This window comes from Erithacus rubecula, assembly GCF_903797595.1.
Source record: "Erithacus rubecula genome assembly, chromosome: 6".
In the NCBI taxonomy this organism is placed as follows: domain Eukaryota; kingdom Metazoa; phylum Chordata; class Aves; order Passeriformes; family Muscicapidae; genus Erithacus; species Erithacus rubecula.
This window is the reverse complement of record NC_136688.1, coordinates 32,508,108-32,652,286: the sequence shown is the minus strand read 5'-3', so window position 1 is coordinate 32,652,286 and position 144,179 is coordinate 32,508,108. Positions and strand designations below refer to the sequence as shown.

General features: G+C 36.9%; 1 protein-coding gene across 5 annotated transcripts; it reads left to right on the top strand.

The window, feature by feature from the left end:
* The first annotated feature begins 22,719 nt into the window (after window positions 1–22,719).
* On the top strand, window positions 22,720–110,950 carry STXBP6 (syntaxin binding protein 6). 5 transcript variants are annotated; one of them, XM_079308115.1, is made up of 8 exons: window positions 22,733–22,844; window positions 29,037–29,116; window positions 29,274–29,402; window positions 58,092–58,277; window positions 90,258–90,388; window positions 91,732–91,897; window positions 107,635–107,792; window positions 108,966–110,950. In XM_079308115.1, the coding sequence occupies exons 4-8, from the start codon at window positions 58,124–58,126 to the stop codon at window positions 108,987–108,989; spliced, it is 633 nt and encodes a 210-aa protein (XP_079164241.1). In that variant the 5' UTR covers window positions 22,733–22,844; window positions 29,037–29,116; window positions 29,274–29,402; window positions 58,092–58,123; the 3' UTR covers window positions 108,990–110,950. The 5 variants fall into 5 exon arrangements, with proteins under 5 accessions (XP_079164239.1, XP_079164241.1, XP_079164240.1 ...); XM_079308114.1 differs by lacking the exon at window positions 29,274–29,402; XM_079308113.1 differs by lacking the exons at window positions 29,037–29,116; window positions 29,274–29,402 and having other exon boundaries at window positions 22,720–22,844.
* The last annotated feature ends 33,229 nt before the right edge of the window (window positions 110,951–144,179 follow it).

Sequence of the window (144,179 nt, the reverse complement as noted above, 5' to 3'; positions counted from 1 at the left end):
TTTTTTATCAAATATTTCTGTATATGTATATAAGAATAGAGCCAGAGCACTAGCTAAATTTTAGATCAAATTTACTGAAGATTTGGCTAGATTGTTCATAAGCACTTTCAGCAAATATAAGCTGGCACAGATACTGGAAAAAGCATTCTTTACCACCACTAAAAACATGCTCCTATTCTCATTCCTCCCATCCTTATACCAGCAAAAATGACTGGGTTTGCTTATACAGTGTACAGCAAGAGAGCTGCACTGATAAAAATAGAAAGAAGGAGAAGAGGCAAATGAATAATTTTCTGTCACATCTGATCCTTCATCCAATTCACAGCTTTGACACATGAAAAAATTTTGGACACATCTGAGCCTTGAGAGCAGGGAACATTCAGGTAAGGAGTGAGAAGACCTTGTCTGGTGGAAGTGGTGACCTGTAATTGCTGAAATGGCTGCTGAGAAGTGACAGAGTCAGATTGTGGTATTAGCTTACTGCACTAGTTCAAATATTTTCTAAAATGGCAGGTTGAGGCTTTATTAGCAATATTTATTTGTTGCAGGATTATATTGGCAAGTAAATCAGACAAATATGCAGTAAAGATCAGAACAAATAACCCGTAATAATCTTACTTTTGTCTTACAGTTATATTTCTTTTCTGCCACGTTGCAGGTTTCCTTCTTGTACTTGAGCCTGGATTCCATGATTTTCATATATTCAAAGATATTCCCATTTTAGGAGTCTACACCTGGTCATACAGAGAAAGGAGCTAGTGAGGTGTTGTCTTAGGCCATTTACATCAAAATGTGGGTTAGTCTAAATTCATTGTAGCTCATCCTGCTGCATGAGGAATGCTCTTTAATATAGGATTTCCTGGAGCTGAAGTACTCCTTTTAGTCTGTGTTTTACTGCTGGTAGAATGGCTGTGATTTTTAAGAATTTAAAAGAGGATTTCAAATAAAACTTTAGTTTCAGTTTCCTATTCTTAAGAAGTCACAGAGGACATACTATTCCTCTTTTTATGGAGATTGTGTTTTAAGAGACACAAAATACTTGAAAATATAAAATGCTTCTATACTGTTGGAGCCTCCTTTCAATGTATTTCACGCTTAGCCTAAAAATAGAACAACCTTCTGAAGCACAAGGCCTCCTCATATTAAATGATGTCCATGCATATATTTAGAGGTAAAGATGCATTGTAGCCCTTAAAGAAGAGTGGTGAACTTCTCCCTGTACAGCTTGTTCTCTGATAATATATGAAGCTGGGAGAGACAATTGTATCTGCTCCTTTTGGCAGTAAAGCACCATATTTTAATACTGTCACATTTCAAGTCTCTCATGCCTACAGCTGAGTATGCATAGTGTGTAAGTCTGCAAGTGAGTAGGTGAGGAGTGGTTTGTGTCCTTTGCAGTGACATCAACACAAGGACAGCTGCAGCCTGGCTCCCAGGAGTTCTGGAGATTAACTATCCCCTGGTCTTGGAGACAGCTATATCAGCTGCAATATAAATTTTACTGGTTTGAAGCTTAAATATATAGAGAATAAAAGTGCTGGGGCATAGATGTGCTAAAGCAGAGCAGGAGTAGTTTTCAAGGTACTAAACAGAAAATTTGAAGCTTGCAATTAAAAAAAAAAAAAAGCAAGCAATGGAAAGAGTATCTAGGGTTTGTGAACTAAATTTCCAATCTACCACAGGAATTTAATTTCATATTTTGGAAAATTGAAGCCCTAATAATTTTTCATTAATCCCATTTTAATAGAAAGAAATAATGATAGATTAATGAACCAATGTGTGGTTCATGTATATTTTAATTCTTCCAGGGTTGACAAAATTGGATGTATGGCCCTTTGCTAGATCAGCCTTCTCTCACAAAAAAAAAACCTGATGGCCTTGAAATTTTATATCAAGGCTTGCATTTATTTTTCAGTGAGAGTAATGAAAACTTGTTCCCCTGGCAGTTACAAAACAGTAAGTGAAATTACAGTGTTCCTTGAACTGACTAAACTTTTTGTTTTTATAAAAAAAAAAAGGTGGGGGCGGAGGAGGTCAGAATGGAAGAATTGTGCATATTTTCTAAACACAGGTAACTTTGGGCTGATGTTGCAGTGACAGTTAACTTGAGAAACTACGGCTTGACTTCTTTAATTAGTAAAAATATGAGTTATAAGAAAAATATTTCAAAATAAAGATTTTTGTATGAGCTTTATATTACACTGTACAAAGGGCATTTTGTGTATATGAAGAAGGCAGATTAGTCATAAAACTATTTTTAAAATTGTGCTGACTACATTTAAATTTATAATGTCTCTTGGAATTAAAGTATAAATATTTAAGAATTATGTTATTAATTTCTGTAACAAGTCAGATTTTATTTGAATATTTCTGAAATAAAACTATTTCCTTGGATAATGGAATCCAAATGATTAAATAGAAATGATCCTTTATAATAAATAACATGAGAGTTTGCAAATAGTTGTTTCCTTTGGTTTTTATCCTCTCTTAATACCTACCATAATAAGCTGTGAGCTGAAAAAGGTCATTTGCAGTATGACAAAGCTGTTCAAGTGGTGAATTAAGCCCTTAAATGATATGGAATATTAGAATAATTTTTTATCTGAACATATCAAGTTTAATACCCCCAAGAGGGCTGACTTTCTAGACATTAAATAAAACCATAGGATATATCTTTAGAACTTAAATGTCTTTTAATCTATTGTAGTGAAACTAATGGCAAATAATTTCTTAAAATGTCCTTTTTATGAACTATTTTTGTCTGCATAATAGGCTAAATGCTATGGAAGAAATCTGCAGAGAACTATTACCAAGCACCAGAAATTTACAGTTGATTCATGACTAAATTACAACTTAATGGCTATTAGAAGTTAGGTAATACTACATTAATCCTTGTTCATAGAAGATATTGAATTACTTATAACTGAAAGCTGTTTATATCCACTAATACAGGGAGTTAAGAGGAAAAAATGCAAATGGTTTCAGAGTCTTTCTAGTGCACATACCTGTGATTGATACTTTTATATTATTGACAAATTTAAAAATCCAAAGCAGCAGTTTTAGACAGTAGCCAAATTTTCCAAAATTTCTGTTTGGGGCCTCCTCTCTTCTGTATACAAAGTAGACCAAGAAAACAGGCTTAAAAATTAAAATCTACAGACAACATTTTGAGGGCATGGGAATGTTAAAAGAAAATAAATAGCTAAATACATAAATGTACATTTTGCTCAGAAAATAAAAAAAGAGAAAAATAAACAAAAATGCATAATGAAAAAATTTTCTAGTGCTGGAAAAACAGGACATGTTGGGATTTTTTTCTGTTCTATCTGGAGGTTTTTTGGTTTGTTTTTTTTTCTTTAATGTATCCATTTTCCAATTTTCCTACCAAAGGAAAGCAAAAAAGCCTTTTCCCCTATATTAAGTTATTTTAATAGGAATATTTCTCAACTTGAAATGGCAAAAGCTTCCATTTTATAGACAAATATTGGTAAATCATTAAAAATATTACTTTTTTTTTTTTTTTTCAGAACCACCCAATATGTGTGGTTCACCTCCTGGTGGTTCAGAAGGTGGCACTGTTCTCCCTGTTGAGTTCAAATGCTTGTGTGGCATATTGGAACAGGGAACAGCTGTCATTTAATGAAGTTATATGAATTCCTTCCCCATCCATTAGCACATATGTCAAGCAAATGGAAAAATAAAATGCATGCTAACATTTTTTTTATTACTCACTGATATGAGCCAAGTAATATCCTGTTACACTTCCTGTTATGTCTTTTACCTGCCTCTCTGTGCTTACAGTATGTTAATAATTCCTGTTCACACAATGGAATTACAGGCTACAGAACTTCATTATGAATATCTTTTCTTAATTGTTTTTCTCATTGTCAGATATTTGTATGTATTTGTTATGATCTTTTATGTTCATTCTACCCACAAGTATATGCCAAACACAGTAAAGACCCCTGAGTAGGACCATAAGTAGACCCTGAGTACCTCTTACTCATTTAAATTATTTTGTTTTCTCTAATAAAGGAAAGAATATTTACAGTTTTCAGAAAGGAAAAAAAAAATCCACTTTCTAGCTATAATGCATTTCTGAAAAACTGCAAAATAACAGATGTCAGTGCAGATTGGATTTATTTTTCCAATATGCTTTCAAATGAACGAATGTGAAACTGTTTAATACTTGTTGTATCTCAGAAAGTTGGTCATATTTACATGATTTTGATGTCTGTTTTTTTAATGTTAGTACTGCAGTCACGAATGTGGGAGGTAACTGGCACTTTCCCAAAAAAGGCTAGCTGTATGAGCTTGTCATTTAGGATGACAGAAGTCTTTTCTTTCCTATTTATTTTGCAATTTCATCAATCAGATCTTTTTGGGGGATTTTTGTTTGTTTGTTTTTGTGGGTTTTTTTGTTTGGCTTTTTTTGGTTTTTTCCCCCACAGTTGGATACTGAATGTGTATTTCTACTCACAGTAGAAATAATCTCAATAATCTCAATAATCAAGATTGAGTCTAACAATGCTTTGTGGGCAATCAGGTCTAACAATGTTCTGTGGGAAATGAGAAAGAGTATCCTTTTCCAGGAAGAAAGACATTCTAGTCTCCTACAGTGGTGTTTCTTATATTGTTCTTGAAGCTCTACAGGGACATGTTCTTCTTGGTGCATATAAAGAAATACATTAATTCACGGTTCATTACATGTCAGCTTCTTGAGAATGTGATAAAATGGGATAAAATAATAAGCCAATCTGCAGAGTTCATGGTCAGGAAAACCAAAATTGTAATATTATTGTTCTATTGCTCTGCATCTGGGATGCACACCTGGATGTTGTGGAGTCACATGTACTTCCATTAATGACAAAGACTTTGGTTTGTTTTTTTTTCAGTTTTATGTTATAGTATCAATATAGTTATGGAAGAATGAGCTGAGCTGTCTACAGCTTTCCTTCTACATCATCCACACTGTCAGCTTAGCTCTGTCTGCAGAGTCCTCATTAGAAAGGGGAGTGGAAGGAATGAACAGATTGCTTTTTTTCAGATTCCAGATGGAGTTTGTAAATCTGACAGGTGAAAAAGAGAAATGAGTTGGAAAGAAAAATTTTCATACTTGTGAAATTAAAAAAAATCTGTCTAGAAATTCTTGAGAAAGTGAATATTGAACAAAATGGGGTTGTAATTTACACCCTTCCTGAGTAAAACAGCATCTGAGGGGTTAATAAGTCAAAAATCCTTGACACTGTCACCCAGATAATCTGAAATTGGAAATATTGATGATGATGAATACCAGCTGATCCTTATCCATGAACAGATTAATTTGCATAAGGACTTGTTATACCAGGTGTTTCTTAAAATTTTACTCAATTTAATATGCTGGGCTCCTTTGTGACCTTGTAAGCATGAGGCTGTAATTTTAATATGTGTATTAAAGTACACTGCACAGGTGTCTAACCAGGCAGTTCTCTAGCTTCAGGTCACCACATGCTTGCTTGCTTGCTTCATATCTGACTGTGCTGCTTATTTGAAATAAATAAATACAGCAGTTACTTTATATGGAATCATACTTGCCATTTTGCACATTCCCAGATATTGCAAACAATGGAATAGAAGTCAGTTTGAAAGCTCAAAAGCTAAAGTTTATATGACAAGCCACTAAATTTCTGTACTTCCCCAATATATTTGAAAAGTAAAAGGTAGGGAAAGAGCATGGGGAAAACCAATTAACATGTGAAAATGAAATATATAAGACTGAAATACAAATTTTCTTAAACAGTGTGAATAAGTATGTGGATATATCTGATTGGTCTCTGCAAATCCAAGCTTAGCAGCTATGCAAAACTACTGGCAGCAGCAGGTCAAATGAGACATAAACTATTAAATTGAATATATTATACACACAAATATGTACACTTCCAGATTACAGTGTGTCATGACAGAGCCTTTAGCTGGCTTGTAAGCCCCTCCAGAGCACAGGAAGCCCCTCCAGTGCACAGGGAGGTAAAATAATGCTAGCTAAAAGAAATAGATAAAACACTCCAGTGCTTTAGAGAATTTAAAGACTAACACTACAAGTAACTCACAGAAAGTCTTTTATATCAATTATGATCCAGACAAAGATGATAATTTCATAGAAAGAAAATCAAATATGCTCAGAATATGATGATAAGAATTAAGCAACTTAGTTCTGCATAACAATATATGCATTTATAGAATTACTTCAAGATATTAAGAAAGAAAACTTACTTTCTGTTAGCATCTCATTTTTGTATTACATCATAAATATTAAATTTAAAAAATTAATCTAATTTTTTTTCATAATTTTCCAGGTTTTGTATACCATTATGTATTAGTTTTGCATTTCCTTATTGTGAGTATTCTTATTTTATGCTTTACTTGATTTTTCATGCAAGAGCTGAAAATTGAAATAAAAGTAATAATCCATAGGGTCAGTGCAAGTGTTTATGGAATCCTTGCAGTGGCTGAGAGTGCATGCAGAAGAGTACAATAACCAGGGTATTTATATGATCCTTCCTCTTTTTGATTCTGGATTTTGAAAGATCAGTAAAACTGGAGGTTTAAAAGAGAAATTTTATGTTTAACAGTGAAACATTTTATGAGTGGAACCACCTTCCAAAAGTTATCTTCCCTATTGGAAAAAATTGTGTTTATTTTTCACTTACAGTGCTTTGCCCTCCAGCCTTTACAGTAGAGACTGAATCAAGATGACTGTACTTTCCCCTAAAAGAACAGCCCCAGAAGCCATGAATCCATCAAACAATGTCAAAGCACCTAGAAAAAAATGGCAAGTAAAAAGCTATTTCTATAGTCTGAAATGGGGTATTGTCAGGGCTTCAGAGTCTGGATACAAATTTCTTCTGACCACAGAAGGCCTGCATCTGGGTCAGAGCAGAGCAAGTGCTCTCAAGGAATATGAGATTCATGATTTTGCTCTCAGTGGAGTGTAAACTGCCAAAGGCTGCATGCCTGCAGCCTGCATTCAGAAAGAACTCTGACTCCTTTGTATTCCCTGAGGGACATCAGACTCCTAGATATCCTCTGGGGAAAATATATTTATATATGCTGGGAAAATAAAGGTGTTGTCTCTGCTGCAGAAAAGTGTTACACTGATGCTTTTATAAACTGTGGAAAGGTATTTGTGGCCTGCTATGCTGTCTTGTACACCATAAATTCTTCAGCTTTTTGTTACAAGATGTTATTTTTGCTTTAGTTGGATTTAGAAAGAAAAACTACCTTTTAGGCTAGCATATCACACCCCTACTGCAAAGTATGAAGAAAAAAAGGACTATTTACTCATTGAGCAAGGAATTCTAATTTGTCTTCCCATTTTTTATCTTCATGCCTTAATCTAAGCTCTTTAGGAAAAAGCCATATTATCTATTCTCACAAAGGCTCTAGGCAGAGACTTATTAGCAACATACTTTTAAATTCTTCAGATTAATATATGACTGAAATGCAAAGTGCCCTTACTGATTATAGAAAATGCAGCTTATATTGTCATAATGCAGCTTTTTTCATGAACTTAAGGTCGAATTAAAATTTGTATCCAGAGTGTGCATTTGAGCTAGGTAGTAAGAACTACCAGAATTTCATTAATTTTGTTTCCGATCAAAAAAAATGCATTCTAAAAATATACTTAAAATATTACTTGGGCAGCCTCTAACAGTGCTTGGCTTTGAATTAGTCACCAAGTATTGAGAGATAATTATAGCACTTAGAGTGAGTGTGAGGAATTGTGGTTCTTGTTGCTGAAGCAGAGATAATTGCTGTGAGCAGACTCTCTACCCGTGCCATTCTCTAAACACTCAGTTTGGGAGACTCGTGAAGAGATTGCTTAGATTATTTCTGCAAAAGCATGTCCACAAGTTCACAGCCTGGAGCTTTAAGAGAAAATTTGTTTCAGTGAAATCAATGGTTATTTTTTTCTTCCATAGCTTAGCATAGTCTTTTTCTACTAAACTACCAGAGGCGCAAATGAAATTATCGGTCCCTCTCCCCAGTGCCAGTACCATGCATCTGACAATACCTGCTTTCTGCAGCAGTATCCCCAAAATCTCATGACTTCCTCATGGCCCTCCTCTCTCTTTCCAGTTCAGTCCCTGATGTTCTTACAAGCACCAAAAAGCCACATGGGAGCAATATGGAAAACAGTCCTTGCCTTTCTGAAGCAAACCCCGTGTTTCTGGTACCTTGAAACTGACTGGCATGCCCAGACCTTCTTTTCCTCAGGATATGAATGCTTCCATCATATACCTACATGGGAATATTTGGTATATAATAAGGTTTTAGGTGGTCCCCACAGATGCCTTGATCACCACCATACTTTTTCTCCAACTTTCATCAAAACTGGAACTGTACACAATAACAATCTCCTCTATGCAGACTGCAGATAAAAAGGCATCCAAGGACTCCAATGTTTGATGAAAATGTTGCCCAGGCTAGAGCCAGAACCTGTTTTAGGGAACTTGCTGTTGTTTCTCTGTCCCCTTGTCAATCCCACAAGCTTTTTCATGTTTTTCTCAAGATCACTCTTCTCTATTTCCCACTTTCAGACTGGCCAAAACACAACTCTGAATTTGGCAGCAATTCCCTAAGGAAAGGATTCATCCATATTTTTCTCCAAATGCAGCACAGTGTGTGGAGATATTCTGAAATATTGTGAAGACAGATTTCACATGGAAGGAAGTATGAAAAAATGCATAACAGCTGAAAAATTCCCAAGTAGTAAGTCATACATGTGATGACTGAGCTGGCCTAAGGAACTGAAGCACTCACAGCACCTCTTTGTCAGGTACAGACATTGGACACTGATGTCAGATGTCCATCCCAGTTTCCACAATGGCAAGAGCAAGGAGCTTGTGAAGAGCTCACCACTCATCATCAAAGGATAAACACAATAAATTAGCAGATTTTTTTTAGACCAAGAATAAAATATTGAAGTCCTTCCTTTCCTCTTTCCCTATACTTACATTTCTCAGCCTTTGCTATCTACCTAATGGAATATCTAGCATAACCATGCTCCCTCCTTCAGAAACCTAAATCCTCAGTGTGAAGTTCAGCTACCCGAAAGATCAGCATCTAAACTTCCTTCTGGAAATAAAAATAAACCCCCAGAGTCCCCTACCATCACCTAAGAAACAGTATGACCACATACTGAAATTACTTATTTTTCAAACACAATAGCCTATGAAGATGTTTTAAAAACACGCTTCTGATTCAAAGGGCTCCTCATTACCTGCGTATGGAATTTTAACTTTTTGTTTTGTGATTTTAGTATCATGTAAAACATTCTATTGTTAGACTTGTTTCACACTGAAAACTGAGTCTGAATTCGTGTCCCATCCTCCATTTGTTCAGGAGAATGTACATTCTTTATTATAGACACAGTTTTTAAGGCAATTGCTTCTTATTTTTAGATTTCTACATTTCTGAAAAAAAAAAAAAAAAAAAGCAAAACAAAGGTCTAGTAGTCTTGTATGTACATTAAACACACCATATTTTAAATATCTGAGAAAGAGTTTTCATATATGATATGGTGTCAAGAAGTGGTTGTTTCAGCCCTGTCAGCAAAATTAAGTTTTAATGGAATTAATTAACTCTGATGTGAGAAGCAAGTGCTGGCAATCCAGCGTGTTAAGAAGCAGAAGCATAACTGTAAACATTATTTTGATATGTTTTTTAAATTAAAATCACATTACATAATAAATATTTATTATCTATGCACAATTTTTAATCCTAGACAAGTTGTTTAAACAAAAAATGGAAATTCCCAAATGTTAGAAACATGAATTCTTTTTTGTATTTTAATTTGTTTCCTCTTGAAATGACATTGCTAAAATATATGTTTTTGGCACTCGTTTTCAATGTTTTTCAATATTACGTGTTTCTTCTGCAGAGTTTTCACCTAAAAATAACTACCTATCTTGATATCTTCACACTCTTCAGCCTGTCTATTTTAAATATTTTGTGCACACTACAAAGTGACAGTATATTTTTAAGGAGATACACCTATGGTCCTTTGTTGCTATATCCTGAAGATCTGTAAATAAAAATTACATAAAAGTCAATAAGGTGGTCTGGGGATTTTTCTTATTTCTCTTAGTGGTTATCCAAAAGCACTGACAGGAGTATCTGTACCATTTATGCAAAGTACTTCAGTACTTTTAACTTAAGGGAATAAGCTCATTCTAATATTTAATAGCTAAAAGGTCAATTCAAAACAGACTCTTTGTTCAGCTTGCTTTGAATTTTCAACAATTATGTGATCAGTTGCAGTCTTTGGAAAATCTAATTACAGTCTCAGAACTGCAGGATAACTTGGATTTTCTAACCAATCCTTATGTATTGAAAATCTCTTCACTCATCATGAAATCTGAATAAATATTAAATAAAACCTTTTATTTTATTATAGAATCATAGAAAAATTTACTGAATCACCTTGATGAAAGGTGATTCTATCTTGAAAATAGAAAGTGCAATAAATATTGACAGATTTTAATGTTGCTTTGCTTTGGACTGCCAGGATGACTAGCTCTTTAAAAGAATTCCTTCATGAGAGTTTGGGAGAGATATAAAAACCACCAGAACATCTGGGTTAGACCAGTTGTAGTCTGAGTAAATTGCTAGGTGTTGAGTAAGTGATTTCTCTTCTTTTGGGTGCTGATTGGTGAATTGAGAATTAAAAAGAAAAGACATGACAGGCAGCATCATGTACATAACCCAGCTACTACTGGGGTTAGAAAGCACAAAGATGATCCCTTCCATATCTTGCCAAGATGATGCACAAGAGCTTTTGGGCTGGTGAGTGCCACCTCCTGAATTCTTTGTCAGATAATAGCTAGCAGTAGGCTTTCTGACTGCCAGAAATGTCAGCTGCCTACCTCATCAGCTAAAGAGGGAGCTCAGCACACATTTATGTGTGTGGGCATGGACTCTCTCATCTGGAAGCTGCCCCTTCTGATGGCCACTCTGCAGTGCTAGTCTGTCCCCAGGCTCCAGACACTGCTCGGTGTTGGTGCCTGGATGTTTATGAGAGAGACATCTGGCAGTCAGATGCATCAGCTGCACTGCCAGCTCTGTTCCCTCCCTACCACTCTGCAGTTTTTGGAGAGCTGGAAGCTGTTCCATGGCTGCACAGCTCCATTCCCAAAGCCCAGCTGCTCTCAGGTTGCAGACCAGAAAGGCTTCTAAAGAGTGCACTGAAAATTACTGGGCTGCAAGGTAATGGTGTCCTGATAGTGTTGTGTTTCTTTATCAGGGGCTATTTTTGCTGGGCTGAGCTAAGAAACAAGAGATCCTAGGAACCAGCTGCTAAAAGCCTCCTCAGTGTGCCATGCAGATAAGAGGAAAAACACCAGGCAATCTGGAATGGCTCCCACATGCCCACAGAGCACGCAGATGTAAATGCCTTAGTATGAGCTTTTCTGTGCTCATACCTACTCCTACTCAAACCTGCACTGCTTTGTGATCTGAGGGCATAGGGATCCCTTCTAAATGAACATAAATGTATGGACATAGGTACTAACAGAATCCTTTCTCTCCTAAAAGTTTTTCCCTAATATAATTTAGATTTTTTTGTTGTTGTTGTTGTTGTTGTTATGTTAAAAAGTCCTAGCTAAAGTTCCCTGACTCAGAGTTCTCAGCATTAACACCTGAGAACAAAATCACAGATCAGTACTTTGAAACCAAATGTGTTCTGAAAACTGTCAAGTGATCCATGATGTTTTCAACTTATTTGGTTTAAACTGTGCTAACTTTTTAAAGGATAAAGTGTAGTTATCTGTATGCTGCATAGCATTTTATGTATTCCTGCAGTGTACTCTGTTATCTTGGGGAGAAGGCCTTACCATTTTAAGTATTTGTGTTTGCACTGTTGCACAGAAGAATATTAAATACATGTGAATAAAAGATTGCAGCTGGAAAGAAAAAAATGCCTTTTTGGCATTTGGTTTACTGACTGCAAGCAGTAGAAGAGTATTTGGGGTTTTCAAATCCTTTATATATATATATATATATATATATATATATATATATATATATATATATATATACATGAAAAACAGTAGAAAAAATTGTTTTTCCAGTTACAGAAAGATGTTTTACTGGTATATAAGCAAAGTATTTGCTTTCATGAAAGGAAAATTGATAAAAATAGTTTGAGAAGATTCCATGATGGAACAAGAAGTAACTCCATTGAAATTAAGCAGCTACAAGAACAGAGCAAAGTCAAAGTGCACATTTCAGAGTAGGGCCAACACATGCTGATTATCAACATTGTTATGCAATGAAAAAACATAATTTAGCTGCAGTAACATTCTCATTCACAGAACACTAAAAAACAGTGTTTGGATGTTCACAAAAATGTATCATTTCATGGTTTTCTCTTCCTCAACTGACTTTTATTTTAGGAATTTTTGACCTGACTACTTTCTTCACATCCCTTTAAAAGGAATCAAGCCTCAGGAGGCAGAAGTTGCACAACATGGATATTTCATTTCTTTTTCTTTCACCTTAAAAAAAACAAAAGTTTACCTTTAAATACAAAAGCAAAAACTACAATAAATATCCAACAGTTTTTTCACTTTTTTTCACTTAGATAAGATGGTGGCAATGAAACCTTATTTTACAGCTGCTTATTTAGACACTAAAGTGCCCATAAAAGAGAGAATTTATCCTAACTGTTAATCAGAGATATGCAGGTTAAAAATAGCATGGTAGTGAAGCAAAACACATGATGACACTGTGCCAGATGACAATGAAATGGCCTAGCAATACAAAATAAATTAATTCTATATGCAGTAAGTTTTTCTCAACTGCTTTCATTTTCTACACAGATTTTCTTTTCTCAGTTTTCCTGTACTATAGTATGACTAAAAAGCAGAAGAGGTAACAAAATGAAGCGTTAATTACAAGTTAGAGATATGCTACTACATCTTGGTGTTTGGGGAAGTGGAAAGGATTGTTTTGTAGGAAATAAATTCTAGATTTTATCCATTAACAGTCTTAATCATTATTCCTGTAAAGTAACAACTGATTTGTTAACAAATTATCAAACAAAAGGCAATTCTAATATTTTGTATATCAATAGTTTAAATACCTTACAGGAAATATTTCTGATAACAGTACTCAATGTGCTTTGAGAACTGAATTTACTCAAGAGTTTGTTTGTATCTCTTTCTTTTATGGACAGAGAATGCTTTATTATTTTTTTCCTCTCTTAATTTGCAGAAAGCAAAAGTTAGGGAAGAGATACAATTTAGAATCCATTTTTTAAAAAATTAGGTCATTATTAGAAATGTTAAACCTAAAGCCTAATCCAGACAAAGTTTAAAGTGCAAAGTTCTTCCTAACTTTTTCTGAGAAATGTTTACCATGAATATCAATAATTAAATGAAAGGAAATTAGTCTGACTATTGTTACTATTATACAGAGAATGAAAGCTTTTCAGAATAAACCACACTTTAAAATTATCTGAATATCTAGAAGAGCAAATTTCAAGTACTTGGAGAGCTTATGGTCCTTCTTGGGAAGTTAACATTACTGGCCATATATAGGTGTGCAATTAAACTAATTTTCTAATACTAAGGAAAAGTATTCTTTTTTTAAATCCCCAAAATTATAAATTTTTAAATACCTATCCATTACATGTGGTGAAATCCCTCAGATGCAGTATTGTCAATACAGTAACTTCTACCTCCCCAAATTGATTATGTCTCTGTATATTGAATATCTGTATATACAGATATTGAATCAGCATCTTTAGTGTTTAAAGAAACTTGATAGTGGTATCAATTATATTATTTGGTAGAGTGATTCAGGGTCAAAACCACAGTATTGATCAGACTCCATCTTTGAAAGAAATAAACAAAACAAACATCTATTGCTTTACCTTTCTGTGTACACATATGTGTGTGTCTGCACACATGCATAGCTGTTTATTTTGACAAACATTTGTCTCCAGAGGAAATGGTGCCATTAATCAGCTAATTATGAGTGCAAAACTATTAACTGTGCATTTAATTAGTTGTCAGAATACACAAAGCCATTTCACCTAACTGATTTTTTTAATGGTTAAAGAGGCTGAGTACTATGCTACATGTGGGCTGAAAATTAATTATCATAAATACAACATAAAACACAAAGAGTATTAAGTATGGATGCTTGCTGCTTTCATTTTTTTCTATGCAGTGAAACATTTTTAAAGTTGGAGATGGAGCTGATTGTGATCCCTATTACTCCTCCCAGGAGGGAGGGACACTGCACTGCTCAGGCCTCACTGCAAATGGTTTTTTTTCACTTCTGCTGCAGAGCCTCAGGGCACTTGTACACAATCTTTGAGAACTGTAATTATTTCAGAAAGGTGACAATCTTAAACAGTATCCCTACAGGAACATATGCATATGTAGAATATAGATATATATCTAAACATTTAAAAACAGTTATTAAATAACTTATTAATTTCTTTCTTAAGACCTCTGATTTGACTCCTTCTGACTCTGAAGACAGGATTTAATTTACTGCCACTATTTGGGCAATGTATCTTGCAGCTTTCAGATTGTAAATAGGTTTCTATATAATGATTCTTACTGTTCTAAAAAATGTTCTTCAACATTCTCCCACTTTCAAAAATCCCAATCCAAATAACCTGTCCACACAAATTATGTCTAATGTAATTTCAGTATAATCTCTGTGATTGCTAAACAGTTAATGTCTTCTAGTGTTAAATAGATTAATAGAGCCTGTGGCTGATTTAACCACAAGCAGGCTCAAATCTAGCCCTGAATTTAACATTGAGTCTATGACAACTTTGAAAGTACTCTCAATTTGATAAGTCCTCACAAAAGACAGACAGAATATCAGCTGTAGAAAAACAAAGAGAAAACCCCACAGGAATTGGGTTTCAATGTTATAAATCTGTATCAGAAAAAAATTGTCAACACATTTCAAGGAGCAATGATGCACAGTTATTTATGGAACAAGTTTTTATATCTGCCTTCTTGCATCTTATTCAGACTGGTCACAGTAAACAAACTCATTAGACAGCAAATGTGAGTTCCAGAGAACAAAGCCTAGCAAGATCTAGAAGATTTATGTTCTTCCACTTTTTGAGCGATGCTGAATCAATTGCTCTGAGGATATGGATTTTCATATTTTTTATGGTTTAATTCGATGATTCTTAAAATAAATAAAATATAAGGAGCAATATTGGTGAGTGAAAGCTTTTATAGTTCAGTGTGTAATTCAAAAGCATGCCTTATCATTGTGTTCTGTTTACAATGATATTTATAAGCAGAGGTTTTACTGTTTTTTTACAATTAAGTGAGTCCTTGCAATTTTTCCTATGCCTTACTCCCACTTTGAAGATTCAGAAAATTCAGAAAAACGTTTGGAAAGGTCCTTGAAGGATTTTATGTGGTATGTTATAAGAAATATAAGAAATCTTCTCTGTCTCACCAGACATCTGGTAACCACCATGATAACAGAGCACAGCTTTGGAGAATTTACCACAGTCCAGGTTCATCTCCTCATGTACCTACCTCCCAGTGCTGTGTCAAGAAAAAACCTTCTCAGGCAGGTCTTGCATGTCCATGCTGGCCTCAGACAGATCCTACTCCCAGTTCTTCAGGTGGACACTTGAATCTAATTCAGTCATAGAATGACGGGAAAATATTATTGTTGCTTCAGAGGTAAATTTGCCCAAATTCAAAGCAGGGCTCACTTGAAAGACAGATTTGCCCATTCTAGTGATGGCTATTCTACTGCTCCCCGAGCAACCTCTCCCTTGGTTATGGAGTGTATCATCACTCTCATGCCCAAGAATTTACTTACAGGTGTGTGTCTATGTACAATACTGCAGTTGAGGCAAAATTATTATAGCTACACCAGTAAATCTTATTAAGAAAACAAGCCCCTCTTAACCCCAATGTTGCTGAACAGAATTTAGTTTCAGACCTACCACTGCCTTTAAATCATGGTCACACTTTAAAAATATACTTCTAACTTTACATTTCTCATTCTTGTATATTATTTTCTACATTTGAAATGGCTCTTCAAGTCTAAGATGCAGGTTTTTTGCATATCTGGCCTTTACTTCTTTACTTGAAATGGTAAAGTATACTTTATAGACTATTATGCATGACATTTGTCAAAAATTGGAGTAACTCTGTTTATTGGTTTAGAATGGTGAATTTAACCTGTCATTACCCGTGGATTTTCACTAAAAACACTCTTTTTACCTTCAAAATATCTACAGCTACTCTGAAGCATGTGCTATCCACAGCTCTCATCCACTTACATCAGAAAGTCTGTTAATCTCACAAGGACATACAAGACACTCTTCTAATTCTGAGTTGTAATCAGACATGATATAAGAGATGCTTGGTTTTTAGCAAGGTTTTTAGTAATGCATTATTAAATATGGAACCCTTTGTATTCCAATTTTGTGTAAATATTTGTGTTTATAGCTTCAACTGTCTCATAGAATTACACTTTAAATGGAATGTAAGACTCTGCCTAACATTTTTCTTTTAATTGGCATTCAGAGTGTTTGTATATATATGCATGTGTTAGCTATGAATCCAGACAGTTGCACACACAAGCAAAAGCATTCAGACAGCTTTCAGAGCCAACTGAAAGGCAAGGTAGACTGAGGAAGTTTTGAAAACTTTGCATCTTCATAAACAAAGGGAATCCAATAATATGATATTGATAAAAAGACTACAGTTTCCTGAAATCTATTTTCAATGTCTTCTCTAGCACATAGTAGCACATATCTTCAATTATCTACATATACAGTCTTTAAAACTATCTGTAATTATCATCAAGCTATTTCAAATATAGTATTTCAAAAATAATACCTATGTGAGGAAAATATATTTCATGTCCATTTTAAATTTCAAATATAAAGCCATGTAATGGTTTACATATTAAACAAAATTAGGATTCATAATCACTGAAATAACAAAAAATAATGGTTTTCTGGAAGAACAAAACTTACTCAAAACATTCAGATTTTTCTCCTTTTTTTTTATTCACAGCTGCAAGTTGAATAGAAAAATAAACTTGTTTCTTTCATTTGTATTATCTAGTCTGGGACATAATTTAGGAAAGAATACTATGGATCTGATAAAACATTACACAAGTGCTTAGTACAGGCATCACAGTAAATTATGCAGTGCTGTTTGCTTTTTCTCCCCTTTACCATGAAGGACATTTTTTTCAAATAATTGCTGTAAATTCTCTAAGAACTCAAAACACATAGTAAAATGTAAAAATTTTTAAATTAACTGTCATGAAATCATATTTCCAACCTCTTTGAAGTCCTTGGATGTCATACTCAGACCCATGATATTCAACACCCCTGTTCACATGGCTATGATACCAACCATTAAGTGATGATAAACAGTAAGGCATGCTGTGCAAATGATATATAATTTTATGTTGCATTCCCCATACCCTATTACAAATCACACTAGAATTTCTGTGGTCAGGTCATATACTGTGCTAGGCCAGGCAGCATGTGATGTCACTCCCCTGATAATCATAAACATTATGCACAGATTTCATCTACTGGTCAAAAGAAACCTGTAATTAGTGACTAAGCCAACCAGATCTAATAAAATGACAGGGTCTTTCCAGTCCTATAAGCATGGACTAATCAAACCCCTTAAAAGCTCCCACTGCTACCTAACACACTGTATGCCTTTTCTGAAAAGTGCATGTTCTAAAAACATTTTAGGAAAATATCACAAACATTTCCAAGATGTCTGCAGCTCAATTGTTCCCCATCTCCCTCCTCTGCCTTGCTGTGCCTGAAAGTTTTCTGAGATTTCACTGGTCAATTAAAGCAATTACTCATTTTCACATAGTTATTTTTAAACTGGTCCATGGATGTTGATCAGCAAGATCCACTACCTTCAGTGCAGGAACTAGGACAATTTTAATGTATCCCAGTAATTAGGGATTTGGATTTTCCACATATAGATACACAATGTCTCTGCACATCTCGATGTTATCTTAATTAGATTTGAATTAAGGACTATTTATTTTGGACAGTGCTCATACTTAATTAAATGTTTTAATTTTCAATTGGCAGGCTCAGAAGAGATCTGAAATTGCAGTTAGAGATACTGCTTTTCATGTAAACAGGAAATGAATAAACATCAGAAGATATCATTGAATAAAAAGTAAACAGAAAAATGCTGATTTTTTTTTTTTGCCTCATTTTATCTGTCTTAAATAAAGATTAAAAAAATCTTTTGAATGTAGAACAGCATTTTCCACATACTGTTCTTTTATTGACACATTGGAGCAGTGAATCCTCCTGCTCTTGTTTTATGGTGCCATCAGGTGAGAGGCCCACAATGAACCTCCTTTGCTTTACATGTCCCATAGATCCTGCTGTGGAATATTCCATATCCTGAAATGGTTTACTGCTCAGCCTGCCTTGCTTCCTATGCTCAATCCTTGTGGGTTTTCTTTCAGCTGCATAGAAGGAATACTTTCAGGGAGGTATTTGAGGGGAGATATGTTTTTATTATATGGGAAAGGAGCAGTCTTGAAGATAAGAGAGAAGGAATGCCTCTTTTGCTACCTGCCAATGCATTCTGCTGCCGAAAGAAGTGCAGAACTCCTGAATGCTCCCTCCATGGGTAAGAAAGGACTAGAAGCAATTTGTCAAATGACCTTACTATCACCAAAAATCTGTGTCTTTTAATGCAGACATCAATTTTGCAGTGCATGTATATGCACTGGTTTTTTTGCAAGCAGTAGTAAATCATAATAATTCTATGGATTGGGATGTACTAAATTTCTTTTTGTGAAGCAATACTTGCTTATATTGAGAACATCTACAAGAAAATATGACTCAGCAAGGATCATGGGAGGTATTCTTTTATGTTTAAATTTTATTTGTACTTTTTACAAAAATAGAGAAGTAAATCTTTCCACTTGCTTTTGTACATATGGATGCATTGTTTCATCATTTGAAGAAACAATACAACTTATTGCATTCTGAAGCAAAAAGGACACTGGTGGTCCTTCAGATGACACTGGGGATGTGCTGTAGCTCTGCAGTATGTATGCATTTGTCACAGATGAGTAGTCTCTACTTTTATCTGCGCTGCACAAGGTTTTCCCCCTCCTGCCATCAGTTCTTCAAAGAGCTCAGCTCTTGACTCTTCACGACTGGCTGCTTTCTCACTAGGCAACAACAACACTGGCTGCTCTAGAGACTGCCCCTGCCACCACACAGTTCTGCCACTCTTTACTTTTAGCCACAGACTTGGTGGATTTGCCATGAGGGATTGTATGATCTGAGGGGGCAGGGTGTGCAGTGACTCAGAATCCAGTGCAGGCTCCTACAGCACTGGAGCCTGAGAAATCCAAAAGTCCATGACACAGCTCCCCTCTCCATATAGTTCATCAATAAATTGAATCACATACTCTTTTATGATTCATTTTCTCTGTCTTGCAACTGTAAAGCACTTGAATTGCTTAATGACTTTAGCTATGCACTAAGCATGAGATCCAGCACTTGTCACTAGCAGCCTTGCACATTCCATTTATGCTACAGATCTTTAAACAATATATTTAAAAATTATTTCCTAGATAAGACTTCAGGTGTCCTGCACTGTTAGTGCTGTGAGGAATTGTAGATATCCTGCTTGCTAGTCCTTTATCAAGTTGGTTATCAGTGGCATTCTTGTGGTTCCACTGCCTAACTATAAAAGTCAGACTTCTCCTCTCCAGGCCAGCAAAACATTTCTTAAGTTTTAAATTCGAGGTCATGTTTCTCAGAAACAGTGTATTATCTAAATGTAATTTTAAGTATCTTGCACACAAACCATTTCAAGAGCCTTATGTGTTCCTGAAGCAAAGGCTAATGTTTGCTTTTGAATACTCAGATGAGTCTTACAGCCAGGTAGACAGCAATATCTCTATTTCATCTCTGCTCCGGTGGAACTGATGAAAAATGAACCCAACTGAATATGGACCTCTCTCCTGATCCCACAGGATTATAGGACATACAGGCAAGCTACGAGTTTATTTCTCAGATCTCACTCCTGCAAACTCTATGATCCTGAGATGTGCTTTGGTACAATCATTAAAAATTATTTAAACATGATTGCTTCCTTGGCTTAAGCTCTGCCTCCTGGCCAGAGACTGCAGCAAGGAGTGTTTAATTTAGAGGTGAGGTTTGTTTGTATTGAGATAATAGACTATGAATTGGGGTAGGAGAGACACAGACATGTCCTGTTCTACTGTGAAGACAGTAAGCTCTGTGAAGAAGTATGGCATACTGCAGTGGGCTATAATAACTTCTCAAATGTATTCACCTAATTGGACCCCTAAGGCACTCAAATAATTTTACAGGGCTGACTGACACATTTTTTTTGTGTTATTTATGGCTACTTCCATGTGTAAACCTACTTGCTCTCCTAGACCTGTTAGGCATGAAGGCTGAAATCTGCTGCATAGTTTTTGTATGCTAAATCTGTCTAACTAATAAATTTACTCAGCTGTAGGAGGAGAACAATGGCTGAGCCCAAGCATGCCACTCAGACTGACAAGCCCAAGGCCACTGAAGATGTTTTACAAGAACAGTATATGTCACAGGAGATGACAGCCTATATGCTTAAATATAAACTCAAGACCATCAATACAATTTTGAATTTCTAGCAGCACGAATCCACTAACCCAAATTAAACACTATCAGTTCAAATGACCATGGAAGCAAAAATGAGAAAATTTTGAAAAGTCTGAGTAGCTGCAAAAATAAAAACTGGACTTCAATTTCTACTCTTACCTGAAACAAATTTCCTGCAAGAACCTACAAGAGGAAAAAAGCAAAAAAACCAGAAAACAAAAGAAGGGGAAAAAACCAAACAAAAAACACCAACTAAACAAAAAAAAAAAAAAAAAAAAATCCCAAACCCAAAGCTGGCCAAAATACACTAAAAAGAGAAGGAAAAAGGGGTGAAAGGTTGAAGGGCTGGAAAGTGCCATTATTAGTGTTTGTGAACACATATTCAGCTTTTCTTTTCTTGGTTTATGTATCAGGCAATTAAATAACCATTGGAACTTCAGCGTTACTAGTCTGTGTGGCTGCAGAAAAATTAGAAAATAACATTTTTTAATAACTTGGTATTTAGATAACAGAAAAAAATGAATCACTTATCTGGATGTTCTCAAGTTTATCTTTCTGAAAAAAAGGTCATGATGAATTCTTTGAAGGTCTCAGTGCTCAGATTCTTCAGAAAAAGAAAAAAAAACCAAACAAACCTCTTGTTTTCAACCTTGCCTTTCCTAACTGTAGCCTGTTCTCCCTGTTTTCTGTTCATGGCTGTGCATCTGGCCTGAAGTCCACAGGTGCTGAAGACACTGAACTCTGCTGGCAATCATAACCACAGAAAAAAAGGGAACTATCTTTTGAAAAATTGTTGTTAATATAGATGGACAGCTGAAGGCCACTGGGAGGTTGAACTTTTTATATATAAGATGGGAAGGCATTTGTAGGAGGCTGTTGCCTACAACAAAAGTAGATTGGCCTATTTCCATTACATCCTTGCAAAATTTATTGGAATTAATATGAGTCACTGAATGGACTTCACAGCATTTCCAAGAGAGATCTAAAGGAACAGCAATACAAATGAGTGTAATGGTCTGAAAAACAGGCTGTAGCAATCTGCCACTATGTAACATCAACAACCATTAGATTAAATGACAGGATCAAAATACACACCCCCTGAGCAAACAGTCAGCTTACATTTCTATTAACGGAAGTTGCACCAACTACAATTCACGTCGACAATCATACAAAAACTCAGCGTTTTAAATTAAACATTGCAAAATAAAGTACAAAAATATTTTGCTATGTTGTGCATGTTTATTTTCTAATTAACCAGCTTATTATTTCAAAGCATTACATTCCCAGCATTGCCACAGCGGACACACAGGATCTGGACACGTCACTGACACCCAATGTAGAAAATACAAGAACAGAATTTGTTTCCAGTTCTATCCTGTGAGAGTGGAGTAGCAGCCCTCTGTTATTCGTGTGAGGCTTTAGGAGGAAACAATGTTTTCCAGGAGCGGCGCCGGGGCCCGAGCAGCGATGGCACACCTGAGCGATCCCGGCTCCCGGTGCTTTGGCTCGGCGCTCCCGAGCGGCCGCCAGGAGCCAAGCCCGCCTCCCGCCCGCGGGCTCTCCGCGACAAGGTGAGGACGTGCTTCTGTTCCCAGCGCCTTCAGCGCCGCGGAACCCGTCCGAGAGCTACAAGGGCGCTTCACACGTTAATTTTGGAGCTTTGCCCGTCTAAACTCTCAATCCCGGCGCCGGGCGCCTCCGCCCGCCCCAGCGGCTCCGGCGGGACTCCGGCCGCGGCGGAACCGGGCCCGCGGGAGGCTCCGGGCAGGGCGGGCGGGCGCTTCTCCCGCGGAGCGCTCTCGCTGCTGCCGGCGCGGCTCCGCGGCGGCCCCGCGCAGCCCCCGGGCAGCAGCGTTTGGGGCTCCCTCCCTTCGGCGATCCCAAACTCGGTTCCAACGCGCTAGTTTCCTCCTGCCTCCCGAGCCGGCTTCCTGCCCGCGCTGCCACCGCTCCTCCGCGTCCCTCCGCGCTCGCGGGCGGCGCGGGACGGGGGCGGGGGGCGGCCCGCGGGCGGCCCCGATTGGCGCAGCCGGCGCACGTGGGGCCGCCCCTCGCCTCGGCGCTGGCAGCGCGGCCGCCGCCGCGGGGCACGGCCGGCTGGGCGGGGAGCACCGCGCTCCGCTCCGCTGCGGCCAGCGGGGACACGGCGGAGTGGAGCCGAGCCTGCGGAAAGGTGGGAACGGGGCGGCAGCCGCCGCGCCGCGGGTGGCGGTGGCCGTGGGGCGGGCAGGGGCTCGGTGCCCATCGGCTCCTCGGTGGCGCGGCGCGCCCGCCCCGTTGGGGCTGCCGGCCGCGGGCGGAGCTCTCGGAGGGAGCGGGGCAGCGAGTTCGCGATCAACTCCGCGGTGGCGGGCTCCGGCACGGCGCCGGGAGTTGCCGGGCGCCCCGGGGGTGCCGGGCCGAGCGCCGGGTCCGCAGCGGGCTGTGCCGTGCGCGGCGGGGCGCGGCCGGGGCGCGGCGGGCGGTGCTCCCGGCAGCGCAGCCCGCGGAGGCTGCGGAGCGGGCGGACCCGGCCCTGCGGCCACCCCGGCACGGGAGCCTTGGCTCTGACACCGGCCCCGAAGTCTGGCTGCCGGCAGCCGCCGGTGCAGCCCCGCGCTGCTCGGTGCCTGTCCACCATCCTCGGCAGGGTGTGCGGGTGGCGAGGAGCTCACAGAGCCGGCCAGTTAGCCTTAGGCAGATGTACTGGTCCCCTTCCAACGCGGTGTTTCGGGAGTATCCTTGACAGCCCAGAGACCACCGCCACCTTCCCCGCTTTCTGCCTGAGCCAGCTTTGCTAATGGGAAAGTGAAATCTACAGTAGCTGTCGACGTTATCCACTTGTCTTGTGCTGGTGCTGATGAAATCTGAAGTTCAAGGAAATATTTACCATTATTTAGAGAAACGCGCTATTCTTTCTTCATCGTATTTTGCCCTTGTCAAATTGAGGAGCTTATGTTTTAGGAATTACATCACTTTGCAAGTCCCTCTATCTTTCTCTAAATATAAACTGCCTTTTAGGATGCCTTCAACTTGGCTGTTTTCCTTTTGTGAGTCAGAGCCAGTGTTACTGCTTTTCATTGCTGAACAGGCTCCACAGACCCATGACACTTAAAGAGTTTTAAGAGTTGTTGCTCATGTGATGGGGATCATCTGGCAACTCTGCTTAGCGTTACTGAGGCAGACAGGACCTTTTCCAGCCTGAAATACTGGAAGATGACAATAAGGTATCTTGCTTCTCTTTTGATTATGACATCTAATCAATGCTGCAGTGACTAACTGTAGGGGAGGTCTGTGACCTGCTGCCTTTTGTAAGGGAGGAGTAAGCAGAGGGTAGGGGAGTTGTATCTTGCTGGTGATGCATTGAGTTAGCAGCTCAGGGGTTTATTTTTCACATCTGTAGTTTCCAAGCACACTTTACCCCTGATTTTTCCTGTAATTCTGGTAAGTGATTTTAATGAGGCTCTAAGAACTTAAAAGGTAATGATCACAGAAGGATCCTTGTGGTAGTTTGAGTGCAAGTAATCATAATGGGGAGTTGGGCACTGTTTTTCCCTCCATGCTCTGTGAATAGGAGCTTACAACTTCTTGTCCCTAGGAAGAATGTTCCCTGTGGGGCTGATGCTGGTCTGCTTGGTAAATACCTGAAAAAGGCACTTTGAGTGAAATGTTTAAGGTCTTTCTGCTTAAGAGAATGCAGTTGTAGTCATTTCACCATAATTTCCCTTCTATTACTCTTGATTTTCTTCAGGACTATGCCATAAAAGTTTTATGGCACCTTTGACAATGATAATAAAAGGTATTGTAACATTTTGAGTGTAGAGTGAAAGCACCATTTTGCAAGTTAGCCCAATCACCATTTTGTGATAACTTGCTCAGATGAAGGAATTTCCACGTCGTAAAGAAAAGGCTGTGAGGAATTGTGCAGTGGAAAGTAAGGGGTATCGTACCCTTGGTAAGAGTGTTTGCTGTGGTGACTGAGAATTCTGTTATCTTGCACATGTTGATTTCTCATGTCTATTACGTTTATCTTCAAGTTTCTGAGTGTCTCCTAGACATTGTCTGTATGGGAACATGTAAAGTCAGGGAAGTGTGATGATAACGTGGTGTTGTGAGCTATAGAAGGGTCAAAGAGAAGTACATTACGTTTTTTTTTCTTCTTCCAGGTTTATGTTCAGATCACTCAGTCCTGTGTGCATGTGGGATGTTTAGACAGTGAAGATAACATAAGCCATGTACAAAGTCCTCAGTATAAAGGCTTCTTTTCCTCCCAGTTGAATATTTTTTTTCTTTGTACTACTTAAGCCTGGGAGCTCCTTATACTAAGAGTTCACTACTTAAGTAAGATGAATTCATCAATAGGTACTTCTTGTGTTTGTAGTGCTGTTATTAGATTAAAGCATACATTTTAGAAAGGTTAAATATACCTTTAAAAAATGAAGCTTATAGGACTATATGGGATAAGATGTCTTCTGTTTTATTATGAGTACAATTCTGTGAAACGCCAGCTCTGTAAAATAGTAGCTGTTAGTCTCCTTTGGGGGGAGACTAAATAATACTGCAATTGTTCTTTCTTTCTTCTTTCCTTGTAACTTAATGTCCATTTCCAGTGTCCTGTTAGCTGGTAAGCTAACATTGCCAAGGTTTTACAAAAGTGTTTCAATCACAGTTATTTATGATGGTAAGGCAAACTTGTCTTCTTTTTTTAATCAAGCAGGAATGTTATAGCTAATGTGTGGAGAGAAAAATAAAATCCTTCAAGGGAACACTTAATTTGCCTTGCCCTGAATTGGTGGTCTCTAGTGATGTTGGGGATTTGAAAAATGGATTAACTAAAAAGCCTTGACATTAATTTATATTGTATCCAGACATGCCAGTGAATTCATTAATACACTTTTGCATATTACTGCAGCAGTTTGTGCTGATTTAACTGTTTAGAAGCATGTTTAAATTTAGGCTTTTAGTTTGCCTGTTTCTTGTTCTGAGTCAGGACATGCAACTAGGATGTATCTAGTATTTTATCAGGGCCAATAAGCATTGCCTGATTGTTTACAGTTTCTTGTTGTGTAGCATTCCTTGGTTATACAGATCTTTAATTTTATCCCCAACAAATTTCTCAAGCTTGGAGAAAAGGAGAGGAAAATAGTAACAATAATTCAAAACAATAACTATGTTAATAAGAGATGGGACTATTGGTTTTCCTGCATAAATGATGTCATAGAACATTTAGGCTGTGGTGTGCAGGGAGGAACCCTGGTGTTAGGGGAGTGGGAGGAAGGACATTGCATTTTTTTTTTTTTTTTTTCTCTTCTGGGTAATCTGCTATCACAGAAATGAATGATGATTTCTCAAAAGCAAATGCATTTCTGAAGCTATATATAGCTGAAATAAACTCACAAAATTCATTCATTGGGTAACTGAGGGCCAAAAAACACGATCAGACCATTTAACAAAATCATTGTATTCAAACTTTTTCAAAACTGCCAGTATCCTCTTCCATCCTGAGAAACCTTTTCCCAGTAGTGTGTTTTCTTTTTCCAGTATATGTTTTTTGGAGGCCCAGTTGACTTTTGGCATGTGTTGTTCATTGTGATGCTCTGAGCTCATGGTTGAACATTAAACTGCCTTTTTTCCATCTTGAGCTTAGGCAGAGTCCTCTTCACCTGAGGTTTTTGACACAGACAGTTCTGTGGGGCTTCTTTGTCATAAGTATACAAGATTCCTTTGTAAATGGGATTGCATGACTGTGAGTTAGCTTGATATATTACATATTCCTACTTTCATAATTTTTCTTTGCAGATAGTTTTGGGAAAGGATTCCTTCTGTGCTGAAGGGCTGCAGGTCTGGGAGCAGTTTGGACTGTAATGTTCCTGGAAGGATGAGCTGTGTTATTTACAAGAAAGCACTTGTTTTGGATTTCTGATGCTCAGAAGACCCAGGTTTCTATATCTGTGTGTTTTCAGTTTCAGACTTTTACATGTAGATAACAGTGGTAATCTACTGCCAGCAGCCCCAAGGGAAAAAAATCCAGACATTTCTGTTCTGTAACATTTTAATTTCCTTAATAAAACAGGAGCATTGCAGGAGTTCAAGGTTGCTCAGTGGTGCAGAATTCTTACCAGTGGCTACAAATGAGAATGGTGCCAGCTCGAGGAATTTTTTATTTTGTTTTTTCTTCTGCTTTTACCATCTTGTGTGGTTTTAAACTTCAGACACTTTAACTTCATTATCTCTTCCTAGAGACTGCACGTTTTTTATATATGTGAAGCTTCTAAGTAGTGTAAAACAGGTTGTGTAATTACAGACAGATCTGATAATAATAGGGGGAATCCCAAGATTACGTGTACCTGTAAGAAACACTTAGGATGGAGAGACTGGAAAACAGATTTCTGGGTAGGTTGAGCTTGTCTATGCGTAAAACAGTACAGTTAAATGTGTAACAGTAATAAATAATAAACTTGTTTTGGATTAGATTTCAATATAAGAAATTAACATACTCCTACTTGAGTTAAACTGAGCCATGGGTAAATTATTAAGATTCTGCTGCTGTGGAAACAATTCCTTTTTCTTGATGCATCACCCTAAGATAAAACTGGAAATGTAACTTCTGTAAAATTTGGTGCTTGCCTGCAGTTCCTCTGCAAAAAATCAATGCTTATAATTTCTTCTTGCTAACTGTGCTGGTCAACAAGTTTGTTATTTATACATTTTGGTTTTGGGTCTCCTTTTCACAAGCCATTCTGTGCTATGCTTGCAGGCTGTTTTAGAAAACACTCTTCTGTGTCTTGCAAATACTTGCTTGGAGAACCAAAATAGAAATTCCTTAACTTTACTTAGAGGTTTTTCAGGATTGTTGAGGTGCAAAATTGAAATGTAATCTAATTTTGTTTTTACCTTTCCATTTGTTAGTGTATTTAGGAGGAGGGGAAGAACAAACAACTGGCCATATGCAGTATACACTTTGAAAACTCCCTCTTGGTAATTAATAGAAATTCTAGGATGTTCATGAGCTTCCTCTTGAATTGTTTGCTTTTAATGGGCCATTATCTGAGCCTACCAACTTTCTGTATTCATTTAAAGGAACACAATGCTCAGATCAACATTGTTAATCATATATGGAAAGAAAGAAGGAAAGAATATGATCAGTTATTGACAGATTGGAATTACACAGTTAGAGTAAGTTCCTGTTGATTAATTTATTTCCTTGAGCTGGCATGGCAGGTTCCTGACAGTACAATAAAGTGTCCAAGTGCTCTGACATGCCCAGAGGTTAGTAGCTGGCCTTTTAGCACCTCTGTGACATTAATATAAACATGGCAAATAGTTTTTTGGAGTGGCAATTTGTTCAGTGTAGGTTAACAATCGAGTCTCCCCCCTAACAGCACTGTTAGTCTGTGGGACTCTGCTGGGACCTTTGGCTTTCAAGGCAGCATGGAGAAAGGGTGGATGCTCAGAGATGTGCTCTGTGCTCAGTGCAGAGGGATTTCCTTCTGCCTTCCTGGTTGGCATCCACTGCAGGTGGGCTCTGCACCTGGGCCTTTGCCATGCTTTTCATTGAATGAAAGCTACAGGATTCAGAGAGACACAAAAAGGTGTCTGGTGTCAGGAAAAGACTAACAAAAAACTAGTATTCAGGTGCCCTTAGTGTCTTAAGGACAGATTAGTTTTGTCATATTAAAATCTAGTTCTGTGCTGAAGGGATTGCCTGAAGGAAGCAGTCTGCCTTTAAAATACAAAAACCCTCAGAAGATCACAGAACTGTAGAAGAGCTGAGCTTGGATGGGACCTCTGGTAGTTCCTTTTTATAGTTTTATTATGCCATTCTCTTTAGGGGAAGGGCTGTGTTAAGCTTAGCTTTTTTTGGGCTGTTCTCTCAGGCCCATGGTGTGATTCTTGGGGCTGTCTGTGCAGGGCCAGGAGTTTCACTTCATGATCTTTGTGGGTCCATTCCAACTGAGATGTTCAGTGATTTGTTTTGGGAGATGTAGAAAGGAAGTTGCAGCTTATAAATATAGAGGTTCACTATATGAGGGGATACCAAACAAAGAAGACTTTGTTTCATAAGCAGACAGCTGAGTGAAGTCAGAAGCACATTCACAGATGGAATGGAGTTCTTGGTTACTGGAACTGAAATTTTCCTAACTTATATTTTTTTTTTGAGCCTTAAATGGCGACTTTTTCAGAATCATCTTATATTGTGCCCAAGCTATTAATTTTTGTCTCAATCAGTACTGAATTTCAATTTTGGTATAAACACAGTTTCAATGTGTTCTTTGAAGAAGCATTATTTTTGACTGATTGTAGTTAAACTCAGAACTTAAGAAAATTAATGTGTCAATTGTTTATTTAAAACATCAGTTTTACTGTAGCCTGTGTGCATTTGCAGCTGTTCAGAAGTGACTGTCAGAGGAGCAAAGAATGATTCAACAGTATATGAAGTGCTGGATGCTTCTTCCCACATTGTTGGTAATGTATGATCTGTATTTGAAAAATGTAACCAAGACTGAATATTTATATGGGGTTTTTTTTGTTTGTTTTTGTTTTTTTTTCTGGGTAATTGACTAGTTTGACTATAGCATCAAATTGAGTTTGCTCTAATTTAAGGTATTTGGATCACTTTCAGTTTACCAGGGCCTGAAACATACGTACAGAAATTCATGATGGAAGTGTTTGTTTTGAAGATTCGGATTTACTTTAACTCCTGTGGGAACTAAAGGCTGTAGCTGACTTCACTAGGACTTGAACAGAGCAGGTAGGCAAGGTTTTGTCCCATGGAGTTGCTTTAATATTTATCTCCTATGTATTTAGTAAGCCTTCAGGTATTCCTTTAGTATGTAACTATAGGATTAGGTAATGTGTTTCTTAGATGCTGAGATATAGTTACAGTATATAATCTGTTGTTTAAATATCCAAATACAAGATTAAGGATTTGCCATAGGTGATCAGTTGTACCTTGCAGAGTTGTTAATTAACCTCCACTTAGACACAGATTGTTTTTGTGATTCAGTCTGGGTTTAAAACTTTTATGTCAGTTCTGCATTGACTCTTGAGTTAACGCTGCCTTCTTAGGCACCTGATTATCTTGTGACCTGAGGTGTCCACCTTTCCTGTCTAGTCGGTGGAAGGAGTTGAAAGCCTTGGGGGCATGAATCACAGCACTGTAGTGTTTCACTAAATAGTAATGACATTACTTCAGTAAGCAATATTAAAAAGCATGAACAGAAATATCTTTTATGTGAGTTGGGAGTAAGGCAGTACAATTTTGTGACTGTGTTAGCTGAAGGTGGTTGTGTCAGATGTGTTACACCTCATTTGCACATCTTGACACACCACTGTCCCTGCCTGCCCCAGTTTGGGAAGGTCTTACTGAACTGTGGATGGTTCTTGTCCCCAGCCCAGGAAATCAGTTGCATGGGGGTATCTCTTGAGAAAGCTTTGGGAAGGTAAGCTAATTGTTATCTGTGACATTTTTCAGGAGGAAGCAAGGACCTAGGACCTCTAACTTACTCTAGTGATTTGATGGAATCTGAAATATGACATTTAGTGTCTTAAAAGGAAATTCTTTGTGTCTAATCTGCTATTTTAACTCAGAGGCCTTATCTGGCCAAAGGCTAACGTGACAGCTTTCAAAGGATTAAGAAACCAGTGTGCCTATACCTCGATTAAGGAATTTAATAGATAGGAGCCACGTATAGGGCACCTTCAGATCCTCAGAAGAATTACATAAAAGATTAGTTTCAGGTTCTATTTGGTTACTAGACGATGTTTCATTTTAGGGGACAAGAAGTATGCAATTAAAAAATATTAGATTTCAGTAATTTTTAATTTTATGGTTTTTTCTGTAAACATTATGCATTTTAACCTCCTAAGAAGAAATCTTCAAATATATTCTCTATCAGCCGAGACAGATTTAGTCATATCATGTGAAACAACACTGCATTAAACTGCCCTTCTTTATCTTTTGGTAAAGATTGTATTGTGAAAGATACAGCAGTGTTTTGGAGTGGGAGTATAAGGGCTTATGATGGCTCCAGATGCCTTGTGGGTCCAATTCTATTCCTAGTTACTTCTGTGTAAACCTCTCATTTATTCTTATAGAAATGACTGCTTATTTGTGAAAGTGGGCAGGTCTGGGCTGAGACAAGGCTTGATCCTCTTGTCCTTGGAGTACAATGACAGTGCCTCTGCATTCCAGTTAAGGGGGTGATAAGACCTTGTTCGCAACTCTGCTTTCTGTTCTCTCCACTAGTTTGTTAGGGAGCTGCTTTGGTTTTCTGGATGTTTGGGTAAAGAAAACTGGGAATTCTCCAGTAGTATCAGACTCTTGCTTATTTCATGTTTGTCCTCTATGGAAACTTGTGAAGCAGAATACAGTCAAGAAGCTGACATAGCTCGTGATTAGTCGTGTGTTTCTAACAATAATAGCTGATGTCTTCAAATCTTAACTTCAGAATACTGACTGGTTTTGTGCGTGAAAGTAGGCTTGTTATTCATTCAAAAGCAGTTTGGTTTTTGTTTTTTGTATTCCATTTGGTTACAGTGGAAAGTGTAGGAATGGATTGTCTTTGTCAGTAGCCCGGCTGCCACTCTGGTTGCTCCTTACAGCTCTCTCTGAGCAGTGATCAAGCTGAAGAATGCATTTGTGCAGCCCTGTATCTTTATTTTTATCTTTTAAGCAATTCAATAAGAAACTTGTAATCAACTCAGTGTGCATTTCAAGTCCTCTTGGTATTAAAATTTGTGAATTTATCCCGTGGAGAATCTTGCCCAGTGTATACAGCAAACATCTTTCCAGTTTACAACAAACCTGTTACTTAGGTTTCTGGAGTAAAACAGTCAGTGATGTATATGGACTGTTTTTCTGTCTCTTGCATTGTGCATCTGTTGTGTCTTCCCCTGTCTGACATAGTTTGTGCATTTACCCTGCACATAGTCTGTGCCTGTCTCTGCACAGAAGGAAATGAATTTTCACAGGTGGAGCAATAAAAGGAACCCTTGTGAAGGTGCAGTGTCTGGGTGTTTCGTAGGGAGCTGGTTTGGTGACCATGAGCATTTTCTCACTTCCTGCTGGTGACAAAGCAGTAAATCCCAGGTTATTTTTCTCTATGTTCCCCCCACTGTGTGGATTTATTTCATGTTCTTACAGCACAAGCTTATCTGAACTTCAGGATGTTCCCAGCTTTGACATTAATGCTCATACTTATTTTTGCCTTTTCATTTAAACATTTCTCCTTCTTCCCTTTTCAGAAGGGTGGTATGAGGTGGGGTTGACTATTGATGTCTGTTATGACTAAAGGGAACCTTGCTTTTCTGATAAAGGGGTAAGTACATAATTTAGCTTGCAGTAAGAGGAAAATTCTTTTCATTTCACTTAGTGAGATGTGCTGAGGAGGCCATAGAAAGGATCAGAGAAGTGGAATCTAAACTGTGATATAATGTATTGTAGTATGTTATGCTGAATAAAATTTTCTGAAAATAGAAAAGAGATATTATAGGACTCCCAGGAAGTGCATCAGTCCCCCTGGAAACGTGTCTGGGACTGGAGGAAATTAGAGTTCAGTACCACTGAAACCCAGAGAGGTGCAATGAGCTGTCTTCTGAGGTGTGGGAGCTATGGGAGGTATTTATCTGATTAATGAACCAGTAGCACTGGTTCAGCTCTGTTCCTTGAACCAGGATTATTCCAGTAACATGGTCTCAGCTCTGTCTAATCTCACTTTGTTTTCTGCCTTCATAATTTTGTGTTTCTTCCTCATTTTTCGCTATTTCTTATCTTAGCAATCCTTGTATGTGATTTTTAATCATGAGGCTGTTCTCTTTGAAATCTCCTTTAGCAGTCCCCAGGGACTTCCAAAGGGACTTAATAATTGTGCACTTCCCTGTCATGCATCAGTTTAAACATTAACTGTGGAATCTTTGGTCAAAAAATGTTGACTAGAGATTGATTTCCTCTATTGACAGGTGAGTTCTCATCTTTCTTTGTGTTCTTATTTCCTCATTTAAATAATTATACTTTTCTTGCTTATCTTAGAAACAAGGTAACTTTTGGGAAGAGTAAGATGTGACCCAGATGATTGGAAAAGGGGAAGCATTGTGCCCATCTTGAAAAAGGATAGAAAGGAGGATCCTGGAAGCTACCAACTTGTCAGCCTCACCTCTGTGCCTGGGAAGGTCATGGAACAGATCCTCATAGATGCCATGCTAGGGCACATGGAGGACAGGAAGGTGATTTGAGACAGCCAGCACAACTTCACCCAGGGCAGGTCCTGCCTGATCAAGTTGCCTTCTATGTTGGAGTGACTGCATCAGTGGACAAGGGAAGCTGCAGATGTCATTTATCTGGACCTTTGACATGGTCGTCCCCAACATCCTTCTCTTTAAATTGTAGAGAGAAGTATTTGCTGGGTGGACTTTTAGATGGGTTAGAAATTGGTTGGATGGAGACATCCAGAGGGTAGGTCAGTAGCTGAGGGACATCAGTGACAAGTGGTGTCCCTTAGGGATCTGTAAACTGTGTTATTTATTATCTTCATTATTGACATAGAGGGATTGAGTGTACCCTCAGCAAGTTTGCAGGTAACACCAAGCTGAGTGGTGAGGTTGAGACACTTGAAAGATGGGATGCCATCCAGAGGGACCTGGACAAGCTCAAGAATTGTGCCTGTGGGAATCTCATGAGTTTTAACAAGACTGAGTGCTGGTGCTGTACCTGGCTGGGACAACCCCTGGTGTCAGCCCAGGCTGGGGATGGACAGATCAGAGCAGCCCTGCCCAGAAGGACTTGGGGGTGCTGCTGGAGGAGAGGCTGGACATGACCCAGCCCACACACATTGAATAAATAATAGCTGTTATGAATAAAAGCTTTTAAATTAGCAGAGCTGGATAACTTTTTTCTGAACATCTTAAAATGAAAATCTGGAAGAAATGTCGATAAAATAAGGAAGGACCTGGAATTATTTTAGATCTCTAATTAAATGGTTGCTTCTTATTCTGTAGTTGAACAAAAGAAGCCAATGCTTTGCCAGTGCTAAAGGGTCACTGAAAAGAAAAAGACAAATTTGAAGTGGTGGGTGGCCATTTGCCTCAGTATGGTGCTGACAAGTCTAATATACTTTATTTTATGTAGAGTATTCTGTATTTAATTAAGCTTAAAATTTGAGTAATGTACATTCAAAGGCTAGAGCAATGCATCTGTTATCTTTTAATCTTTCATTGAATGGAGCAATGGATTTCAGTGTAGGATTATCTGTATTGTAAGGTGCAGGACACTGAAGGGCTGCTTCCACTTCTGGTTGGCATTTTTCATTGTTCTAAAATGTCTGAGCACCTTAAGTACAGGTCATATCTCTATTGTACTTAGAATTTTCTATTGTATTTCTTTAAAATTATTGGCTAAAAGTTATCTTTAGTATATGTAATTTGTAAGTTAGTTACATATTTATGTATACCTGAGATCTTTGCTTTTTAAAAGGTAAATTTGCATTTCTTCATAACCACAGTGTTTTGGGGTTTTTTGGTTTTTATTTTTTGCTTTGTTTTGTTTTTTTGTTTTGGTCTTTGGCCTGAATGGACATCTGAGGCAGAAAGATTTTTGGAGGGTTTATTAGCAGTAGATCCTTACTTTATTCCAGATGGAATCTTTAAGTTCTCTTGGGGTGGGGTCCTATGAAATAGTTATTTCCTGCAGTAATAAAATAGTCTCTCAAGTATAAATGATGCTAGAACTGCCAAGCTGAGCGAGCAGCTAAAACTAATGAGTTGCAAAGAATTCCAAGTCTGCATCTGGCTATTAGGGCTATACCACAGTTTTGTGATATCTTTATTTGGGAAAACATCTCTTGCTTTCTTTACTTGATGTGCAGATGGCCATACAAAAGATTGCTCCTTGAAGAAAGAAACATCAGAAGGCATAGTTGCTAAAAGCACAGAATGCACTTAACTCTCTCTTTCTTAATTTCAGAATCTTTCTCTCTCATGAGGATTTAGAAGCTCTTTTAATGATGTAGCTTTTGAGAAATTAGTATCCTTGTAAAAGCTAGATGAAAGCCTTCTAAGAAGTTGTAAGAACAGTATTTGAATATTTGTACCATGTGCTGTATGCCTGCACTCCTGGCTCTATTATAGATGCTGATTTTTATAGAGTTGCCTGTCCTTGCAAACCTCTCTGTGTGAAATTTTCTTGGAGAGACAGAAGGTTCTCAAATACTAATAGATCTTGTAGTCCATAACACGTGTCCTTTGCAAATGAAATGCTTCTTTCTTTTTTTCAGCAAATGAAGTAATGCAAATCCTTTTTTGAAGAAAAAACCAAAACTCTAAGCTTCCCCTTCCCTCCTTTTCCCCCTGCCCTAAATATTTTGGGATATTAACTTTAAAAATGTAGTTTACTCCTCTTTTCATCTTTGAAAACATTCTAACATCTAGACAGGAATAGTAAAAATTTTTGATTGCTGCAATCCTGATAATATCCCTCTTTTTAAAAGGTGATTAGTTCTATTGAACCCTCGAAAGCATATGAGTTTGTGGAAGACTAAATTCAGCCATGAATGAGCAGGAGAAAGCACATGTAGATTCCATTAAGGGTGCACTAAGACCCTACTAAGGATATTGTATCTTTTTTTTGAAACTTGCCTGCCTGTCTGTATGCACTGTGTTTCATGGGTGGCCTTGCTGTACTTGGCAGGCCCAATAAAGGCTGTTAGTTTATATTCTAATTCAACATCTCCCCTGAAATGCATACTCTACATCTGCATTGTATTTAAACTCATTACTAAAAAACCCCAAACAACTTTTTAGTATTTCTTATATCTACCAAGGCTGGGATTCAGAACTTTGAGTTTGTGGGTGGGCTATTTTGTTTTGTTTAAAGACTGAAACTTACCGTATTCAACCCTGAGAAACTGTTGTGATGGTAATGTGATTGCTGATACTCACTGGCTGAGGATGAAAATGTTATTTGCAAAATGAATGTGTGCAAAATCAAATGGGTCTGCCTTATCTCTGTGGGGTATGGGAAATTTTTTGTTTGGATTTTTTTTTTACTTTTGTCTTTTGTTTATACTCTGTTTAAGGTATTTTATTAGTGATAACACCTGTGATAAAATGCATGGCTGAATCCTTGCATAATGGGAGAGTTGCTGAAAGAGTTGTTAAATATAAGTCATTACCTGTGGGGCTTTAACTACCTGTCCTGAAGATGTCTCTCAGGGATTTCTCCAGTTGTTGAACATAATGAGCACAGACCATCATTAACTTTGAAGATACTTGTGTACCTCATAGGATTCTGGGTCTCTGTTGAATGTGTGACACTGATTTTCTTCTTCTTGGAGGAAGACATTTCTTCTTTCTTTTAAATCTGTCCTGTCACTGTTGCACATTTGTTTTCATACAAAAATAATAAGTATTCCCTTCCTTTTCTCATTTTCTTCTTTCTTATGTTTTTCTTATTGTTCTGGTGTTGTATACTTGGATTGCCTTTCTTTTTTCTTCTGTTCCACCCCTTCATCAAATTTCACACAGGTATGAGTAGTTAAAAAGTCTGTGCTTGCAGCAGGTTGCCCACTGAGGCTACATAATGACTAGTGTGAAAGCTTAATATTGAAAGGAGAAGATTTCAAAGAAAAGTGCTAAGCTATCAGCAAAAATGTACAAAACCTTTATATTTAACAAGATGTAGAATGCCATGCACATTGCAGCAAAGAGTACAGATCACAAAAGTGTATTAATAACAATAATCTGGATAAGATTCTAACAGTTCTAGAACAAAATTCTAGCTGATGCAAAATTGCTTTAAATTTTTGCTTTCTTTAGCCTTTCCACTTATTGTAACAGGGCTTATACCCCCTGAGTAAAGCCACTTTTTGACTCCTTTCAGGAATGAATAGAGGAGGAGATTGTGTTTCTGCTGAAGACAACTGTGTACAAGGAAATACTAGATCTGAATTGTTCTTATTGTTGCTGTGGAAAGGAATCAGAGCAGTAAATAGTCTGTTGTATAGCAGAAAAGACAAATAAAGGACAGTAAACATTTGTATTTGATCTTGAATCTAATTTGCATAGTTTATTTAACAAGGCTATCTGCTTTGATTGTAGAAGAGCAGGAACTTTTGGTGATAAGGTGAGTAGCAATTTGAGTTTCCATTTTAGCCTTCCCCAGATGGTTGCACCTTGGGCTTACTGGGTGTTAGATTCCTTGAAGCAGTTAACATATCTGCAAAAGCTAGAAGGAATACTGTGCACATCTGAATGCTCAGCAAACATTTGTACATTATTTTAGGAAACCTGACAGGTCTTAAAGTAAACTTAAAAGTCACCAAATGTACTGGTACATTGAAAACACATCTCCTCAGTGTGAATACAGCTGTACTAGCCTGACTGCTGGGAGATAGGATCCTGGGAAGGGAGAGTTCTCCTAACAGAAGGCAGAGAAAACCTGGTGATGTTTGAAGGACCTAGTTCTTTCAGTGTGTGAACCCTAGTCAGCATCATCTTTGCAGCACAAGTGGAGAGAGAATGAGGTAACCTTCTTGGGAGAGCTCCAGAGAGCATTGTATGAAAAAGTCCTGTAGTTTTCTGTCCCACCAATAGTACAGCCTGGGAATAGGGCTGAAGACTACCCTTATATCTTTGGGGTGTTGACAAATTGTAAATCAAAAAAAGATTACCTGGGCTTGAAGGGAAGATGAAATTCATCTTCTTTCATTGTCAGTTACAGCAGAAATAGTCAGAATGTTACTTTCAAGTAAACTGTTCAGAGTGGATTTAAAAGCTCTGAAATACATAGAGCCACATTTGATCATGAAACTTGGGTTACTTGAAACAAGTTGTGCATGTTGTTCTCCCTTTCACCTACATCCTTCTATTCACCTTTTGAAATTCTATTGTGATTGTACCACCAATTTCAATCACTATGTGATTGCAGTGTTGTAAGTTTCTGCCTCTCCTTAAATAAAGGTAAGAAAAATGAGATCATTGTGATCAGTGTTGTTGAGTAATAATGAGGGCATTTTATTAAAGCTGTAAAACTGTTACAGATCTCTCTTTCATCAAAACATTGTTCTTCAAACAAAACTGAAATACTCCAAAATGTAATCTGCCAGTATGTATGAACTAGAGGACACAGGCTCAACAATCAGGCACAAAGTAGTTAAGCACGTACTGAAACAAAGTTTATGTAAAAAGTGGTAGTATATAATTTTACATCTTCCTTGGTAACAGGAAAACACCCACAAAGCCAATCAAAGCAGACCTCTGTGGATTGGAGCTGGTGATATTCCACAGTTATGGCATTCAGATCCAACACTTTGCCCCCAATTCCTTTTCTTCTCTATCACCTGCATAGAACTGTTCACTCCTCTCCCCCCAAAAAGATACATTCTGGAGATCCATAAATTGGGAAATTATTTCATCTCCTGTAACCAGCTAAGTTCATTATTGCTTCTGTGTATTCATGTTGTGGTATGAAGGTTGCAGATTTGAATTGCTCAAGACGTTCCTCAAAAGTGTATCAAAACAGTAAGCACAGGACAGGAGTTACAGCCTGATGGAGTTGAAAGAGAGGTGTTGAAGAGAATGTAGTACTGTAGTGAAAAAATAATTTTGTGCCTGCATTGTCATAATGGTTTTAAAGGATATTTGGGCTGATTTAGCTTAGAGATGAACCTTTTTTTCTTAAACTGTATAATGAGAGGAAGCATTGCAGTAAGAGACAGACAGTTACTGCCAGACACTAGAATTATGACTATATTGATAAAGTTAATTGGGATGATTTTGTTGGTTTTTTTTTTTTTTTGCTTTTTAAGGTGGAGGTGGCAGTTCCTCTTTTAGAATATGATTTCTGAGATCTTGTGTTAATGTGTGCAATTGTGAGACTGCCAGAAAATGGCTCTCTCAAAATGCCATCTCTTAAGTCAACCAAATGCTTCATTGCAAGCAGTTTCTTTTAGTCCACACGTCAATTGGCATCAATCCTGTTTAGTGGTTTGGCCTTTAAATGAAGAACATTAAGGTCACACTGAAACTTGTCTAATGCCAGTGGTGGCTGCCTAATACATATTATTTCTATGAGCTGTTCTAAATTCTAGACTTCTCTGGTAGTGCAGATACTGTACATAATTTTCCAGAAGCAGAAATGGATGCTCTTCTGGATACTCTTTTCTGCATTATTTTCCATTTTCAAGATTCAGAGTGACTGAAGAAGGTTCTTTTGCCTACCATTTTCCACCTGTAGGCACAGCAATGTTGGTAGATATTTCTAATTTAGCAAAGCAAGTTTATGAAGGTAATCAAAGAAGGGTAATTTTGAAGTGGAGCAGGAAGAGAAAGGGAATCTTCCCCTATAAAGTCCCTGTACTCAGGTGAGAATGATTTGGAAATCTAACCTTTGCATATGGCTTTGCTTCTTTCTTTTTTCCTTTTTTTTTTTTCTCGTTGGTACAGTTGAGTGGGTGTACTGGAGATAAACCCATGTTAAACCCTCTATTACAGTATAACAGAAATAAAATGGAAAGAGGGAACCTTATATGGGACAGCAGGATACAATTTATGAATTTATAAATGTGAGTGTTTTATTTCAGTATGCTTTCAGTTTGCATCTGTTTATGTACTTGGCACATTACCATTCATTACTTTAGGATTGCCATTCAATTGTGGTGGTTTTTGTTTCTTTTTTTTTTTTTTTTAATTTTGTATTTTGGAGCATTTTGTATTTTTAGACCACCTAAAATCTAACTGTTCATCAGTGAGGTTGATAATATCTTTTTCTGCTTCAGCTTGAAGGAAGAGCTGTGCTCTCTGCTCATGATAGCCTCTGTTTTGTATGATTGTGCTAGAAGGTGGCAATTGGCACCTTGCTTTTTTGTACTGTTTAAGGATGCCTTGTAATTAATGTAATTTGCTGTTCTTCAAGGTAACTAATTCACACATGCAGTAATTCAAAGGAAACAGAAAGGAAGTTGCATGGAATTTTTCTTTTGGCAGTGCTTAGTAAGAATGTTTCATCATCCCAGAAATTCTGTTCAGTCAAAGCCTAGTTTTGGAAAAGAAAGAAAACTGTCTGTTTCTGTCTGGAACTTGCATTATACAAAGCAAGCAATTAAACTTTCTGTCTAAAGAATTGTAATTTGTGTTTGAAAAAATTAATAACTGTAAGGGAAAATTCAATAGGAGTTGGAATCTTAGGTTTTTCATTTGATTTCAGCTGTCACTGGATGCTTGACTGGTTTCATTTATAGCTTCCCCTTACTCTTTTTATGAATATGCTCTGTTTCTGGTTTCCTTCTCCTTTGGGAATGCTTGATGGCTGTCATTGGCTTTTTAATTGAGTGAGAATGACTTGAGTATAAGTGAGTTTTCAAATCCACTTTTAAATAGATATGAATTTTTCGGATTCATTGTAGATTATATCAATCCCCTTGCAGTGCTTTTAACAGGTCTGTGGGATCTCTTCAGCAGCTGGCAAGGAGTCCATCTTAAAAAATTTGTCAGGATCACTATTTATCCTTTTCCTATTGTACTATCTGTGGTTTGCTGGAAAAGTGCTGAGCTATCCCAGCATGGATGTGTGTGTGACTCATGAGTCTGTTGCATACCTGCATCCTGTGCATAAGCCCTGCAGTTGCCTCATGCTCATGTGTCACCAGCACAGGCATGAACCTGGTGTGTAGGAAGGAATGCTCAAGTGGCAGAGGAATGCTTGGTGGAGCCATGTAATTAAGCGTGGCCCAAACAGGACGTGTCCCTCTGTCACACATGAGCTGCATATTCTGCAACCAAAATGTGCAACTAAGTGCTCATCCTTTGCATGGACAGATATTTGATCTGTCAGATGCTAAATGACAGGATTATCATGTGCTAAATAGAAAGCTCTTTTTTCAGTTTTAAGTTTGATTTTTTAAAGATTTAATCTGAATTTTTAAGATTTAATTTCTTCTAATGCTGTTCAAACTAATTTTATACATCAAGACAGGGACAATGGTTTCTGATTTTGAAATGTCAGATTATTAGTTTCATTACTACTTTTTAAAGCATTTATGCACTTTGGCAGTGTTTCTGAGTTTGGAGTATTATGCAGAGGTAGCTGAGGTATAAATTGCATAAATTACATTAGTAGTAAGTTACACTAAATGATATTAAAACAAGCCAAGCAATTGCTTATTCACTTTATTTGTTTATTTATTTAATTAAATATTTATTTATAGCTTGTATGCTTAAAATGGGTTTCCTTTGGTTTAGACAGATGTAGCAATGACATTTCCTGATTTCATGTCCTGAGGCGAAAAAATGCCTTTAGAAGGAGGTTACCTTGAGTTGGTGTTACCTGCTTAGAGAAATATCAGCAGTAAATAGTGTGTGTTTGAGCTACCCCCAGTAGGGACTGGATCTTTCGAAATGCTTTCAAAATCTATTTTTGGAGTTTCAGTAGAGTCAAACTTCTTTCTGAACAAAAACTTCCTCATTCTCCTGTCACCAGAAATAAGTTGATCCATTGTTTTTGGTGTTCTGCTCTGAGTTAGTCTTAACTGAAATTTTGCCTGTCCTTGGTACCAGTTTATTTAGGGTTTATTGATATTTTCTGCTTTGAATTTCAAAATGTTGCCTCCTTATGCAACAGAGAAAACTGAAAAGAATCTGTTTTATCTAAAAGTTGGTGTAAGAGTGGTTGCTTATAATGGGCAGTTGTGCTTATAATTTTATATATTCACTGACCAAATGGGGAGAAAACCTGTGGAAAATAATGGAGCCTTTCAAATTCAGCAAAGTTTATTTTGAAATACTACCTCAAAATTTTTAATAACTCTTTGGGGAAAAGTTGCAATCTTATTTTTTATATACCCAGCATTTTGAAAGGTAGAATCAAAGTATTGAAGCTTGTAGCCTAATGTCTGGTTAGTTATATGTTCTAGTATCTGTGAAACTCTTTAACTTTTTCTGAAGCACTGCACAAATTGCTCAAAAATCTGTTTTTCAGTTTTAATTCTATTGTTAGGTGTACTCAATAGCAATGTTAACTATTTGAACTTCTTTTCTTTCGGTTTAAACATGCTTAGAGGTTCAAGGATTAATTTTTTGTTTTAATTTCAAGTTTACAGACTAGAGTCTCCCTGAAATTCAGATGACTGCTTACTGGTGTCCCATATGGAACAGGAACCATTCTTAACTGTGAGCAAGACCATTTTGTGCATAATTCTCCTTTTTGGCCTGCTCTATTTATTATCTTACCAGAATGGGGTTATGCTCCCAGGATGTTGATAAATGTTGATGAGTTATAGTCTGACAATTTATTTCTATTATTCATAAACTGTTGTATTTGAACAACCGGGAATTTTTATTGACACATATATGATGTGTTTGGCTCTCTACTTAGACTGTTGTAGAAGTGGTTGTCTTGTTATCTTGACTTAGAGTGGAAGAACTGGCAAGGCTTGGCAGCTCCTTTGCCTCCTATCAAATTTGGCTTTCTTGCCAGTGTCACTGAAGCAATTTTTAATGTGCTCTTATTAGACTAGAATTGCTTGTCTCATTTTTGTGTTCTACTAAGTCTCAGCTCAGAATTTGTCAGCAGGGCTAGGTATGTTCTTGTGGTGCTGGTGTTTCCAAAATGCCATTAGTCACTTTGACTCTGTGCTTGCCTCCAGGAGGGGTGCAGACTCAGGGAGATGCTACAGCCTTTCTAGGTCATTGTCAAATCAGGCTGCTGCTGTCACTCTGCAGAAGTTTTGTAGCCCTCCCTCTGAAGATCTCCACCTGCAGTTTTGAAGTCCTTGCTGCCCTTGCTAGCCACATATAAGCAGAAAGTTTTAGATTCAGTGGTATAGCTTTTCAGATGCATGCTGTCTCCTTTCCCACTGCTGAGCTGGGCAGTCTCTTGCATAATTACCTTTTATTTGAAGAAGAAATGGCTCCAGCTGGCTACTGCTGCTGAATTACTCTGTGCAAGCAATGATTAGGTGTTCTGACTTTCCTTCCTTGTGCTTCTCTACTCTCACCCCTTTGCCTGTCCTTTGCTGGTACCCTCTGCAGTAGTTTCTTTCAAGATCTGCCATCCATTACTTAAAACCTTCTAAAAGCAAGTAAAAATCAGTTTTGCTTGCTTGATTCCTTTGTTTTGCCTTTCCCTGTCCTTATGAAGCTTGGGATAAGTGCAGAAGGCAGTTGAGTAAGCAGAGCCTTTGGATCCTGTTTGCTGCCTGGTGCATTTGCTCAGGCTGTTGCTGGTGTTCCTTGTGCAAACAGCTGCTGCTGGCTTTCTGTTGATCCTTTGTTTCTCACGTCGTTTAACCTGCCCAGGTGCCCTGTGAGCTGGAATCTCCCTGTGGCTGTGGCTCCAGGAGGGTGAGGGCTCAGCCTGGGGCATGGGGCTGCTCCCTGGGGATGAGGTGAAGCCAGGCTGGGGTATCAGCCTGCTGAGCTGAACAGTGCTCACACAGGGCTTAGGGATGGCACCTGGGACTGGCTTGGTGGGACCTGTGGCCATCTGGAGATGGCCCTTTAGAGAAGAGGAATGCAGGAATATGACTGCCATGCTTTGTCTTCTGCATACAAAGTAAAGCCTGATCATTTTTTATTATGAGCAGGACGTAGTGAAAGAATTAATTCATAAACAAAACATCTGTCTCTCCAGAAGTTTTTTTGCTGGGTCGCAATGAGTCATGGGTTTGGGAATTGTGCAGGTCCCAGTACAGTGAGATCACCAGAAGACTTAGGGGTTTTCACTCTGCTTTCCAGAAAAAGAAATAAAAATATTGTGAAGTTAGGAAAATTTACCCTCCTTTTAAACTTGCATATGGCCACCCACTTTTATGCCTTTATGATACTGGGAACTGTCTTCCAGGAGAGCAGTTTCCTTTTATTCTCCAATAAAAGCATTGAAAGGACTTGGACAAAACTTTCTATCCTAGTAAAAGTTAACAATCTTAATGTAATGAAAGAGAATTAAGAATGTCAGGAGTGGTGAGGAGCAGTATGTTCTTGCCAATTCAGTTTTGGCCTAAATTTACATATGGGTAAATAACATCGTTGAGGGAAAAACAGTGAGTTGACTGACTAAAAATGGTCCAGAAATGTTTCAAAGAAAATCAGATTTTAAATTGTAGATTACTTGAAAAGCAGTATCATGGAACTAGGAGATGAGAAATAGTCATTGAAAATGAAGCTGTGTTCTTCTGTGTTTGCCTTTTCCCAGGTTTTATTTATGAAATGTTAGTTTATTTATCTAGCTGACTTATGATTTATTTACAAGAAGAAATTGAAGTGTCTCGGTGCTTTGACTGCTGCTCAGTCAAATTGAATTGACTCAATTAATTCCTTCTGACTTTTGTAGGAGTTGTAGCACATTTTTTAATATTGTCTAGCAAGGCTATTTTATCTGTATTCTCTAGATTTGGTGTTGTAGTTCTTAAGGTGAGAACAGTCAGTAATTTTGTTGGCAGAAATACATGCAGTCATGTTAGCACAGTCACTTTGCACTTGAGCTTTCCTTCCTGGCACTTCATAAAATTCTCTAAATTTGATTTGTGTGGGAACAGGTCCAGTCTCAGTCCCCTAAAACAATCTAATTTGTATCTTAGCTGTTATATCCCATGTTTCTGAAATATTTTGTTACCATGGTGGTCAGTGGTGCTGTCTCTGTGTCTCTTGCATATATTTTCACTCTGAGATTCTCTATCTGGCAATCTCATTAAGGAGTGGGCTCCCGTGTTCCATTTATTAGTAATAGGCCCTTGCATAGTTTATTTCCTCTTTAGGGTGTGATTTTCTATGGGAGTTTTAATTTTCAAAGTTACTTTTTTATACAATAATATATCTTAGATGCATAGAAATTAAGGCAGAAGACTTTTGGAGCATGAACAATTACTTTTGTCCTTAGCAAGGCTATTTAGGGCACAAGAGTGAACTGCTTCCCATGCCTTTCTGTCATTCTCTTATTTAGCTAGCCTGAGGTATAGCTGTAGTCCAGAATGGTAAAGCCCAGTCCTGGATTTCATCACTCACACTCACTCTCCATAGTATAGCCTGTGAGTTGAGAGGCTTGTCTTTCACTATACACAAGTTTCTGCAGTAAAAGAAACAAGCAATTCAGGTTCTGAAGCATCAGCATTATTTTGTTAGATGCTGCATGCGTAAAAAAAAACTTAGTAAAAAAATCTTAGGTGCTGAAAGTCAAGGTTTGGCATTCTGTAAGCTGAGTTCAGTGTTGGAGAGGGAACAGCATTTCTGCAGGTATCCTCTTCAATCTCTGAAACCTAGTCAGGGATTGTGCTGCCTTCTTCCACTACTTGGTTCCATATCCATTGCTAGAGAAGAATTAAGTGTCTCTTTCCTGGGTGGGTTTGGATCTTTTGTGGCTGGTGTGTTTTGCTTACATCCTTAGGAGAAACCTTATTTTCCTGGCTACGAGCATCTGTGGTTGCACTCAGATGGGAGAATTGTACCTCTTCACAGTCTCAGCCTAGAGGTCAGTTTGAAGGAGAACTAAAAGTTACTTTCATATTCTTGTACCTGAATGAAAAGTGTGGAAGTGGGAATATGTATCCTTTTTACCTGCCCAAAAGAGACATTTTGGAGTAGAATCCATTTTAAATCAATAGCCTTGAACAATGGGGCTTTGTCCCTCCCCCTTTTATCATATCTTATACTCAGTTTGTTTCTTCTGGTAGAGTTTGGGTTCTTTCTGCTCTCTGCTAGGAGGTGGTTATGTTATATGGGTTAAAGGAGTTTTATACTTTTGTCTGGAATGCGGAGACATCTTTGTTAATCTCTTGTGGTAAAATAGTTCATTACTGTGTCATTTGCCAAATGCTTCTCAATCAAGGGCCTCTTGTGCTTGGAGTTATACTTGATTTTTACTGTTACTTCAGCAGATCTTCTCTGTGTATCCTATCCCTTCTTCAGTGGAAACTGGGATTGCTTTCAAATTTATTGACTGTGCCCATACTGTTTTGACAAACATATATTTGTTTTACCTACATCTTGCCTTCCTTGTACCTATTCTCAGGTTGCCTATCTGGATATCTAGTCCTTAAAGGCAGATGTAGTGAGCTTTTTGTTTATTATGCACTTAATTTTGGCAAAGTGCTGTTTTCAATGTGGATCAACAAGACACAGAAATAAGCCTTAATGTCAGTTTCTCAAAGTACGTTGTTTGTCCTAATAAGTTCTTGTATACCTTAAACAGGCAAGCGTATTTTAGATATTGGAAGTTGTGTGTATTGTGAATTTAAAGCCACCTGTCTAAGTTCTTAAGCCTTTTTGCCTGTCCTGTTAGCCATTATGAAATCAATACATTTGAAGTAAATTGTTCGAGTGATTAAGTCTAATGAATGGCCAAGTATCAGGTTATAAAGTCATGTTTATTTACCTAATAGCAGTGTGGAGTTAAAAGCAAAGGATTAAGTGAAGTTTGATTGAATCATTCATGTGAACCGTTCTCTTTTAAAGTAGCTGATTTCCATTTGGGTGATTTTGAGGAGTTACAAGTCTGGAGATAATGCTACTGTTATATTTTATGAATTTTGTTCTTTTTGTTGTTACTGTATCTGCAGAATATATGAAAGGAAAAACCTATAGCAAAAAGACCACTTGATTTAACATGAGATGTACTTCTAACATTTTCTGGGTGCTGTATGAAGCAGTTAATTACTGAAATATAAAATTGCTTTCAACTGCTTATGTTGATTTTTGTATTACAAAGGCAAAGTAGTTTAATAGTTTTTAACAAAGGATGGTGTTAGGATTGGTACAGGTTATGTGTCCTGTTGAGTAAAGAAAGAAAAAGATAACTGCAGAGGAGTTCATTGTAATAGGACATATCATTATCTTTGAGATGAGTTTAGGATTCAGAAATAATAAAGTTTAAGAATGCATGTTCTTTTAGAACCAAGCCCTAAAATGACAGAGATGAGGGTAAGGTTTGAAGAATGAATTAGCCTAGTGAATTGTAGATTATTGCCAAGAGTAGTGAATATTCCTCCCTAAGTCTCGCTGTGTTGATTTTAATATGAAGCTGCAAATTTTAGTATAGGTTGAGTGTTTAACGAATCAGGAAAATACTGGGAGAGGAAGGATGTTGACCCCTTCATTTGGTAACATCCCACAGTTTATCTGGCATAAGCTGCTACTGAAAAGCTTATTTTGGTTGAGGACAGGACTAGATTTATTTCTGTGAAGCAAAATTCCTGTCTGTAACTGGAAGTTACTGTCCTTGAGCAATTGTACGAGTTGCTACTGTTGTGTAGTGTCAAGTTTTGCACAGGTGGACTTTCATAAGGCTGTGTATGCTAGAAGAAGAATGATACATTTGAGATAAACACATCTGTATCTATATGAATTTGTTTTCTAGATTGCACACCACAGCCAGGGCTATGTGGCTGTCAGTTGTTTCCCTTACCTTGTATTCAGATGTCTTAGTTAAAGATGAAATATATTTCTTCCTGTTGTTGATGCAGAATGTATTTGTGGAATAAAAATCATAATTCTTTATAGAATATGTGCTTGTTCTTTTGGTTGGATGCCATTTTATCTAGGGGTGTGGCCATGTAAAATATGATGTGGGTTATATGAAGCTGATTTTGGCACAGAATTGTTGCAGAGGATTTGTTGCTGTGGATGTTGTCAGTTACTATATGTACAAATCTGATAGGGGAAAATTGAAAATGCCACTCAATTTTAAAATGTATATTTATCAATCAAGTGTGCATTTGGTGCTAAAATTACCTTTTCATAAGCCTGTGAAGATGTATTGAGAGATGTTATTTCAGGGTCCATAGTTGTGCCTGCTCCTTAGAGACAGTGTAAATTATTCATGTAAAGTTGTGGTTGACATTAAAGTTGGAAGGTTGTCTGATACATTGATTGAGCTGGTGTCTTCTGGGATTTGTCTAAAGACATACATTGTGTATTTTGTCATGTTTTTTGTTTGGTTGGTTTGCTTTTTTTAAACAGCCCTCCTATTTTGACATGTGAAATGGGTAGATGCCTAGTGGTTGTAAATCTAAGTTCTCTCTGCAGTAAGCATGGAATCACACCTGAATATATGAAGTGAATGATACAGGGAGTTTGTGTTGTATACTCTTGCTTTGTCCCTGCTCCCTGGACAGGGTGATCTTACACAAATATAGGTGTTACTCTTTGGTCCACCTTCTCATGCCCTCATGTTATATTGTCTTAGTTTCAGGCATGCAAAACATGATTCTCCTAATGTTTTCCCTTCAAATAAAGGCATTCCAGTGTCTCTCATGGTAAAATGTAAAAACACAAAATAGAAATAGAGAGGGATGTTTTTGTTTGTTTGGACTGTCTAGGTTACCATAATTCTTTCATCCTTCACTGTGCTGTTATACTGTTGTTCTCAGAATTTAATGTAGAACTGCAAATGTCACTGTGTGTTTTACAGTCATCCCATACATATATTGATTAATACTACACTGATCTGTAAGAGGTACTAATCTGAAAATTAATGGTTTTTCTGGAACCATAAGCCTGATGATATTTTACCCATCCTCAAGAAGTCACTACTTGTTCCCTGCAAGGAGTGCTGAGGGAAAAGAGGTATTTTATTTATTCTTTTATTTTTATTTTGAAAGAAGACTGTCACTTAAAAAAATTTCTCCATTACCATCTTCAAGTTCAATGGAAACTTTCTAGCTATTAAAATAGAATAATTCTGCTACTGATCACTGTTTGCAAATTACTATGAAAATAAATGAGGAGGACTTATTTGAGAGAAGAAAAGCCAATAGTTTCCTTTCTAGGTTTTTTCTCTGAGACTCAACAGGTCAGTCATTAAAAGAACCAAATCAATCAGCCAAAAACTCCCCAGAAAACCAAAACACACCCAAAAAACCCCTGCAAAACCCCATAAATGTCAAACATCCAAGGTCTGTTTGCAACTGCAGTTTTCTTAACTGGATTCTGTCAGGAGAGCAGAGTTAAGCTATCATAGTGGGGGCTAGAAGCCATGGATGACATTTTTAATAATTTCTGAGATGATAACATCCCTTGAACAAAACACTGGACCAGACCCTTCTATTTTTGTTTTTAATTTCTTAGGTTTTCAGAACACTGCAATTTTACAAGCTTTGTTGAACTCACCCATTTTGAAGTGACTGAGGCTTGTAACTGCTGGAAGATTCTTGGAAAGAAGAATGCAACATGTCAGAAATGTGTTCAAGTTGTATTTACCAAAGAGAAAACTGTATTTATTTAACTGCTGCAAAGTGTCAGGACCCTGCCAACAGATGGTTTACTACTTCTACATAGTACTTGTTTTCCCTCAAGAAAAACATTCATATAGTATTTCATAGAGGTGTGTCTGCTCTTACAGAGATTTTAATATCACCAGAACTGCATACATTTCATTCTTAAAAGCATTTGCATTTTGCTCATAACTTATTCTTCTTAAGCATTTGGAGGAATTGAAAAAATATGCTATTTATACTTACAGGGGAATGTTGATTCACCTTGGATGAAATTAAATGCTTTAATACCTTGATGTTATGCTTTATTGTCTTCTCCCAATGTATTACTATGCTTTTCTGCTTTTCCCCAGCATTAGAGCAATATAAAGGAACTTTTTTTTTTCTGATGTGGGTGTTGCAGGTTGCAGTTTAGAAAACTGAAAATATTTATCCTGAGAGACCTGACTTTTTTCCCTCCTTCTCTTTAGTGATATTTAATTAAATGGATGACTGTAAGGTGCAGAAATTTGCAACTTTTATCAATATCAGTTATGTGGGAGGACTTGTAGAACCTGATTTCAGAGCATACTGAGTTATGCTAGTTAGAGAAGGCAAGTGGCAAGAGTACTACGTGCCACCTGTTAGCTCAAACAGTTTTGTGGGTTTTTCTTTTTTTAAAACACCTTCAGCTACTAGTGTAGGAATAACTTCTTTCTGGCAACCTGTACACTAAATTATGAATCCATTTAATGTGTTTTTTCAATTATCAATGCTTGATAAGTCAGAATCTGGTTCATGCAAGATGTCTGGACAGAGTAGGAGATGTGAGTTGGTGTGTTGGAGTTATTGGTGCTATACTGCAGCAATATCACTGCATCCTATGTTTCGTATATTCCTGTAGGCAACAGTTCTCACAGCAATGTAACAGAGCCAGGCTTTTAACCTGACTTTTTGCTACATCTATGTTTAACCCAACCAATAATGGAGTCAGTATTCCAAGAAATTTTATGCTATATTGAGCCCCATTAGTTCTTATCAAGAAGCCCCATATGAACTCCTGTTTTAGCAATTTTTTTAGTAGGTTTGGTTCTTTGTAGCAAGTTTTGATTTTGAAAAAAATTCTTCTAGGTAGAGGCTCCATGCTTTCAGTCAGTGATTTCAGCATTTCATGAAAGTACATGACATTCTGATCTCTCTCTTTAAAGAAAGCACAATTTAATGATCCTTGTAAACTAACTCTGCTGTGAAGAGCACTATATCAGGGAGCTTTATCTGAGTAAAACCAAAACAAATCACTATTTTTAAAAGTTAGCTTACAACTGGATTAATTCTCATATAGTTCACTGCACTACCACAGAAGCATTTATGCTGTCATAAAGAAGAGAAGCACAAACAAAATCAGTAGTTTCTGCCAGTGCAACTGCTTGAGATGGTCATAAGTCAAATGAGAAACAGCAGAAACTACTCAAAGAAACTGAACATGTTCTAAACTACTGTCCTTTCAACTAGTTCCTCTTTTCTTGAGGAACATGGCTGGTCCTTCTCACCAGTATACTTGGTGATTTTTCTTTGCCAAAATATGGGCAAACAATTGAACAAGCAACAGTAGCTCAAATGCAGCTTTAAAACCAGTTGATTTCAGTTTGTGATAAAGTGTTAGGCCATGTGAATAAGTTGGAACTACTTTAATGGTGCCTCTGATGCTTTCTCATGTGATATTAGTCACATTGGGTTAAGTAAGGAAATCAGGTTCACATGAAAGTATCATAAAATGTATAAACACAGAAATGATTTAGAAGTGTTTCTAGTATCTTTCTAGTTCTTACTGGAGAAGTGAAAGGTAGCTGTATTAGGTCTCAATTTTAACTGTCAAAATGATGGCACACAGAATGTGCCTCCTGATTTTTGGTGGGTGTCAATCTAGAGAACTGCAAGTGTTAAAAGGGAGAATTGGACTGTAAAACTATTGTACAGTAGGAGAAATAGCCTTAAAGCAGTAAGTGCAAAAATCCCCTGTAAAGTTGGAATAATTAGTTATTCAGATGTTAGATGTCAAAACTGTTGTGTTTTGCTGGCTATGTATGGCAGTAACTGTATAAGGAGTGTTCATTCCTTAAAGGAGTCTACACCTTGACTTGGTAGGGGCCCATAAAGGTCACTAAGTTCAACTCCTTGCTCTTCATAGGACTACCTAAAACCAAACCATATGATCAGAGCATTGTCCAGATGCTGCTTGAACTGTGACAGGCTTGGTGAAGTGACCACTTGTGCAGCCTGTTCCAAAGAACCAGACAAATAGTTGACTCTGGTGCCATCAATGAAGCTGAGTCCAGACTTGAGGATTGCATTTCAGAAAAGATGTAGGCTAGTGGGAAAAAGTCTAGAGAGGTGAGGTATTTGGAGGAAGAAATATGTGAGGAATGGCAGAAGAAACTGTGACAGTCCCTCCTGCAAATGCAAGTCTAAGGTTGGGTGTAATAATTGGTCTTAAGATCTAAACACTTCTGAAAGGTCAGTAAGAATTAAGCTAACCTCTTAAGACTATTATTTGCAATGCTGTTATGCAAAAGTAGTAATTCTTACTGCTGTGAATGTCCCAGTGTCCTGAGGGCAAATTTCTACAAATGCTAATCTGGTGTCTCTGTGGCTTTGTTATGACATCTGGCAGTTCCTTAATTCCTTGGTGAATCTGTGTGGTTCAAATGTTCCTGTTTCAAAACGATAATTCCAGCACCATCTTCCCTAGTTCTTGACTGACTTTGTAGACAGTTTTCTGGATTGGGTAGTGCTGTTTAATGTGGTGTTGTCCATCTTCATTTTCAAATTCTTACATTCTCAAAATAATAAATCACTTTCACATTGTGGGATTCTTACAGGCAGAACCTGAGTGAGTCTCCAACTGTTGCTCTTCACTCAGAAAGATCTGGAGAGGGCTGTACCACCTTGGCAGAGATGCTTTTGCCTCTCTGGGTTAACTCCTAGAAACAAGTCCAGCTTTTTGTACCAGTTCCAGGAGAGGGCACATTTAGGGAAAACTGCTGCTTTTGGTAGTCAAGAAAATGCTGAAATAATCAGTGTTCACTGATTCTTCCATTGCTATTTTGTTAATTTCTTATTAATATAGTCTTGATCCAGAATGCTACAAAAATATAAGCAGAAATTAATTTTAATTTGCTGCAGTTCTTGAATGTATATTTGTTTTCTTGCATACCTGTTTAAAATAATCTACTGATAGTCTGCAGCCATGCACACACAGAATCACAGTACAGAAATGTTGTGTATTATACTTGAGTTGGATTTTCCCAGGTTCCAGTGTTCTACCTTCCCTTCAGTTTTACATCTTTTTTGTGTGCTAGGACATCAGCTTTTTCCATCTGGAATTGCTTTTTTCTTTTCAGAACAAGAAAAAGCTTTATGACTTGGAATACACAGTAACCCATCCCTCAGTGTCTCTGGTGCCCTCTTATGCCACCTCCTACTTAATTTTCTGTACTGTTTGGAGACAGTTTAGGGGCACAGTCTCAAAAGAACCAAGTGACACTGCATCTTCTGCTTTTGCTACATCTGCCTTGGGGAAGTGCAGATATTACTTACCATGGTGCTCTGAGTTTATATTTCACTCAGCAGAGCAGAGTGCAGAAATGAAAGCAGCTGCTCTGTCTTTCTCATGAAAGTGGGACTGGTCCTCATTTTCCCATTTTTGGGATTTCTGTGATGTCCCTGATAATCTGTCTTTGTAAGGAGATGTTCAGGTTTTTTGTGGGGTGATGGAAGGAGGTGTACAAAACTTCTATGTATTTTTTTGTTTTTAAAGGATTGTGTTACAGGTGAAATGAACTCAAAGGTACCTTCCTTTTTTTCACTGCCTCTTTATAAATACATTTTCCATTCAGGGCTCCTTATATCTTTAAATCTATAGGTCCATATAACATGGACAGAATTAAAATCACCTTCCCTTGTGATGAAAGGTTATAGGAATTGCTCAGGGCCTCAGGCTGCCTGCCTCAGGTGAAGAAATATCTTAAGCCATGAGATGTTTACTGCTTTTGTCTGACTGTAAGATCCTATTACTGTGCACTTCTTCTCTCATATTTTCTTTTCCTTGCCCCAAAATATCACATGTTCTCAGGCCACACTGTCTGGTAGCCAGTATAGTCTTTCCTGTTTCTTTTGGTTATTCTAGGATCTTTTGAGAGATTCAGTGATTCAAACAAGGCTTCTTCAAGGTTGCAGTAAACAATGCTGCTAAATTCCCATCATCAAAATACTTACGGCTTGTATTTCAAATTTAAGTAAATTTGCTACGTGTTGGTCTTGGATTAGGCAGGCTACAATATAAAGCTTCACTTAAAAGACAAAAACCATGTAAGACTCAAACTTGGCATTTAGGAGCTGTTGCTCTCTGAAGTCTGCTTGTGTCCTGTTCAGCTTGATTGTGTAGTTTATTTTGTAATTACATGTGTAAGTGAAAACACATTTCTTGTTTCCAGTTTGAACTGCTACAAATACAGTTCTGATATAGTAATTTTCATATTTTGGAAGTAATACTTTATTCAAATGAACTAGTCTTAGCTGAGAGATTATTTGGAAAAATAAATTGGAAATGTGACAGCCTACAAATAACTCTGCAGAATGATTGAGTTGTTTTCCAGCAAATACTTTTAAAAGTCATAAACCCATGTAAGTAGAAAGTAATAGAATTTTTCTGGCTGCTGCAGTGGCTGCTGCTATTGTCCTAATTTAAATAAATATCTTTCAAGCAAAGTTAAATTTGAAAATGAAGATGATCTGATTCATTTTTATGTTCAAGCATTTTAAAGATTTGACCTCGACTGTTTCAGAATAAGGTTGATCAACTGATTTGATCCTTGTTTGCAGAGCTTATTAAACTTGGTGTTATTCCTCTAGGAAAAAGTTATGCTTAAAAAATGTATTGCAAACCAACTTTTAGAACTTGTATGTTCTAATATTTATTTTATAAAGACTTATAAATTAGTTGCCTTGGATTTTAAATGGTTTTTTGCTTTTTCCAGACTTGTACTAGCTATTTGTTTGAGATGATAGTAAATACACGATTTTGATGACCTGTAATATTCAAAGTAGTTTAAATACTTCCAGCAAGTAAATACCAGGCAACTATCACAATAGCAAAAGCTGTTCTTTTGACAACAGTGTCTTGCAATGATTTCCTAAAGTAGACATCATCTTTGAGAATAGTGGCTTTATTAAAAGCAGATTTGAGTGCTTGCTAGAGTTACTATTCCAAGAATATTTGGTTGCTCAGATGATTTCACACTGCAGGCAGCATTTTAGTGGTTAGCCTGTCCTGGGAGCCCATCCCTGTTCGTGATTAAACTAAAGATCCTTGAAAACAGCAAGGTTTAGCATACTGAACATTTTTTCCTTTTTTTGGAAACCATTACATCCTTTTCCATCTCTTGCTATGGATTGTGATTTACTCCTATTTGAGTTCTGCATGCTGAGGGTTAGTTTTCCCAGTTCTTTCTGCATACCTATACCCTCAACAAAGGTACTGTAAATCTCCTTTTTCTACTTATTTGCATAGAGTCTTGTGGAGCATGTGGGTGTCAAGATAAATTAGCCATTTGCTGGCTGTGTGCCTGAAAACATTCTGAGATTCTGGCTGACCAGAACACTGTCCAGTTTGTTTTTTTTTTTTATTGAACATGTGGGATCCATTAAGGATTCAGCTTAATTATCTTGATTTTATTTAATCTTCTTTTTAAGAGATTGCCTTTAATTGCTGTCCCTTCATATACTTCTAGAGGAATAGTCAGCTGTTCAGAGAGGGAGTTTTTAGTGATAGAAATATAATGGAGAAGAACTGTAGTAGAGAAAGATGTGAGAAGATGCAAATGAGCAGCGCATTGCAGGCACTTTTTCAAATCCACACAGGAATCTTCCCTCTCTGTTTTCCTTTTGTGTGCTGGGGGCACAGTGTAAATGCTGACATCCTGTTCCATAGTGCTATAATAGATGAAGTGAAAAATTGCGGAAGAAAAATGGGGTCTTTGTTTAGCCAAAAGCATCATTATAATATTTTGAGTGGAAGTAAACATGTGGATCAAAGCATGTGAGGTGGGAAATGTGGTCTCTCATTCTGAGCTCTTATGTTTACTGAAACCTTTAAATCCTGCTTACCTCAGAGAGGAGTGCTGCACTACCTCAGAGTGCTCAGAAATCCTCCAATAAAGTTTCTTTTAAGACATTTTACTTTGCATTTGAGTACAAATGGGAGGAAAAAGTTTGTGTTCCAGTGCATGAGTTCATATGGGCCTTGAGTGGAAACTGCTGATGGTTTGAAATTGTCCTGAAATGTGCACCAAGAGAAAACATTATTGTGCAAAGAAATATACAACATGGAGTTGTGCACCTATGGGCAGTGGTTTGGACTGTTTTTTTAATGAAAAGAGATTTTATTGGAGCGTGGGAAAAAGTGAGAGTTATTTATGTTCCTTTTCCTTTTTCTTTTTTAGTAAAACTGCCAGGGATTATATTATCACCACTTGTGAAAACAAGGAGCATTGGAAGGGTTTACTTATTTAAACAAAGGTCTTTTGCATACAACTACTAGTACATAGGGAGAAGGTTGCTCATTTGAATTCATCTGATTTTTTGACCTATGAAAAACAACTTCATCTAAACTATATTGACATCCCAGTCTCAGAAGTCTGTTTGTACACAGGCACAGTTAGTTTTTTTTTTTTCTCCTTTAAATAAATAGGCTGCTGTGGTTTGTGTTAGTGTCAGTTTTCACATCAGATTTGGCAGTTGTGTCGAGTACACACTGTTTTAGATTAATTGTTTGGATATGACTTCTGAAGCTGTTGTCAGCCCAAGTTTTGGGAAGAGAAGGATCACAATCCCTGAAGCCAGGAGTCTACACTTTAGTTGGAGGTTCCACTCACAGTGCAGGTATGTGCTGTGTCTGTGTGCAGCTTCTGGCAGATGTGTGCAGAACCAGCTTAATGTCAGAGCCAATAGCAGCATGCAGCAATAAGCCACTAACATTTTATGATACTGTATGTAAGAAAAACTTGCATCCTCTCTTCATCCAAGTAGCCTTTACATACCTGAAATCATACTTTGTTTTGCAATCTGTGACCATTAAGAAAATGTCTGAAAACATCTATCTAACAACTCAGTTGCAGAATTAACAGTATCAGGTCGTTGCAATCTGGAAAGCACTTTTTCAGTTTAATGTCACTTCAGTGTATTTCTGTCACCTGACAGCATTTCTGTGTGTTTTCCCAAAAAGCTCTTAATTGAAAATTCTTTAGGCACATGAAGGTCTGGGTTTTGCAAAGATTATCAGTCTCTATCTCAGTCAGGAAGAGGTCTGTGTGTTTAAATCCATTGTCACTAACAGTGGCTTGAATTTGAAAAAAAAAAAAAAAAAAAAAAATTAACCCAAAATCTAGTTGTGATATTTCAACAGTCTAAATGCTGGAATGATGTACTCTTGCAAATATTTCTGTAAAACAGAAGAATAGAGACGTATGTGATGAATGTGAAAGCAACACATTTTCTTTCACAACTTTTTTTAAAGTAACTATCATGTAAGTTTATTCTTTTGATTCTGTATTCAAGTTGATGTATTCATTGTTAAAGGATAGGTAACTAAGATGTTGGGAGTTATGAGATCACACCTTGTCAGGAGCTATACATTCTTTGTTCCTTTGAAATTGGTCTGGATTTTTCTTTTGATGAGACAATTTTTAAATGCAATTCACTTTTACAAAAGTTCATGTAAAATTACCTGATGCCAAAACATATCAGAATTCAAATACCTTTGCGTTGGTTAGCTGAGGTATACTGTTACAGATTATTTTGGTACAGGATTCTTTTTGCATCCCAAAATTAGCAGGTGGTGAATTTAGTTTCTGCTTAGTTATACTGTCTCACATGCACTTTTTAATAAAATTCCCATTTTTTAAATATAAGGGAATATCATAAATAGTGACAACAAAACATTGAGACTGAAAATGTTTAGATAATTACTTTGCTAGAAATATGCACACAAAAAATAATGGATGCATGACTCTCTTGATTTCATAATCTAATTTGTCTGTAGTTTGTTTACATTTATTTTAAATTATATATGAAATATCAAATGATCAGGTAGTTCAGGCCTGAGTATAACCATCCTCATACTAAGAAAGCTAAGGATGTCAAAAAGTATCTGTCAGCTTGAAAGTCTTAGTAACACAGAAATGTGTAAATTGTGTATGTGCATTGGAGTGTCATTATATTGAAACAATTAAAAGTTTCATTCAGCAGTTTCCATGAATGGGGTCTTGTATGTATTATAAGATGTCAGTGCAGAATTAATTGGAGTTACAGCTTACACAAAGAACCTATTAATGCCTCTAGTTAAGGAGGCTCTTCCGTAAGCTGCAGAGAGGTTTGTTTTTTGGGTGAGGTTTGTTTTTTGGGATGTGCATGACTAAACAGCTTCTCTCCTCCCTCCCTGTTCCCTACAATATTTTTTTCTCTGTGAATGTGTATGTCTCTCCTGAGACAAATCCCTCCTGAGCCAACTGTGCTGCTTCGTTATGAAACATGTCAAGGAACTGACCTGGGTCAAAATTGCACAGCACAAAAGTAGAGATGTGGTTTTGTCTGTGTTGACCCTGATGGTGTCTCTGATCCTGTTTCCTTGCAGCTGCCCAGTCAGTAATTCCATAGTTGAGGGCATGAGGTGCTAAAGCTGTGAGAGGTGCAGGAGCTGTGCAGCTGAGCGCTGCCACCATGGCACTGCTCCTGAAGGAACAGTCTCACCGAGCCTGAAGCTTTCTGTCTTCTGTGAATGTGGCTTCTTGTGTTCCAGCACAGCCACAGTGATCCTTCCCTGTGCCCTTGCACTGCTTTCCCTGGAAATGTGGGACACAGATCTGAGTTTCCCTCAGTTATTGGGGGAATTAATGAAGCTTTTATCCTGCATGAAGTTAAACAGGGTGTTTCTCTGAGAAGATTTTACAACACACTGAGGTGCCAGCGCTTCTGCCCAAAATGAGCTAAGCTAGTATAAGCATAAATAAGAAATGTGGAGGACAACTTCAGTGAAAAAATTTAAATACTTTGAAAATACTACCTTTAAGGATATGAAATTATCTTCTAAACTCTTTGAGGCATTAAAAACTTTCTTTGAAGGTCAGAGTTTTTAATGCCCATGTAAGTTAAGTGGACTTTGATATAACTTTAGAGTTTCTAATATTGTTTTATATTTATGATTTTATTTTTAGAGAGTGGCTATCTGCTATACCTGTGATCTACAATGAATGCCAAATCTGCAATCAGCAAAGAGATTTTTGCCCCACATGATGAAAGGATGCTGGGAGCTGTGCAAGTGAAAAGAAGAACAAAAAAAAAGATTCCTTTTCTAGCTACTGGGGGTCAGGGTGAATATTTAACATACATCTGTCTGTCAGGTAAGTTTAATGACTTTTGACATCCAGTTATTTGTCTAGGTTTATCTTTGATTAACTGACTAGCTACATAAGGAGCTGGGTGATTCCAATCTTGATAATGTAATGAGAGAATTATAGCACTTATACCTTTTGTCTTGAGGAACTATGTGCTGTAGGTTATTTATATACTATAATAAATTGAACAAGAGGCTTCATTGTTGAAAAACCCCTAAGTGTTCTTTCACAGCACAGCTGCTGAGTGTGAACAAATAGAATAGTTGGCCACAGTCTTTCCTTGGCCAGATTAAGATATTTCTCAGAAAGTTTAACTTTTCAGATGTTATATACAATGTAATTTTTTATGCCGTGTTTCAATGCATGCCAACATGAGTGTATGAGAATACCTTTGGTATTTTAGTGTGATTTAGTCACTTATGTTTTAGGAGTATCAGTTGCTTGCTGAGTGTGTGCATCTTGCTGGAAGCACAACCAGTGGCCATAAGAAATATTCTATGACTCTCACAAAAGTACAGGTATTTTTAGACAGAATGAAAGAGTTTCACAGACTCTTTCAAATTGTGGTGGTTTTTTTTTTAAATAATGTTAAAACTTTCAAAACATAGAAGGTAAAACTCAGTGACTCTACTACTGTTCTAGCGAATCACACATCTGCCCAAAACATGTACACTTACTGGATGTTATTGGATGGGATGTTTAGATACATATGTACAAATATTTATGTTAAAATACAAGCTGCAGAGGAAATGCACATGCATACTGAGGTCAGTGAGGCAAAACAGAAGACCTTTCATTTACAGCTGAGTATTTTGCTTGTCATTATAGGATCATAAAATATCCCGAGTTGGAAGTGACCCACAAGGATCATCGAGGCCAGCTCCTGGCCCTGCATTTTGGTAAAGCCAAAAATGACACCATGTGCCTGAAAGCATTCCCAAATGCTTTGTGAACTCTGCCAGGCTTGGTGCTGTGACAAGTTCCCTGGGGAGCCTGTGAAGGGTTTCAACACCCTCTGAATAAAGAAACTTTTTCTGATACCCAGCCTAAGCCTTCCCTTACAGAGTTTCATGGTGTTTCCTCAGTTCCTGTCAGTGGTCATGAGGGTGAAGAGATCACTGTGTGACCCTCTCTTCCTCTCCTGAGGAAGCTGTAGACCACAATGAGGTCTTCCCACAATCTTCTATTTTCTAAGCTGGACAAGCCAAATGACCTCAGACATTCTCCCCAGATACAGAACTTCAAGGGAGGATTTAAAAATTGTTTCCCCCAGGCTGTTCCAAAGACTTGTGGTAGGGGTACTCTGTTTGGATATAAGAATTGCATGCTTCAGTCTTCTCAAGGTGTAGATGAAAATAATCTAGGCCACTCAACTCTGAAAGAAATGTTCAAATCACTAATGTTTTTAAGCAAAACTGAACTCTTCTTTTTTTGGCAGTCATGTTTTTCAAATGTCAGTCCAATTTTTTTCTAAGTCTTCTTGTACGGAGCAATCATATTGTAGGTCCATGCAGTACATTTTGGGATCCATGGATCCACAGGTGTTGGATACTCATGTTCATGATTAAAGGTTAGAGATATGCTCTGTGCTTACAATTGTCTGTAGACTAACTCTTCAATGGATGGATTTTATTTTTTTTTCCAAGTTACTATTCTGTAAAACTTAGGCCTCTTTTAGATTCTTCCCCCCCCCCCCCCCCCCCTTATTCATGTGTATCAGTCAACATGGATTTTAAGACAAGGAATGGTCTTGAATGCATTTACTGTTTTACTGCCATAGCATATTATGAGTAAAGAAGAAATAGTGGTTGTCCTGACTTAAGCAAAGTTTGTCACTTATGATAAGAAGAAGCATTCAGGATCTAAATAAAATTACTTTGTGGCAGACACTGAAAAACTCCATATTTGTATTGCAAGAACCCTCACATGTGGCTCATTATTAATGCAGTTTTGCACAGATCTGGGACCAAGTTTTCTCATATGCATTTATAGTTTTTATTATGAGAGTACAGTATGATTGGTAATATCAGTAAGCAACAAAGTGTCTGGGGAGAGGACTGCCTGGCTGTGTTTGATGTCACATTGCAAACAGTCTGATCAGAAAGATTATGTAACTCTGTAGGGTCAGGTGCAATTAGTCATTTAGTCAGGAATCATCAAAGGCACAAAACCAAGCATTGGGGAGCGAGTGTTTCTGCCACTGTGTTTAAAAGAAATTGTGATGAGGATAAACTGTAATTTTGGCCTATACCTGATGGCTGTGAAACAGTAATGGTTGAGTTGGAGAAAGAAGTTGTTACAGGAAGAGTTTGTTTAGTAAGGCTAAGTTAATGTGGGCATGGCAATTTAGCTGTGCCTCAAACTGTCCAAGATGGATTGTACCTTGGAACAACAGAATATTACCTTTATTTTTTAATGTGATGTGTACAGTGAAGCAGTCACAATGGTGGCTAACTCTGGATCTGTATTTGCTTTTCAAGCAACAGGTGCTTTAGTACTGTATTGCAACCTCTTCCCTGGAAATGCCTTTATCAGCTTTTGACTCTTGTTCCATTTTTGCCAGGTTTGCTTTATATTAGGTAAACAAAGTGACTGGAATATCCCTGTGTTCATAGTTTTCTTGGACTAGTTCAGTTTGGCCTTTGCTGAAAGGGATTTGATAATTTACTCTTTAGAACAGAGTTTGTCAGTTGAAAAAATAGAAACTGACTCCTTATATTCTTAAGAGGCAGAAATATTTCGGAATATAAAACATCTTTGTAGTTTCATCCAAAATATGGTATAGAAAATGAAATATCAGTCACTGACTTCTATTTACTGCTCACTTTGTAACTGAGAAATTACACAAATTGTTGTAACCAGAGTTAAATATGTTCCTTTCAGTGTTGAACTGAAGTTTGGTGTTGAAAATGCATTCTGTCATAGTTGTTTATTTGAATTTCTGAAAGCATGGCTAGAGATACTGAGCAGGAAGAATGCCCTTGAGCCTCAGAGGTGGGACAGTGGACCATTAGAAGAATCAAATATTGAACAGAGCGAGATGGGAAAGTAAGAGATTGTTCCTTGATATTGGTATTTGAAGTACGTACTTTTTTTAAATTTTATTTTAAGATACTGAATACTGAGTGAGTTAGAAAAGAAACCTTAATGCTTGAAAGAGGTATACCTAAAACCTGTAATCTGGAGACAGATTTAGTTAAGAAAGCTGTAGCAATACTCTTGACAGCCAGGTGGAAACCAAGCAGCTGGGTTACCTGCAGCTTTCCAGCCTAGTGCTGGAGCTAGCCAAGTTAAACTGGCAAACAGAGCCAAGACAGATCTTTAAGGGTTTACTTAGTTGAACAACAAGAAAGGAGTAGACAGATGGGAAACACAGAGGTGGGGTAGCTGTAGGCAGAACAGAGAAAATGAACACTGGGATTTTTTGTGATGTGTAAGAGGATTTATCACAGAGAAAGGACAAGAAATTCAAAGCTGAAAGTGGGTATTTATCACCTCCTCCACACTAGCAGATCTAGTGAGAGTTATTGGATCAAGTCTAAGTTTTAATTTTGTTACCATTGTCTTATGTAATTGAAACATGATTTTTTAAAATAGCTCTTAGCCTTATTTAGAATTCTGAATTAAGTAAAAAATACTTAAACAGTCACTTCAGAAATATAGGTCATTGGCCTACTTGCTTGTGCAGAGTTCTGTGTATGTTATTCCTTTGACACTATCATTACCTTTTTTAAATAACTTCTGTTATTTAAAAATATTTTTAATGTCATAATGAATCGAAAATGTTCTAGTTTGTATGGATGGATGTTGTGTTGACCTCTCAGGATTAAATATCTGTTGTAGTTGTGGTGAACTGAATGAAACAGGTGGTTCCTTTCTAGTCTGAATTCTTGTGTGTCATAACACTCAGTTTAGTTGCACCAATGTTTCTAGTCCTTCTGCTGAAAACCTTGGGATTAGTGTAAAGTTAAAGTTCTTTAAAGCCAAGAGTGATGCATTTCCCGCCATGATTGTGGCTTTTTATAGTGTTCTTTCTTTGCCATCTACAAATTTATTTAACGCTGTCAGTTCAGGACTCTTTTTGAATGGCTTTGATGCAGAAGTACAATATCTCAAGAATGGTGCTAGAAAGGCCAAAAGGAAATGTAAAGAAATCATAAGAAATAATGCACAAAAGTAAGGTGCACATGCTGAGGGAGAGCATGTTGAGCTTTCCCCCTTCTTTAAAAGTTAACTTTGTTGACCATAACACAGACTTGTTCAAAAATAGGGAGTCAATTACATAGAAAGCTTCTTGCATTTACCATAATAAGGTCTTGGCTTCTGGGTTTTGTTTTTTTTGTTTTGTTTTGTTTTTTTTTTTACTTCTGTTTCTATGTATACAGAGAGACAGAGACTTGGTTTATGAGATTAAGTAGTTCTGTGGATATCCTCATTTGTACACTTACAGCTGATATCTAACCACATCACTCAGTTACCCTTGGAACAAGCTTTTGTGCTTTGGGGTCTTGGCTGTAAGGCCATGGTGTCATGAAATTGTATTTCCAATTACAAATTTGTTGTTCCTTCCATAGTGGCTGTTCATGGAATAGAATGTTACGCAGGAATGACCTCTATATCTCTTGCTGCTTTTAAGGTCAATTGATGTGGCTGCCAGAAATTGGCTATAATTTTACAGGGAGTTCAAGGACAAATTAAGTGCAATTAAGTTTTCAGCATTGTGGCTGAACTGAAATTGGGAAGTAGTGAAAACGAACTTGTTATCAAAATAATTCCGTTTTCTCCTAATGTGTTCTGATTTTCCATTTAAGTTTTACTGAAGTGACAATCTCAGTTTTCGGGGGTTTTTTTTAGAATTTTCTTATTGAAGTAAACATCCCATTTTCAGGAGCTTATAGTGCAGAGGATTCTTATGTTTCCTTTTCAGGATGTGAGAAACCAAGTAAATGTCATTTTCCAGTGACTTTCCAGGAGAATGCTGGAAATAAAAAATAAGGTTTCCTGATTTGATTTATTAGTGAGTATTTTGTGGGGTGGGGGTAGAAGGTGGTGATGGCATTTTCCCTTCTATTTAAATGTTGTGAGAACGTTACCTCAGTGTTCATCATGATCACTTTCAATCCAATCCACTTAGATGTCAGACTCGATTGAATATTTGATTGTTTATACAAAAAAGGTCATGACTGACATAAGAGATTTGGTCAGCCCAGAGGAGCATACCAGCCAAATGTTGGTTGAGTGCTGAGTCTTCTGCAAGCTCTGGCCCAGACAGCTGTTTGCAGACAGCTGCAGGCCACTTGTGGTGCTTTGCCCAGCCCCATGCACCAAGGCTGGACCCAGCCCCAGCTGAACCTCTGGGCACAGGCTGGGTTGTTCAGCAAGGGCTGAACAAAGTCTAGTACAAGTTTTGTATTGTGTTTGGTTGTAAAAATTCAAATTCCTTTTCTCAGAACAGAGAAAAAAAAACAATCAAGCCACTTTCTGCATTCTCTTACCTTGGTAATGGCTTTTTTAAGGTGGATGTTTAATCATTCAGGTATCTGTAGGGCAAATAATGTCTAGCTGCTCTTGCTGTGTGCTCAATGACCTGCTTTAAACTGGCCATGAGTTGGATAATGGAAAGCACTGATGTTTTTCAAATTGTCACATAGCATGGTTAAATTCCTGTGCTGTTTTATGTGTGCCTAAATAAATATGTATTAAATGTTCACATACAGCATATAGCTTCTAGTGCTAATATTAAGCTGTCAAAACATAATTGCCTTCATCTACTTATAATAAATTGTGATACTGAATGTAGTCCTTAACCAAGACTCTTTACCTTCCTTTGTCAGAAGACACTTTGTTCTTTGTACTTCTGGTATTTTAACTCCAGCATTCCCTTAAGGAGTTTTACAAGGTCAAATATCGGTTACTCATAATGATATTAAATTTCAAATTCCATTTTATAAAAAAAAATTAAGAATCTTGTGTTAAAGGTCTTTGAAAAACAAAACTGGTGCATTTTGAATGGAAGCCAGAATAACCTTTTCTTCTTCATTATTGATCTTTCTGTATTTATTGGAATAGAAGAGGGAAAATGATGAACTGCTTTCGAGGGTAGGATGCATTTATTGATTGTATCTTTAATATGTCTTGTTGCTCTGATCCCTCCTGATTCTGAGTTGTCCAATGTAATGTAAACAGTCCTTTCCCACAAGAATTTTGTGTAGGAGGGCATCTTGTTACAGCAAAGCTACAGAATTATGTATTCCAAGGCATTTAGGCTTAAAATTGATGTGTTTTGGTTTACTTTTTTTTTCCCTCTTCTTAAGGTGGAGGAGGAATGTATGTGGGATCCTGTGCATCTTCCCAATACCCTGCTTGATCTTATTCACATGCAGGAAATATTTTCTAAATTGCAAGCTGAAGGTTTTCAGTTATGTGTCTGCTGTTTAGTGCCTTTCTTTTTTCCCAATTGTATCAGAATGATAAATCTTGACAGTTTACTGTGTATCAGTGGTGTTTCCCAGAGCTCAGTATTGCACCCAGTCCTGATTAATATCTTTATTTATCATGAGAAGCAGCTGATGGAATTGGGGTTGTGTAACCTGGAGAAAAGGATGCTCAGGGAAGATGTTACTGCTCTCTACAACTGCCTGAAAGGCTATAACAAGGTGGGGGTCAGCCTTTTCTCCAGGCAACCAGTAATAAGGCAACAAACTGGCCTCAAGCTATGCCAGGGAGGCTCAGACTGGACATCAAGAGGAACTTATTCACAGAGGGGGTACTTAAACACTGGAATGGACTGCTCAGGGTAGTGGTGGAGTTACTATCCCTGGAGGTGCTCAAGAGAAATGACCAGATGTGTCACTTAGTGCCAGGGCATAGCTGACACAGTGATGTTCAGTCAGAGTTGGTCTTAATGATCTGAGGTGTTCTCCAATCTAAATCATTTTCTGACTCTATGGGCACTTTCAGTTTTTTAAAACAATGTGTCAATACACAGAATTTCTGTTACTAATGTTGCTTTCAATTCTATTCACGTTTGATCTCTTTAAATTGCACTTCCTTCTGCCTCAACCAGACATAAACTCCTTGGAAAGATTTCCAAAATCTCAAATGAGATATCTTGGAAAAATAAGAAAGGAAAAAATGTGAGCAAAATAAAGATGTTGAAAACTTGATGGGAAATGTGAGGCATTAGGGCAGTTTAGTCTGTCATATGTAAATTTGCAGTAATTAAAAGGAGTAACTTCAATATTCATAAATACAAAGGCAGTTTTGATGCAGCACGTTTTTATGCATAAAACAAATTGGTTTTAAAATTATAGACTAGAAGTAGTACACTGGGAGCTGCTTGTTGCTCCATTCATCATAGAGGAAGTTTGATGAGATTAGTAGCTGGACTTTGTGGTCTTTTTCATGGAGGAAAATTATGTGAAAATTGGGAAAATTACTATACAAAGAAGTTATTTTGCAGACCCCCTCACTCCCCTCCATGTTCAGAAGAGAATGTGGGCTCTGTAGAGCTTTTTCTATTTATTGTAATTACTTGTGCTGGGTAGGTTTGCATTCCTCAAGATCTGGCAGCACCTTACATCAGTGGCAATGATGTGTTTCAGTGCCATGTTTTGCCCAGAGCGTGGCAGATGCTTGCATCAAGTTTAATGCCAGGTTAAAATGTTTGAATGTCGTGTTGTCTTTGGAAACTATTTGTTCATTCTTTGTCCAAGTGAGGCTTTTGGCAAGGTTTGTTGCTATCTTGTATATGATAAAAATGCAGAGCTGTAAAGTAAAGCTCTACTTAACAAATTTCCATGGTAGCTCTCCCTTCAAGTACAGCAACCAAATGCATAAGACCTGTGTGAGTATCCCCTAATTGCTACCCTTGGCAGAAGATATTCCTGTGGTACCATAACAGCTAAAGATGCTGTGTTTTGCTTTGCACTAGGATTCATTCTGAACAGTTTTCTTAGTTGTTGTAGGGATGGAGTGTAGTATGTATAATACCCTGACTCACTGCATTATGGATTGCTGAACATGAATCATACTGGGCAGAAAACATCTGGAATGTTCCCCTGACATTGCATGTGAGAGCATTCCTGTTGATTGCTGTATAGTTCTGCTCTTAGAAGTAATATCACCTTGTGAACAAAACCAAAAGTTCTTTCTCTCTGACCAGTGCATACTATATTACAGACTCTTTTAGCATATAAACAGACTCTTTTAGCATATAAACATCATATTAAAATCTTACCCTTTTATAATACTCTAAGCTGCATGAGTCAAATCCTGTAAGCTGTCACTGTACATCTGGCCTTTACATACTGTACTTTTGAATAATTTTCAGTGCAGAGCAGCATGTAAGAAGTACTTAACAAAGGAACTGCTAGGCTGATTAGAATACTACATCAAGCTTTTCTATCATTAGGTAGATTTTATTGTTGCCTTGACAAAGAAAAAGATGAATAATGCAGTTCTGATGTCTAAATATTTTCAGTTTGGGACTTTTATTCTGTAAATAATAATTTTAAAGCTAGTTAAATTGAAAAAGAACAGATCAGAAATTATGCTTGATTTTCTGGTGTGTTTTGCCTTTATCCCTCAGTTTATGTGAACTGCTGCCATGGGAGCTCATATACTAATCAAATAGCAAATATATACCAATTTCCAAAATACCAATCAAATAGCAAAACACACTTGAAAAGCACAATATGGAGGGAATTACTCAATGAACTAAGTCTGTCAGATCTTTCCTCACTGTTGATATCTGAAAGTTTCAGACTGTTACAATAAAAACAAACTTATATTCTCATGTATGCATGTATGTCTGCTACTGTGAACAAGTACTCTGCATTTACAGCAGGCATTGTTTTTCCTCCAGTATACTTATATTTAGATTTTTAGTAACTTGTTTTTGTACTCTGATTATGCATATCCTAACAAGAAGGAAAAAACAACATATGAAGGGTGGGGAGGCTGAGAGAATATAAACTATGCAAAGTTTTGTTGGCCTTGTATCAGGGAGGAGCCTACCCATTAGTCCAAGTTAAAACAATCTCTAGTAACTGTTTAGCTGGAACAACTTCATAGAGAAAGTCTGGCACACCCAGTCAGCTGAATTTCTGATCATTAGAGCTCAGCAGCATACAGTAACTCTCAGTAGCCTCAGGGAATGACAAGTTAAAACCCTACAAACTCTTTAACGTTGCTATTTTAAAGAAAACTTCATTTGGGTGAAATTTTTAGGGGCTGAGTCTGAAAAAACTTTTTAACATTGTGGAACCTGCTTGTCAGACAGTGAAATTCCTTAGGCATTTTTAGTCCCTAATTCTAAACAGTTACTGGAAAATTACTTTAAGCTTTTCATTCTCCTTTCATATTGTCTGCTTAGACCCATCTTCAGAGGACAGGCTCAGCTGGAAGGGAAGCTGCAATGTAAACATCTTGCTGGATGAAATAACTAGTAAATGCTTTTTGTGGATAATATGATATCAGTGCCTGCTGGGATAGTTTTCTTAAATCTGTGCTTCATGTCACTCTGTGGAACACGGTAGTAATGGTAAGAGTAGTTTTCTGTGCCTGAATCAATGACTTGGAAGGAAACAGAACTATTAAAAGAACATTCTCTTACTTCTAGCAAGAGAAGTGTTTGCAACATATATTTAAAGCATTTACACAAAGTATGCTTTTGCTGATGAGGCAAAAAAAACTGGAAGCTGAAATAAACAAGAGCTTTCAATCTCCAGACAGTATATTTATTCACTTGCATTAATGACAGATTGCTAAAGAAAACTTGGCTGCTCAAGTGCCTGGGAATATCTAAAGTTGTGTCTAAAATAACATCTAAAATACTATCTTAGAAGATTGTAAGCGGCTGAAATTTGTTGAATTTGCTTCAAAAGAAAACAACTTCTAGTAGAAAATTCTTAAAAGTTCTGGAATAATTTCTGTTTTGCTTTTTTTTTTGTACTCACATATCATGATTTATTTTAATAGTTTTCTTAGATATAGCACACATAAGTTTTCCATACAAAGACTCAAAGAATCCTTCAGCTGTACCATTTGAGGGAATGTCTTTTTGTACCCAGTGTTCAATCTATAATGAAAGGTAGCTGGGAAGCAAAAATTGTCTTTAACTATGGGGAGAACATAGAATAGATTGAGGAGATGCTTTGAAATTTGTTAGGAACTGGGAAAAGAGAGGGTTTTTACAGTGACATTAGGAGGAGTCTAAACTGATAAACCACTGTATATATTGACTGGTAAAGCTATTAATGTTTTGTTAATTTGCACTCCTAAATATTATTATTTTTTTAATTTAAATTTAAAAATATGTTTTGCTGTCGTCTCCTATTTTCCCCTGACCTCCTAGAGATTAAAAAAAAAAAAATAAGCAAGTTTGCCTTTGGATTTTGTGTTGTACTTTGGAAGTGTTGAATTACATTATCATTTAGGTTGGGAAAGATCTCTAAGATCATTGAGTCCAACCTTGACCAGTCATCACCTTGTCAGCTAATTGTAGCACTAAGTACCATGTCCAGTCATTTTTTCACACCTCCAGGCATGTGTTCTGTGATCTGTGTTCATGTCATTTTTAACCAAAAGTGAGGTTGGTTTGTGTTCTAGCTAGAACCTGATGTAACCTAATAAAATATTTTTGTGCTTAGGTCAAATAGCTTTTTTCTGGCCAGGGAGAAGGGTCAGGAGGGGAACAGCAGAACAGAAAGAATCAACAAGTGCAACTACACAAGCTGGTTGAACCACATACTTCTCTGCCTCTGATGATGTGTTGGGACATGATATTGCCATTTTGCAAGTTAGGGCTTTCAGTCTGTTCTGAGATACTGTAATGGTTGTGAGTGTGATCCATGTCATGAGAAACAACTTCTCATTAATGGCTCTAATTGCCTTTTAAATATGATAAAAATGTTTCCTTGTTTAATCGTTTTTCAGGCCTGATGTTGCACTAATCAAGAGAATGGCAGAACAGCCCAGGATGGAAGGGTCTTAAAATAATCATTTGGTCCAGCCTTTATTTGTTAAATAATACACTAAAAGAAATAGTGTGTAGTGAGGCACTGGTGTTGTTCAGACAGTCTGCTGGAATTATCCAGAGCAGCAGCCTAAACAAGAACTTGTATCAAGAATAGTTTTAACTATTCATTGAGGTAGGCTGCACAGTCTCAAAGACTTAAATGACCAGAGGTGTACTACTGTTTTGGACTCAAAATTTAATGATGTGTAGAAAATCTTGTAAAAATTTACATGTATTACATGTAGCAGTGACTATCCACTGCTCTGCTTTTTCTATTTTGTTTATCCATAACCCATGGTTTCTCCCTGTTTCAGCTCAGTCACTTTAAAGGACTTCATATGGTTCTCATGTATGCTGAATGTGGACCTGTTAAAACAGTATTTCTTTTTTTCCATTTGCTTTTTTCTCTCTTTAAAAAACATCTGCAAAATTTAGAACAATCAACTTGGTTTCATAATGTCTTTCCCCTTTTTGCATATCTGTAATGCCTTTAGAAGATGGGGAAAAATGTTTGAAATTCCCTCTTTCTGTGAGTAGCTCCTATTTTAAAACAAACCAGTTGTGGAAATTTTTTTTTTAATCATCCAATTTGTGGAAGTTTTACTTTGGCAAGTTTTCTGTTTGTTACTTCAAAAATATTCCTTTTCTTTATGATAAATTAATTCTATTATTTAGCCATGGCTGTTGCCTCTTGGAGAAGTCTGTCACTAAACATAGTTGCTTCACTTCAAGTTAATTCTTGTTTTAATTTTGCGCACTTCCTTCCTGAATGTGAATATTCACTGGTGACAAGCCATTGTCCACTTGTCGCTATTTCTGCTTAACTCGATCTCCAGCTGTCCAGCTCTGTGCAAGAATCTATCCTCTTTGAAACAAAACATAACACCAATCCTCCTCTGCTTATGCCAACTTCTGTTCCTAACACATACTAGTGATGTTGCTGATTGTTAACCACATGTGATTATTCCATGCCCTTTTATCTTCCTGCTCTTTTTAAATAATCCACCTTCTGGCTTCACCATCTTGCAGTCAAGCTCTTAATTTTCAAAACCTCGTCTGCTCTTTTGGACCATATTTTTGTTTTTCTTTGTTTTTCCTTTTGTTTCTAGAATCCAGCTGCAGCTGTAAACCCAGGCTTCCTCTATGCCATGTCTGTGAAAATTTGATGTGCTATCACTTGGCTTCATGCCATCACTTGGAGTGCATAATTCCGATTTCTTATTTTCCCTGAATACTTTGTCTGGCCTTCATTTGGATGTTTGCTGTTTGTGGAGGTTTTTGTTTTGTGAATTCTATGTTTTATTAGTGATTGTCTAATAGGAAATCACAAAGTATTAAGTTGATTTGTGTAGTATTTGATTAAAGCAATCCTATCAGTTGCTTGTCAGCTCTGTGGAGGAAGTTTCTGCACATAACTGAAGGGCAGAGAAACTGTTCCTAAAAAATGTTTGGATTGTTTTTGGCCACAGTGGTTTTAAAACTATTTGAAAAAAGTAAGAAGCTCACAGAATAGTGAAGAAATAATGATTACTAGAGCAGCCTTGTGTTGCTGTGTTTTTGTCTGTTAATGAGTGTTCATTAGAGCACATTTATAGGGATGGAGTGCTGGAAACAATTGTGTTGCATTCTTTTAAATGTTTGACATTCAGCTGTAAACTCCTGTGACAGCTAGTTGTGCTCTGGCTTCCTTTCCACCTGTTCAAGGGCATTACTCCCCTCTAGGAAAGCTTTTTGGCTTTACTGTTCATGCTTCATTCTCTTTTGCCTATTAATCTCAATGAAAAGAGAATTTATGGCCTCGTCAGCTTTTTTTGTCCTCCACAAATACTGTCACAGATAACAAATAGTCTATTATATTGTCCATGTGTTGAGGCTTAACTAAACATGGGAGAGGGGAATACAAATTGATTTCAACATATACACTTTCATATGTTTTAAAATTAGCTTTGGACCTAGTTCCTCTGTTTGTTAATGCAAATTTCTCACAGCATTTTTTGCAAAAGAATGCAGATAAAAATTCAGTAATATGGTGACTTTATTTTTTTCTCATAAAATACTTTATCTCCCAGAGTGGAACATGTTAATAACACAGTTTGTCAAACATCTGCATGTATATAGAAAATATAATGGAAGAAATAAAAATTATTGGAGCTTTAAAGTGCTGCCTAAGCAGACAATTTAATTTAAATCATAACAGGAATGCATCAATTTAAGACCTGATATTAAAATTGTTTTCCTAACTATAGAAATGTTTTTTAAAGCATGGGGTTTGGTTTTTTTTGAGGATATTACAAGCATCTCAAGAACTGGATGGAGTAGATATTCAGAAAATTCTGAAAATTTTATATAGGCACATGCAACTTTGTCAATCTATTTCATGACTATGTGCTTTATCTGTCAAAGCAATATGACTCAGAGTACACTTAGAATTTCCTAGAATAGGAGTAACTTGACTGACATGTCTTTTATTTTGAGATGTTATTTTTACTGAATCAGTAGTTTCATAATCTAGTTATCAATATTCCTGAAACAAAGGCAGCTACCACCAAGTTGCTAAGTGACTATAAGCTTGCATAAGGGGTAATTAGTACTGTGAAGAAAAGGAGTAGACTGCCCACTTCTGATGTTTCCAGTATAAATCTAATTCTTGTCTAGCTTTTCAGGTTCATCCTTTGACACTGATGTGGCTGCTATTTGTATAGAATTTAGTTTTATCTGACTGGATAGTGAATACCAAAAGCTACATGTTGCAAGAGCCCTCAAATCATAGTGTAGTTGATTGCCTTTCCACAAGGTGTAGCACTTCCTTATTACCCTAAGTGTTGGCTAGTGCATAGTTTCATTTTTTAAAGCAAGTGGAAGCAGAATCTTTGAGGTGCAGATGCCTGGAAGTGTCAGGGACTACTGATGCCATGTGAGCAAGGTGTGCTCAGTGCAATGTGCAGCCTGCATCATAAGGGTGCAGCTTGTGACTCCTCAGCTCACACCTGCTCTCTGGCCACATCTTTTTAAGCATTGAATCATCAGCCACAGGTGAGTGAGGCTCAGAACTCTGGGGCACGTGTTCATAGATTTGGTATTTTAGCTTTTTCTGGTCATTGTATTGAAATGGAATCTGGATTAAGGGACTAACCAGCGTAAATTAATATGTGCCACAAAGAAAATCATTCACTGGAAGTGATGATGGCTGCAGAACATCCAAAATGTGGTTAAGCAAGGTGTCAAGGTGCCAATTCTGGGCATTTCAAACGTCATGAGAATCTGCAGGAGTTTCTTCACCAGTATAATACAGTGTAAAAAGAATGATCAGTAGAAGTAGTAGCAGTAATAAATGAGCTTGCATTCTTTTCTGTGTTGACAGTGATGGATTGAAGAAGCAAACTGAGGCATGTAAAAGATGGTTGATGTAAAAAACTGATGTTTATCAAAAAATGCAAACCATGTGTTGGTAAGGCTTAGGATCTGGAAGGGGTCATAATATTTGAGTGGGAAAATGTGTTTCTTATGGACATCTGTAAAGGATTGGGTGTACTTTGAAAGGAAATGCACAGTGATGTCATGTGCTAGTCCTTTTCATATGTGCACCTTTGGGATTGTTTTGTTTCTCTGAAGCACAGAGGATGTTCCAAACTGATTTTGTCTTCCCCCTCTTTTGGGTTGTACCAGTAAATGCTTGATGTACAATTGATTACAACAAGAGTGTAATCTGTAAAACCTCAGTCTGTGTTAGCACTTTCATAATGTAGTAATAAAATGTAATGGTTTTCAGCTTATGCATTTCTGGGGTTTTTTTTAACTCTGCAGGGTCATTCATATGATAATCAGTTTTGTTTGTATTACATATTCTGTAGGATCTCTGTGGGTAGCATTGTGTAACCTTTCAAAATGCAGCTGCTGCTATGTTATTGAATCCTTTTCATTATGTATTCATTACAGAAGGATAAATAAAAATAGATTTAATAACAATGGCAAGAGAAATCTATTGCAGTCTGGGATATACATATGCAATTTGTATAGTCTTGTGCTTCTTCATTTTGTGTTCAGTTATAAAAGTTCATAGTCATTAGTATACCAAGAATCTGATGTATAGTTTCTTAAATTAAATCTCAGGCTGGCTTTCAAGGGATGAAAGGATGAGTTGGTAGAGTGTGAGATTCCTATTAAAACTAACTGATTAGTATACTATATTGGCAAAGGAAAGCCCTGAAAGAGATATAAATCTGAGAGGGATTGTAGTACATACAGGATAAGATTCTGATTTGAAAGTAATATGTAAAAAATATTTGCTACTTAGGGTATAAGGATTTTTTGCTTGTTCATGGAAAATCTTAAAAGTGCAAGAGCTACCCCTCATGCAAAACACTGCCCATAGTACATTTTATAATTTCTCAGGATACAACCCCTTCTGAGACTTGTTTGACATAGGAGTTGGTCTGAACTGTGTGTATGGAAGGGTAAGGAATTCCAGGAACTTGAAGTAGATGTTGAGATGGCTGATTTTTCTGAAACAGCTGCAAGCAGGAGTGGAGAATAACTTAGCCTAATATCAGTATATTTCTACTCCAGGTACTTGTACTAGCTAATGTTATTCCAGGCCTTGGGCTTTTGAGTCCATGTTTACTTGCTTTATTGAGGGAAGTACATGCAACTCTGAAAGCTCTTTATCTTTCTCAGTGAAGTAGTACATGAGTGAGATTTTTGTCATTTTGAGGACTGCAGACATTCTTAAGCAGAATTCGTGTGCTTATGCATGGAATTTTTAGACAAATAGGTATGAAAGAGCACACATTGGTGTTTCTCAGGATCCTGTTATGTAGCTCAAGCTCCTAGTCTCACCAGTGCAACTAATTGTGTAGGGAAACTTGTAAATGTTAAAAGTCTTGATCTTGTGTGTAGGAAAGTCATTGAGGTAGAAAAAGGGAAGGATGGATCTGAGGAAACCTGAACACTGGGCAGGTCTGTTGCTAAGATTTATTTTCAGCTTTCTGGCATTTGACTTGGTTTATTAAGAAAATCCTGAAATAAAAGCTTTGTTTGATAATGTTAAAATAATTGATCTGCAATAGATCACAGATATGTAAGTAGAATTGTGTGTTAGGATTTGGGTATCCCGAGGAGTTGTGGATGCCCCATCCCTGAAAGTGCTCAAGACCAGGTTGGATGGGACTTGGGGCAACGTGATCTAGCCTGTCCATAGCAGAGGGAAATGGAACTAGATGATCTTTATGGTCTCTTACAATCTAAACCATTCTAAAATTCTGTTAACTAAATGTGAATGTATTTGTGTTTTAATTTGATTTTCCAGAGTAGGTGCTTTATCTGCTTCCTCTGATTTGTAATTAAATATATCTGGTGGATCCCTTTCAGGCATATGTGAAATACAGAATCTTAAGCAACTTCATAAAGCCATGTGTTGCATTCCTATCTGAAAGCAGTATCTCTAGCAATAATCCTCAGTATTGCTTCAATATTACTATGGGTAAATTGGGTGAATTTAGTAATATCTCCAGTGGTATTGTACTGGTAGTGGTAAGGGTTTCGTTATCTGTTTCACGCTGTCTTTTTTTTGTAACTGTTACAACCAAGTTGTAATTGGCAGTTCTGCCATGGGAAAGTGCACTTAGTGCTCTATTGTCAGTGGTTTTGTTAAGGAGAGAAGTGTCTGGCTAATCTTAGCAGTAAAAGATAAGATAGTTGTAAAACATGAACAAAATTCACATGCTGGTTATTTTAATGGCATCACATTGGGCTACATTGTTTGATGAATTGGAAAGTGGATGGGTACTAAGGCAAGAAGAGTTATTCTGTAGTTGCATTTATAAAAATGAAGGAATTGAGTTGCTCAGTAATAACTTCATATTTGACTGTTTGCTGAAAGATATAGACCCCTTTTTTAAATCTTGTATATTAAACTGTCATAATTTCAGATAGTCATTTGGTAAAATAATTAAATGTCAGAGTACAGAGTTCAAGTTATACATAGCATCTTGCAAAGTATTATAGGAACAGGTCAAGAAACTATTTTAAACTAGTATGGTCTGTTTTCTGTATGAAAGTTACTTACTGTGGTATAACTTCTGACATCTTCATAGCTTCTTGCTCAAGCTGCTAAGTATTGTGGGGTTTTTGCTTTTTTTCCTCTTGAAATAGTTTTAGGCAAGTGTTAAATCAACAGGTAGAACAGTTTGAACCAGAACTTACAAAACATTAGATTAGAAGAAAGTCTGTTCTCCAAATTGATGTTTGTCTAATATTTAGTCAGCTCTTATCTAGCCTAGTGGGGACTAACATAATCCAAGTCATGAAAGACAAGGAATTAGCTCAATAATGTACTGGGGGATGTGTCAGAATGAAAAAAATACACAGAACAAAACAGAAACAAAAACCACACAAAGTGAAAACAAGAAATACAGGTCTGAAAGGAATCTGCAAACAAGTCCTTCAGCATAAGTCATTACTTTTATTTTTTTTACCATTCTGTCCCTCTCCAATGGCACTTCAGTTTGTGCAGTCATATTGCTGAACCAGGTCAGGAACTGATTCAACTGAAAAATATTTTTCTTTTCCTGTGTTCTTTTCCATCCTGCTCACTCTGCAGTCTGGTTCCACCTGTGACTGAAAGCCATGGCATGGGACAGAGTGAAAGCCAAGGCAATGGGAGGAGGCACCTGACAGCAGTACCTGATTTATGCCATAGAGGTACCAAACTTCTGACCATGACCTCTGCTGCCTCTGCTCTGTCACTCTTGTTTGGTGCTGGAACACATCCTGAATAAATTGATTCCATGCATTTCTCCAAAGCTGTATTTGAATTTATTGAGACCAAATGGTGTCTTCATAAACAAGCTATGCATTTATTAAAAGTAAATAAAAATATTGTGTTAATAGTCAAAACAGGAACAAAGTGAAATTCACAAGGCTGGTGTACTATGCAAGGGTTTTCCTGAGCAGCAGCTAGTGGTGTTACCTTACTGCTTGCTTCAAATGTGCTTCCCCACTTATACTAAAACAGTAATTTTCATAGGCTCCTCTTGATGAATCAGTTATATATACTAGGATATACTCTCAGAGGAAGCTGAGTGACATGACAGCCCATTACATGAAGGATATGTTCACAAGCAGCCCAGTGTTCTCAGCAACAGAATTAACAACTGACAACCCAAATAAGGATTCTGGTTCAGTCACCAAAGCCTCAGAGATGGCTAGCCCATTGTAAAGAGGATATCTGACTTAAGGCATTTATTTATACCAGATTTATGTGAAATATGTGATTTATTTCCTCAAATTATGGTACTTTATTTGCCAATGATCAGAGATTTACTAAGTATCAACATTGTTGATAGTCTGAAATCTTCATTTTTATATGCCTTGCAATTAAATAACATAATGTCATGTATTGGAAAAATAGATGTATAAGATATCCTTATCCTTATCTTTCTAAGGGGAAATGTTGATTCTGATTGACAGCATCAGGTGAGTTGGAGAGAACATATGGAATTATTTTTCCTGTCACATTCTAATCCTTGTGAGTATTTTATGGTGGGATATCCAAAGGACTGCTTCTTTCTACAGCAGAAGTATTGCATCAGATAACACCCTTTTTCATGGAAGTACAGTACTCGTGGGTGTGTTCCCATGGCTGGGAAGATGTATGGTGACCTTTCTACAAGGTCTTTTTAAAATAAAATTAATAACTCTTATGTCTGGATAATTTGACCAACACAAAAGTATGAAATGTTTCTTCCCCTTTTTTAACTCCCTTTTTAAATGCCTGGTATGTAAAGGTGTTGTTGCTGTAAAACATCACTTGGCTGATGATGCATTCCAGCTCTCCTTAAGATAAATTGATGTGGTTTAATTATTTGCTTTAAAGTTATCTGATCCTGATTGTATTATTTTACCTTTTGTAGTCATATTCAATAGCTGTTAATCAGGGAATGTTCCAGCCTAATTTGGCACATAAAATACAACTGAAGCAGACATCCCTTTAAAATCCCTTAGATAATTTACTATTCCCATGGTATTGTCCAGTGATCTATGAGCTTTTGTACACTATTGAGATCCTTCTTTTAAAAGTCTGTTCATCATTACTTCTGCATCATGCTGCTGACTTTGACTAGGGAAAGCAAGGCATTAAGATGAAGACCTTCAAATGGGATAAGGCTGCTCTGCTCCCTTTCCCTGTAATTTTAGTCCTTGTATCCTTTTAGTCCAATTGCCTTTGCTTTCTTTCCATGATGTAGTTTCTATAGCTATATTCTGGATCACATTCAACTTCTTGTGTTGGCAGTCTTTGCAATTATACCACATTCAGTAAATCTCTGAAAAGGCTAAATTGACTTCTAAAGAGCCTTTTGAAGGCCTCATTACCATCATTTTTTGTCCTGACATGCTAATAGGGACACACCCCTGCACTTCTAGCAGTGCCAAATTATTAAGTACTTGAATACCTGTCCCTATAGCATCTAAATTTTCTAGGATAGTGCTCATTTCTTTTAGTATCAAATAGCATATTCTGTGTAGCTGTGATAGTCTGTAGCAACCAAGAGCTGGGATGCAGGTGTGTTTGCTTAAGAACTGTTAAACCAGCTGATGCTGCAGTGTACTGCTTGTACATAGCTGTCTCTAGCAGACAAAACCTCTTTGAGACTCATAGGTAATCTTGTGGGTTTTAAGATTTTAGTTCATGTAAGAGAAAATAATTTCAGTTTTCTCAAGCTTGGGAGGACAGAAAGGTTCAGTGAGCATCTCTTGCTGATGCCATGGGAGATTTTGCAAGCAAATATTATGAACAGCTCTTGCAGTAGTTAGGCAAACCAAATGATAGGTACTAATTACTGTGTCCCAGGGGTTCTCAGGTGAGGATTATGAGAATTCATGTCTCATTTACTGTTTCATGAACAGAGACAAGTTTTGAAAGACAAGTTGTTGCTTCTTGAAAAGCCAGTGACAGAAAAAGTGCCGAGTAAGGAAGAACTCAAATAGGAATAGTGTAATGATTTCAATATGTAATTTTAATTAAATTTTTTGAGTTGCCAAAAGATCATGTGAAAAGATGAAATGGGGAATTAAACCCCTAAAGTGAGGGGTCTGATTCTTGTTCTTTTATTTATGTATTTTGGGGTGAAGCACAACTTTGGCTTTAGTAGACAACATCTTACCTAGCAGCAGAATGCTGTTCTGAGTGAGTGTAAGCTGAAATGGCTGTATTTGCAATGAGTCACTAACTGGGAATAACTACCAGATGAAGAAGGTAGTGGAAATTAGTATTTGTGAAAAAATGCAAAGTTTCTCATTAAGGGAATTAGCCTGTAGGGTGGGCTGAAGGGTTTTTTCTCCCTTCCCCTACCCCCATTTTTGAGGTGTTATGTCTAACTGCTACAATTAATGTGTACGTAGGTAAAAAAGTTGTTTAATACTGATAATTGTTTAAAACTTGTGGTTTTAGGAAATTTCTCTTTAATTTCACTCTAGAACAACTTATATGATGTGATAGCTTTATTGCTACAGTCTTGAGATTTGGAAATATCCAACTGATTTTCCAACCTTCACTGGGAGACAGGGTCAGACCTGCACAAATTATAGCTGTTGACAATATGCTTGTATTGTAAATTCTTCAAAGCTGTGAAAGCATGTCTTTAGAGTGTGAAGCAAACCTTGTGTGTTTAACTACACAGATTTTTGCATTTTTGTTTCAATCATTTTTTAAATTTTTATTGTGTCTCCAACTTATAACTAATCTGAAATTTATTTATTCAGTAAGGTTCTAGTATGCAAAAGAAAGCAAAATAAAAGGTTGAATAAGTTTGTCTTTGCAGAGACAAATTTATGATTGTTATTGCTCCTATGGAAAAATAGTAAATGTATGTTTGCCTCTAACAGAAATTCTTCAGCAACCATTCTGTTTAATTTTTTTATTTTCTAAGGAATTCAGTAAATACTATGAGTTTTCTAGAAGGAAAAGGTCTGGAAGTGTACTATATTTTCTTGGTGGGTAGAGGACAGAGAAACCAGGTATAAAGACACTACATTTGAATTACCTCTGTCTCCTTAAGATGTGCTTATCTGAAAGAAACAAAACATGTAATTAATTCATTGTTTAGAGGTTATTTGTATAAAAAAAAAAGATTCCTTGAATTGAGAGACCCAACCACAAAATATAAATCTCAATAATAAAGTAGGTCTTGATGCAATGTCATGAGTTCTTCCAGGCTGAACAAATCAAAGCAGTTATTTATTACTGAGGCAGGACACAGTTTGTCACTGCATGGATGAAATTGTACTCAATTTATACAAACAAAAATACTAGCCTTAGGCCATGTGTATAGGACAGTGGCCTGGGGCTGTTTTCTCCTGAAACATTGGGCAGAGACATGAAGCTCTGATGCAGTTCTCTCTTGATATCTGAGCCTGGCTGGCTGGGAAATGGTATGGAAGAGAACCATTAGGAGAAAATAGATTGTGACAAAGCTCCTTGTCTGTTCTCTTTTTATCTTGACTTCAGAAGATTGTCATACCGTTGTTGCAGTGCTCTGATAGGAAAGGGAGGTGTTACAAGTCTGAGCTGTGCAGACAGCAGTGGTGTGTAATACAAATGTGCAGCTCTAGGCATTGAGGAACAGTGATAGATGGGCTGCACTCCTGCATCTCCCAGTCCCACTCCCTGAAACTGTGTGGAGCTGAGCCCAGTAAATAACCTCTGATATGAAATGAGGCTTTTACTGGCTCATACCAGCATGCTTTAGACCTCTACAGTGTTTTTTTTCACTGCTCAGCATTTTCCTTTAGCCACATTGAGTGCATCTTTGTCAGATAGCCATTATTTAATCTTTTCTTCATTTTATATTTCTTTCCTTTTTAGTATTGGATAATAGATTCTGTTGAAATGGTCAGTGATTCCTTTTGAAATCGATGATAGCACAGTCTTTACAAACATTTTTATTCATTTATTTGGTTTAGTGTTTCTTTTTTTGCTTCTAAGCTTGAACTTTTTAAGTGGAGTTATATGGATTTGTTGCTGTGGTACCAATAATGCCTTGTTCATAAAAGATTCAGCAGTATAGGCTGAGCTTCCAGGCTAGAGTAGTCACTCTTGAGTTTGTAAAATTGTGTCTGCATGAGAAAACGTTATTGTATAAGAATATTAATTAAAGGGTTGTGTTTTTTTTTTTCTTAACTAGGTGGGAGTAGTCTTTAATAGAGTTGCACTGAGAAAAGAAGCCTCTGATTGTGACTGTGCAGTCCTAGTAAGTTCTTTAACCATGGCAAGGGGAGGAGAGGAGCAGGGGGCAAAGGAAGCACAGATAATTCAGTATTAAATTCACTATATTTAGAAAGAACATACAATGGTGTTAGAATATAGAAGATTATATGTTTCAAGATAAGATATGCATTTTTCATAATTTTTGGCATAACTTCAAAAATATGTATCCTCGATAAAAATGCAAAAAAAAAATCAAACACCTCTAAATTGAGATGACTGGGACAAGGTGCAGATGAGAACAGTCTAAAACCTCTTTACTAGAAATAGCCATTCTTTGGCTTTTATGTGAGTCACTATTCTCTAAAGTAAGTCCTGTTTCAACATTTCAAGTGGCATTTAGGCATTAAAAACTAGAAATAGATTGCTTGTAATACTTACATTTATTTACTAAATATCCTGTTACACTGTTCCTCAGGACTTTTTTTTTATAAATTTGAGGATTCTTGACAAATCTTAAACAGCATTCACTGGAACTGCTAATGACACTGAATTTACTTTTTGCTTTGGCTGAATTTTGTTTTTCTTTTGCTTCTTTAGCTATAAAACATCCAATCTTAAGTCCTCAGTGTAGACAGTCATAAAGGATTGGTATTGATTGAATCAGTTGATGAGAGGGTATAAAGGCCATGTGTGTAAATTAGGATTGGACTGGGACTTGTACTTCTTGACAACTTGTTGACCAGCTGGACAGGTCACATAATATATCATAATCTGTGAAGAGGGACTTCATGTCTTCTGTCTTCAGTAAATGGTAAAATTCTCAGTAAAATGGGGTATCTTTAGTTAAGTCAGTTTTGCTTTTAATATATTGATAGATACACCAGCCATCCACGGCATGACTGGAAGCTAAGGGGGCATCTCTGGTGTCTCAAGTTCTGACTGCTCAGTGTCCTAGATAGTGAAACTGCTTTAAATATTTGAGATTATGGATCTTTCTGGTCCAGATTTTCTGTATGTTTCCTGCCTGTTCTTTGGACATTTTTTCCTCCTTTCATAGTCTTTCAAACCATTACATTTTTCTGCTTCAAAATATAGTCGTAACCTTTTAAATGTAGGACAAATCCGGATCTGAGGAACACCTCTTCCTTTTTCTTTCCACCTGCTTTTAATTTGGCTGTAAAAATAAAAGTATTACTAATACACAAATTCTGCAAAAGAAAATAATTGTTTTTTTCCCTCTCAAGGGCTTTTATTGGTGTATTGTATCTAGGAACACTATGGTTATTTCTTTAAAATAAGAATTCTTCCCTCAATGTAAGTTTCCTTTACCTTATCCTTTGTGTACTGTTGACTCATTTATACTTTCACTGGCTTTTTTCTGGAAGGAAATTGTTCCAATATAGTCAGGCAAAACACACACTTTCAAATAATTCATATACTTACCTACTTGGGCAGATAAAATCCTATTGTTCAGGCTCTTCAAAACAAAAAAAAACAAGCACTAGTGCTTTTAACAGACGTGGGTTTATGGGTTCATGGCAGTTTTTTGATTTGGATTGGATTTTTTTTGGTAATTGGCACTTGGTAGAATGAAATTGGAACATCCACCTGTAGCAGTAGCTTCGACTGTTGACATTTACAGATTACAGACAAAATTAATTCAGTCTACACAGACTTGTTAAGTAATGCTTCAATATTGACCTGGAAGTCAAAACAAAACTTTTAAGTGTTTCCAAATTGAAATATATTTTCTCTTTTGGCTTCATATCACATTTCAGCTGTACCTTTAGGTACCTCCCAGCTGATATATTTCTGGTGGTTTTATTGATTTGGGGATATGTGTACGTGTGTGTTTCAGTTTCTTCATAACCTTCAGTGGTCGAAGTCTGGCAGACTTTTTTAGTTGCTTGTAATGAGATTTCGATGTTTTCATACCATTTGAGTATGTGAAGGGCTCTCTAGAATTTTCTCCTACAGTCTGTTACAAGTGTATACACTGCCATTCTGACTCAGGCCATTGTATATCAAAAGCTGGGAATTTTTTCTTGAATGGCTATAATAGTCCCTTCTTGCATCTGCTCATGGAAAATATTTTTTTAGTAGCAGTCTCATCTGCTGTATTTTAGGTCATTGATTCATTGCAAAATCAAGAAAACCACAATTTTTTTAACTTTAAAAGCTCCAGTAAACCCTCTACCCTATTACAACAGGATTCTCTTAGAATGTAGGGTTTTAAAAGTCATTGACCAGTTTGTTTAAGAGCCTGAAGCCTCTCAAGTTGTCTAAGCAAGCTTAGAAATGGAGCACTAGTTGTTAAATACCAGGCTCTTTTTATGAGTTACTGAGTAACAAATTCAGGTTTTAATTTTCCAGAGCCTCTTCCTGCCTCTCAGGACACTTGCTGTGAAGTTCAAACATTGTTTTCAGGCTGCTGAGGTAATTCCTAGCGTACTCTCTCCTGCGGATGCACATCTGTTAACTTGTATGGAATTATGCCAAATCCTCTCAAGCTCACAAGTACTTTTGTGGTACTGATTTTAATTGGTTCCTCACAGTTTCAGGTGCTGAAGTGACCAGAATGTGGTAAAAGGACAAGCCACACATGTATTCATTATGGTCTGTACCTTGAGCCTTGATTTCTGAGCTGAATTGAAGTGAGATTTTTCTGCAGTGTGCATAAATGCTTACAAGGTGGTTTTGAAATATCCTGTTCAACAAAGTCTGTAGGATTCTGCCTTCCTTTTAAGGAAAAGAGTGCAAAGAAATTGAAGGTATAAATGATCCAGACAAATAGAGTGAAGTGAGATTCTCAATCACCAAATACTCTCTGATTAAGAGACAAGGTTCTATCATACTAATAGAGAATGCTCTAGATCAGGATCAGCTGAGAGGTCCCTGATGAAGATTTTGGTCTATGAGTTGTGGGCAATTTGTCATTCTTCCCTGGGACCTGGCTGGAATATCTATTATCTTTGCCTACAGTAACCCTGTTTTGATAGATCTGAGAACCATGCTGTCCTCTCATCTAGGTTTTAACTAAAAACATACACACGATAAATCTGCTGGTTTTGACTAGAAATATCATTTTGAGTCCTCAAATGCAGCTGACTGTCTGCAGGAAAAAGGAGGTGGGAAAAGTTTGAAAGTTGGCTGCTTTGCAATATAAAGTAGTAAAAGGCAATTCAAACAAAACCTGGAAGTTCAGTCATCATTCTGGAAGTGAAAATGTGTTTAATAAGATTCCTTTCCAGATATTTACAGTTAAGCAGTAGCTTTCTCTCTGGTGACAAAATGAAGTCTGCCATTCTTGCCACTATTACCTACATTTGTCTATATAACTGCCACTATGAAAAGCAGTTGCTTTGATATCAGTAATTTAAACTATATTGCTATAGTATTTGAAGAATAATTTAAGCAATTTATTAATTTAAACCTGAAAAGTTTATATACTTGTAGCTTTAAAATTTTGATAGAAAAGAAAGATGAGTTTTCTGTAATGGATATGCATGATGGGGACTTCAGGTGTTTGAATAGTCATAAAATCTGTTTTAAGGACAAGTATTTACGTGGATCTGTGAAAAATAAATAGGGGAAAAACCAACAGGCAAGGCACTCTGCCTCTAAGCAGCAGTTTTTATTAATACAGTCATGTTGGAAAGCATACAGGCTCTCACTTCAGGCTTATAACACTTCCTGGTGTCATTGGCATGAACAAAAAAAATAAGTATTTTTTTCATTGCAGCTCAAAGCAGCAGTTTTGTTTTGGTTTTGTTTTTTTTTTTTTAATTTAAAGTCACCAGAACATTCTTTTGTCTAGTTCTTTATCTTGGGAAGATATAGCACAGATCTTAACCTGAGTTTCCAGGTTGACTGATTTTGCAATACTTGATTTTTATTTTTTTTTTCTTTTACTATTCAACAGATAAACATGACTCGCATGTAGAAAGAAAATTATTTCTTATATAAAACTACATTTTGAACAATATATGAATATATGTCAATTAACAGAGAGGATTTTCATACATTTTTATCCTGAAGCATGATGCTGGCAAGTTGTTACAGGCAGTAGAGCTGATTTAAGCAGACAGATGATGCATATTGTTATCTGAACTATTGGGAAGGGCTGTGGGAAAACTGGTTGGCATGTGTTTAGACTTTAGAGGAGTAGGTTGCCTCTTTTGTATCTGAAAGCTTCTCTTTTTTCCAGTTTGATGTCAAAACATTGTGCTGTGCCCAAAGAAGCAGAAGGAATCAATGTTTGGTTACACTGCTATGTATTTAGGGCCACTTACATCCTTGTGTCCTATTTGGCAAGTGGAGAAGGTGGGACTGTGCTGTTTGTCCCTGCTTTCAGCTCCTTAGATCCCAGATGGTGAGAAAGCAGCACTGTCAAATCAAGGAAAAAGGAAATATGGGCCAAAGTAGGAGATGCCATTCTGAGAAGTCAAGCCTCAACTTATGAACATTTTGACACCTGGCAAGACATGACCAGCAAGCGGGAATTCAAACCTGCCCCAGTTTTAGCTGGTTTTGTTTATTTTCAGTGAGGCTAGCTGTCTTTTGCTGCAAACTCATCCTTTCTTTTCTCTGTACTTAAAAAAACAAAAGAAGAATATTCCTGGTTGTGGCAACATAAATCTGAGATCTTTTTACCGCAGTCTTAGAGCATCCCTTTAGGATCTTAATTGAGGTCTAAGAAGTGTGGCAGGGGGTAATAGTTGGACAACAGCAGTGGGAAGGCTCAAAGTTATAGAATTAATTCAGACTGCAAATTAGATCAGTATTACTTGAAACTATTCTGATAAAACATGGAAAACTACAGATTTTGGTGCTCAAACTCAAAGCTGGAATTGATAGGTGGCAAAGCTCACAACTAAAGCAGACTGGAAATAGTTTTCCTAAAATTCACATGGTATTCTAAGCCACTTTCATGTATCTGGATCTTATTCCTCACTACCTAAATGAGTGAGAATACACTTGTTTGTTCCATCTTAATTCTCAGCTTATTTTTTCTGATTGTTAGAAAATTACTGTAGGAAAATTTGGAAGTTACTTGCCAGGACCATACTTTGGGAACTATGTGACCTGAACTGTAGTAGCTTGAACTACCTTATAGCCTTGCAGAACAGAATAATACAAACTTCTACTATCATAAGGGTTAAGGAGGTGTGTTGTTTTGTGTCCTTTTCCCTGCTTTTTCCTTTCCTTGCTTTGGGAAGAAAACAGGGAGAATAAGATTTTGAAATGGGGGGAAACAATTGTAAGGTTGTCTTAGTGACAGAAGGAAGAACTTCTTGTGTTAGAGGAATTGACCTAGATATCTTTTCTTGCCTTTTGCTTTGGAATTACCTAGGTGAGAATAGCAAATGGGGCTAGTCCTCATGGATACCTGAATGTCTTTTCTTTGAGCCTTTGTACTTCAACATTTGAAAGAAAACTCAAGAAATATTTTTTTCTCAAACTTTTGGGACATTTCTACAAGGTACTTGTGCTTTGTCCTCTGAATTAAAAAGCAGCTGGACAAAGACACAAAAAAGTTACCAAACCTCACAGTGTCTTCCATCATAAATTGCTGTAGCTGATTTCTCACACATTTTCTTACTTCACCAATAACTGTACATTGCTTAAAAATGAAATCTTATTTCCATCTATGACACACAGAAATGCAGTATGAACCTACCATTTATTGATAGGTTTCAAATAAACTTATTTTGTCCACACTGTTACAGCTTCTTATTTTGAAGGCAGTTTTAAAATATGGCAAAACAAACAAAAAACCCACTTAAAATTGAAGCATAGCTTAAAATTTGTCTTTTATTAAGATACATAATGATTATGTAAGATATTAGCAAAAATACTTAAATGATTTGTCAGAGAGAGGGAATGTGTCTAGGTGTATGTAATTGCTTCCACATTTCTTCGTTTTTTTAGAAAATACTTTTTACATGTTTGCAAGATAACTCCCACTCATTGGCTGGTGAAGTGCTTTAGCTTTTTAAGCAGCTAGTGAGAATGGTTTTCCCAGCTGCCAAAGGGTTTCTCAGAGTTACAGTGACTGCCATATTACTGTCAAGCTGTCATGGACTAAGTGATGGCTTTAAAGCGTGTTTGGTGGGTTCATGAATAGCTGGTTTTTTTGAATGCTAAAGAAATGCTAGCTGTTTCCTAAAATACTAAGACACAAAAGGTGAAATGCAGCTCGATCTGTTTGGCTGTGCACAGTAATCATGTGTGGGAGATGTAAAAGCAGAACTGCTGTTTTCCCAACAGGATTGCATCATTTAGCTTAAGACTGAATTTCTGCCTGAGGCGATGACATACCCAAGATCCTTGTAGGTTCCTCCATAGAAGAGTAGCCCTCTTGGCCTCTCCTAGAGTTATGTGGTGTATGATACAGAAACAATCATCTAATCAAGATGCTTTTATAGTCATCTAATAGACATTTTTGGGAGGTGATGAAGTTTGGAAATATAATGTGAATCTTGCACTGCAGTATAGAGCATTAATGGCTCCAAATGAAGACAAAGCTGCTGTACATTGATTATTAAAAGTGCTCCATAGAGAAGTCTGGAGAAGTAGATTTTGGATATGTCAAATCAACCAGTTTCTGGAGATGCTGAGATGCTTAGTGTTTAAATATCATCTGTAAAATTTGATATTCTTACCTTGGAAGATGTAATACCCCCTGTTTTCAAGAGCGCTTGAACGTATGTCATGTAGAGGCCTTCAGAACAATAAGAAGTTTGCTGTATTAAAGTTTAATTTATACATGTCATGATTGGTTATCCATGGGACACTGATGGGGAAAAACAAATGTTTGATCACACAATCTGCCAAATGCTTCCTAGTTCCAAACACTTTGTTTTGCAGAGCTGCTAGCATTGATTATATGTGTGACTTACCTATAGTATGCATGATTTTTGCTTTTTAATATATAGATCATTTAGCAGTAAGTAGATCATTGCCCATTTTGCATGGAAAGAGAATAATCCACAGGCCATAAAAGTTGAACCACTGTTAAATAGCCTTCAATTAGTATACTGCTTTGTAGAAGATAAGTGAAACTTGGTCTAGTATGATGCTGTAAAGTGTTTCGAACTGGTCACTGGAGTGAAAAAACACATGAATACCTACAAAGAATAAATTTAGACAAGACAGGCTCATAAACTTTACAGCTTTTGGGGTTGTTTCCCACTCAGTACTGTGCATATTTGAAGTAGAAACAGAACCTGTGTATACCCTGTGTGTGTAGGTAGGTTTCCTGACACCTCTGCTTTATCGGGACTGTTAACATTTGGATGCATGAGCCATGGAGCAAGCAATGAATCTTTAATACTAATCTCACTTCTTAGTAACAGCAGTCTTTGCATTTCTGCAGTTGTTCTGGTCTCATTTTGTTGCTGCCTTTCTATACTACATTGATCTTCTGTGTTGTTACTATTGGATGTGATTCTCAGTCATGTACTTCACTGTGCACCGGTTTGGCTCTCAGTGCTTCCACTGACAATGAGATTTCTGGCAATTTGTTTACTACATTCTTGTCAATAGGCTGATCAGTATACAGAGTCCAGCTGTGCTTTCTATTCCAAGGTAGGTTCTTAAAAACTAATATCTGCCTTGTGGAATTCTAGTATCCCTTCTTTCTTTTTTTTTTCTTTTTTTTTTTTTTTTTTTTTTTTTTATTGCCCTTACTGAAATTTCCTTGAAATGATTTTCTGTTTATCCAGTTCAGTTCTCATAAGGGTGTCTGAATTTTCACAGACACACACAGAAGTGAAAACATCTAAATCTGAGATACTGAGAAGAGCTTTTCATATTAATCTGTTTTTTGCTAATCTATTCCAAAGTGCATTTAACGTCAAGACACTGGTTTGGGTGTTTTAAAATTTTCATCTTATGGACCAATATTAACTTTTTAGCTTCATGGAATGATAAAATATCACAGTATTTACTTGCTGTTTAACTGTGTCCCTGGGTGCAGAGGTGCATGCGTCATGCATTTTCAGAGTGGGAAGTCTCTTACTTTTCCTGGTTATTTGGGCAAATGGGGTGCACAAAAATAAGCAATCTTGCTGTTTAAGTCTTGATTATTTTAGAAGCTTTCTTTAACTGCCAGTATCTAAAAGCAGAGAAAAGCAACTTTTCCAATAATACTCTTATTTGGCAGACCATATGGGTAAAATTATTTTTGGAAAGAGTTTAAGTAGAAAAAAAAATAGATGACACACCAGCTTTAGTAGATTATGCTATACAATGATTATACAAATTATTTCTTCACAGAAAGTGGAAGTGTGTTTGGGAATGACTTAACATGCAGCAACAGATAAGTAGCATGTAAATTTGACTACAGAAAGTGTCTAAAGCTGCTTATAGAACTCCATGGAGTTATACTAATTAGGAGAATATTTGTTTAGAGAAAACATCTAATTCAGGAAGTCAATTTTCCTGCTGTTGAGAAGTTAGCCTTATTAAGTACTCTTTGAAAACCCAATTCTGACTTAATGATTCACTAATTGGAGCATTATATTTCCTTTTTTGTTCTTTCACAAAATCAGAGCAGTCATCTTTGTGGTTGTTAACACACATTTGGTTTATAATAAGTAATATTTTTATTCATGGTTGGTATTTGTGGGGAGGTATCAAGCAAACTTTAGTTCCTTAATTCTTATACCTGTGTTTTTCACAGGCTGTTGTCTGACTTGATGGATTTACAGTGTAGTAAGTGTGTGTACCTGTGTCTCCTGACTGCCAGTCAAATGTCACAAATGGTGGTGGTGTTATACAAGCATGACCTACATGTGCCATGCTGGGAAAAGGCTGGAAAAATTGTTCTGTTGGTTTGTTGTTTTTTTTTTTTCAATCAGCAATATGAAATTCAGTCTAAAGTAACAGGTTTCTTTAATAAGGTGCGTGTACTTACATGGTCATATGGTTGGGTTTTTTTCTCCTTCTCTGTTTTCTAAATTGAGAAGATGACAAAGAGATTATTAATGCTCAGTGCTGAATTTGAGAAACTTAAGCAAATTAGCATGGGAAAAATAGAACTGTAAGGTAATTGATGGTAATTCTCCTGTTTGAAAAATCTGAAAGAATTGGGTTTGTTCAGCTGAAGAAGAGAATGCTTTGGAATGGCCTAATTGCAGCTTTCCAGCACCTGAGAACCTATAAGAAATCTGGAGAGTGACTTTTTACAAGAGCATGTAGGACAAAGGGAAATGGCTTCACACTGAAAGAGAGTAGATTTAAGTTACATTAGGAAAAACAAGTCTTTTCTGGGAGGGTGTTGAGGCACTGGAACAGGTTTCCCAGATGGGTGTTCAATGCCCTCTCACTGGGGGTTTTAGGACAGACTGGATGGAGCCCTGAGCAGCCTGGTCTAGTGACAGGTGTCCCTGACCATGGCAGGGAGATACAAACTGGATGATCTTCAGGGTGCCTGTAAGAATGAAATGGAAAGACCTTTGTTGTAGTTCCATAGTTTTTTTATAGAATGTTGGTAGCTTAAGTTGATAATGACTAAAATATATCCAATTTTGAGTAGCAGACAGCTTGTTTGGCATCATACCACTGACAATAAGAAATATGATTTCAGTATGTTATCCTGGAACGAGAATGCATTCTACTGTCAGAATCAGTGAGGAGTATTTGCTTCGTGGGACACTGTAGAAAATGCACCAGCAAAACAGCTACTGATGAGCAAAATAAAGAGCATGTTCCTGAATCACCAAGCCCATTTCAGTTCTGTGTTTTTCTCTGTGTTCAGTGACAAACAAGAAGCCAGCTCAAGCATCGATCACGAAGGTGAAGCAGTTTGAAGGCTCCACGTCGTTTGTCAGGAGAACGCAGTGGATGCTCGAGCAGCTCCGCCAGGTCAACGGCATAGACCCTAACAGGGTGAGTTTGAACAGCTTTCCAGAGAATTAAAATTGGGCTGTTATGTAACTGATGTGTGCACCAGCATTCTTTCTGTTCAAAAGGCATCTGGAAATGTAAGGTACAGGTTTAATGGCAAATTCTCAAAAAAGAGCTGAGTGGAATATGTGAAGTAAATTTTAATGGGAAACATGGAAGAAGGCTAAAACTCAGTCATATGGATCATTTTTTCTTGTCTGTCCATACTTTTCTTGCTCCTTTCTCTTGCTCCTTTAATTTGGGGTATACAGCCCACCTTGAACTATCTCAAGAAAAAGTTGTGCTAATATGTGTTAGGCTTATGAATACAATTCTTCAGTACTAAAACAACCTAATTGGAAGTTAAATATGCAGTTCATATTATGTGCTCACGAAGTGATTTAGTGTTCTTTTTATAGCAAAAAAAAAGAGCACTAGCTCCTTTGGTTTCTTCAAAGTTGTGCTCTGATCAGCCAGCTAAGCATCTTAACTATGGTGCACCAAATTCTGTCACTACCCAAGTGTTGGTTAGTACCTAAGTGCCTCGTACCAAGTCTATTTGCTACCTAAAGACTTGCTGTGAAAAAGAAGCCCTTTACCACTGCCCTATTACAGGCAAGGAGTGGAATTATATTTTCTGTGGGCAAAGGAACTGTAAAAACAAGGAAAATGACAGACAGATAAGGGATAAGTTTTAGGCCCTTTTGCAGCATCTGCTATGCAGCTATGTATGTAACAGATTGAAAGTCCTACCAAGCTCTTAAGCATAGAAATGTTTCTTTCAAACTCATCTCTCTGTGACTTCCTAGTGTCATCAGTTGGAAAAGAACATGTACTAGTTTAGATTGCTAAACAATGTTTCACAAATGTTAAATATATAGCACAACTTCTTGCGTAAAATCCTTTTATTTTGGCAGCCAAATGTAGTGTAGAGCTGCACTGTGATTTGTTCTGGGAGTGGCCTTTTGTTCATGGTGGGACCATAGATTTTATGTGGAGAGGCATAAATGCTTGCATAATATAGAAGACAAATAACTATATATCTGAACATAGTAAGAGTTTCTTATGAGAATTTTACTTCTAATGTTTTGATCGCAATTATTTTTGTTTTCAGTTATTTTTGTCATAGCTGACTATTCCTCATTAAAAACAACAGTAAGAAAAAATAAAATTCCTGTCTGTTTGGTCTTTTTCATTCAAAAATATGCAGTAATACCGGGATGGTTATTAGTTACATGACCTTTCTGCCTTCTGCAACACAGTACATCTTAAAAAATATCTTTCTCCAAATCATTTTTAAAACTGGAATAATGACAGTCTGTTGTTTTGGTTTTTTTGTCTTCTAGGATTCCCCAGAATTTGATTTACTATTTGAAAATGCATTTGACCAATGGGTAGCAAACACAGCTTCAGAAAAATGCACATTCTTTCAGGTTCTACATCACACTTGTCAGCGATACCTTACAGACAAGAAGCCAGAATTTATCAACTGCCAATCTAAAATTATGGGAGGTAAGTGAATCAAAGCTTAATACTTCGCAGTTGGATATGAAATTATTTGCATGTGGTTTATTCTGTGTTCAGATAAGCTTGTGTTCTAATGACATCTTGAAATCATGGGTCTGAACATGCAAACTTAGCAGTAAATTAAGTTTCAGCATTTCTTCCTCAAGCACCCCTTCACACTCTTCTGTTACCTTTCATCCCTTTCATTTTAGCTACTGAAATTGATAACAGATACAGATTACTTTGTCAATCAACATTTTGCTTTTAGTGTCTTCTCAAACTAAGAAAAATGCAAAATTTCTTATGTCTTCTCTCATTCTTTTCTTTTCCACATTAATAGGATTTCCTTTGTTTTCTTTTTGGTGTGGTGGTGAGGAGGGTGCTGCATTAATGGCTGAAGATACACCCTACAATTTTTCCAATTCTTACATGAAGTCTCATGTTGGTTATCTGTTTGCTAATGTTTCTCACTTCCATCCTTCCTGCAAATAAGTTGCTTTATTAATTTTTCCTTTGAACCTGTATTATTCTCTTAAGCTTGACCTGTCCAAAATTGAGCTCCCAATTCAGCTGATTCAGTTATTAACTTTATCCTAAACAAGTGTCATCACAGTAAAAAAATTTGCCACTGAGGTTCATAAATATATGCTTAACTTCGACTTTTTCAACACATGCTAGACCCTACCATGTCCCATGAAGCACACCCACATTCTCCCTTTGACAACTTCCTAGATAAAGTGGGAGGATTCAGTCATCCTCTGATAGCAGATGGTGACCATTTCCATATTCCTTGCATGTCATTCTGACTGGGCACAAGTCCAGTCTGTGTGTGCACACACAGTGCTGCATATAGACATTGTATAGGAACTTACAAATCTCCTCATGGGTACAGTGTTTCTGCTGTTCTTCACACTGTCAACTTTTTCATTATTCCCTCTGGGTAGGTTTAAATTTGACAGAATCTGTAAGAATTGTAAAACAAGTAATAGTTGACCCTAAATTACAGTGACTTGCTGTGTGTCAGCCTCACTGAGCCAGCTGTTTGTATCAAAACCTGTTTAGTCCAAACCTTTAAATACCAACAGGCATTTTCTGGAAAATATGTTGAAATGTGTTGTAAAGCTCAGATTTATCCTGACTAGAGAAAGTAAGGCCCAAATGTAGCTAAGCAAACCAAAGAAGATACACCTGAGAACACAGTTTGAAGTTTATTATATCCAGTTGAGAATTTACAACTTGGATTTTTTTGTTATTGTGTTGTTGGTGCATTTTGCTAACTAGTCAAAGTAATATATTCAAATCATATTTAAATCTTAGTGCAGTCAGATTTCAAGATGAGGCTTTTCACTTCATCCCCTCAACCAAAGTAGCATAACATTTTAAGTGGTATTATTGTGAACTTTCTGGGGATGGAAAAAGTAACACTTTTTTTGAGTGGCTAGCCAATGTAACTTCTAATACTGTAAAAATTTTTTGCAAAATAAATTACTAGTATATATATGCATGTGCCCACGTGGTTTTTTAAGACATCATATGGATATGCCCATAAATGTGTAATGTATATCTTGTAGCTAATGCATATTTAAAAAAAAAACAAACAAAATTGCCACCAAAGAACACTTTGTCCTAAGTGGAACTGAAGATGAAAGAACTTGAAGGGCTTGTTTACAAGGCTACTTATCTTATTGAACCTTATTCCTTCCTGAAGGATGGGAGTGAAGAAAGTGAAATTCATGCTGCTCCTGTTTCTGCAGGAAGTGAGAGCTTAGCTTTAAGTAAATAAGGGTGTTCCTGTGAAACTCCAGACCCTCTTCATGGCCTTCCCCTTTTACCTGCTTTACCTCCTTTCTCTCTCACACAGACACACACACACAACTTCCCCCTATAGACCAGAGCCCTGCATTGACTCTCCTTCTGCAGAATCATTTCTTGCTTTATTTTCATTTGCATGTCATGTAAGTACAATCTGCAGAGTTAAATAGGCTAGACTGCTTTCAGTAACTTGATTAATGGCATCAGTACTTTCAGCAATAATGAGAGCTGACTGAAGGTGTGGGTGCTAGTTCTGAGAATAAAGAAAAAATTCAAGTTTAGGCAGACTGTAATAAGATTCCTCCTACTGGTGTCTTGTACTAAATATTTCAAGTTTGTCTTTTGTTAAGAATTTAGGTGATCCCTCTCCATAGTTTATGTTATGGTGGAGAGGAAAGACAGGCTTTGGGGCTAGAGGGCTTTATATGAAATATAGGAAATATTTTCTCCTTATGTACCTGTATAACATACAGGTTCTGATACTGGAATGTGTCTAATTTGGAGCATCTTTGTGTTATGCCGTGTTAGATTGTATTGTTTTCACAGCAGTTAATATAAAAAACAAAGTTGGAGATGGCTGGTGTGCAGAAATTTCATCACTTAGAGGTTGTGTTCATTGGAACAGCTTGATTCTTGACATAACATTAAACTGACCTTGAGGTTGCATTTGACTCTCATTTCTGGATAGAACCTTGAGGTACAGCCTTTGAAGCTCTTCAGAGATTAGGTCTGTAATAAAGAACAAACATTTGCTGCCACCTTTAGATGCATATTAGAAATGCATTTGGTTTTAAGCCTTGTCCTACCTGTATGCATTGGCATTTAACAATTGTTCTGTTGAATTAATCAAAATATTCTTGGAAACCCAAAATGATGACGTCTTTACCTCTGCAACCTTTTCTGTAGGACACCCTGCAGGAGTTACTAATGAATCACTATTTTTTCCTCCAAGAATAAAATGCCAGTGTGAGAATAGTAATGAGTACTTTTTCCATACAATATTACTCATCTTGGCTTACCACATTTGGCACCTGCTAAGCATATAATGGTGTTTACCATACTGAGCAAGATTAATGACTAAATAAAGGAGACAAACGAAAATGCCCTGAGCATCCTGATCTAGTAGGTGGCATCCTTCTCCATGTTCAAAAAACTAGAACAAAAAACAACAACAATGAAGATGAATTATCTGCAATATCTGTTATTTTGGTTTTGCTGGTTTGAAATGACAATGAAATTCAGCTATGTTGTCATACAGAAACAATTTTCATTTTGCAGTTTATTTAGGTATTTTTTGCCAACATATACCAAATACTCATTTATTGTCATTCTAGAGATTAAAATATTAGAAAGTAATTTTCTGCTGCCAAAGACCATTTCAGATGCTTGCTTTTATGCCCTGCATATTCATGTCAAGATTAATTCTGCTTTACAGTTTTACTTAACTAATGTATTTTAGTGATCTTTAAACATAAAAGCCATGTATTGAGATTAGAATGAATAAGAGTAGTTGAGATCTTTTTCTGTAGAAATTTGGCATACAATCAGAGCTCTAAATTAACTTCTAAAAGGGGAATCTTGTTTAAAAAAAATAAAAGGACATTATGTTCTTGAAGAATCCGTAGGGATACATAAATTGGAAGGGACATTTATCATTATAAAGGTTGGGATTTTTTTTCCTGATCCATGTAACTTTGAGACAAGGTAATGTAGAAAGCTTGTATTTGGTTGACTTTCTGAAGATTGGACTTTTAAGTGCAGTGTTATCTTCAAGATGCAGAATATTGCTGTTTGCCATAGAAATGAGATTCTATTTTTTTGTATCTAGTTGTTAGGTTTTGATGTGTACAAAGCCAGACTGCAATTCTGTGCTTTATTATAGTTACTGATTCTGAAAGTGTTTGGTTAGTCTATTGTGCAGTATAAATCTTAATTATTATTGAAAATATTTCTTATTTAAGTTAGCATGAATTTTATAAATTTATCAGATTAGATTTTAAAGTTTTACAAGTTTAAATACATTTTCCAGTTTGGAAAGCAGATAAAGGTTTTGTTAATATGAAATTGATTCTAGTTAGGTATTTCCTTAATGTATAACTAATACACATTATAAAGTAACAACCTGTCCTGGCATCAGTGCCAGTAATTCAGAACATTAAATGAGAGAAGATAAGATGTTTTGTAAGGCATTTATGACCTATCCATTCAGCTCTTAATCCTTGTTCTGTATATTCTCCAGAACTGCTAGAAATGCAAAACAGAATTGCTTTCCTGTTTCGTTTAAAGAAGGAAAAAAAGCAGTCCTGGGTGACAGACAAATGAAATCTGTAAAAGGGAAAATTAATTCCTAATTTCAGTAATCTGACTTAACTTTAAACTTGAATACTGTATTGATGTAGCAAAGTGGAGACATCAGATTCTATGGTGATGTTGAACCCTAGAAGAATCCCAAATTGTGTTAATGTAGTTGGCTTGGAAAACTATAAATATCAGCCTTTCTAAAGTTTTTTTCTTTCATTTTAAACATTTATTAACATTAAGACCAGATCATGACCAAAAAAATAAAGTATAAAGAAAATGGAAAAGCCCTTATCTATGAAAGTCCTACCTATGACAAGTAAAACTAGCTTAGCTTCTCTGTTGTGTTACAGGGAATGAACACTAGAGATAACTTCCTCCAGCTATACAGTTAAGATGAAATACAGCTGCCTGGACTCATAAACTAATGATGATACTGATAAAAACTTTTCAGCACGTTACAAATGCTCTCTGCAGGTAGCTGGTATTTGCTGTGCTGTCCTGTAGAAAGTTGATTATAAGTAAGCTGATGGTTGATGTTTTTCTTCCTTACTCTTTGACTAGTCTTAGCACATCTGAGTTATGACACGCTCAGTTTGTCAGTTCTGTCAGCCCATCTCAAGGATTTCTTACCCAGAGGTGGAAATTAACTTGAATGTAATTTATGATCATAGTGGCAGAGCTATTCACTGACAGTTTTACACTGATTTCTTTTACTAAGATATGTTCCACTGTTTCACCTCACCTAGCTTCATTAGTTTAGTGTTTTTGATATACTTTGAAGGTATAAGTCTGATTTCCACATGCTCAGTATATTTATACTTACATAGATAAATTTTTATATGGATATAACATAGGCTTAGGTTTGAATATTTATTTTACAGTATTTGGAATTCATCAGTTTTTTCTTAAAATGAGATGGATGCCAGTTCTCCTTCGGGCTGCTGAGCATTGCTTGATTGGTGAAAACTATCTTTTGGTCACCTTTGTGTGTAACCAAGCAAGACCAGACAGGGTTTCTTCATCCTATATAAAACTTCATTCAATCTAGCTGACCTCTGATGTGGAAAGGTGATTGTCCATATTCATAATGACTTCAGAACTATTAGAAATGTGAAATAGAATTGCTTTTCAATTTCTTTTAAGGAAGGGAAAAAAAAAACCTGCCTGGTCAATAGACACATTGGTAAAAGGGTAAAATCCAACACCTGAATGCACAGCTGTTTCAAAAGCAAATCAAAGTATTTTTTCAAAAAAATCTTTCTTTTCTGTTCCTGCAAGCTGGTATTTCTTAAATTTCCATGTTTGTTCACTGTTACATCATTTAATGCAGCATTTTTCCCAGTCTGGAAACTGACTGCAAGTGATGCACCAATAGTAATAACTATTGAAAATACCTCTATGCAACATACCTTGTTGAATGAACCCACATCCATTTTTTGATATGTCTGAGCTTCATAGACCCTTGAGAATAAATTTTGCACAAATTCTCAGGTTACTTGAGACCAGAAAGCTCAAATGAAGCATTAAATAACAGCTTTTTCTCAATGACGCTGCTCTGAATATTTGATTTTGTCTTGTTTGTAAATCACACAGCCACTAGCTCATTTGAAATAAATAGAGCTATATGGTGCTTAATGAATTGCTGTATAGTTGCTGCAGAAGTTATCCTTTTGTTACCTTTCTGAATTTTAATTCTTTCCAGTGTCCATCAGAAAGGATCTGTCTAAAGACTAACTTCTGTATGAAAATCCTGTTTTTCATTAATTTCATTAATTCATATCATGTTTTTTATTATCAGTCCCTATGAAAGTCATAAGGCATTACTATATATTGGAACAAAGTCAATAGGAGGTGTGAATTATCTTGTATAATGTAGAAGTCTCTTTACATCAACATAATATGCAATATTTGCCCTCCTTTTTATATTTTCATATGTTCCTGGCCATTTTTGGTATTGATGGGTATTACCAGATCCAGATGTGTCAGAAGAAATTGCCTACCCTACACAACAACAGGGGAAAGTACTGTAACTGGTTTAAATTTGAGATCACTTTTTACTCTGAAACCTCTATTATTTTTCAGGGCATAATAAGATTTTTACAAAGGTGGGACCATTGATTGTGTCCCTTGGGAGTACAGTGACTCTTAATGTTGCCTGACTGGTAAAGGCTAAATTAAGTGCAGAATATGTACAACCTACATCAAAATAGTTACCTGGCTTGGTAACTAATGCTTTTTGAAGGCCATAAACTTTCCAGATTCTGATGCAAAGACTTAGAGAAATGTTCTGTTTACTTTCAAAGACGGTAAAGTGTATGGAAATCCTCCTGTCCAGGCTTTGAGACTTCTAGATTTTATGGATCAAATATAAGTTGGGAAGTAAGTTATCCATGAAGGATAAAGAGAGAAGTTGATCTTCAGATTCAAGTTTTCAAAGCTGGAAATCCAGTGAAGATTCTTTTTATGAATGTTCTGTCTTTCAGATCACTTAGTCATCCTTTCTGGATGATAATTTAAATATTGAAATTATCTAGAGAACATTCATGTGATACAGGAATTCATTAAGTTGCAAGAGTGTATTGTCTTACAGGATTACAATCACAGAAGTCTCGTTTCTATAATCTTTTACATATTATCTCAAGCTGTTTAATAAGGTTTTCACATGGCTGTTTAAGAGGTCAGATTTTTTTTTTTTTCTGTTTGGGTCTTTTTAGTAGCTCTTCCCTCTCTTATTCAAGAGAGCTCTTAACCAAGGCTGCCAGCACAGCACCAATATACATGAAAAGATGTGTAACAGTTGGCAGGGAGGTGACAGGGATGAAGAAGGAGGGGAAGAACTGCTTGTCCTGTGGACCTTTGTAATCAGCTATTGTATTACAGATGTGATGGATAGCCTTGGGCTAATGTTAGTCTAGGAAATGTAACTCTCTGGTAATGATGATTTCAACAAAACAAATGTGCTCACAAAGGAGAAGCAGCTGATGGATGTGTGAACTGCCACCATCAGTCGAAACTTCATCAGTCTAAATACTTTAATTTTGAAATACTGTAGTTTCCTGAGTTAGATGGCTAGGGTTCACTTAACCCATTATGATTATTGTGGTGTTTCTTGAGTTTTGTTCCAGACTAGGTTGTTATTTATTGTGAGCAGTTTCATGACAGTCTTAGCAGTGGAGGAGATTTGCCTTCATGTCTTCAGTGCTGTGTTGCAGTAATGAGCAGCTCAACTTGCTTTTTTGTGGCATAATTCTTTCTTCCAACAAAATGTTTGATTTTGATTGGTAAATATAGCTAAGGTGTGGGAGTCACCTGAACCTTGACAGACTAGGAGAAACTTTCAAATTAGCAAAATTTGTCATTTCCTCTTGAGCTTGGTGTAGTCACTTGCTTTATTCTAAAGTATTGTTTTCAGCAATTCAGTACAGTTTGGAGGGTGGAAGAAGAAATGGGGTTTTTGTAAAATGCTGTCTATAAGAGCAACATTCAAGCTGGTTTTATTAATATTGGTCGATTGAAAAAGATGAGAGTAATGTGAATTACTCTTACATAAAAAAGTATTCAGGTCTAAACATACGTCTGTCATACCAATCTTAGGTGATTGAGATGGTGCTAAAACACTACCCTTAAATGTATAGCTCCTGGATTACCCTGAGGACAGGGCTGGCACAGCCAGTCACTGTCAGGGCAGCACTCTCAGTGCTGCATTTTTCATTTAATGTTTCCTAGCCACTGCTCTTGACTGATTTCATCCTGACCTTGACCAGTTCTTACTCAGTCTTCATTCTTACTCGTGAGCCATAACTTTATTTTCAGTTTATGTGGTAACGGACATTGGTGATTTTGAATATGCTGCTTAAATAGCAAACACAGAATTTTCAAAGTCACTTACCTGATGAAGAAATAAGCATCTGTTGACAAATGCATTGTGTTTCTTGCTTCCATTGTAGCAGGTTAATGCTTTATATTTCTCAATAATAATTAACACTACTTAAGCAGAAGCTCAATCAATAGTATTGACACAGTGTCTGCAAGAAATACCTTTGTTTAGAAAAATCCTGTGGTTCATGTTCAGGGCATGTTGCTGTCTAAATCTTCCACTCAAAGAACTGTCAATAGTTTGGTAAATTCAATTTGAAACAAAATAACAAAATTGCATCAGGAGACGTGTTAACACTTTGGACTACCTTGACGGGAATCAGATTTGTGACCACATTTGTGACCAAAATTGTGCTGGTAACACACCAGAGTTTTAGGTGAAGTGTGCTTACAGACCTTTGTGGTCTCCTCCTTCTGCCTGGTAGGGACACAAACAGGGAGGCTGGCCAAAACTGACCAAAAATTGTTCCCTGCCATGTAACAGCATGCTCAGCAATAAAACTGGAGGGGAAACTGCCTTCTCCCAAGGTACACATTGCTCAGGGACCAGATGAGCATTAGGCCAGCTGTGAGGGTTGAGTGGTGACTGATTCTTTTTGCATCAATTTTACCATTAAAATAGATATTTTTTTTTGTAATTTTAATTATTAAATATACTTCTTCATAGGAGTCTCTGGTTGGGGACTTTTGTTATCCTATGTGAAATGTTCATCATTCTGAATATTCCCTATGGAGAAATATTCTTATTTTGTATCAAATTTGTTTGAATGTTTTAGCTTGTAGTCATGAAGAAATGTAGTCAGTACAGCATTTCATTAATGGCAGAAATGGCTGGAAGGATTTAACCAAAAAACCCTCATACTTTTTCCTTATAAAATATATCAATGTCAATAAAAATTGACATGAGAGTTATTACATTTCCTTATTTTACTTGTTAGCAAAAAATCAGCAAAGCTTGCAAGTTTTTCCAGCTCTCACAGCTCTCATTTGTGACCCCAGAGGAGCAGCATTTAAGATTAATATTTAAATTTGTCAGCTCGTTCTCAGACAGAAGCCTGCCATGGTGCATAGCTGCTGTTCTTTGTTTTAATTACACATTCTGCTTCTTGTCAGGTTGGCTGTAATAGTGGTATTGTTTGAGATCCTGCTGAATTCCAGAACTTTTCCAGAGTAACACTCTAACGCAAAATTGTCATAATGTGAAAATGTGTAAATATCACTGCACAATAAGATTTTTTTATATTATTTGGTTTATACTCTCCAAGAAAGTTACCTTTTCTAGAGAACAAATCAGAGTTTCTTCCTGCAGGGTTTTCAAAGTTATTGCATTAAAAGTTTTTTCTCATTTGGATCTTCAGAGATGAACTTTTTCCCAAAGGTGAAAATTTATGCGAACTTAATAATCTTGACTGTAATTATTTGTCATTAATATAAGCACTAATCACAGAATTGTTAGGGTTGGAAGGGACCTCTGGAGATCATCCAGCCCAATCCCCCCATTTAGTATTAATCATCATGATTGAATGTAATTTAATACTGCTTTTAATTTATTGGGATTTAGCTATAAGAAGATTTTTTCCTCAAAAGAATAAATTTGCTGAAGGTGCAGTTAAAGTAACAGTATAATCCACAGCACTCACCCCCACCCCAAGATAAACAACATTTTGACCAGAGTAATGATCAGAGACAAATTTCTATAATAGAATGACACAAAGATATGCTAAAATAATTTTTCTGTTTGTGCTGCTTGAAATTTGACTCTGTAATTAATTAAGCTGCTAAAAAGTATGAATAATTTACGTGGTATCATTGCTGTGGAGTACTGAATAAAATAAAATCTCAGTAGAGCAGGAAGCATTTTTGTTATCAAGATACCTCATCAATTAAAAATAAATTTGTTTTATTCTAATGGCCCCTATGTTGTTTAATATCACTATTTAAAGTAAAAGGGCACTAGCATCAGAGATAAAACTTCCTTTTTCTTACTACTGTAGTGAGAAAGCTTGCCCTACTTTACTGTTCATAGAAGAAATTTTTATAGTACCTTGCAGAACCATAACAGGGTTGTTTTTCTGTAATACAGCTGTTTCTAGATCTAAGACTTTACAAGCCACACTGAGAAATGTGAATACACTGTGTTTGCTAAGCAATAAAATACTGAAATGTTGAACCCTTAAGGTTATTAATGTAATTTACTTTGTTGTGGTTTTGGAGTTGGTTTAGATTTTTTTTTTTTTTTAAGATCTCCATGACTTAATTTAATTTTATTTCCTATAGTCTGCAGAAATCATTCTGTTCATGTGCTGCTTTCAGCTTTTTGCAGCTAATTGTCTACTGTGTTTCAGGCTATGTTGGTTTTTTTTCATTTCTGTGTTTCTGGTTTGCATATATTGAAATATGGGAGTTTAAAAAGCAGAAATCTTCCAGGTGTATTTGATATGTTGGAGATGACACTCTTTGAGCTAAAAGTAGGGGTGGTTCCTTTTTTTAGAGAAGTTGGAAATAATTTGGTCAAGATCCATGCAAAGATACTCTTTGATTCAAGAAAACTGCAAAGCCACAAATAGTTATAACTTGGAAAATATGCTAGATAAGTATCACTATATATTTATTTTGCTCTAAATCTTTATTGAAAATGCCTGCATTTTCTTAATTTTCATATCTGTCCATTGTTTTTTGTTAACATCTTCAGAAGTTTTCTTGAAACATAAAGAACATTCAAACCAGATCACTGCAAAATGTATTTAATCATGTTTTTTGTCTTTTATTGCAACATTATAGTTTAGGAATGGTATTCCCCTCTCTAGTGCTCCAACTAAAACTGTGACAGTTTCCCCTCCCCTTCCAGCAGAAAGAACAAAAGGTGAACATTATGGGTTGAGATAAGAAAAATTTATTGAAAACAACAAAATAAGAAAATGAACAGTAACAGCAAGAATGCTAATAATAAATAATCAAAGCTAAATACATTTATTTCCTTCTTAGAAGTAGGCAGTTGCTAATTGTTTAATTAATGCATGTACAATTAAAATTGAATGCTTGTGTTTGCAAATCAGTCAGTCTTACCACTAATGCAGAGATAAATTTTTTCATTGAGCTGAAATATATTTGACATGGCTAATAGGGAATGTGATGAACCTTTTATGAATGTGTGATAAAACAAATGATGCAATCTAAATAATGATATCTCAAGAGATCAATTAGTTTCTTCACATACTTAATTATGACAGTATTCCTGTATCTATCAGGTACTGAATGTGGTTGTAAAGGATGTACTTTTATTGTGCATGATAAAAATCCTAAAGCTGACTTCATGGGGTGTAAGAGCCTCTGATACAGCTTGAATATCCTGAATTGGAAGGGACCTGCAAGGATCATCAAAGTTCAGCTCCTGGCTCTGCAGAGGACACCCCGGGAGTCCCCTGTGACTGGGAGCAGTGTCTAAATGCTGCTTGAGCTCTGGCAGGCTGGTGCTGTGACCACTACCCTGGGGAGCCTGTTCCAGTGCCCAACCACCCTCTGGGTAAAAAATCTTTTTCTAATATCCAAAATAAACTGAAGACATCAGTGCCTGCCCCTCCTCTTCCCCTCATGAGGAAGTTCTTGACTCCTGTGAGGTCTGTCCTCAGTCTCCTTCAGGCTGAACAAGCTGGGTGACCTCAGCCACTCCTAGTATGGTTTCTCCTCTAGATCCTTCACCATCTTTGTATTCCTCTTTGAACACTCTCCAATAATTTATATCCTTTGAGTGTTATGGTGCCCAAAACTGCACACAGGACTTGAGGTGAGCAGAGCAGAACAGGACAATGCCCTCCCTTGCCCAGCTGGCAATGCTGTTCCTGTTCCCCTGCCAGGACACTCTTGGCCCTCCTGGCTGCCAATGCACTACTGACTCATGTTAAACTTGCCATTGACCTGGATCTTTCCATGGCACTGCTCTCCAGAATCTTGTTCCTCAGTTTATACATAAATCCACCCCTCCCAGGTGCAGAATCTAGCACTTTCCTTTGTTGGACTTCATGTAGCCGGTGATTGCTTGGCCCTCTAATTTGTCAAGGTCTTTCTGCAGGGCCTCTCTGCCTTTAAGTGAATCAACAGCTCCTCCCAATTTAGTATTGTCTGAAAACTTACTCAGTATGCTTTTGAGTCCTGCATCCAAGTCCTTTTTAAAGATTGAAAATTGGGCCCTGCAGAGCCCCATTAGTGACAAGTCACCAGTCTGATGTCACCCCATTCATTGTAACCCTTTGCACCTGAGCCATGAGCCAGTTGCTCACCCATCCCATGATGTGTTTGTCCAGCTGTTTGTTGGAATTTTGTTCAGTAGGATCCTGTGAAAGACAGTATCAACAGCTTTACTGAAATCTTAAAGGATTCCATCAATAGGGAAAACATTTCTCAGGATATTTTGAATCAGAGTAGTTACCTTCTGAAGAACAGCTAAAAATTTTTGGAGCTGGTAAATGATTTATTCATAGGAATGATTTTCCAGTATGTCCAGTGCAAGTGTTGCTATTCCTGCAGTGGTAGTAATACAGGGATGAGGCACAGTCAGTCATACCAGCAACCACCTACACATGCTCTAGAAATACACTGATGAAATTCCATAGGCTACTGACATGTGGGTTTCTGAGTTGCTCATAAACGAGAGCAGATTTTTATTTTATTGTTTTACTGACATTCCATTGGTAAAGATAGTCCAAAAGTAGTTCTTCAGAACAGTCTCAGAATAGCAGCTTCTCTGCCCATGAGAAAATACAGCAGATCCTACCTGGACAGAGCACAATATTGTGTTAGCTAGAGGGAAAAACAGTTACTATAATTGTGCCAAACTTTCGAGTTTTTTCTTCTTTGCTAAAATAATGTATACCAATCTTTTGCTACAAATAGTTTTAGGAGTATAGAAAATAAGAAATATTTTTAGGAGTATAGAAAATGAAAAATATTTTTGTTCTGCAGTTTCCTATTGACATGGCAGAAGGTCAGCAATTAGTTAAATTCTGCTCCCCAACACATTTTAAGACTTTGGAAGATGCTTAATTTTATAATGTTATCCATGTAGCCTGCTTTCCTTGGTTCAGCAGAGGCTTTGTGATCTTGTAAAAAACAGATTTAATTCAGTGCTGGGAGCTTCTAAATTCTTATCCTAGCAAACTTACACTGTACAAGAGGCCAAAGCCATTAGATCACAACCACCAAAAAAGGAAAACTATTTCCAGTTGCTCAGTACATGTGTTTATTGGAAAAACTGCTTGAACAGAAGCCAAAATAATAATTCCCTTTAAAAAAATACAAACAAAATAGTAATTGGCTTAAAAATTTTATAGAAAGTGCACAGTATGTAAAGTTGTTTGGTTTTACATTCAAATTCCTCAGTTCTGAAGGCAGCCACTTGAAAAGATTAATTTCTGTCTCTGCAAAGTTCCAGCTCACAGTATTGTTTGATATTAATCTCTTCAACAAGAATGCCAGCTGTTCTATTCCTTTTCTAAATGCAACAATAGAAAAAAACCCTCCAAACTGAAGCAGTTCCACATCTACTTTTTTTTTTTTTTTTTAACTCCTGATGTGCAAAATGTAACAATATTGGTATATAGGAGGCCAGGGTGTTCTTTTATTGCAATTTCTCATATTGACTCATCATCTGTGAGTCACTGTGTGTAGGTTCTTAAGTCTCTCCCTCACCTCCATAGTTGAATTTTGGTTTAATAAAATTGTAAGCCAGTTTTCTTTATTTCAGAAATTCCTGCAGCTTGTACTGTGTAACACAGGCTACTCAGGGCAGCCTTTAGTTTCACTATTCATTGTTTGTTTGGCCTTTCTAAGGAAAGGATTATTATTTGAAAACCAGATCTGAAAGGGTTGGTTGTTCTTTTTTCTAATGAAACAGCTAGTTTCATCTGTGTTAATTTTTTTTCACAGTAGCTGGTACGGGGACTGTGATAGATTTGTGCTGAACATGGGGTTGATAGTATAGAGATGTTTTTGTTATTGCTGAGCTGGGCTTGCACAGAACCAAGGCCTTTTCTGCTTTTTGTACTGGCCATGCTGGCAAGGAAGTTGGGGCTGCATGGGAGGCTGGTAGGAGGAGACTGCTTGGACAACTGACCAAAGGAATATTCCAAACCATATGACACCATCCTGAGTACAGAAAGTGAGAGAAAAGGGGAGGAAGTTTGAGGTGATGTCTTGTTTCCATGAGGAACTGTTACTTTGGTGCCAGCTCACCTGGAGATGGCTGAACCCCTAGCTGCCCATGGGAAGCAGTGAATTAACTCCTTGTTTTACTTTACATTAGAGCATAGCTTTTGCTCTTCCTATTAAACTGTCTGTATCTCACCCCATCAGTTTTCTAATTTTCACCTTTCTAGTTCTCTCCCCAGTCCTGCTGGTGGGAGAGTGAGCAAGGGGCTCTGTGGTGCTTGGTTGGTGACTGGGGCTGAACTAAAACAAACTAGTACCAGAAGAACCCTTTAAATTAATGCTTGGGTTTGATTTTTTTGACCTAAGAATATTTTTGAAGTAGGTACATTTCTCAGATTCATGATAAAAGCAATGTGTTTGTGTCTGTTTTTACTTGGTTTTGTATGCCAGTAAGAACAACAGATTTTAAGAGCAGATTTGCTGTAATGCTTGCTTCAAATGTGTTGAATGTTTCATACCTTTACCAGAATAATTCATTTAAGGGCATTATATATTTGGTTTTAATGCTGTGGGAAAAAAATTGAGACTGCCAGGATAATTGGGGGATCAAACCCAACCAAAATGGATTTATGAGGAAGGTGCTGCTTGACTCCCCTGCTGTCCTTCTATGACAATGATTTGCTCAGTAGATGAGGGGAGGACAGTGGATGTTTTTATCTAGACTTCAGTGAAGTGCTTGACACCATCTCCCACAGCATCCTCCTAGATCAGCTGGCTGCTTGCAGCTTGGATGGGCAGACTCTTCAATGGATCAAAGTTGGCTGGATGTCCAGGCCCAGAGAGTTGTGGTGAATGGAACTAAATCCAGCTGGTGACCCATCACTGGCAGTGTTCTCCAGGGCTCAGTTTTGGGGCCAGTCCTGTTTAACATCTTTATTGAAGATCTGGATACACCCAGGCATTGAGGGCACCCTCAATTTACAGATTTACAGATGATACTGAGATGGGTGGGAGTGTTGATCTCTTGAGGCAGAAGGCTCTGCAGAGGGATCTGGGCAGTCTCAGCCAGTGGACTCAGGAAACAACCTGAGGTTCATTAAGGCAAAGTGCCAGGTCCTATCCTTGGTCACAGCATCCCAGGCAGCTGCAGGATGGGGCAAGAGGGGCTGTGCAGCAGAAAGGGGCTTGGGGTAATGAGCCAGCAGTGGTCCCAGGGGCACCTTGGTCTGTATCAGCAATAGCATGGCTAACAGGAGCAGGCAAGTGACCCCTCTGTGCTCAGCACTGGTGATGCCACACCTCCAGTAGCACGTTCAGTTTTGGGTCCCTCACTTTGAGAAGGCCATTGAGGTACTGCAGTGTGACTGGTGAAGGGCAGCAAGGCTCAAGAGGGGTGCAGAGAACTTGTCTTTTGAGGAACAGCTGGGTTTGCTTAGTATCAAGGGGTCTCACTGGGGATCTCATCACTCTCTACAACCATCTCAAGAAAGATTATAGTGAAGTGAGGCCAGTGCAGGTAGCACACCAACCCTAGAAGATTATAAATTAAATTAATTGTATTTAATACAAAGCACATATATACTTGAGTGCTCTGATGGCTTCTTTTGCAGGAAACAGCATACTCCATTCAGCAGCAGACAGTGTGACAAGTGCAGTACAGAAGGCAAGTCAGGCCTTGAATGAGCGTGGTGAAAGGCTAGGTCGTGCAGAAGAAAAGACAGAGGAGCTGAAAAACAGTGCTCAGCAGTTTGCAGAAACTGCACATAAGGTAAGACTTGGGCAGGATAAAACTTGGTAGGTTAAAGTCAGATATTTGACTGTCATAGTTTGTTGAATGAAAGCATGTATCTATACTTAGTTGGATAAAGGCTTGAACTTAGCTCAAGGTGTGTATCAAATCCTCCTTATGGCACCTTCTTCACCTTCTTTGCCTTTAAAAAATCCCTTCCATTTGTTGGTCACTGCACAGGATCTCAAAGTTATAAATTCTGTATAATAAAAACTTCTCAGAGTTGCCTGCCAAAGACACATTAAAAAAAAATCTGAGAAAAAAAAAAAAAGTGTTGGTTTAAGTTCTTTCATGCTGAAATGCATTTCTAGTGTATCACTACAAATATTAATTTCCTTTAAAAAGCATTTGTGACCATATCCTTGAGTGTCAAAGGTTTATGTCAGTTTAGTTTTAGTCATTTATTGGTCATCATTTCACCGGTAGCAAATGAGTAAATTTTAACTGTCCCTATCAGTTCTGTTTTCTAGGTAATTACCCTGAGGCTTTACTCATCTCAGCTTTGTTAGCATTTTGTATTATCTACTGATTATCTAGCAATAGCAATTTATTTTTAATGTGGAGCCTAACCCTAAGCTCTCTGCTTGGTTTGCAAAGTTAGTGTGTCTACTTATTTAATACAGGTTTTAACATCTCTTTTTTCTCCCTCTCATTCCCAGTTAAGTCCATTTTTGAATTATTTGAAATGGAAATAATTGGTAATCAGAGAGGTGAAAAGGCAATCAGACCTGTATTTTTCATCATTATGTAGTGGCAGAGCTCCTGAATAGTTGTTTTAAATGACTTGTCTAGAATTTCTGATTGTAGTTAGCAATCAAAATCATTGGGTCAAAATTGCTAATCTTCCAAGCATGTCTTTGTTTCTGGTGTCTTGCTCTAGCCTTCCTCACAGACAGCAAAATAATGAAACATTGGGAAACAGAGCTGGGAAAGCAGATAAATCCTGCCTCCTCTGCATGGCAAAGAGAAGCTTTGCCTGTGAGTCCCTGGAAAAGGAATGACTGTATGCAAAGAAGTTAATGGATTTCAGGCATCTTTTGGAGAATTTGTCTTACAAACTCTTTTTATACACACTAGAAACATTAGGTTGCAGCTGTCGTTCTTGGTGATACCTCTAAATAATTTTGGTTTTTTTTTTTTTTTTCTTTTCAGCTTGCCATGAAGCACAAATGCTGAGATACTGCCCAAAGCTGAAATATTCTCAAGAGAAACTGAAGAGGTTACAATCAGCAACTTTTACAGGAGATTCAGTCTTCTGTGTGCTTTTTCCTTCCCGTTCAGTGGAGATGCATTCTTTCAGTTTCTGTGCAGGAAAAAGTGTTGCATTTCTACTTTTCTGACTAACTTTTGTTCCTCTTTTTTAATATTGCTACACAGTCCTGCGGTACTTTCTACCTGTATTTCAGTTGTTACAGGAGTGAAAGCAAACATTGAAAAAGGACCAAATGACAAGCTGATCAGGATTAAAGTTGTAATATTCTTCCATGGTTGTAAAAAATAAAAAGATTGAACTGATTGTGGACATGTGTGTGGAAATAAAATCCAAAGAAGGGGTATAATTTTCTTCATTTTATGTAGCATCAGCAGAATGTGAATGGATGTTAGAATTAAACATCTGGGGTTGTAGCTATAGTGGAGGACAAACTGCTTTGTCCTGGGAAACAGAAAAAATTGTTTCTTCTAATGTAGGAAGCATTGCATGTGCACCAGCATTCAGAAGTGCATATCTGAATTTCATTCATATTAGCATTTGACACATTCCTGTTTTCACATTCAGACTGATTATTTGAATAGTATGCTGAAACCTAGAGAATGTATGCTTGAGGTTTCAAAATTGAGTGGAAAAGTAATTTTTACATCCGTACGCACATAGCTGTGCCTCAAACACAATCTGCAATTTAGCAATCTTGATATGAAATAGCATTTCTTTTTACCTGTGATTGTGTGGCTAAAGGCCCATGAAAATGAGAATACAAAGGCCTGGGAGGATGAGAGAGTATTATTTTCAAGAGATCTGTTTTTCATAAATTCTATAGTAAGAGTTTTTTGGAACATTTCAGAAATTTGTCTGATTGTAATAACTTTTGTGTTAGCAAGTTGTCTGATTTTTAGTATAGAGGCTTTCACAAAAGCATGTCTTGGTACACTAGAATCAACTTCTAGTTTGAGTCTGAGCTTTCAATATGTTGTCACTGGAAGGGTGGCTCTACTTCATCTGTATTCACTATATGCAATATATGCACTCTATTTGTCTTACAAAAATAAGTAGGTTACCTTTTTCCTTCACAGCTGTTTTCCTAACATTTTTAAGATGGTCTAATATGCTTCAAGAATGAAAAGGAAAAAAAAAAAAGACAAAAATATGTTGCTTTTTTCCATTTTTATACCAGTAAATTAGAAAATAAATCCTTGCAGAAGGTACAGCCTTCATCTTCTGAAAATGCCTGCTCTTCATTTTTGCCCTCATCTTCCCAGAGAAAAGCTGGCATTATGTGAATGTACTGTATTCATTGTAGAATATGATTTTTTCATTATTAATGACACAACAGTCTAAAATCCTCAGAGCAGTGCTTGTAAGAGAGATAAAAGCTACTGTAGTAATTGAGAATATTTTGCTTACTGCAAGCTGAAATAACTGAAAATCTCATGGAAATGCCCATTTAGTGGGCATGATGTTTGCCTTTTGGCAGGTATTCTCATTTGAACTACTGTCTAGTTAGCTGATTGCATTCAAACTTTACATTTGTTTTGTTTTTGGTTGTTTTTTTTCCCCTGTAATTTAAACCATTTTGTATGAACCTTTTTATTTAATTTCACACTGGGGGTTGAGAGAATGGGTCATTTATGTAGTACCATATGATCATTTAGCTCTATTTAGCACTAGCTCAAATAGTCACCAAATCTAGCACCTACTGAAATGGAATTTGGCCACTTCTGTTGTAAATCAGAACAGTTTCATTAACAAAACAAGTTCTGAACACTCTGTTGAGCTATATGTAAGTAATGCTTGCCCTGGAAATGTCTGAATGCTATTGTAATGACTGAGTATTTCTGCTATGAACCAGGAAAAGAGTGTCTGGGGTTTTCTTAAAGAAATTAAACTTCTGCTAGATACAAAATGTTAGGCCATTTTTTTTTTGTTTTTAAGATGGATTATAAATCAGTCAGGGAGTACATTTCTGACCACATAGCTATCTTCTTGTCATTTTTCCACTCTTTTAAAACTATATTCTGCTGCTAACTTCACAAGTCTTTCTCCTGAGAGAAAGAAGTAAATAATTAAAAGAAATATCAAAAACCAAGGCCAGATAAACCTGAAAAGAATTAGTTGTCTAAATTTAGATAAAAAGGCATATATTTTCAAGTGTTTACATAAATATCAGCAGGACAGAACACGATCACAATTGCACTGCTAAGTTCCAGACCTCTTGTGAGTTTTACTGTACTAAAACATTGCTTTAGTCCCACCTGAGGGTTTTCAGCATTTTGGGTTGTTTTATATCTTCCAGTTAAGTCTATTTTTTTATCATAACTTAGAACTTTAATCCAACCATCAAAAGCCATTTACTATGGGAACTTTAAATTAACCTAAGTCTTCTGAATGAAGGAAAAGTGGTGTGTCTGTTTACTTTGTTCTTGCTGTTCATTAAACTATGAGGTTTGGTAGTTTTTAGAAAAAAACAAATCAAGGTGTATAAATGTTTATCCAAAGGTAAATCTTAGAGCTTTGCAGTTTCCTTCTGGAACTTAGCTTGTAGTGTATACAATCTAGCATTATTAGATAGTCATGTATATAACATATACTATGATTCAGGTTAATGTTTCATATGAAAGAATGTATTTGTAAATTGTAACAATATTAATAGTTTCTTTATCTTTTTAAAGTTCTGAACAGAATAAAAATAATGTATTGTTAGACTTGACTGCTGTACTGCAAACTCTGTCTTAAAAGGCTACTTTTGTGTCTAGCAAAAGTTGTGTATTATGTGAAATATTAACAAATATGTGCTCTTAATACTGATCTTAAAGATAGGTAGGTTTTGCTATGATTTGCCAGAATTGTAATACTTGCTGATATCTATTGTAACCAATTCCTTGGAAGTTCTCAAAGATGTAGAAATTATTTTGTGCCATTCTGGGGAGAAAAAAGTGGGACCTGCTCTCTTGACTCACTACTGGAAACCCTGATTTTTGTCATTAAATACTATACTGTGATGAAAACTGTCTTTGGATTCAGTTCTCTATTCAAAATATCATTTATTTTTGATATAGCTTTCTATATTTCACTCTAGGAAAATTATATTGAATTCTAGCAAAACTGAAAAAAATTATTTTCTGCTACAATGATAAAAATTTTCTCTAGAATGCTGTAATTGAAAGAGAAGTAGTGGAAACTGGGTTAAAATGTTTCCTGTCTAAGCAGATTCCAGAAAATAATTGCCATAGGTTGAAGTTAGCGCCCTACCTAAAGGCTGTGTAGGTTAAAAAGAATTCTGATAATTTACTTTCCATTCCTATGAAATGCTTATTCTCATGTTGTTAATATCTTCTTTTGACTATCTAATTTTATTGATCACTTTTTATCAAAGCGCAAGCAATTTTAATTACCCTGTAAGAATGAAACCATAAAGGTAGAATTCTCCTACTCACAGAGAAGCAGTCCCTTGGATTCAAATGAGGTCTGCTTGCACATGGACCATACAAACTGACTTTGCTGCCATCTCTCTTTTCAGGCTTAAATTGATCCTTGCAGTCATAATCTCAAAAATGTTTTGTTGCCAAATACTGTCAACTGTTCAATTTCTGTAGTAAATAGGTAAGTTTTGCTAGAATTCATATTATCCATAGTTGTTGAATGCCATACATCCCCAATGCCCAACCTGCATGAACCTCATAGTAAAAGAAATAGATCTCTGGTGGATCAGAAACTAATTTGATCTATACAGTGTTTTGTTGTAGGTTGAACATAACTCTTTGTCAGTTCTTTCCTGTTGGTGTTGTATGTTTATCCTATGGGATTGACAAAATGTTTTGTTCATTTTTGAACATTCTTTTAGATCAATGTCAGTTTTTACTGCTGATATTATGACTTTCATAAATAATCAACCCTATTTGTTGCTGTGTAGAAATTAAGGAAAAGATGATTTTGTCATCTTTGAGTCATGGAAAAAGCTCAAGCATGGATGTTTGCTGATTCAGCATGTTAGGTTTGCTAAGTAAAAGATATGTTAGTTTGTTCCTGAAGGGATAATATTTGACTGAGCATGGCATCTCTGAAGATACAGATACACACTGCTTCAGGTAGTGAGCAGGAGGCTCTCCAGTACTCACAAAGGATTGCAATGTCTCAGATTAAAAATGGCTTGCTCTTATTTTGAACTTAGTCCCCCATGGAAGTGGTGAGTTACCACTGGGGTAATGACATGAATTTATATAATCAATTCCCTAATAATTTCAAAGCACCAACTTTGTAGCACATCATTATAGCCTGTTTAGTGCATCATCTGGAAATGCTGGATGGTGTTTAATGTCTGCTTCATTTATACTTTTTCTATTTCAGCTGTTACTGTCTTTTTGTCTGCTGTCACCTCATGCACTCTGAATTGTGGCAGCATTTTTAGTGATGGTGGCTAACTGACATGGGATTACAAGCCCAAAAGTATTTCACTATTTATTTTTATAATGACTGAACAAAAGTAAACTGAGTGAAAAGGTCTGTTACATGGGAGGCATAGTATCATGTTAGATCTTCAGTGTCCAGGCCAAGTATCCAGGGTAGAAAAGTAACCTCGTTAACTGAAGTTAGGTGGCTTTAGAAGTGTAGAAAATAGATATATAACAAAATACTAATAGATATTGTAAACAGTTTCAGAGGTTTCTGGTAGCTAAAAGGTCAATAACTTATACTGAGAACTTGAAGTCTGTATTGTGTTGAAATTCTGTTCCTGCTAAAGAGGGGGGGAACAGTTTTCATTGGTGTTAAGTATTTTTTTCCTGGAGAGAAGAGAAAAAAAATGTGGTAAAAAATAAATGAAAAAACATTGATAGTGTTTCATACTATATTGAAAAAGAATTCTTCAACATGTGCAACTAATAATAATCATCATACTGGTTTGCAGCCAAACCAGTTTGCTTTTTTCCTTTTTCGGAAAGGATAGATATAGGAAAATTTTCTTTGCTTTGGCATGATCCTGGAACTAGGACTTCTGCAGAAAATGCCTTTACCTGTCAGAAGTATTAAGATTTTAATGAGAATCCTTTCCAAAACTTTCACTGGTTTTATGTAAAATAACATTTGGAAACATTTATTTATTATCTTTTCTGTGAGAAAACAGAATAAGGAAACATAAAAGAGCAGGCTGTTAGATTTAACAGTAGATTGCTGCATTCATTTGGGGGTTGTAAGAGACTAGTGAAAAGTATCACACTATTACATTTTAGGAATAAGAAAGTGTAAGCACTGTTCATGCTGCCAATCAACAGTGCCTGAACCTGAGGAGAGGGTGTGCAAGATGAGAGACAGATTGGAGACTTCTGCTTTACCAAGTAAGCAAGTTAGAGGAGCTGATGAGGTAACTTCTGAGAGAGTCCCAGGGAAGAGGAAAAGTGTTCCAGTTACTTGTGAAGACACTGCCATCACTCCCAGTGTGTGTCTGCCCCCACTTCTTTCCTCCCCAGCTTTATATGCTGGGCACAGAGCTGTATGGTGTAGGATTGTCTCTCTGGTCAGCTGGGATCTGGTGTCCTGCTTGTGTCCCTTCCCCATTCATTGTTTAGCCTCAACCCCTTTGAGGGTGGTACAAGAAGCAGAAAAGGCCTTGACAGTGTGCAAGGCCTGCTCAGCAATAACTAAAATATCCCTCAATTATCAGCAGTTTCCAGCACAGTTTTAAAACACAGCCCCTTACTTGCTACTATGGAGAAAATCATACCAGCCAAAAGCAGAAGATTGCTTAGTGTTTTCTACAAATGGGTAGAGAACCATTTGCAATTTTAGCAGCATGTTCTAGCAAAATTTCTTGAGGACAGTTCTGAGTTATTTTAAACCTACATGGAGAGAAATGTGAGTGCCCTTGGTATTTATCTTACCTGTTCTTTTCTGGCACTTCCCCATGTGCAGTTGAGCAGCACTTGAGACAAGCTGAAAACAGGCCTGTTAAAAGTCAGAGCGATGAAACTACATGACAGCTATTATTCTTCACTGAGGCCATGAACAATTGCAGAGCTGCCAGTGGCTGACTGAAATAATAGCTGTATATATAGGATCATTTGTAAGACAGATGGCTGAGAAAGGTACCATTTATCTACCAGGCAAGGTTTCATAACTTTTGGCATCCATTCTTGTCAAAAGTGTCATTAATGGTTAGCTATTTGCTAAGCACCTCAACTTAGAAGATGTTAGATGAAAATCCTTTTTTTTTTTCCCCATGTCTATTCTAGATGGCAATCTCTGCAATGGTTCTGAAAGAGGAAAGGGAGGTGGGAAGAAAGAGGCTGTATATAGGTGTAAATAATCATTGACTGGGTAGGCTTCATAGAATCTGTTCCTCTGTCTAGCACAGTACACGTGCAAGGGTATTTATGGCTTCCTTCAATACCCCAACTGTCCTTCCTAGTTCCCTTTTTGTATATTCTTCAATATTCAGTGTTGTGTTTTGGTCATATTGCTCATTGAAAGTGTCTCATTGTAAGGGGTGGCTCCACAGCCGAGCTCTCAGGATTTTTAAGTGAACATGAAGTACAATCTTTATTGTTTGCTCTTTGAGGTTTGAATAGCTCCTCTTGCATTATTTATTAACTGCAGATTGTTGCTGTTTGTAGATGAAGATGTAGGCATGTACTGCACATGGAATGAAGATACCTCACATCACAAGGGCAAATTTGTAGTGAAGGGGCTTCAGCGTGTCTGTAAAGGTAGAGGATAAGATTCTGCAGTCAGAAGTTCAGAGTGCTGATCACAGAGGTATTTCTTCCTTGTTCTTGCTAAAGACTTTTTCTCCAAAGCCTATGATGAAGCTATAATAATAATACACTACATTTATCTTAAATGTAGGGGGTTTCACCTTACAAGAATTCAAAGAGAAATATCACATTTCTTTCATATAAATATAAAATAAGCCCTGGAAGTAAGTAGTTTACAGTAAATTAATGGACCAGAGTAGAACTGAAATCTGAGAACATAAACCCAAATTTCTCCAGTCCTAATAGAAAATTCTGGGACTCTAATGGAAATGCTGCTAGTTTCTTGATTTGTTAAAATAATCAGATACAAATGTATGTTTCTCTCTATCTTGCTTTAATCCCTCTTAGCAACTAAGCACTGTGCAGCCACTCAATCCTCCTCCAGTGAGACTGGGAGAGAATCTGAAGAATAAAAGAAAACGGTGGGTTGAGATAGAGACAGTTTAATAGATGAAGCAAAAACCACGCACACAAGCAAAACAAGACAAGGAATTATTACACCATCACTCTGAGTGTGCCCACCTCCTCCTTCTCCCCCTGGCTTCATATGCCGAGTGTGACACCATATGGTCTGGAATGTCCCTGTGGTCAGTTGGGGTCCCCTGTCCTGGCTGTGTCTCGTCCCAACCTCCCAGACACCCCCAGTCCCTCACCAGCCCGACAGGATGAGGAGCAGAAAAAACCTTGGCTCTCTGTAAGCCCTGCTCAGAAATAAAACAAAAAAATCCCTATATTATCCACCCTGTGTTTAGCACAAATCCAAAACACAGCCCTATACTAACCATTGTCAAGGAAATCAGCTCTAACCCAACCAAAACCAACACACTCACAGACATTTATTTTTTCTTCCTGCTGTAGCAATACAGTATTTTCATGGCATGCAGTATATGCTGTTTGCAAAGATAATCTGTTGTTGCAAAACATATCTGGAGAAAGAGAGGCACCAAAGGAAAGCTGACAAAAAGCAGCAATAAAATCTCACTGCTGCTCTACTTGGATTTTGCACTGCAAGAGCGAAGAGCTTTCAGTCTGAATGCCTTTGTATCAGTGAAAGAACCCAGTTTAAGGTATTTTGGGGAATGCTGTGTATGTATGCCTCTTGTCACAGGCTTCAGCAGCTGTGAGGAAAAAATGTCTGTTGCTTTGTGCTCAAACAGTTCTCTGACATTCTCTGATTCAGTTTAAGGACAAAAGTATCTCTGTGTAAGAGACAGTGCTTAGTCAGTGTCAGTTTCCATCAAACTGCCCTTTTGAAACACATAAACCCTCCCTCCTAAAAGCATGGAAAAAGCAATTCAAGGAAAAGAAGATACATTCTAATAAAGCACCAGAAACACTTATATACTGCAATGGTATTTGCTGTAGGAATTCATACTGAAAAAAGAATTTCAGGTAGCCAAACTTGTGCAGTTTTTCTCATCTCAGCAGAATGAAATTAAAACATGCTTCACAGTATTTTCTGTCCCTTCATTTGGAATTCAGAAATCAAACATTGTGATTCTCAGTTGAAGGGCATATTGCAAAAGAACAAAGTGGTAGAAACAGGATGAGAGTACTCATAAAAACAAGATTGCCACTATTGATGGGTGTGACCCATAGGGGGGTCATGTGATGAGCACAGGGGGCAGTAAAACACCAGTCATGCTAAAGAAAACATTGAACCTAGATAGGGAACAGAGCTCAGCATTTCAGGATGTGAAAAGTGTGTCATTTGTGGATGTCATGGAGAGAATGATCAAGCATTCATGTAGAATGCATGGTCTTAGAGAATTTAAGAGAAGTTATGAACAGAAAAGCAGGGAAGCTTTGTTTTTAAACACCAGTTTAGCTGTCTGTAATGTCCAGCATAGGTAACTTCCTTTTCAGATATGCTCATGATGGCTTTAACTCAAAACCATTTTCAAGTGTAATGCCCAAAGTGGTAAGCAATTTCTCCATCTCTAATCAAATGCTGTTGTAATACAGCTTAGTTTAACCCAAATGAAAAACAAATTGTCCCAATTTTCCTTCTAAATGGTTGGAAAGTACAAGAAACTATTACTTGGTCATCTATTCCACATGAAAGATCTTTGCAGTGTTGACAGTTTAATATTTCGCCAGCTCTGCTAAGATTCCTTGTCCTGTACTGGGGTTAAATTAAAGCTTCTAGTATCTGCTGTCTTCACATCTGGAATTCTTTCAGTTCTGAATTTTTTTTTAATATTACTACTAAAATAACACAGTCTGTGTTTCAATTTTATTGTTGTACAGCATAGTTTCTATCTGAATTGCATCATTGTGGGCCTAGTGACTGACAGCTTATGCTATGAACTGCAATGACCTGTCAAGCCAATTTAATGTTATCAAGTTCTAATCAAACTCTTTATATGGGTAAATATTAATTCCTCTCTTACCAGAATTTGTATTAAAATCTGTCATACCTTTGACATTCCAAGGATTGTAAATCAACAGAGTAGCATTTTCCCAGACAGTCAGTTTCCCCAAGTCAGACTGCAAATGCAGCTACTTGTGTCAGGGGAACCTAGAAATCTCTCCAAGTAAGATAGCTTCAGGATTTTTCTTACTAAATCAATGTAAAACAATGATGGAAATGCTTTGGGAATGGTAGTAATAAGATCTTTTATTTTTTAAAATTGAAGAGAAGGGTTGGCTGGAATCCCTAGAGAGCACAGGGCAGGGGCCTTCTAGGGGGAGATGATAGGTAAGGATTGTTTGTATAGTCATAAACTCCCTTGGCAATTTCTGTGCCCCAACTTCAACTCTGAGATTTTTACAAGTTGCAGCACAATATAAGGCATTTCTGAATAGGATGTACAGTAAACAGCCTGCTGAAAATGAAAACTTCCAATGATTTCACATGATATGTCTAAAACAAAGAGGACATGCAAATACATAGTGTATTTGCATGCAGTCACACTAATTAAGAGAGAAATTCTCCAAATTTTTTTTTTTAATTTATTGCACTGTGTGCTTAATTGATTGATTTTGTTGCTGTTCATCTTGGTGTATTAAGCATATTTTGTTAATCTTCTCTGTATGTCAGTAATTAAGAAAAATGTGGTACATTTAACACTACATGTGCCTTAAAGGACTATGGAAGTCCTTCAAGTACGTGGAAGTACATGGAATTTTGTGAACTTTGTGGAATTTTGTCATTTACATAGTGTTGCAAGTTCATTCAATGATATAGAAAATAAATTATCTTCATCTTTACATACGATAAAGGAAGTATTAGTATACAGCAAATGCATTACCAATAAAAAATAAAGTAGAAAAAGAACAAAGCTATTTTCCCATCAGAATTTAATTTTGTATTTCAGATGTGTTTCTTTAAACTGAGATAGTTGGTCAGGCTGTGTTGAAGATAATTCACTCTTTTTCCTTAAACATCCTTCACAAATAATGTTCCTTCTCACCTTGTTACAGTACATACTGCTACTGATAACCAGCTCTCTGTTAAACTCAGCTTCTGTTCAGCACTGAAGGGCACATGCAGGACTTCTGACAGATTGATCAGGACATGCAAAATGAAGTTTAAGGTGATGGCAGCTCTGACTTTCAACCAGGAAGCCAATCCAAGCTACTGTGTGAATTGTGTTCTTTAATTACGAAAGTATTTGCATTGATATTTTCTCCGACTTTAGAAATATATATTTATGGTATTTATAAATGTTTCTATAGAAACACAGTAAACAAAGGCACACAGAAGGGTGTTAATTATGCCTGGACAAAAAAAAACCAAAAAAAAACCCCAAACAACAACGACAACAACAAGAAATCCAACAAAAAAAAAAAAAAAAAAAAAAAAAAAAAAAAAAGCCCCCTCGCAAAGGACCAACCTTAATTTTGAAACTTTGAATTTTAGATAATTTTTATAATTCAGTTCCTAGAAATAATGTAGAAATAAAATTCTATTATGGTTTAACCCCAGCTGGCAGATAATATCAAGCAGCCACTGGCTCAGTTCCCCTTCCCTGACACACTTGGTGGGATGGGGAGGAGAATGCAAGGCTGAGCAGCAAGAAGCCTCTGTGGTTTGCTCTGTTACTAGATGCCAATTACTGGCTGGTGCTGTATGGCTGGGAAAGATTGTTCCAGCAAATTGGAAGCACAGCAGCTTGGTAAATGTACAAGAAGAGGTGGGAATATTGCTGCAATAACTTGTCTTTTTCCAAAGAAACCTTCATGTGCGGTCAGGTTGTTTGGTTAGCCCAAAAAACAAAAGGCTGGTGAAGTTGTTTAGCTTTTGCTGTTTTATTGTAGTCATGTGGAAGGACATGAAGGGAGTTTTGCTGAAGATCTGATAAGCACATCAATTCTTCAAAATAACATCTTTCTAACACTCATCCAAACAGCCATGTAGTCTGCATCAAATATTTTTTAAGGAGCTTTCAGTGCAAATTTGTTTTTTAACAAAGTAGATGTGAGATTTCTTTTAAAAAGCTGCCTCAAGTATTTGACCAGCAGAAGAATATATGGCTAGAAAAACACCATAGCTCACCACACCAAGAAATATGAAATTAAAACCATCTGGGGTTTTACTAATATGTAAACAATATTTTTTTTCCTGCAGAAAGTAACAAGCTTTTTCAAATATATGCAACTTTCAAAGTAGTTCTGTTGGCAATTTTTAAACCTGTTTAGTTTCTTATTTTTTCTGATATCTTACCTGAGCTATAATTTAGTTTTTCTAGGACAAGTGTTATGCAACATTCAACCTATCAGTGCTGGAGTATGCTGCTATTATCCTTATTGCATCTTTTTATTATCCTTATTACCATGTCTTTTGCTTAATACAATTTTGGTAGCCTTCAATCTCCAGCACACTCTATCATTTTTCTTTCCCTACAAAACAGACTGTAAAGTTCCTATGGTTTGGTGTTTTTCTTTTCAATTCTTTAGTTTTCCAGGTAAAAAAACTACAAAAACTTGCTGTTCACAAAGTCACAAAACCTTTTTGCTACTTTTGTTATGTAAAAGTAAAAAATTTCAGTATTGCTTGTGCACTCATTCTCTCTTCCACAAAAGGAGGTCTGACATGAGCAAAGAGTAGCCTGGAACTGCAGTGCAAGAAAAAATGATCTGTAAAATATAAGCAGTGGGAAAAGTCTGAATGTATTCTAGACAGTTCTTGTAGTAAGGAGAATCAGAAGCTACATGATGACTTTCATATATATGAAAAGACAACATGAAGAACAAAAGCAATAAAGTATTTCATAAGAGATAGCTTTAGAAGCAGTGGTATTGCAATTCAGGGGAGCAGATTTAAGTTAGACAGCAGAAAATATTTCTTAATGGTGCAAATACAGTTGAATGGGCATTCATTTCTGAAAACCAGAAATGGTGGAGCTATGATTTATTTTCTCTTGGGGCAGATAACCTCAATATCCTTTTCATCCATATCATTAATGGTTCCATGACTTCTGATCTCTCTACTATTAGCTGTTCACTTAAATAGACTCAGTCAAACTGGATTTCACATCATCATTATCCTTGTACTGGCTCCCCAAATGAACTCATTACATCATGAATTAAATTAGATGGTAAGTGACCTTTCCTTGAGGACTGCTATAAAGTGTCAGTTCAGTACATGGCACAGTAGAAAAATCTATTGAAGTTACTCTGAAATACATCTCTCTCTCTAAGGCTCCTTGGAAATTAAGAAGAATGAAAAGTATGAAGATCAAGGATGAGGGGAAAACAGTAAAATTGATTGGCTTGTCACTCTTCTGAATAGTCTTGGACGATGTCACTGAACATTGTAAGCAGGGTCTGAAGTGCACAGTTGCCTTTAATCAAAACTGATTTGTCAAGATCTTTGTGACTGTGACTGAACAGCAAAGTTGTAACAGTACAAAATATGGATGAGACTCCACGCCTAGCAGCATTAGTATGTTATTTTTCAATATTTCCTTTACCTTGTTCATGCATGATAGCCTGCATGAATGTAAAAACTTCTGTAAAGTTTTTTCAGAATGTAAAAAAGTGTAAAAATTCTCAGAAAGGAATTGCTAGACTGTTTTTTTGTTTGTGGCATATAGAGCATTTAGTATTTTGGATTGTATCTCCAAACATCAAGAGCAGAAGAAAGATATAAGAGTAAAGCTTATACATTTGTATTAAATACTTCTGCCTTACCCTATATGCATTTGAATACATTGGATGGTTGTAGAACTCATGTTTGGATTAGATGTTTCACATGCAATCTGTGCCTGTCAATGTCTGATGTTGCCTAGTGGTTCCAAAGTAGTGAGCTACAGATTTTGATCTACAAGATTTTCTGATGCTAATTTTTTTCAGAAACCAGTGATGGTAAGGAATATCTGAGGATGCCCCACTCCTGGCCATGTTTTATCCTATAAATAAATCTCAGCTAACAGAAAATGTGAAGATCCTGGTAACATTGACAGGCCTTCAGGAGCCAAGGTACGTGGCACATAGGAAAAACTTCTGTTGCTCTTGCTTCTTATGTGTCTGCTCCTTAGCCAAAGAAACTAACTTCCTTCTGAACCTCTGATATGGTATAATGAGCCTTAGTCACTTTTTAAAGTAAATAGACAAAAATTTAAATTTTTAAATTAAAAATTTGAAAAAAATAGACAAAATTCCAAACTAGCATTATTTCTTCATTTTTAATATGCTTCAGATGACTTGAATCACAAATATAATTTTTAACGAGTAATTGTTGATTATTTTCACTAAGCCTTACAGCCATCAATTTGCATCTTGTGCATTTGTTTCCTACATGGTTTAATACCAAGTTTTAAAACTAGTTGATGGTCAAATATATACCTCTAGTTATGTATCTGTTTAAAACAGATTAATCCTGCAATGAAACATGTGGTTCTTACCTGATACACAATGCACCATATTTTTAACTCCTGTGAATGAAAGTAAGAGAAGTTAGTGAATGCCAAAATTGATATTAGCTTTATTTTACAAAAACAAAAGTGTTGAAAAGTGAATGAATTTGTGTCTGTGATTGGTTTCTTTTCACTTTCTGAATGAAACAAGATTAATTGCCTGGTAAAATAGTGCATTAAAGAGTTATTCTTAAGTTTAAATATTTGAACTCCATGCTCTTTTATTCTGAATTTTTTTTAGTTATATTTTAACATAAAAATTACTTCCTTATATTTTTCAGTTTTAAATAGAAGGTCATGCTTAAAGGTCTACTTTAAATCACTTCCATTAAAATGACTCCTACTGTTTTGCAAGTAATTGGAACAGTGGGTACTTTTCTGAAATCTATTTTTCCTCTTTCTCTTAGAATGTATCAAAGAATCAAGAGGGAAAAAATTGTCCTTTCTACCAATGGTGTTCGAATTTAACAGGATAACACTTTGAAGCTATTTTCAGAAATATGCTTAAGGGGTTACATTTCTGCCTGGTACAGCTCTGTGGCTGATGATGGGTGATTTTGTCACATAATACTTACTGAGCTCAGGGACTCTGGATTTTTACTTGTCATTGGCAACCTGCTGTTTTCATAAAGCAGATCCTCCTTTTTGGAAAAGGTGGTAATTTAAATCCTAGGGCATAAATCACCTTTGGATTTATAGGACTAAGCCCACCCATTTTAATTAACTTTGTTCATGATTAAAACCACTTCCATGTTATCTTTGGTGAGTGATGTGTTTGCACTAAAGTACATGAGGGGAGAGTTTGGCTTAAGATATCCTGATTAACAACTTTGTCCTCCTAGCTGACTAGGCAGGAGCAGAAGAGAGCTCTACACTTTGTTATATGAAATTGCAACTGAAATAGTATAGACCAAGAAGCAAATTCTGACAGATATATGAGAATGCATCCCTTCAAGATACAGGCCAAAGGTTAGGCATAAAAAATATGACAAATTTTCTTGCTTTCTCTTTATTTCATTTAGGCTTTTCCCATTCAATTACTGAAATAATTTCAGTAGTCTTGGATATTAATGGTGAGATATGTAGGTAGCATTTAGGCAGGAGATTCAAGCTAGATTCTGACCATATTTTGATTTTTGGGATCTCATTGTACATTTTGTAAAAGCAAGACTCTCATCTTCAACAGGCTTGTTCATAATATATAGTCACATTCTCTCTGATCAAATTCTCATTGTAGTTTTAACTGGATGGGATATTCTTTGTGACAGATTTTGCAAGAGATGAAAGATGCTTACATCAGTAAAAAAATGGTAATTTTGTTAATACCTGTTAAGTCTGTATTTTTGTGATGCTTTTGAGTATGAAAGTTTGTTATAACTATGCAGATAATATGGTCATGTGCATATCTATATATGTACATAGGCACTAAATTTGCAAGATCAATCTTTTTATAGTTAGAAAGAGCCAGTCTGTTTATGTGTTTTCAACTTGTAACTAACTTTCTTAGGTTTATGATTCAGTATTTGCAGTCACATCACCAACTTTTTTCCACAGATCTCTGGCTGAGTTCCAGGCACGACAGTACTGCAGATGTAATTCTGTGGAATTTTTATCCATCTTTTTGCCCTTTTACATACAGTGGCTGAAGAATGAGAAAAGATGACTGCAGGGCTCAGGCAGGTAATGATTTCCTTTGGGGAATGGGTTTCTGTCCCTATTATTTTATCTGATGTGAGTGTAATTCTGTCCCTATTTCATCCAATGCATTTCTTTCTAATGTTTCAAGGTGCACTTTTCCAAGTATACAGTGATATAGCTGTGCTCAACCACAATGGGCATTAGAAAATGTTATGCTGCTCAAAAACTGAGGTGTCATAAATTTTCCAATTCATGAACCTAAATGTAATAATGTAGAGTATTTTTTAGTCTACCAATAAGGTGGGAAATAATGTTTCACACCCTAGTAAGTACTCTGAAAATCAATACTATTTGAGAAGAGCTTGGACTATATTCAGGGATAAACACCACAGAGAAATGGTAGCCAATCTCATCATTCACTGTTCAGAATAGTGTTTGGATGATGGATCACATACAAAGTAGGGACTGACAGCCTAAACATTACATTAAAAACAAAACCAAAAATTACTGCTTTGTTGCTTCCTTACATGCAACTAAATGCCAAATAGTAAATTTGCATTATTAAAAGCACAAAATACCCACAGATCTGCAAGGAAATGCTTCTTGCAGTAATATGTGGTTTCTGGAAAGTTTAGGAGCAAAAAAGTAATTTAGTTGATTCTTTTTTCTTTGGGGCTGGTTTTGGATGAAAATCTCAAGAAGATTTGGCAATGTGTGCTCCCAGCCCAGAGAGCCAAGAGTGTCCTGGGCTGCATCCAGAGCAGCGTGGGCAGCAGGGCACCTCTCTGCTCTGAGACCCACCTGCAGGGCTGCATCAGCTCTGGGGCCTCCAACAAAACAAAATGCCTCCAGGAAAGACACTGACTTGCTGGAACAAGTCCAGAAAGGGCCACCAAGTTGATCACGAGGCTAGAGTACCTCTTCCTGATTACTGACCCCCCATATGTGGAAGTGTTCAAGACCAGGCTGGATGGCACAGGGCCCTTCCAACCCAAACCATTACATGATTTTATTTTTTTTTTTCAAACTAGTGTTGAGCTGCCAGTATACAATGAAGCCATGTGTACAAGCTTTTCTTCAACCATGGACATTGTGAAAGGCATGCTTCTCAAGGAAGGACAAAAGTATTTTGTAATCACGAGTCTCTTGCAACTGGAATTTCTAGAGGTATATCAAATATTTTGAAACCAGTATTATTATTTCAATAATTAATGACAATTCTTTTTCAAAAACAATAGATTTCTATTAGATGTTGTAAGGAAAATTGGTGTTGTCAGACCTGGACAGCGGAGCTGAATTCTGAAAAACATTTTTATACATGTGCAGCTCTCATGACATTCTTGTGGATCAGCTTGCAGGAACTGAGAAAGCATTCTAATTTACAGACTGAGATATGCATTATGGTACCAACTAAGACTGGGTCTGTGACAATAGGGTCTGTGACAATAAGTATTAAAAATGTTATTTATCATTTTAATTTTGCTTTTAGAAGTTCTCAACGTGCCCAGTTAAATAAAAAATAATCAGATATTTTCTAATTATTTTAAAATTTACTTTCATGTGTTTTGGTTTTGCTATTCTGAAAACACTGGATTTCTTAGCTTGCAGTCTGGTTAACCTGTTTTTAAAAGAAAGAATTTTTTTTTTTTTTTTTTTTTTAAATAGGGCTCAGGAGAAAAAAAATGGTGACCTTAAAATTCCACTGTTATAAAAAATAGGCAGATATTGCCTCTCACCGAAGCTGGTAGAGACACATTTGAGATTTCTCTATTCTATTTTGGAACTATAGTTCAAAAACTCCGTATTTTAATACTTCATCCAAATATAATGAGTAAGGCAAAAGGCTAGCTGAATAAGCTATTAAATTTTTTCTGTATTGAGAAAGAGTCAACTTCTAACTGTACTTTGTATTATAAAATGCAGTCACAAGCCCTGAATATTCTGAAATAAAGTCTGTTTTGACATCCTGCTAATAGCTGTTGAGATTTTAAATTTTCTTGTGTCACCACACTGCAGCCCAGCTGGTGCAAACGATAGACGCTTTCTATTTTCTTAAATTGGTTTTCAGCCTCTGGATGATTTGCTATGCAAAGGCTGCTGTCCTAGAAAGGTTCATGGCATCCTTTTAGAGATTTGATACCCTTACATTAATTTCTTCCGTGCTTTTTTTTTTTTTTTTTTTTTTGTGAATTAAGCCTGGCACTATTTTGATTGTGTGCTTTTGATTAAACATAGGGGACAAGAACTGCAGTTCATTTACCACCTCTCAAGTAACCATGTCGAAGTGCATTATAGAGCATGATGTCTGAGGAGGTGTTCCTGCTATCTGCACTAAGCAGGCACATTTGCAAATTCATGAGCTATTTTTGAAATTCATGAGCCATCCTCTGCCCAGTTTTTCCTTTTGTTTTCTACAATACAACATTCAGAAGATTTAATTTTTTTTAATTTAGAGCACAGTACTGCATCTTTTAAAACATAAAAAGAATGCAATAAAATAGAAATATGTATCTAATAAAAAGGTAAACCAAACATACACAAATTATGGTCTTCTTCCTTAGCCACATTTTTTTATTCATTCAGTGCATTTCCAGATGAAACAATAGGACACGTGAAATTTCCATCCATTTAATCATCTTTCATTCACTTAATTTTTTTTGTTTGATTTTGGTTTTTTCTTTGTTTTTTTTTTTTTTTAAGAACAAATTATTGTGCTCTGTAATATATTCCAATGACAAATTGTTTGTCTGTGCTCATACAGTGAATATATGATGAATAAAGATGTGTGTTTTTGTTCAGATCCATTCCGGTGTTGGGGCATCTGACCCAATAAGTCTAGGTTTTCACACTGGAGAATTTTCCTGGTCTTGGGAGAAGGGTGTGTGAACAGCATTTATCACCAGGTTATTTATTGGACCTTTCTAACTGTAGGACTCAGGTTTACTTGGACATTCCATGGACATCACCAAAATGCTTTTTAACTTAAGCATTTCCTATGCTACTCACATAGTTAGGAGACTAAGTCAGAAAGGCAATTATTTCTCTCCCCTGTGCATGCAATGTGGATAACAGAATATACACTAGGAGCTGGACAGAATTCTTTGCAAACTGACACATTGCAAAACCTTACTTGGCAACTCAAAGACAAGGGTGTTTGTAAAACACAAAAATGGATATTTGTGGAAATTAGTACTAATACTTATAAACTGCACGAATCTTTTATATAGTAGTTATAACATAATGACCTTCAACAAAACATCTGATTTTTGTTTTTCATTGTCACAGTTGACTGTCTTTTGTCTCACACTAACCTTGTTTTTCAGTTTCACTTAGAGAGCTGTGAACTGAACAAATACAAAAACTATAGGAGCTGCTCAACTCTCTGTAACCATGCATTAAATCAGTATAGGCACAAAATATCAAATAGAAAGAAACTGAGCAAAGGGGCAGGATTTCAAAATATCATTGACAGGGAAACATGTTCACAAAGCACCTTAAAAACAGAAATAATTTTTAAAAACCTCAAAAAACAATATCAAAAGAACATCCCTACCAACTACACCAATTGCAAAGGGAAAGGTTGCTTTTTTAAGAGTGCAAATTTTACATCAATGAGATTGTGTGAGAAGTTGCAAAAAGACTCTCCACAAAGTCTTTTACAGGAGAATGGTGTCCAGAGCAGAGATTTCCATTGCTGCAACATTACTGAGAAATCCATTTTCATGGACTGCTGGTTATCAAGGGAATGATTGTTGAGGTAGTTCCACAGACTGAGGAAGCTTTTTTGTTAAAGCCTGTGTTTGTGAACTGCATGTGGTTGAGGCATTTTCTGTTTGTCAATTCTGCATATACAGACCCTGACAGCATTACAATGCAAACAGCCAACAGCATATATTTCTTTGCAAATAGATGTAGGCTGAGTGTAAGTGAAATCTCCAGAACTTTCCTATCAGTACTGCCCCATCCTTAACTTTAGTCATGCTCACCAGGAACTTCTCCTTTTGAGGAAAGAAATAGGGAATGTGTAAAAAGATTTTTAGTCCTACAATGAAAAAATTGCTTTTAAAACATGTCTAATAATACCCAATAAAAATCATAGTTGTTTCAATGCATTTTTTAAAAGATTAAAAGTGAGATGGTTTAGTTATCTAATAATAGGTATTTCTATTGTATGTGTGCAAAAAGAAGAAAATTCCACTGTCAAGAATAAGAATCAATACTTTAGAAATATGTGTTCAGCTTTTATTTTCATGCCACCTAGCTGACTGACATTGACAGTTATATTTACAGCTATTTCAAGGTTGTACTACTAATACGTGAAAAACAACGTTTTGTATTGAATATTTTTGAACAATAGACACAGCATAGGATATCATAGTTTTGTCTCTATTACAAATTAGAGTAGGTGGAGCTGAGATAAATACTGCTAAATTTGCATCCACGTTTAAGGCACATTACTGAAATAGAAGAAAGGCTTAGATTTGGGTCTTGATTGGATTTTCTCTCTGCTCGAGGGTAGATGCTGAAAACTTAGCAGTGATCATGTTTTCAGATTTGTCAGAAATATTTACAGTCTCACACATCAGAAATAAATCTACGACTGAATTCAAAGTGGTTTCTTTGAAGACTAAGAAATGAAGCACAGAAAAAATTCTAATTATTCAGCCTGTCCCAAGTGGAGACTACCAAGAGGGTTTTATACTGGAAGTGTCATTTGAAGAGAGTTTTGTACTGTACTGTAGATAATGTGATTAGAGTAAGGGTTCTAACTACCTGTTAGACAATGGAATATCCACAAAAAAGTAATTCACAGTATCAAGTTTAACATGTTTTCAAATGAACAGTCTGATTCATATTTCTGAGCATTCAGGGACTGATTCCTTTCATATAGCTTAAATGGTTTTTCAGCCCAGTTTAGAAATTTCCCAGCCTCAGGGAGTAAAGTAAAAAATTTAAGGGAATAGTTTTTCAGCTTCATGGTACCTAAGAATGAAAGATAGTTCTCATTTTAGGCACATCTATTTGCTGGATGGTTTATTCTTTCTATTTTGCAAGCTATTTGATATCAAATCAACAATATTCACTTGAGTGACTGCATCTACCAAATTATTTTATCAGTGTGGAGAATTTATCCTCTGGAAAAGATTGTGTAGAATGGAAGATTGCTATTTCAATGATTGTTCTTGCTGAGGAACATATCTTCAAATAAGCTTCCAAACATATTTTCAAATTAATGTTCCACTAGTGTACCACGGTTGCTGAGGATGTCTTGTGGCTGCACTGCCTACAGTCTGTTTTTGAAAAAGAGATTAGAGACCCAAACACCTAAGACACAGGAGAAGAAATTTAAACTTCGCTTTTCATTCCGCCTCCTCATTGCCCTTCTCTCTGCTGAGAGTCTGGGCACAATATTCTTCTGCTAAGGGAACATTTGAGCTGTAGAGTACAAAATAATGAATAGCTTGCACAACATGAAGAGGATTATTATATTTGTCAGGATTCTACATACAGTGAATCCTGAAAGATAATTTAAACACAATTTTGTTGTGTTTCATAAGCTAATTTTTTGTCTTTTTCCCCCCAGCATGTCAATGTTTTATACTTCCATAATATCGGTTCCTTTAAAAGTTTTCTAATTTAGGGCACTGGCAATTTATTGGTTTTGCATTTATTCCTTTTGAATAACAATATTGATCTGAGCCAGATGTTTTGAGAAGATACTTCATAGGCTTTCTTTCACTGTGATTTTAGTGCACCTCTAGGTTGACTTGTAATATCCCAGTCACTGGCCTCAGTAGAAGAGACCTTCTGGTATGATGAGGAGTGTTGATGTACTTGGATGATTTACTCTATGGCTAAAAAATTTACAATGGTCTTTAAAATAATGAATTATGACAGCGTTCAAATATTGCTCTCCAGACCTGCAGTATAAACATGTTTATGAACAGTCCCATTTTTTATATACCATAGAAACAGACATATTAATAATGTCTCTAATACACCACAGAGGCGTTCTCAAAATGTAAAACAGAACACTGAATAGACAAGATGGTGATAATTATATAGGTTGGTGTGTCAGGAGGCTTAAAAGTGCAGTAAGACCTAAATTAATTTGTCATATTGAATCCCAGGCACAATGAAAATTTATTTCACGTTCAGGTAAGTTAAAATACTCTGAATATTCATCACAAATCAACTTTAAATCTCCTGAAATTACACAGGAGGAAAAATTCAATTCCAGATTCCTTAGGGTGATGAAACACCAGTTTTGGAAGTTCATCTGCTGTAACTGAGGTGACCTTGAATCATCAGAGCCGAGGCAATTGTTGCCATTATCACACTTTGGCTGCAGCTTGCAGCAGCACTGGAATATTGACACTCCTGGCAGAATTCCCTATATGCATTACTGTGGAATGGTATTTTAAAAGCCTATATAGGCAATAAAGATGTAAAGTCTGGAAAAATTGTAGGAAAACACAGTTAATTTGTTTAGTTCCTTGGGCTCATTATATTGGCTCAATGACTGGATTTAAAATAATTGAGTTGATATATCAGCCCCAAATAATTTTTATGCCAGAAGCAGCAGCAGTGTGCTCTGTAACTGCAATGCTAGATTTCACTGTGACATACTGCCCTCTTGTGCATCAGCAGCTTTCTTATAAAGGCAATCTAAGAGCAAGACACCCAAACAAAAGTTCTCAGAGTCTTGATCTCCTCTGAAATTTTTTATTTTTATCCAAAATGAACACAACTCCTTAGGTCATAATGGAGAGGCAACATGGACTGAGCTTGTCCAGCCTGGTGAAGTGAAGACCAAGAGGAGATCCTACTGCCATGAGAGGAAGTGGGGAGCAGATTGGACCCAGTGGAAGGAAGAAGAACTCCCTCAGGACCAGAGAGAACTGCACCAAGTCACAGAAGTCCTGGAAAGCCAGTGAGTTGTCTGGAATCAGGCCTGGATATTTTTTTATTGCTTTCCCGTCTTCAGTTTATTTCTGTTTAAAATGTTTAAAGCTCTAATTTATATTCTCTGATGGCCTGAAATATTTCATATCTAAAATCTCTTTTTCTTATCTATGGACAAAGCACTGCAAGGAGTCTTTTATAACCTTAGACCTCCAGCACAGTGGTGACACTTCTATACCTGAGATTCTGTTTCTGTGTCAGTGATATTTCTTTTGTACAAAATAGAAAGTCTTCAACCAAGAGAGATCCTTTTAGATTTTTCCTGGCATGAAAGTCACTTTTCCACTTGAAGGTTGATGTTAAACCAGACAAGAGGGAAAAACAACCCCAAAAAACGGCTGTAACTTCCCAATACAATGATTGTCCATTAAGCTCTGGGTGAAGGAAAGTCCTCTTTCACACTTATTGACCAGGGCATTCTCAGGAATGCCAAGTGCTGCAGATGAAATGAACTATACTTTCACCTCATAAGAGGTTAGATGCAGTTAGTAATGTTTGGCAAGGATTTGTTGCAGGGAGCCAAGCTCTGTGGCAGAAATAAGAGGGCATGAAAATTGCTGCATCTTAATTTAGTCTGTCAAGTTTGGCACTAAGCACCTATGCAGCCACATTAGATATCAACATATTTTAGTTGATATAGCCACTCTGCAGCACTAATATCTGGAAAAGATATTGAGGCTGTAGTGTTTTGAAAAACATTTTACTGATTTTGGATTAAAATTAAGAAACTATCCGGTAATTTTTAAATAAACCATGTTTCCCTTACTTGTGGCAATGTTTGGCCCCTTTACCTATATGAGGAAGGAGGAAATGGTAGTGCAGTTATTTTACCATCAGTCATGTACCACACCCCTATTAAAGTGCTAGGAGCTTTCAGAAACACAGCAGTTTGGATTTCTTAAATAATAATAGTATTAGTAGTAATAATCATAGTAGTAATAGTAGTAGTAATAGTAGTAGTAGTAGGAAGAAGAAGATGATTTGGAGAAGAAAGAAAATATTTTCATGTAAAGAATAATTGTGCAAAATATGCAGGGAAAAACTATCCCACATATTAGATACTGCATACTATATGGTTTGCAAACTTTTTTAGCTGAAAAGGCCTGCTTGCATTTCATATGTCTGCCAAGTGCCAAAACATATATAATGAAGGTATAAAACTGTGGATTAAGTCAGGTTGATGTGAGGTTACTGACCCTGGAGAGGAATCAGAAATTTTGTGAAACCATTGGGTGGGTTGTCCAGCTCAGGCTGAGGTGTGGGACAGTGTCTGGAACCTAAAGGCTGTAAGGCTTGAGCTCCATCTCCCTGGTTTTAACTGCCTGTGCAGAGTTGCAAAAAGGCTCCGAGTCCTCTGGAAGATAATTCAGAAAAGAAATATTGCTTACCACTCTCTCAAAGAATCCTAGAGACAATTGCCTTCTAATTTACAGTTCTTTGTTAGGTGTCTAAAATTTCACAAGGCAAACTTTAGCAGCATCTTAACAAAATGAGCTCTGACAGTTCACACAACATCCCCAGCTCCCAGCTCAATCCAATGTAACATCATTAATATCATCAATAGCATTCATCAGGAGGGTTTGCTGGTAAGTTTTGTCCAATAATATAATTCTGAACAATAGTTTTAAATCAGTTAGTGTTACTTTCAGAAGCCACTTTAGACATAATTTTTGGTATCAGAAATAAACTCCATCATCTCTGGTGTATTGTTCTTCTGTGTGTTTAGCAGTTTGTCACTAGAGCTTCTATTCAATTTTACTCAGTTTCAAGCTGTGATTAGAGAAGAGCCAGAGAAATAAATTAAAGATTGTAAGCCCAGGAGTAAGAAAATAAATCTCTGAAGTTCATGTTACATTCTGATGTGTAAGTTGATATATGTGCAATACAACTAGAAACCAATGGAGATGAAATATTGAACAAAACCAGATAATAAAAGAGCCTCTAGTATCTTAATTTAAAACAAAAATAGAACCAGCCTAAAACTTGTCTGTTTACTTCAATCAAAACAGCAAAGCTGCCCATATTGTAACTAATTTGCTTTATGCAAATAATGGCCTTTATGCATCATATTTTTCCCAGCTCTGAAATAAACTGCATCAGTGTTTAACCTTATCTTGTGTGTGTAGTTGTACTGGCTATTCTTAAGAATCAGAGCCAGTGCACACAGCAAAATGTGGCTCAGTCCTGAACCTTGTCTCAGTACAATTCAGCATCATCTTCTACTGTCATTTATCTACTGCTGCACTTGTTCTGCAAAGATAGTATCTGAACTGTGCAGTGAAATCTGCCCAGTAACTCTGAAGTAATTGGCGAAATCACATTTTCTTCCAGCAGAACACACAGCATTTCCAACCACAGTGCTTATTTACTGGCTATTCAGTGATCTTGTGGTAGGTACACATTTCAGTTATACTTGGTTTCCAAAATGTGATGTTTGTTAAAATGTACTTCAGCTGCCAAATTACAGTGGATATTTGCATATCATGAAGCTAACTTAATGACCTGTTGCCTGGGTCCAGATGTACAAAAAGAAGCAGCAGTCAAGCTCAGAGTGCTAATAAGAATGAGGAAACCCTGGGGATAAGAGGCCTACAATCTGCTTATACCACATTTGTGTTTGCTATTATGGGGTAAAATGTCTCAATACTATGAAATGTGGTGACACATAAGCAAGACCTTTGCATTTATTTTCATGCAGTGTGAGTAAATGCTGAATAAACACATTTTAAAGAAACTAAATATTTTTAATCTGTAAATTAAAGTGATGCGTATAGACAGAGTTCTACAATATGAGTAGAATCTAAATGTCCCCTGAAAGTTTATAAGCACAATTTGCACAATTTGCCTTCTTATGACAAAAAATAAAAAAAATTATGATGACAATAAGTTTTTGAAGGACTGGCCATCCTGGGGAGATGTGTTCCTTCACAGTTCATCTCAGCTGCTGCAGGTGTGCCCCATAGTACCTGAATGTCTGAGCCAGACAGGGCCAGGGAAACACAGGAGATTACTCTGGGACATCTAATAAATATTTTTACTTCAAGAATCAGGAAAACTAAGCCTATGAAAGGCTCTAAATGAACCCTTTGCTTTGAAATAGTGAATATCTCAGTTCCATCACTGCTTTTAGTGGAACAGAGGAATTAGCATGGGCTCTTTCCAAAACCAGATGTGTGTTCTTTCTGTTAAAAGCCAAGCCAGTCATACCTTTGCATGTCATGTAGCATATGCTTCTCATTCCAGCTGTGTAGATTAATAGGTTGAGATTTTATTTTCAGATATGGCCTATGTAAGAGCACAGATGTAGTACAATAAGGAAGGTGACTCTTCCAAGAAGAGACTCATGGTTGGAGGGCTCTATGGTTTGATGAAAAGCATTGCACAGTATTGTGGTCAACCTAAAGAATATGTCTGTTAAATATTCCAAGCATACTGGTCAGAAACAGTATGTTCTTTGATGTTTTTCCCTCTCAAGCACTGCTTAGTGTCAGTTGATGTCAAAATCTTCTTCCTTTTATTGGAATTGTTACATTACTGTGATGGCAGTAGGTAACATCAGTGGTGCTTGTACTTCCAGAATGGGCTGAGGTTCTTCTAGCTCTGTCATGTGTTCTGAGACTGGTTGCTGTTGGCAGGATCTCTCTGGCAAAATTTTTTACTGAGTCCAAAAGAGGCTAATATGGAACAAAACCCAGTTTTGGGTTTTCTGATTTTGCTAATGTTGGCTATTATAAATTTTATAAACACGGAGAGCAGAGCTTTTATTGAAGTGCAGTTCTATTTTCCTCTTTCACTCAACCATATTGCTGAGAGAGCATCACATTTCAGTGCTTGTCAGTTGGAACATTTACAATAGATACAGGGGTTTCATGCATGAAGGGCTGTCCTTGCAGCTTTGTCAGAGAGGGACTAGAGACATTCATGGTGGAAAGCAAGAAAGAATTACCAGGTAGTACATGCTGCTGCACAAACAGTGTCTTAGAGCAAGTATCTCTGGAGCAAATTAAAAGAGAAAATATTATTATTAAAAGATTGCTTGCCCTGAAGGAGACTTATTTGCCATATGGAAAGGGATGATTGAGCCATACCCACATGCAGTGGTAAAGATTGCTGTCACAACTGCTGGCAGTTTCATTTCTGCAATGACCAGATGCCCAAGCCAAACATCACACAGAGACATAATTCTTGTAGCAATGATGTCGTTTAATATTCTATAGTGACCAGTGTTTTCATAAAGACAGGCAAAAGGTGCTGACTTGCAGAAAAGCTGTTGATTTTTCCAACAGCCATTTCTTCATGGCACTGCACAAAATGCTAATTGCCATGACATTTGTTGAAAACTTCAATCCTCAGAATTAAACAGGAACAACCACTGAACTAATTCATAGCAGCATGTTCCACTGCAGTCTTCTTATCAGTAGTTTTAAGATAATGAAATTATACCAAGAATGTGCTGTTTTCCAGTCAGAATTAACCACATGCAGTTTTATCTGTTTTTTGAAGCACTTGAGTTGTACCCTTCACATATTATCTGGACCCAGACCCAATATTTATCTGTATTTCTTTCAGATCTTTTTTTCTTTAGCATATAGATGAAATATTTTAGAATTACTTCACTGAGGAGAGAGTTAAGATCAGGACTATCTCTAACTATTGAGAAAACCCCAAAAACCCTGTGTAGACACCAGCCACAAGGCCAGTAGTTGATTATTTGCATTATACACCTATTTCTGGCTGCACCTTTTTCTCTAACCAATAAAATGAAAGAAAAGATAACCTGGGCATTGATATTTCATGCTTGCTTTCCCAGGGCTTTGTAGTTTTCCTTGAATTTTCCCAGATTCCAGCTTGCACTGTTATTCACATCCATATATATGAAAGAGGAGCAACTGAGAGTAGTCTGTGATTTTGACAAGTAGTGGCTCCCTCTCAGCAGAACCTGAGCTCTGGGAAGGCAGCACACCTCTCATGATTCCCTGTCAGGATGGCAATGGGAGCCTTAGTGCTCCTTAACAGAAAAAACATCAACTATGAGCACTTCTCTTTTTGCAGTATCCTCCGTCACTGGTATATTGTCTATAAACAAACAAATTTTTTAGTTTAATAGTCACTCAAAATAATACAGTTTTCATACTTGTAACTCAAAACCATAATTAACGATGACACAGCTCCCCAGTGAAATTTCTAAGCCTGGCACATTAATTTTATGGAGCATATCTGCCAAGGCAGGGGGCAGCTGCAGGCCCAGAACACGTAGGCAGTTGCCTAAGGCAGCAAGAGACACGAAAGTCACAGTGATAGCAGAGCAGCTCCCCCAGGCACCACCTGGTCTGTTGAGATTATACAATCTTCTCAGCCTCAATTATGGGAAAATTTATCCCACTCCCTGGCTTTGTTTTCCTTCATCCTCCTGCTGGTAGACAAAGGAGGTCTGGAAAGATCCCAGCATGGAGAGAGAGAAGAACTGCTCTTCCTTTTATCTCCCTTTTCTCAAGCAGTCATGCTACACTGGGTCAGAAAGTCCAAGCAGGTGTTTGCAATTTTAACCTCATTAATTTTGAAACACTGCTGTGAAACCTTGAGTCTGCCTGTGACAAAATCATTATATTATTATATAATTTATCTATGACTGTACTGGTTTGGGCTAAGATAGAACTATTTTTCTTCATATTATGGAACTCTGTTTCTGGTCTGTGACAAAAAAATGTTGGTAACTCAGGAGTGCTTTAGCCATTTTGAGCAGTGCTTGCACAGCACTAAGGTTTTTTTCTGTTTTTCACACCTCCTGGCCAGCAAGTGGGCTGGGGGAGTGCACAAATCTGAGAGGGAACACATTCAGAACAGCTGACCCCAAATGACCAAAGGGTTATTCCATATTGTACAGCATCATGCTCACCAATAAAACCTGGGTGAAAGAAGAGGAGAGGGGAAACATTCCAAGATAATGGTGTTTTCCCAAGTAACCATCATGTGTGATGCATCTCTGCTTTACTGGAGATGGCTGAACACCTGCCTGCCCAGGGAAATGATGAATCAATTCTTGTTTTGCTTTTCCTGCATACCGAGTTTCTGCTTTACCTATTAAACTGTCTTTATCTCAATCCAAATTTTTTCTCACTTTTACAATCCCAATTCTCTTTCCCATTCTTGGAAAGAGTAAGTGGCTGAGTAGGCTGAGCTGCTGCCTGGGGTTATCCCACAATGACCACACAGAATTTAGGATTCAAATCAGACTGGCAGATTTTATTCCAGAGTGTTTCAGGTTTCAGCACTGCATTCAAGTGCAAGGGGAATTTACACTGGCTACTTCTTGCCTTTCTCTCTCCCAATCTCTATAAGATCATTGTGAGTTGCACCAGGCAGCAGGACAGACAAAAAAAAGCCAAGCACTGCAGCAGGATGGCTTCCCAAACTATTATGAGCCTTGTGCATCCAGCCTCACAATCGAACAACTGAGAAAATCATGTGTTCCTGTAAATTTATTGGCTGTTAACTTTACATGAGGTTTTCACAGCTGATTTCTAAAAGCTTGAGCAAAATTGATGTAGGGAACCAAAATTAATTGTTACTAGGATTTGAAAGTACAATCTCAGGTAACTTAGCAAACAATTTGTAGTATTGGATTACTTGAAATTTTCTCAAGAGGAGTAAGGAAAATTTTAATTAAGACTGAATATATGCAAGAATTATACCAGTATTGCATTTGGAAAGTTTAGAGTTAAACTGTCATTACTCTGGGGTCTGATTTTCGTATCTGCTGTTTCACATGGGGATATTCTATATTCATACCCTTCTGAAATTAAGTATTTATAAAGACTTCTGTACTGTATACATTTTACTACCTCTGGATTTGTTTCAATCATCTTTTCAATTGCCTCTGTAGCAAACTCATGAATATTTGTTGCTGGCAGAAAGGAATCTCATTTTTCAACCCAGCTACATGGCCACCTGTGGTGTTTGCAGGTTACTAAAATTTTTTTACCTGTCCAGGAAATTTCTAGATGTTTCTGAATCAGAGAATTCCCACTCATCAACTCTCATTACCACATTCTTTCCCAAGCTGAATCAGATGTAGCAACAAAGCCAACAGCAGCTGGTTTGTTTCAGGTTACTTTAAATAAGAGGAGAATGCATATATCTGGGATTGACTCACTATGAGGTAGCTAATTTTTTAGAAAGGTTTTACTTAAATTATTTTTAATTTCATTGGTCATCATTATTTAATGATGGAAAAATTATCTTAATAAGAGATCAAATTTAGAAAAATTTGAAATCCATAAGGAAGGTGTGCTGTTTCATCCTATAGGAATTCTAGAGAAAAATAATTGAATAGCAGTTGCATTTTAAGGCAATTTCAGACTAGTACAGACTACAAATATGAGAAAAGGCAGAGAAAAATTTCTTTTCTTTTTTCTTTTTTTTCTTTTTTTAGAACATCAAGATTGTAAATAGTTGCTATTTCAAGCATGACTGCTGAATCCACACACTATACTTCTCTCAGAAAAGGAGATTTAGGATAAACCTGCTCCATAGCATAGGACAAAGTAAAAATGTCCCCAAACTAGCTACCTCCAAGCTAGATAGAAGCAATGGAGCAAAGTAAATGTAGCACATCACATGAACTGATTGGTTTTTCTGAGAGATTGACCATTTCTGACCTGAAGGCAAGTTGCTTCAAAGCACAGGGCAAGTGAGACTGGGATTGTCTGCACCAGGCCATATACACATGTAGCAGAAATGTTGGAGCAAAATCCCTTCAGTCTTCACAGCTTTAAGTAATCTAACTTTTTTTATGAAAATAATTCTAATCTTAGTCTATCACTGACTTTTGTCAGTCAGCATGAACTACCCTTCTAAAGATAAGAATTTATAAGCTTCCTTTTTATACAGGTTGCTTTCACCATTCTAGTAGACTTTCTAGGAATTACTCTACAGACTTTTAATAACCCTTCTCAGAAACTTTTCATTGATGTGAAGGCTTTTGGGGACTTGGTAATTGTTTAGGATTACAGAAAACCTCATTATTTTAAGCACCTTCTCATAAACCCCACAAAGAAACCAGAAAAAAGATAATGAGCAATAGTACATTCTCTTTCTAAAGATTTTGTGTAGGCTCACAGATTTGATGCAACTTGCAGTAGAAGGTAATTTTCATTTATGAAAACAGTTAAAAAGGAAGATTTTGCAGTGGCAGTGAGATCTATTGCAATCTTTCTTGTATAGCTTGAAATTTTTCTTGTAACTTCACCCACTACTAGTACTATATACAAATACATTCTTGCTTTCATGAATCATGTCTGCATAATAGAGAAAGGCAATTCTATCCGTCCTAAACAAGAGCAGAGTTTTGTAGGAAAGCAGTAACTTAGTTTATGTTATATGTATATATGAAGATGGCAAAACACAGAATCACCTAATCTCCACTTCCTACCTGAGAAGAGAGGTGAGATTGAGGAAAGGCTGACATGGGAAATGGAACAATATAACTGCATGGTTTTAAAAGTATACAAACTATCCAGTGACTGAGATCTACAGATCTACAAAACAGCTCAGTTTGAGATCTGAAAAGAATTTTAGAGAGAAATACATTAAATTCCCACTGTAAAGTATTAATGTAGTTTTCAAAGATGAGAGAACTGAGGAGAAGAAAAAACCCATGACTCAGAAAACATTAACACATAAGAAGTGATCTCTAACACATTGTATTATATATATATTAGAATCAGTTAGTGTACACTGCAGCAAAAATCCAAGAACTGAGCATCAGATGAGAGTCCAATTAGTAGACTTCTCCTTTGTTTTTGGCATTTATTTGGACTTGGAATTTCACATCGAAGAAGATCACTAAATACATTTTTATCACTGTATCCTCACTGAATACATTTTTATTCAGATATCCAAGATAAGAGGATCATAATGTGATAAATTATTATATTATGTTATATTATAAGCTTTTAACATATGGTTCTGAATTTTCATCAATGTTAAAACTTTCGTGCAAATTTTGGCTAAGAGATTTTGCTTATCAGGATTTCTATACCTAAGCAACTCATTAGATATCCCAAAAAACTATTGCTGTTCTGAAACAGATCACAATATAAGTAAATTTTTATGAGACCACTAGATGGTGCCACATATATTGTTAAAAACCTCAGAAAACAAAAGTTCTGAGGGAAACCAAAAGAACAAACAAGGAAACAGAAAGACATAATACTGCTTTATGAAATAGCAAGGCTGGGTTTAGATATTATTTCCCAGGGTCTCCATCCTGTCATTTCCCACTACTGCCTCAAATTGCTCTGTTCTTTTTTCTGGGTATTGGGTGGGAACTAAACACTTCAGAGGGATCAGAACAGTGTCAACTCACTTTAGTGTATATGATCAATAGTCTTGTTTTCTCATTGTAAATTTCAGTATCAATTTCAGTAATGTCTAGAGATATTTTGAGAAAGTAGCAAGTTTTTAATGTATATTGGAACTGTGTTTGCCATATCTTATCTACAACAAAGTTTTCCTGATCATGTCAGCCAACATTAGCTCCTGCACATTACTCAGCAGTGCAAGGCAGCAAGACTATTGGGGCTCATATCCACTTGAGTTTTGCACTGGAGTAAGCTGAACTATTCTATGGGTTGTGCAGTGAGTGCTTTTAAGAAAATAATAGTGTGGATTATTCTCCTGGCCTCACAGGCAATTGAGAGAAAGTATAGAAATTCTATGGTATTTGATTGACGTGGTATGTGCTCATATAAGGCAGCCTCATGCTGCAAGTTACTGGGTTGTATTAAATTGGTATATAAGTTCCTTTCAGATCTGTCAGTGTGAACTGACACAATTGCATGTGAGGAAGAGGATTACACTTGTGCATGGCACTTAATATAGCCCACAGCTCATTGTTATTTTGTAAAATGGAGGTGGGGGTTGCACATTGTGGCAATACTTAAGGTATATTCAGAGTTATTTCTGCAGTGAATATAAATTTCTAGCAGCTTAGTTTAGTTTTCAAGATGGTATTTCAGTGTATGGTAGTGTCTGTGAGACCTTTTGATACATGACAGAGTATCAGCTTGAAATTACTTGAGAAGTAGCTCAAGAAGTAGGTTTTATTTCTGATCTAATTTTGATTTTGAAAGTTTTGCTTGTTTTATTCCATGAAAAATCAAGCATTTATATGCTTGCTTAGGATTATGACTGGGGAAGTCAGTGAAGCTTTAAATGAAGGAAAGCAAAAGTGATCAGTCAGATAAATTGCTGAATATTGAAAAGGCCAAAGCAATAAAATTCATAGAGTCAGATCATTATAATTCATAGAGTGTGTGAGGCATTAAAAAGTTATGCAAGTTCAGATTTTGCCCAAGATTTATTGCAGACAAAAATCAAATAGAACTTGAATATTTTTTCATTACAAGTATGGTAAAGAAGATAATAAAATAGTATAAACTTACTGTATCCTAAAAGAATTAACAAAATCAGGCTGTTTGCTTGCTCTCCATCAGATTCAGTCAAGGCTGATATTTAATAGAAAACATTCTCTGTGCTATAGAAAAGTTATGAAGGATGTGATCACCTAGAATTATTATTTCTATACCCTTCCCAATGTATATGTACATGCCATAAGAAGTGCTTTTTGTTGCATTATTTTGATTGAGGATTAGAGGCAGATGCATTTCTTCCCAGTATTTCAGCTGGAATCATTAACTTAAGCAGTTACATTTAATTTATATATTAATTCAGTTAGTTGTATTGAAGTCATGGAATAAAGCTCTATTTCACTTAGTGATGCACAAATAGACAGAATTAGGTAGGCCTTAACTGGAAGGCCCTACTGTTTAATTTCCATCAGAAATAAAAGAGTTTTACTGCAGAAAAATAGGACACAGCATCAGATGATATTTTCCTAACAGATATATCTAGGTGCAATATTAGATATTTTGCCTTAGGGATGAGACAAGAGAGTAAATAATGAAGTGAGGTGATATTTTCAGGAGATAAAAGTACTTATAACCCTCATCTAGATGAAATATAGGGAAGCTGCACCTTTGTCAGTGAATCATAGGGCTGTAGACATATCAGTCACACCAGGAGCTCCGTTTCCATTCTCTAGTTTATAAATATATGATTGGGCATTTTCATTAAATGCGGGCAACGATAAGTTGGAGCTTAAAAATATAGACAAGGAAGTTATATTTGCTGAAGCAGATAAATAGCTGTGAAGTGAAAGTTGTGAGGGATTGTATCAACAATAACTCAGATACTGCTAATTACAGAAGGCAAAACTGAAATGGTTCTATGTACCTAAACTAGAGAACCAGAGAATTAAAACTACAAGAGCAGACATAAAAGTACTTAGTGTATGTTTAAGTCATCAGAGATATTGCTCTTCCTGAACTCCTGCTCTATCACCAAGGGCAGTGAGGCATTGGCCATACTATTCAAACCTTGAGGTGGCTATTGGGAAAATACATTAATCCAAAATTATGTCAAAAATTATCCTTTCCAAAGCTTCATTCAGCTCAGCTATGTCCCATTATGTCATTTCTGATGGGGAGTGGGAGCTAAATGGGCAAATGTCAGTCAGTTATAAAGGACTGTCAGCCTCTGATGCCTGACTGCTGTTGGTTCATTTAAGAGTATGAAGAAGGCAATCCTTTATTACATATAAGCTAAAAGTTTGCATTTGTTTATTATTCCAAAATTTGAGGAAACACAAAAAGGGACTGTCAGTTCTTTTACTAATAAACCAAATCCCAGATTTGTTTTCAGTTACAGAATCTCTTCAACTCCCCTTCAGACAATCTTAGGAAGATTGCTGCTACTCCCCTCAGCCTCTTCCTTAAAAGCTGAAGAAATCCAGCTCCTTCAGCTCCTCATGCTTTGCATCCTGTCCTGTCATCTTGGTGGCCCCCCAGAGATCTGCCCTGTATCTTTGTTCTGAGGTCTCAGCCTGGCCTGGGCACACCAGAAGAGTCCCCTAGGTACCAAGCCAGCAGCAGTGAGCAGCCTCTTGCCTGGGCTCTTGGCTGTGATCCCTCTCTGTGCCTGGTCCCCAGACAGTCCTGTCGCCACAAGAGTGCACTGCTGACCCACAATCAGCAAAAATCAGCAAAACTATCCACTGAGATCCCCTCAGCTGGACCACAGGTGTAACTTCAGATAAGCAGAGAACTTTCAAGGGATATGCTTATACCTTGGCAAAGCCTTTCCTTACTATAGCTTCTAATGCATCTAGAGTATGCAGTCAAGTTTTGGCTACAAATTGTGTGCCAATGACAATTTAGACTCCATGCACACACCAGGAGCTGTAAATAAAGCTTGGTAACTGATATGCAGGAGAGAGCCCCGGGCATATTTTAATTTTGGAAAGGCAAAAATATTATTAGGGATCAGTGATTTTAAAAGTGATTTTAGGGTGGTCTTGAGATTTCCTTTTGTTTTGCATATATGGACAGAAATTTCACAGACTCACAGAACATGGAGAGCGACTTCAGCTGCTCCTCCACCCTCCTGACACCCTTCACCATCTTTGTTGCTTTCCTTTGGATGCTGTCCAATAGCTTTATATCTTTTTCATACTGTGGCTCTCAGAACTGCCCCCAGCACTGAGGTGAGGCTGCCCCAGCTCAGAGCAGAGCAGGACAATCCCCTCCCTTGCCCGGCTGTGATGCTGTGCCTGATGAACCCCAGGACACACTTGGCCCTCCTGGCTGCCAGGGCACTGCTGGCTCATGTTCAACTTGCCATCAGCCAGGAGCCCCAAATGCCCTTTCTGTGCCACCGATTTTGCCTGGTTGGCTGTCAAAGACCTCCAGGTCTTCATGGGGCCATTGTTTGGGTGTCCCTGAGCTCAGGAACTCCCTGTCCAGCTCAATACAACCCTCAGCCCTGGACTTTCCTCAGTCACCACTGCTGCCACTGCCACCTCACCAACTTCTTGATT

Excerpts from the sequence above, each read along its gene's own strand:
- STXBP6 (XM_079308113.1), top strand. The coding sequence starts at position 58,124 with ATGAATGCCAAATCTGCAATCAGCAAAGAGATTTTTGCCCCACATGAT. Across the intron at positions 58,278-90,257 it reads AACATACATCTGTCTGTCAG|TGACAAACAAGAAGCCAGCT; the intron begins GTAAGTTTAATG and ends CTCTGTGTTCAG. Across the intron at positions 90,389-91,731 it reads ACGGCATAGACCCTAACAGG|GATTCCCCAGAATTTGATTT; the intron begins GTGAGTTTGAAC and ends TTTGTCTTCTAG.